The sequence below is a fragment of the Lissotriton vulgaris genome, chromosome 3_1, assembly GCF_964263255.1.
Source record: "Lissotriton vulgaris chromosome 3_1, aLisVul1.2, whole genome shotgun sequence".
NCBI lineage: Eukaryota > Metazoa > Chordata > Amphibia > Caudata > Salamandridae > Lissotriton > Lissotriton vulgaris.
This window is the reverse complement of record NC_141689.1, coordinates 1,212,951,744-1,213,095,922: the sequence shown is the minus strand read 5'-3', so window position 1 is coordinate 1,213,095,922 and position 144,179 is coordinate 1,212,951,744. Positions and strand designations below refer to the sequence as shown.

The 144,179-nt window shown below is 44.1% G+C and overlaps 1 protein-coding gene across 1 annotated transcript; it reads right to left on the bottom strand.

The window, feature by feature from the left end:
- Positions 1 to 76,261: 76,261 nt before the first annotated feature.
- Positions 76,262 to 119,239, bottom strand: LOC147727663 (nicotinamide N-methyltransferase-like). Its single transcript, XM_086961673.1, has 3 exons — positions 119,068 to 119,239; positions 110,719 to 110,926; positions 76,262 to 77,074 (listed from the first exon to the last, which is right to left on the bottom strand). The coding sequence occupies exons 1-3, from the start codon at positions 119,219 to 119,221 to the stop codon at positions 76,636 to 76,638; spliced, it is 801 nt and encodes a 266-aa protein (XP_086817799.1). The 5' UTR covers positions 119,222 to 119,239; the 3' UTR covers positions 76,262 to 76,635.
- Positions 119,240 to 144,179: the final 24,940 nt, after the last annotated feature.

The following is a 144,179-nucleotide window of genomic DNA, read 5'->3' as shown; positions in this document are numbered from 1 at the left end:
GGGCTGAAACATCCAGGAAGGTCCAGGCACACCTCACCCCCCAGAGGCTATCTACAGGGAATGCAAATCCTCTGTCCCTGTCAGAGGGCTGGGTATGCTCAGACGTGAGTCCCAGGCTCTCCACATCACTGGAGTCAAGCTATCCAGGCTGAAGAAGGCTGATAGCCAGAAACTGGTCCTTGGATGCTTGATTCCGGTCTAGGAAAGACATGGCTTGGTAGTTCGGGCTGGACTGTTCCCATGAGGCACAGGGTCAAGGCTGATTTGCATATAGCCATTGTCTGACCTAGGGTGGTGTGGAGTGCACAAAAATGATGGATTTAGGCCCAGATCTTTGTACTGGGGTGAATGTAAGACATTGTTCTGTTCTGTCCATCAACTGTGTTTTTTGCAATTTTCACACCGAGTGGGCTGGGTATGCTCAGACGTGAGTCCCAGGCTCCCCACACCACTGGAGTCAAGCTATCCAGGTTGAAGAAGGCTGATAGCCAGAAACTGGTCCTTGGATGCTTGATTCCGGTCTAGGAAAGACATGGCTTGGTAGTTCTGGCTGGACTGTTCCCATGAGGCAGAGGGTCAAGGCTAATTTGCATATAGTCATTGTCTGACCTAGGGTTGTGTGGAGTGCAAAAAATCAATTGATTTAGGCCCAGATATATGTACTGGGGTGAATGCAAGACATTGTTCTGCATTCTGTCCATCAACTGTGTTTTTTGTAATTTTCACCCCGAGTGGGCTGGGTATGCTCAGACGTGAGTCCCAGGCTCTCCACATCACTGGAGTCAAGCTATCCAGGCTGAAGAAGGCTGATAGCCAGAAACCGGTTCTTGGATGCTTGATTCCGGTCTAGGAAAGACATGGCTTGGTAGTTCGGGCTGGACTGTTCCCATGAGGCACAGGGTCAAGGCTGATTTGCATATAGCCATTGTCTGACCTAGGGTGGAGTGGAGTGCAAAAAAACGATGGATTTAGGCCCAGATCTTTGTACTGGGGTGAATGTAAGACATTGTTCTGCATTCTGTCCATCAACTGTGCTTTTTGCAATTTTCACCCCGAGTGGGCTGGGTATGCTCAGACGTGAGTCCCAGGCTCTCCAAATCACTGGAGTCAAGCTATCCAGGCTGAAGAAGGCTGATAGCCAGAAACCGGTCCTTGGGTGCTTGATTCCGGTCTAGGAAAGACATGGCTTGGTAGTTCGGGCTGGACTGTTCCCATGAGCCACAGAGTCAAGGCTGATTTGCATATAGCCATTGTCTGACCTAGGGTGGTGTGGAGTGCAATAAAATGATGGATTTAGGCCCAGATCTTTGTACTGGGGTGAATGTAAGACATTGTTCTGCATTCTGTCCATCAACTGTGTTTTTTGCAATTTTCAACCCGAGTGGGCTGGGTATGCTCAGACGTGAGTCCCAGGCTCTCCACATCACTGGAGTCAAGCTATCCAGGCTGAAGAAGGCTGATAGCCAGAAACCGGTCCTAGGATGCTTGATGCCGGTCTAGGAAAGACATGGCTTGGTAGTTTGGGCTGGACTGTTCCTATGAGGCACAGGGTCAAGGCTGATTTGCATATAGCCATTGTCTGACCTAGGGTGGTGTGGAGTGCAAAAAACAATGGATTTAGGCCCAGATCTTTGTACTGGTGTGAATGTAAGACATTGTTCTGCATTCTGTCCATCAACTGTGCTTTTTGCAATTTTCACCCCGAGTGGGCTAGGTATGCTCAGACGTGAGTCCCAGGCTCTCCACATCACTGGAGTCAAGCTATCCCGGCTGAAGAAGGCTGATAGCCAGAAACCGGTCCTTGGATGCTTGATTCCGGTCTAGGAAAGACATGGCTTGGTAGTTCGGGCTGGACTGTTCCCATGAGGCACAGGGTCAAGGCTGATTTGCATATAGCCATTGTCTGACCTAGGGTGGTGTGGAGTGCAAAAAAACGATGGATTTAGGCCCAGATCTTTGCACTGGGGTGAATGTAAGACATTGTTCTGCATTTTGTCCATCAACTGTGTTTTTTGCAATTTTCACCCCGAAAGGGCTGGGTATGCTCAGACGTGAGTCTCAGGCTCTCCACATCACTGGAGTCAAGCTATCCAGGCTGAAGAAGGCTGATAGCCAGAAACCGGTCCTTGGATTCTTGATTCCGGTCTAGGAAAGACATGGCGTGGTAGTTCGGGCTGGACTGTTCGCATGAGGCAAAGGGTCAAGGCTGATTTGCATATAGCCATTGTCTGACCTAGAGTGATATGTAGTGCAAAAAAACGATGGATTTAGGCCCAGATCTTTGTACTGGGGTGAATGTAAGACATTGTTCGGCATTCTGTCCATCAACTGTGTTTTTTGCAATTTTCACCCTGAGTGGGCTGGGTATGCTCAGACGTGATTCCCAGGCTCTCCACATCACTGGAGTCAAGCTATCCAGGCTGAAGAAGGCTGATACCCAGAAACCAGTCCTTGGATGCTTGATTCCGATCTAGGAAAGACATGGCTTGGTAGTTCGGGCTGGACTGTTCCCATGAGGCACAGGGTCAAGGCTGAATTGCATATAGCTATTGTCTGACCTAGGGATGTGTGGAGTGCAAAAAAACGATGGATTTAGGCCCAGATCTTTGTACTAGGGTGAATGTAAGACATTGTTCTGCATTCTGCCCATCAACTGTGTTTTTTGCAATTTTCACCCCGAGTGGGCTGGGTATGCTCAGACGTGAGTCCCAGGCTCTCCACATCACTGGAGTCAAGCTATCCAGGCTGAAAAAGGCTGATAGCCAGAAACCGGTCCTTGGATGTTTGATTCCGGTCTATGAAAGGCATGGCTTGGTAGTTCGAGCTAGACTGTTCCCTTGAGGCACAGGGTCAAGGCTGATTTGCATATAGCCATTGTCTGACCTAGGGTGGTGTGGAGTGCAAAAAAACGATGGATTTAGGCCCAGATCTTTGTACTGGGGTGAATGTAAGACATTGTTCTGCATTCTGTCCATCAACTGTGTTCTTTGCAATTTTCACCCCGAGTGGGCTGGGTATGCTCAGACGTGAGTCCCAGGCTCTCCACATCACTGGAGTCAAGCTATCCAGGCTGAAGAAGGCTGATTGCTAGAAACCGGTTCTTGGATGCTTCATTGCGGTCTAGGAAAGACATGGTTTGGTAGTTCGGGCAGGACTGTTCCCATGAGGCACAGGGTCAAGGCTGATTTGCATAGAGCCATTGTCTGACCTAGGGTGGTGTGGAGTGCAAATAAATGATGGATTGAGGCCCAGATCTTTGTACTGGGGTGAATGTAAGACATTGTTCTGCATTCGGTCCATCAACTGTGTTTTTTGCAACCTGTCACACTGAAACCAGACAGTCAAGCCACAAACAGACAGAGGCACACAGGATAGTTGCACAAGAAAATAGCCACTTTCTAAAAGTGGTATTTTCAAACACACAATTTAAAAACCATCTTTACTAAAAGATTTGTTATTAAATCATGAGTTCAGAGATGCCAAACTCAATTTTTCTACGTTATCCCTACGGGAAGATATCCTTGTAAAATGTTACAAAGTATTCCACAGTCTATCCTATGGGGCACGATAGGCTTTCAATTGTAAAAAACAAAATTGTCAGCATTTCACTAATAGGACATTTTAGCACACATCAGCACATGTCCTACCTTTCACATACATTGCACCCTGCCCAGGGGGGAACCTGGGGACTACCATAGGGGTGTCCTACGTGTACGAAAAGGAAAGGTTAGGGCATGTTTGCAATGGGATTCCGGGTTGGCTAAGGTTTGCACCGAAGTCAGGCTGGAACCACCATTCTAGTTAGGATAAGCGAGTTACACTCCTAAAATAAGCCCTGCTCACCGTCTTGGTAGCTTGGCACGAGCAGTCAGGCTTATCTTAGAGGCAGTGTGTAAAGTATTTGCACATAACCAACAGTAACACAGTGTAAGCACTATAAACTGACACCACAGGAGTTTAGAAAAATATCCAATATTTTTATATACTCAAACAAGACCAAATACGATAAATATCCACAGTACAGTACTCTTAAAAATAGTTGCGTAGCAAAATGTCTTTAAATTGCAAAGTTACGTTGAAAACACAGTTCGTACGAGTCGGTAGCTCGGTCCGAACCTACCGCGATGCTGAAAACAACAGAGTCTCACAGTTCCAGCTGACTGGCATCGGTACGGGCCAGCAACAGCGGGACAGACTCGTTAACAGTACCTTTCTTAGTGTGACTCACACGGCGGTGCGAGTCGGTCTCGGCATCCGTCGCAGTTGCGATGCGAAGTGGAAGCGGTGCACGATGCGGTGCCTCTCAGTGCGGTGCGAGCAGCGGCTCGGTGATGATCATCCAGATTATTATTAACGAATTTTGTACCGCGCACGGTTACCCAGAGGCATCCCAGCGCTTATAGAGAATCAGAGCAAGCTGCCTATGTAAAGCAGAACAGATTTAGAATTATTCTGGAAATAGATAAGTTTTCAAATGTTTCCTGAACCTGAGCAGGTTTGGTTCAGAGCGTAGTGAGAGTGGGAGGGAGTTCCAGGCGTGTGCAGTATGGATAGAAAAGCTCCTGCCACCTGAACGGGCTCTCCTAATTCTCTTTATCTGAAGGAGGTGTTTATTATTGGAGCGTAAGGCTCTGGTGGGCTTATAGGGCCGAATCATGTCCTTCAGAATAGCAGGTCCTTTCCCCTGAATGCTCTTGTGAGCAATACAGAGGGCTTTGAAGGTCACTCTCTCTTTGACCGGGAGCCAATGGAGTGCCTTTAGAGCGGGCCTGGCTGATTGCCTGGCCGGAACGTTCCGCAGCAGCCTGGCTGCCGCGTTCTGCACTTGTTGCAGGATTTTGAACGTTGATTCCGGTGCTCCGAGAAAGAGCGCATTACTGTAGTCCAGGCGTGAGATGATTAGACCTTGGACTAACAGCTTCCGGGAGAGTTCAGGTAAGAGGGGGAGAACCTTACGGGCCGAACGGAGCAGTCCATAACACACGCCAGCGATCTTCTTGGCGTGTGTCCTAAAGGACAGATCAGGCTCCAGCCAGACCCCCAGGCTCTTAATCTCCTTCTTTGGGTCAGGCGGAGTGCCCATACAGTTGGGCCAGCTGCTCGGCGAGAGGGCAAAGCTTGAGTGGCCCAAGATCATCAGCTCAGTTTTTGAGCCGTTCAATTTGAGCGATGACCTGGTCATCCAGTCAAACACCTCTCTTAGGCATGAATGGAGCGTTTCAGGCTGTTTCTCCAGCTGTGTCAGACCCACCACTAGCTGAGTGTCATCCGCATAGCTTATGGTCTTAAAGCCAAACGGAGACACCACACCCTCCAGGGGTGCCATATACACGTTAAATAACGTGGGGCTCAGGGATGAGCCCTGAGGCACCCCACAGTGAAGTGGAAGGGGAGGAGATTTTGCGTTGCCTTCCCAAACCTCGAAGGTACGCCCCTCCAGAAAAGAGGCCAGCCATTCCAGGGCCGCTCCTGTGACTCCTGTCTCTGCTAGGCGTTGTGTCAACACTCCATGGTTGACAGTATCGAAGGCCGCACTTAGGTCCAGGAGGATCACTGCCACTGACCCCCCTGTATCCAAAGTGCTTCTGGCCTCCTCTACAACTGCTAGCAGAGCCGTGTCGGTTCCATGACCCGCTCGGAATCCCGTCTGGGAGTCTCTCAACCGACCATTCTCCTCGAGAAAGTTGGACAGTTGGCGGTTAACCAGTTTCTCGGCAACCTTACTAATCCCTGGTAGCAAGGAGATGGGCCTGAAATTGGCTAAGTTCTGTGGATCTAAGCCAGGCTTCTTCAGAAGCGCTTTAACGACTGCGCTCTTCCAGTCTGGCGGTACCGTGCCATGAGCGAAGGAGAGATTGACCAAATCAGTCAAAGGCTCTCCTATCGATGGGGCAGCCTGCTTTAAATACCGCATTGGGACTGGGTCTCGAGGCGAGCCACTCTTCAAGCTCCCAAGGACCTTCAGTACTTCGCCTGAGGTTACGGGGCCAAAAGACGTCAATAAATTTTCCGACATGCTTAAGTCCTCAGACGGAGTCGGGGTTCCCATCACCGGAGGGAGAGAACTAATAATGGTGTCAATTTTATCTTTGAAGTAAGTGGCCAATTCCAGACATTTTTCCTGTGGTCTGTCGTGGACAAGAATGGGATCCTGTGGTTTAAGAAGCTCCTTCATCACTAGAAAGGCTTCCCTGGATGAGGACGCAGCATGACTCACTCTCTCCCCAAAAAAGGAGGCCTTTGCTGCGCGTATAGCAAGTTTATACGTCCTTAATTCCCTACGGTATTTTTCCCTGCTCTCTGTCTCTGGGTTCTTCCTCCATAGTCTCTCCGCCCGTTTACAGTTCTTTCTCAGGGTTCTAAGCTCTGGGGAGTACCATGGGGCAGACCCCACTCTCTTATCCCTAATAAGCATCTTCTTGAGTGGAAGCACATGGTCCACTGCGTTGGTCAGCCAGTTCCTCATCATAGCGTCTGCAGTCACTGGATCCTGACCTTTCTCAGGCTGGGAGCCCTCCAACCGGGCATTCCAGGCCTCTACCGGGAGCCTTGACCATGCCCTGTCTATTCTAAATTTCCTGGATGGGAGGGTATCATCTTCCTTTACCTCCCAGTTTGCCATGATCAGTGAATGGTCAGACCAGGGAAGAACGAAGGGGGCATGGCTAATAAACCCCTCATGTTCGTAAAAAGGGGGTCCAAAAGGTGCCCTTTAACATGTGTGGGCCCGGTGTTTATCAAATTCATCTCCAGGGCGGTCAGCTTGCTCATTAAATTAGTTGCCATTGGGTCAGTTGCCTCATCAAAATGGCAGTTGAGATCTCCCAACAGAATAAAGTTGGACGAAGCTGAGGCCAGGAGAGTGGTAGTTTCCATAAGCGAAGATATAAACTCCCCCACACTTCCAGGTGGACGATAAACTAGGAGGCCTGTCAGCGTGCAGGTAGGGGAGAATTTAAGGGAAAATTGGCAGCTCTCACAATCTTTCACCCCTGCCTCCCATGCTTTACAGCCCAGTGATTCCCTATAGATAATGGCCAAGCCCCCCCCCTCCCTGCGCCTCTGTCAAGATGGTAGATCAAATATCCCGGCGCTAGCGCTGTAACCACATCCGGACCCGAGGCGTCAGATAGCCAAGTCTCAGTGAGAAACAAGGCATCAACCTTGTGGTCCAGGAGTAGGGAATTAATCTCCGTAGCGTGGCAGGGAAGGGATCTGCAATTCAGCAGGGCAAGACGACGCAGGGTAGTGGGGGTAGTTACTCCTAAATCCAATTGGCAGACTCTGCACCCCCGGAAACGTTTTCCCCCTTTAGCGGTATAGCAGCATGTGGCATGCTTTGGTGTTCTATAGGATAAAAGCTCCTCCTTCGTGTATCTGACCGAAGAGGCTTGATGGGGGCTCGAGTCGGGCATAACCAATGGCCCTGGTCCCGTCTGGGCCCGGACGGGCACAGACGGGCTTGACTCTGGCGAAACTCCGGCGCAAGTCCGGCGCGCCCACTGCACGCGTCCGCTGCGCGGAGCCATAAGGGACTATTTTTATAGGGCAACTAGACCGGTCGTCCAATGTGACCCCACCTAAGATGGCCGCCAAAACGGGATCGAGCCCTGGACCTGGTCTAAACAAGCACCCAGGGATCAGGGACCAAGAGAAATGAATTCACAGCCCAAACGAGGGTAGGAGCGTTCAGTAGGATAATTCTAAAGTCGATTTTAAAATAATTCCGTTTTTGTGAAGATTCCTAAAATTATTCTAAAAATGTGGTGCAGGTGCAGGGGGGGGTCGGACACAAGGGAAAAATCAAATGCAGCTAAAATAAGCACTGAGCGCTCGACTAGCAGCCTCTCAAGAATGCTCTATCTCCGGTCTGGTAGCTAAGCCCTCCTTTTATAGGGCAACTAGACCGGTCGTCCAATGTGACCCCACCTAAGATGGCCGCCAAAACGGGATCGAGCCCTGGACCTGGTCTAAACAAGCACCCAGGGATCAGGGACCAAGAGAAATGAATTCACAGCCCAAACGAGGGTAGGAGCGTTCAGTAGGATAATTCTAAAGTCGATTTTAAAATAATTCCGTTTTTGGGAAGATTCCTAAAATTATTCTAAAAATGTGGTGCAGGTGCAGGGGGGGATCGGACACAAGGGAAAAATCAAATGCAGCTAAAATAAGCACTGAGCGCTCGACTAGCAGCCTCTCAAGAATGCTCTATGCAGATGGCGTCTGTGAGTCCAAGGCTTATGGTGCAGGGCGAGGCGGTGCTTCGAGGTGGTGCTGGCAGGTGGCTGTGCAGAGGACAGAGCCGTTCATGGCGTCCGTCATGGTTATTGTGCAAAGTGGAGCGGTGCACGGTGCAGTGCCTCTCGATGCGGTGCGAGCAACAACCCAGTGGCGATCGTCCAGGACAGTGTCGGTGAGGTTGAGGCGGGTGGTGCAGGGCAAGGCGGTGCTCAATACGGTGCTAGCAAGTTTCAATGCAGCGGTGTGGCCCAAGCTGGAAAGCTGTGCATGACGAGGCAGTCATGGGTGTCGAGCTAGTAGTGACTGTGTCGGTAAGCCCAGGCCAGCGAAGAGATGCGAGGCGTTACAGGATGCGGTGCCCCTCGGTGCGGTGCGAGCAACGACTCAGTGGCAATTGTCCGAGATGGCGAGATAGAGGCGGGCGTTTCAGGGCGAGGCGGTGCTTCGTTGCGGTGCCTTCAGGATACAAGGCCAGTGTCGGAGTCAGATGACAGAGTCGGTCGCGGTTCCCTTTCCTCTGTGGCATCTGAAACAACGGTTCCAGAGGCGGTACCAAGAGGTTGGTGAAGTCTTTGCAGTCCCTAAGACGTCTTAACAGGAGGCCAGCTCGGTTTCAGGCCCTTGGAGATACTCAGCACAAGTATAGAAAGTTCAGTCCAGTCCTTTCACTGCCCAAGGCAGAAACAGCAGCTGCAGGCCAACTCAACAAAGCAACAACACAGCAAGGGGGCAGTACTCTTCCTGGCAGCTCTTCCAGCTCTTCATCTTGTCAGGTTCCTTGATTCCAGCAAGATCTAAAGTCTTGGGGTTGTGGTCCCAATATTTATACCAGCAAATCCTTTGTCCTCTGAAGGCAGAGGGGCCTGGACCCTGTCCAAACCAACTTGGGGTGCGTTCTGCCAGGTGACATCTTCTTCCATTGTCAGTGTGGGCCAGGGTCCTCAGACGCACCACAGGAGGTGGAGCCAGCATTGTGGAAGGTGAGCTCAGCCGTATTCAGACCTAGGCGCTACTCCTCCCACCCATCTAGGTATAGATGTGCCTATTCAGCTTGGCTGAATCACCCTGACTCCCCCAGCCCTGTCACTCACAAACCAGACAGCAAATACACACGCTAGCAGAGGCAGACTGGCTAGTTAGGTCAGAAAATACCCACTTTCTAAAAGTGGTATTTTCAAACACAGAATGTTAAAACCAACTTCACTAAAAGATGTATTCTATCATTCTGAGTTCAGGCATACTTAACTCACATTTCTACCATGTTCTCTGAGTCAGTTAGGATGTAATGATCAAACTGCCCAGTCTGGCCTATGGAGAAGAGGTAGCCTTGCAATAGTAAAAAACGAAGTAGGCTGTAATTCACTACCAGGACATGCCACACACACCAGGGCATGTCCTGCCTTTTACCTACAATGGACCCTGCCCATGGGGTACCTTGGGCCTACCTTAGGGGTGACTCATATGTAGAAAAGGGAAGGTTTAGGGATTTGCAAGTGTGTGCACCTGCCAATTCGACATGGCAGCCCCAGGTTGCGCACAGGCTCTGCGGTGGCAGGCCAGAGTTACACTTTACGGGCTGGGTATGTGGGTGGTACAATCCAGTGCTGCAGCCCACCAACAGTCTTTGATCTATGGGCCCTGTCACTCGCAGTGCACTTTACTAGGGTCTGACACATAGATCAAATAAGCTAAACATGGAAATACCAATCCATGACACATTTTATACAAGAGCACTTGCACTTTACTACTGGACAGCAGAGAGAAAAGTGCGCAGAGTCATTACACCAGCACTACCATAGGGGTGTCCTACGTGTACGAAAAGGAAAGGTTAGGGCATGTTTGCAATGGGATTCCGGGTTGGCTAAGGTTTGCACCGAAGTCAGGCTGGAACCACCATTCTAGTTAGGATAAGGGAGTTACACTCCTAAAATAAGCCCTGCTCACCGTCTTGGTAGCTTGGCACGAGCAGTCAGGCTTATCTTAGAGGCAGTGTGTAAAGTATTTGCACATAACCAACAGTAACACAGTGTAAGCACTATAAACTGACACCACAGGAGTTTAGAAAAATATCCAATATTTTTATATACTCAAACAAGACCAAATACGATAAATATCCACAGTACAGTACTCTTAAAAATAGTTGCGTAGCAAAATGTCTTTAAATTGCAAAGTTACGTTGAAAACACAGTTCGTACGAGTCGGTAGCTCGGTCCGAACCTACCGCGATGCTGAAAACAACAGAGTCTCACAGTTCCAGCTGACTGGCATCGGTACGGGCCAGCAACAGCGGGACAGACTCGTTAACAGTACCTTTCTTAGTGTGACTCACACGGCGGTGCGAGTCGGTCTCGGCATCCGTCGCAGTTGCGATGCGAAGTGGAAGCGGTGCACGATGCGGTGCCTCTCAGTGCGGTGCGAGCAGCGGCTCGGTGATGATCATCCAGATGGCATCTGTGAGTCCAAGGCTTATGGTGCAGGGCAAGGCGGTGCTTCGAGGTGGTGCTGGCAGGTGGCTGTGCAGAGGACAGAGCCGGTCATGGCGTCCGTCATGGTTACTGTGCAAAGTGGAGCGGTGCACGGTGCAGTGCCTCTCGATGCGGTGCGAGCAACAACCCAGTGGCGATCGTCCAGGACAGTGTCGGTGAGGTTGAGGCGGGTGGTGCAGGGCAAGGCGGTGCTCAATACGGTGCTAGCAAGTTTCAATGCAGCGGTGTGGCCCAAGCTGGAAAGCTGTGCATGACGAGGCAGTCATGGGTGTCGAGCTAGTAGTGACTGTGTCGGTGAGCCCAGGCCAGCGAAGAGATGCGAGGCGTTACAGGATGCGGTGCCCCTCGGTGCGGTGCGAGCAACGACTCAGTGGCAATTGTCCGAGATGGCGAGATAGAGGCGGGCATTTCAGGGCGAGGCGGTGCTTCGTTGCGGTGCCTTCAGGATACAAGGCCAGTGTCGGAGTCAGATGACAGAGTCGGTCGCGGTTCCCTTTCCTCTGTGGCATCTGAAACAACGGTTCCAGAGGCGGTACCGAGAGGTTGGTGAAGTCTTTGCAGTCCCTAAGACGTCTTAACAGGAGGCCAGCTCGGTTTCAGGCCCTTGGAGATACTCAGCACAAGTATAGAAAGTTCAGTCCAGTCCTTTCACTGCCCAAGGCAGAAACAGCAGCTGCAGGCCAACTCAACAAAGCAACAACACAGCAAGGGGGCAGTACTCTTCCTGGCAGCTCTTCCAGCTCTTCATCTTGTCAGGTTCCTTGATTCCAGCAAGATCCAAAGTCTTGGGGTTGTGGTCCCAATATTTATACCAGCAAATCCTTTGTCCTCTGAAGGCAGAGGGGCCTGGACCCTGTCCAAACCAACTTGGGGTGCGTTCTGCCAGGGGACATCTTCTTCCATTGTCAGTGTGGGCCAGGGTCCTCAGACGCACCACAGGAGGTGGAGCCAGCATTGTGGAAGGTGAGCTCAGCCGTATTCAGACCTAGGCGCTACTCCTCCCACCCATCTAGGTATAGATGTGCCTATTCAGCTTGGCTGAATCACCCTGACTCCCCCAGCCCTGTCACTCACAAACCAGACAGCAAATACACACGCTAGCAGAGGCAGACTGGCTAGTTAGGTCAGACAATACCCACTTTCTAAAAGTGGTATTTTCAAACACAGAATGTTAAAACCAACTTCACTAAAAGATATATTCTATCATTCTGAGTTCAGGCATACTTAACTCACATTTCTACCATGTTCTCTGAGTCAGTTAGGATGTAATGATAAAACTGCCCAGTCTGGCCTATGGAGAAGAGGTAGCCTTGCAATAGTAAAAAACGAAGTAGGCTGTAATTCACTACCAGGACATGCCACACACACCAGGGCATGTCCTGCCTTTTACCTACAATGGACCCTGCCCATGGGGTACCTTGGGCCTACCTTAGGGGTGACTCATATGTAGAAAAGGGAAGGTTTAGGGATTTGCAAGTGTGTGCACCTGCCAATTCGACATGGCAGCCCCAGGTTGCTCACAGGCTCTGCGGTGGCAGGCCAGAGTTACACTTTACGGGCTGGGTATGTGGGTGGTACAATCCAGTGCTGCAGCCCACCAACAGTCTTTGATCTATGGGCCCTGTCACTCGCAGTGCACTTTACTAGGGTCTGACACATAGATCAAATAAGCTAAACATGGAAATACCAATCCATGACACATTTTATACAAGAGCACTTGCACTTTACTACTGGACAGCAGAGAGAAAAGTGCGCAGAGTCATTACACCAGCAAAAACAGAGTCAAAACCGGGAGGTCAGAAAGCAAAAAGTCAGGGAAAACATGTCAAAAGATGCCAAGTCTAATAGGGCACTTGCCAAGTCAACATGGCAGTTAACAAACTGTGCACAGGCACTGCAGTGTCAGGCTAAGACATCTTTTCAGGGCTACTCATGTGGGTGGCACAATCAGTGCTGCAGACCCACTAGCGATTCAGAAAAGGGGGTGGTGATGAACAGAGTGTCTGAATTGAGCAGCATTTGATTTACCAGCCCTGGTACACTTAGTGCACTTTACTAGGGACCTACTAGTAAATCAAAAATGCTAATCAGGGAGAAGCAATCACGATAACAATTTACACACGGAGCACTTGCACTTTGACACTGATCAGCATTGGCAAACTGCTCAAAGCATGTAAGCCATCAAAAATGAAATCCAGCACAGCATCAAAAATACAGGAGGTAGAGGCAAAAAGTCAGGGGAAACCACGCCAAGGATGCCAAGTCTAACACAGCCCACAGAACCCCAACCCATGCTGCACCCTAGGACACATGCCCAAAATCTGTGTTTGCTTTTGATTGGCAGGAGCATTTTCAAAGCTCCTGCTACACTGGAACAAGCACATAGGGGCATATTCACAAGGAATTGTCGGAGCGTGGCACTGCTCCAAATTTGACAGCGCCGTCTCTGACAATTCCAAACCACAGAGATGCACCATATTTACAACAATATGGCATATGCCTGTGTTTTTCCTAGCACTAAAATTAGCTGTCAGTGCAGGTACCCTTGCACCATAGTGAAGCGAGCAGGGAAACAGATAAAAATATTGCTACCGCCCAGAAGTTGAAGCATTAGTAGTTGCTCCCTGCTGGCAGGAGCAATGTCATTTCCCAGTGCATGCTGGGAGCTGGCTGGGGTCATGGGTGCCCTGTGTCTACCCCAACAGCCCACAGCAAATTTTATTGATGCAGCCCCAGAGGAAGGGGTCCCGGTGCCCAAAATGGCTCAGAGATGTGGGCTAGGGAGCCCCCTCCTCTTTATTTTAAAGAGTAGCCCTGTGAGATAGGATCCCCAGAGCCTAACACACCTCAGGGAGGGGGCTGTGTAGCCCCCTACCCTTTAATAGAAAAAAAGCCCTGGGGGAAGGGGTCCGAAGGGCCTAATAAGGCTCAGGGCCGCATGCCCCATCCCTTTTATCTTAAGTAGTGGCCTTGGGAGATGGTGTACCAGGGCTGATCAAGGCTCGGTGGGTCATGTGGCCACCCCTCCACCCTCTTTAATATAAATAAAAAGCAGTGAGAGTGGGGTCCCCAGGGCTTACAGAAGCACAGAAAGGGGAGGCATGTGGCCCCCTCTTTCTTTGTAAGTTTTGGTCCCGGGGGTGGGTTCCACGTGGCATATAAAGGCTTTGGGGTGGCAATGCAACCCCACTCCCTTTTTAAGAAAAATGTTCAGTGGTGGGGTCCTCTGCGGGGCACGGTGTCCCATTCCATCCTTGGGCATTGACTGAGGACAGTGGGCCTTGAGGAAACAGCCCTAGCATGACTGACCTCTTTCTTGAAAGATATATCATTTCAAGTCTTTTCTTCTGACATTAGGTCTGAGACTTGTACCCTGCCCTCAGGTGTACCCCAAGGCTCTGTGCTGAGCCCAATGCTGTTTAATTTTCACGTGCACCCCCTTGCGGATATGGTGGATCGTTGTTATCTGACACTGTTTTCCTATGCTGACAACACTCAAATCATTTTCGCTTTGTCGTCCCCACATGGGGCATAACCCTGAATCTCTCTACCTTGGTCTCCGACAAATCGCCTCCAGGATGGAAGGCGACTCACTCAAACTTAATGGCGATAAAACTGAGGCTATGGTTTTAAGAAGTAATCCACAGCTTTAGAGCCCTGCTCACTGGCCTGAATCTTTGGGGATACTTCCAACTTATCCTCCAAAGTTAAAAGTTTGGGATTTTGGCTAGATGCAACTATGTCCAAGCATGTACAAGTTGCTAAAATTGCATCCACCTGTCTTGCCGTAATGAAGTGGGTGAGGAAAATTATTTGGATTATTCCTCACTCTGCACAGAGAACATTGATTCAGGCCCTGATTCTCTCAAGAATGGACTACCTCAACGTTCTCTATTTGGGAGCTGGCAAGGCATGCATTTGCTGCCTACAGGTCAAGCAGAATTATGCTGCAAGACTTCTTGCCCTGCTTAAAGCTAAGGCTGGACGCGGTCCTAGATATGTACTTGGTCTCCCCCTACCAACCATTCCGGAAACTGAGATCAGTGAATCAGGAACTCTGCTGTGTGCCTAGAATCCGCCGGGCTCCTACCAAGGGATGCTCATTTGCAAACTTAGGACCTAAGCTTTGGAATGCCTTACTGCAATTCTTAAGACACTGCACCACCCTGCTGCTATTATGCTAGCATCTAAAAACCCAGTTAATCGAATTTCTGCTTGACTCCAGCAGCATCTCTGCCTATGTCTAGCACTGCGAAACCCATTGGCTTGACATGCATTCTAAAAATGAAATTTAAATATAACACTAATAGGGGGATGGAGAACCATTTAGAACGTTTAACCTCTAAAGTTAAAATGTAATATGTGATTCAGATGTCCTTGCTCAAAGTTATTCCTGTGTATGCTAGTGAGGTGGCTGTAGTGCTTGAGTTTGGACGTGTACCATTGAGAGTGTGGTTGCGATTTGGGTACTGTGCTGCATTTCCCCAAAAATTAAACTGCAATACCAGGTGCTGCCTTTTCCTACAAATTTGCATACCGAAATGAGAGCTGTCCGCCTGAGAGGCAAATACAAACTGGTGAAATATTTGATGAGCATTGCTCCATACTGAGATTACTTTGAAATTGGAGATTAAGGTATATGAGGCCCTAATCACAAAATAAAACAGAGATGGCACATTTATTTGGAGTACATTTTCAATTACCATGAAACACACATATCATTCTTAAACTTCACCTAAGTATCTGTGACAGTTACAAACCCTGGAAGTGGTTTCGTAGTGTTTGTGAATTCATACCACTCATTTGGCTTATAATTGATCCATATGTAAATAAATAAATAGTACATTTGTGCCAAAGTAAATGTAGACAGCTATGTATTTGCATTTTCGATTTTATTTTGGGTTCTCCATAGGTTAAACATTCTTCCCCATTTAAAAAACAGTTCCCCAAAAGCACCGACATTTTGGGGGGTTCCCTCCACTCTTCTACTGTGAATATATATCTATGCCTGCCTCTGACAAGAATACATTTAGAAATTAATTCTAAGTTAGAGTCTGTCTGCAACTGTTTGTGAATAATTACATAAATGTTTTGAGTATACCCTTTCATTTTAAGGTGTTACACCAAGAAGCACCCACAACCTCCTCCTTCGAGTAGAATTACTGACATGTACACACAGGAAAAACTTTACTGTGCAAATAGAAATATGCTGAATACCACAAATAACCTTTCTGTTGTTAATACAGCTATTTCGAAACCTAAGTTAGACTTAATATACAAACAGTTGTGTGTCTGACTCATTATGATAGAATCACATTTTGAATGATAGACTTTCTGTGGATGTATGTCAATACATCGCATACTAATACCACGCATGCCATTACAACGCGGGTATTACTGCGCGATGTCAATGACATCGCATACTATTACATCGCATACTTTTACCACGCAGGCCATTACAACGCAAAGGCATGCGTGGTAAAGCCATACTCGCAGTAAAGGTTTGCAAGGTAAGTGACATCCCTACCCCTACACCTACACAACACACTACTCCCACCCCTACACTACCCATAACCCAAAAACACTACAACACTACCCAAACTACTCCCACCCCTATACTACCCTAAACCCTAAAACAGTACTACACTACAACACTACAACACTGTTGAACTGTATTTTAAAATGACCCACATGACTCCATTTTGTGTTGCCATGCTCTCGGCAACCTGATAAAGAATTGCTTTCCACGTCCCTGTTGAAACTTGCCCAACCCTCCCTGCTCCTTGTAGTCGAGCCGATTCCAAGAAGCTGCCTTTGTGCCTCACCCCCCAGTTGTGCCAGAGACTCAGCCACATCCTGTCCATTGTTAGTAACTCAACCTGTCCCGACCAGCTGCACTGTGACCACACCAACTGATAGAGGAAGCACAAGGCTGTGCCCTTTGGCCACACCAACTGATAGAGGAAGCACGAGGCTGTGCACTGTGACCACACCAACTAATAGAGGAAGCACGAGGCTGTGCCCCATGACCACACCAGTTGGGCAAGAAAGCACGGGGCTGTGGACATTGTGCAATCAGAGAACAGATGTCCCCTGACCACGATTGCACCATAAGACTGATGAAGAACTTGTCAGAATGAGGAACTTATCCAATTGTGGAACTGTGTATTGTATAAATGGATGTTGCTAGCGCTATAAATATGTGTAAGCTGTGGAGTAAAACAGCAGTCTCCGTAGAATTGTCTTTCTACCATTCTGGGACCTCTGTCCTTAGCTCGAGCTAATAAATAACTTACTTCTCTCGTCGGCTGGTTGTCCTGGTCTCTTTGGTAATGTATGATTTGAGCATGAAGAACCCGTAGATTTTAAGGTGTCCCCTGCACCACTGGCTTTGACTCTCCTAGTGGGGGGGTCTCAAAAAAGCCGGTTCTACAATCTGGCGCCTCAACGTGGGACGTCTTCGGTGGTCGTCATCAAGCCTGGTGGTAGTGAGGGGACGGTGAACGAATTCCAAGGGAGGTGCGCCACTAAGTGCCATATGTATCATTGAAATTCGCATTTGCAAACGCCGAAATTCGCAAAATTTCGGCCTTTGCAAATGCGAATTTGCAAAATGATATGTATGAAGGAAAATCCAATGCAAAATAAGGAATCGCAAAATTTGCGATTCCTTATTTTTTGATTGCATTTAAGGAATAGCAAATTTTGCGATTCCTTAAATGCAATGTAAGAAGACAAAAAAATGTGCTAAAAGGCCATAAGGAATCGCAAATTACCACCAACTTCTAGTTGGTGGTAAGTTGCGAATTCCTTGAAAAATGCACATTTTTGCATTTTTCAAAGTGCCATGTGACGCACATACATGCCCTTAGGGCATGTATGTGCACCACATGTGCACCTATGCTTATTTCAGGGGTGCAACAGGGTGTCCTTTGGACACCCCTGCACCCTTGAAATTATTCTCATTTTGCGATTTGCAAATTGCGAATTGCAAATTGAGAAAAAATTCCCATTCCTTCCTATGGCCTTCTGGCCCATAGAAATGAATGGGAAAGTATTCCTTAATTGCGAATTCGCAATTCGCGAATTCGCAATTAAGGAATATGAAGAAATCGCTAAAAAAATGCATTTTTCTTGATACATACCATTTTGCGATTCTGAAATAGCGATTTCTTAAAAATCGCTATTACAGAATCGCAAATTGGTTCCTTGATAAATATGGCCCTAAATTGGCTGAAAATTGTCTTTGTGGGCCCAAGGTCTCCGATTGCGTGATTCCTCCCTCCAGTGGGCTACCTGACTGCGGCCCGACTGACGCCCCAGTTCCGGTTCCTAGTCTTTGGAGATTGAGACCTTTGTGACACTTGCCGTGTGACGGAAGATTAACGGTCAGGTGAGAGTGGGAGTGGCCCACTTCTTTGGTGAATTGTATTTTGGTTTTGGTATTTGATTCGACTTTTGCAAAAGCCGAAGCCAAGGGGTAAGCATAGTTATAGGCTGTAAATATTCGATTGTATCCTTTGACGTTTGGATCCAGGATACACATCTAGAGATGCCTGGACTTAGTAAATTCCGGAAATGGTGTTGTTGTTATTGTACACAGGACTCCGCATTGGAGGAATCTTGTCCGATTCCTTCTTTGGGGACCCCTAATCATGAAGTCTATGCTAAAGATGGTGTTGGCCCGATTATGTTTTCTTCAGTTTGGCACAAGTATACAAACGGTAATACTGAATTGCAATGGCCAATATATGGTAGTTTTGAGCCTCCTGTATTAGATAATTTAGAGGAAAAATTGTTTCAGAGAAAAGTTAGGCCTGCAATGTTTGATTGCTTTCGGGTTTGACGCAAGGAGTCCAAACAGACAGAAATCAAACTAAAAAATTACGATGCTAAAATAATGTGTATGAGTGTGATTCAGAAAGCCCCGAATCATGATAATCAGAGAATAGAAGAGGGTATAGTAATACATGATAGATTAAATAGAATGCAGATAGATGGAAGTTACGTTACAAAAAAGGTTCTGGAAAAGGCCCGGGACAAGGAGGATGACTCTCTCATGGCCTCCATGTTGAACACCCCTCCCCCTTATACTCCCGCCATGTATCCGGCCCTTGATCCCGCCCAATTGACCCCCGCTACTGCTCCAGTTGTTGCCCCTGCCCATGCCTCGGTCCATCCGATAATTCAGCCACTCGTTCCCAACGCCCGACTATTCAGGCCACCGCACCAATGCAAGCCCACCCTTCCTTACCCCTTGTTGTACTTTCCACTAGTCCAGTACCTGTCCAACCTAATGTGCCTTTAACTCCCATTGCAACCAACTCATTTTTTGTTGACAGTCATCCAACGCCATGGTCAGTGGTCCGAGATTATATCCCTTATGTAACCCTGCATAGACCACCCACTCCCAGACCACACACCTTGCGCAGACTGATAGGTAGTACACAGGAACAACTTGCTATGAGTCAACAAGCTCATGTATGGATGGAAAATAACACTATGTACACCGCTCAGGATATATGGATGACAATGGATCAGTGGACACGCATTCAACAGATTGACATTTTTTGTGAAATGAGTGACATACTGATCCAAATGTGGGAGGATTTTGTAGAATCAGGTCCACCCCCTGGTTTGTCTGACCTTCGCCATAAGGTTGAAAAAGGGGACATTCAGGGCCCAGCACTATTATGCGATCTAATCATGTTAGTAGCCTACAGAGACTCCTTATCTGGTGTTTCGTTAAATAAGGGTTTCCCAATGAGGGAGGTACAGCCTGTTTGTAGAGACCGCGTTGCTGGCGCAGATGGCAACCGTGAAATACCGGCAGGTTTTAGGCAGATGTAGGTCCATGTCCCTTGGACAAGGTCTAACGTCCTCCAACTTAAAAATCAATTGCCTGACCAGCGTAAAAATCCAGCAGGTTATTATAAGAAATTGACTCAGACACTGCAATCTTGCATAATGACTTTAGCAGATATAGATATGTTAATGGGAAAAGTAGTACCGACTGAAGTATAGTTAAAAATACGCCATAATGATCAATCAGAATTTGGCTATACATGGAAGGAATTTGAGGAAGCTGACAGAGCTCGAACTGGCGGTGAGAAACCCGATCCCATGATCTTGGCCCTTCCTTCCCAGATACTTACTGCCATGAAAAATATGTTGACACCCCACCATATTAATTGGGACAGATTAGCTGCTTGCAAACAAAAGAAAGATGAAAGTGTCTCTGAATTTTTCACACGATTTGAAAGCACATTCAACGACTATAGTGGGCAGGACATGATTACAGAAGGGGGACAGCGACTGTTTGTGGATACATTTGTGTCTAATCTGTTGCCAGAACTTGGGACTAAGCTCAAAATGTCAGAAAGTGCATGGCCCATTTCCACCCCGTCTGGTATTTTGACAATGACCCAGTACTATGAGAATAGGGAGAATGAAGAATGAGATAGAACGGATAAAAAGACTAAAGACTCAAAGACAAAGGTCTTACTCCAACAAGCATACCCGACCCAGACCCAAAACAGAGGTGCCCCTAAGTTTCAATGAATAGCTCAGAGACCTGCCCCCTTGACTCCTCGCCCGCCGCTGGGACCCAACCAGTGCGCTTATTGTCGCCAAGAGGGTCATTGGCGCAACGAGTGTCCCTTGTTGGCCCAGAACAACTCTCCCCCCGCTGACCGCTTCACAGGACAACATCCCCAGAGTGGGTGAGGCCGAGGCAGACCTAGAACACAGTTACAGGACAGGCGCTCCCTTAAGCAAGAGAATAGATTTGATACCGCTAATTATGAGGACTGCAATTACTTTACTGAGGATTAGGAGCCTGAAGAAGGGACTGGGTTTTTGTCCCACTAGGATTGCCAAGGACAAGAGAAAGGACCCGTGCCTATTCCTGTTAATCAGAAGGGACCGTATGTTCATGTTACAACACTGGGCTCTACGGAAAAATTCTTGGTCGACACTGGTGCAACCAAAAGTTCTATTGCTAGGTCCAAAGTCCCTGGGGCCCCCTTGTCTGTCGCTAATAACATTACTGTAGGGTTTTCTGGCACCCCAGTATCTAGCCCCATTTCACAACCACTGGAACTAACAATAGGGCCCTACACAGTTGATTCCCCTTTGGTTTTGACTTCCACATGTGGCGAGAATTTGTTGGGTTTAGATCTATTAAAAAGATTACATGCAACAATATACTGTTTTCCTGATGGGGTTTACATCGCTATGGGTCCCCCCACCACACACCCAGTATATTTAGCCTTCTCAGATCCAATTGCCCAGGAACTTCAGAATGTCCATCCTGATCTTTGGGCCCAAGGTGATACTGATGTCGGCCTTTTGTCCATACCCCCCTTTTCTGTTACCCTAAAGGAAAATGCTCGCCCTCCTCGACTTCCCCAATACAAAATACCCAAAGAAGGGGAAAGGGCATTACTCCAGATCATTTCTGAACTTGTTGACAAGGGTGTAGTTGAAGAGACAAGAGGAAATGTGTGAATAATCCCAATTTTGACTGTCCTAAAACGCACCGATCCTTCCAAGCCCCGTTTATCATTTTGTCATTGATTTGCGCAAGATAAACAAAATAGTAGTTCCCCAGTTTCCTGTGGTCCCAGATATCCCCACCCTACTGACTATGGTTCCCCCGTCTGCATGTTTTTTCTCTGTCATTGACTTAAAAAAACGCCTTCTTTAGTATACCAGTTGATGAACAGAGTAGGGACCTTTTTGGATTCTCATTGGCAGGATAGAGTTTCCGGTTCTGTAGAGCTCCACAAGGATATACAGAGAGCCCTTCAATTTATAGTCAGGCCCTCAAGGGCCAACTTGATTCCCTGACCCGACCCCAAGGTACAGCACTACTCCAGTACATTGATGATTTGCTTATAGCAGCAGACACTGAGGCGTTGTGTAAAGAAGCTACAATGAAATTGCTCCTACATCTGGCCCAGTTCAATCACAAAGTTTCTTTATCCAAACTCCAATATTGTTGACATGAGGTGACCTACTTAGGTCATCTCCCGCCTCACCCCTGAATGAATACAAACAATCAGTAAAATGACCCCACCAAAGACGCAGAAGGAGGTCCGTGCTTTTATTGGTATCACCTCCTACAGCTGCCAGTGGATACCCAGTTTTTCTTTACTCATTAAACCTTTATTGACCCTCACACTTATAGATGTTCCTCACCCACTCCCTTGGACAAATGAGTGCCAGCATGCATTTGAAGAACTGAAAACAGCTTTGTGTTCGGCCCCGGTGCTAGACACTCCTAGTTATCAGAAGCCCTTCATTCTTTTTGTACAAGAGCATGATGGTTGCAACTTGTCAGTGCTAACACAGCGTTTTGGTGACAGACAAGGCCCCTGTGCATATTTTTCTGAAGTCTTAGATCCTGTGGCCCGTGCACTATACAGTTGCTTGAGGGCAGCAGCTGCTGCTGCCACATCCATTCACCAATCTGCTGGTCTGGTCCTTGATACTGCACTTACAGTTATGGTCCCTTACGCAGTTGACACTTTATTAAATAGGACAAAAACCCAACACCTTACTAGTGCACGTTTGTCCGGATATGAATTGACTCTCTTAGCCAGTCATATCACCATCCGCCGCTGCACTACGCTCAATCCAGCCACATTGGTACCCTATGTTAATGATGACACTAATTCTGATCAGCACGATTGTGTCCTCGGGAAGGAGGAAGAGACTAAAGGCCGAGTGGATTTGACTGACAACCCCTAACTGACCCTGATGGAACCCTGTATGTGGATGGTTCTTGCTTCAAACTCCCTGATGGTAGCACAACTGCTGCCTACGCCATCATCACATTAAAGACAGTAGTGGAGAGTGAGAGAATACCTTACCAATCAGCCCAGGCTGCTGAGTTAGTAGCACTGATCAGAGCTTGTGAACTAAGTACAGGGATGGCCGTTAACATTTACACTGACAGCCAGTACGGGTTAGGCGTGGCCCATAATTTTGGGCGACTATGGGATGAGAGGGGATTTTTTACTTCTCACGGTACTAAGATACAGCATGGTCATCTGGTCAGCAGGCTGTTAGAAGCATTGATTCTTCCTTCAAAGATAGCTGTGATCAAATGTAGCGCCCACAAGAAAGTAGCTGATGACATAGGAAGGGGTAATGCATTTACTGACCAGACTACAAAGATGACAGCTAAAGGTGTCTCTCCTCGTATGTATGTAGCTGGCCCCTCAAACTGGGTACCAGAGAAAGGGATGCACGAGGACACTATTGAGAATGTCAAGAAAATACAGGCAGAGGCGACTAGAGAGGAAAAGGCTCTCTGGGAAGAGCAAACAGGCCTATTGAATGGCGGTTGGACTGATCTGTCTGAACAACAGTGATGGTTGTTACCCGATGCATATGTTTTGCCAGTGGTCACTATGGCTCATGGCCCAGCTCACATTAGTGCAAAAGGTATTTGCAAATTGCTAGCTCCGGTATGGCAAAGCAAACACATCCCAAAATATGCTGAGAGGTTAGTCAGGCATTGCATGATTTGATTGATGCATAACCCCAGAAAAGGCACACCGACACCTGCTGGGAATTTTGGACCCCCATCTTACCCCTTCAAAGTGCTCCAAATAGATTACATACAGATGAAAAGATGCAACAATCTCCGATATGTCCTGGTAGTTGTGTGTGCCTTTAGTAAGCCACTTTACAGGGGAAATAATGAAGAAAGTGTGTTTAGGGATGGGGATCAGACAGAAATTCCATGCCGCCAATCACCCCCAGTCAGCAGGTTTGGTTGAGCGCCACAATGGAACACTAAAATTAAAAATGGCAAAGATCCAGGCTGACACAGGATTGTCTTGGCCGGACGCCCTGCCCCTTGCCCTCCTATCAACTAGAGCCACGGCACATTCTCGTACTGGACTATCTACGTACGAAATAGTGTTTGGTCGGCCGGCAAATGTTTGGGGAGTACCCCGCCCCAAGAAGTACTCTGACATTGAATACCCATTGTTGATAGATTTTTTACATGAATTGACCACTAACCTAGGTCTCATTCATCGTCAGGTAAAAGATATCGTGCCACCCAAACCAGAGGGCCCTGGTCACACCATCCAGCCCGGTGAATGGGTCTGCATCCGGAACTTCCAGAGAACAAAGAACTTGTAGCCGAGGTGGAAGCCATCCCAGCAAGTGTTGCTGGTTACCAGGTCTGCAGTGAAGGTGGCAGGAAGAAAAAACTGGGTCCACGGAGTGCATTGCAAGAAGGTGCCTCTACCACTACCATACGACCAGTGGGTCAAGGAAGGCCTGGGAGACGACAAATGTGAAAGAGTCCCGTGCTTTGTACCCTTCAGTGAAGCCAACATTGCCTGGGCTTCATCTGAACGAGAGGACGACAACATCCTGCAATCTGCCGTTCCTCCGCATCTGAGGCTGCGGGAACTCAACAGCCAGAGCCTTCTTTGTCCTGATCGGACAATGCCCAGGTCCACCGGTACTACCTCCGACCCAGAAAAAAGGACTGAAGAGACAAGGGTCTCTGCCCTCTGCTTGACATGGCCCGACAAACCACTGCAGGGCTGTGATACACCGGCGCATTTAAAAAAAAAATTCTCTTTTGGCCGGAGCCGGTACAGCGGAACGGAACGTGCCAATAGGGCTGCCACAATCACTGACCGATGAAGCAACCACCAATCACAGGCAGCAACTAGGGAAGACCAAGTGAAGCAGACGATGAACAAAATGAACGCTGAAAGCTTGAAGAGCCAAGAAATAAAGAAACAAGAGTACATGAAAACAATACGTGGCCGGTACTCGATCTGTCTAATCGTACTAATGACTATTTCACTGGGACTGGCCTGCCTCGGATGGGTAATACACGCTACCGTTGCAGCATCTGAGCCTCCTACCACTACAGAATCGCCTCATCAACATATGTCCTTACCCACCCATGAGAGAAACAGAAGGACATGTTTCTTTAACAACACTTTCATTCAAATGCTACACCAGCACCAGCTTGTGGTGAACACGACAAACTATTGGGTATGTGGGTTGCTGCCCCATACTGCAAGCACTGGGATGTCCCTGATTCCTGCTCCTTTTCCTCGAGCTGGCTCGGCCTACGGCTGGTACACTGTGTTCTTTAATGCATTCTATTCAGGTGACACATCCACATGATCCCTGGGAAAGACCAGGAGCAGACACGCATTCTGCCACATCATGGCTGCGGAGTGGCCAAGCATGAATAAAGATTCAACAGAAAAGAATGAATATGAGGACAACCATGGGTCTTTCTATCCACATCTACAATGGTGGGGGAAAAAAAAGACTGACACCTATCAGAGATCTCCCTGTCTACTCACATCCCGGGAAATACTGCATGAAGAGCAGTGGAACAGTATGGGTGGGAGAAAGTGACTGTGCTTACACATTCCAGCTCAATGGTTCGACTCTCCCAGCTCTGGTGTCCTCACTGAACACGTACTTTGTGTGTGGGAACAAGGCCTACACCTGGCTGCCCAAGTCTTGGGCAGGCACCTGTTGAATTGCTTGGTTGCTCCCCCCACCTACACAGCCGATGCAAAACACCACATCCAGAAAAGAGGTGTGGTTGATACTGAAGACACAGCTGGCTGGTGACTTTGCTAAAGGGTTCCTCCCCTTTTGGGGCCCTATGGCCAATAGTTGCAATCTCTGACATCTCACCAGGGTGGTAGAAGCCACCATCAACGCAACTGCAGGTGCCCTCAGTAACATCACAGCTGAACTTCAAGCGGACCGCCTCATGACTTTACAGAACAGAATGGCGCTTGACATAGTACTGGCGGACCGTGGAGGAGTCTGCACATTGATAAAAACAAGTTGCTGCATTTACATCCCTGACAATGCACCGACAGTTTATCAAGCAATCCAGAAGCTCCACAAGATTGCTTCCGACATTCATCAGGATGAGGGATCATGGTTCCTAACAGGCTGGTTTTGGAGCATTGTATCTCGGTGGGGATGGAAGATAATGATTTTTATTGCAATCCTTGCAGCCGCATTGTTCTCTTGCTGCCTCTGTGTTCAATGCGTGCCCGCGCTGTGTGGGCTCTGTGCCACCTCTTTGACACACAAACAAGTAAATTCACACCATCACAACAATGCCAGGATGATGATCGAGGAAAAGGTCCAGGAGATGATGTACATTGACCTGGATGACGACTGATTGTTGCCTCTGCATGGCAAAAGGAGGGACTGTTGAACTGTATTTTAAAATGACCCACATGACTCCATTTTGTGTTGCCATGCTCTCCGCAACCTGATGAAGAATTGCTTTCCACCTCCCTGTTGAAACTTGCCCAACCCTCCCTGCTCCTTGTGGTCGAGCCGATTCAGAGAAGCTGCCTGTGTGCCTCACCCCCCAGTTGTGCCAGAGACTCAGCCACATCCTGTCCATTGTTGGTAACTCAACCTGTCACGACCAGCTGCACTGTGACCACACCAACTGATAGAGGAAGCACGAGGCTATGCCCTGTGACCACACCAACTGATAGAGGAAGCACGAGACTGTGCACTGTGACCACACCAACTAATAGAGGAAGCACGAGGCTGTGCCCCATGACCACACCAGTTGGGCAAGAAAGCACGGGGCTGTGGACATTGTGCAATCAGAGAACAGATGTCCCCTGACCACGATTGCACCATAAGACTGATGAAGACCTTGTCAGAATGAGGAACTTATCCAATTGTGGAACTGTGTATTGTATAAATGGGCGTTGCTATTGCTATAAATATGTGTAAGCTGTGGAGTAAAACAGCAGTCTCCGTAGAATTGTCTTTGTACCATTCTGGGACCTCTGTCCTTAGCTCGAGCTAATAAATAACTTACTTCCCTCCATGGCTGGTTGTCCTGGTCTCTTTGGTAATGTATGATTTGAGCAGGAAGAACCCGTCGATTTTAAGGTGTCCCCTGCACCACTGGCTTTGACTCTCCTAGTGGGGGGTGGTCTCCAAAAAGCCGGTTCTACAACACTACAACACTACCCACACTACTCCCACCTCTACACTACCCTAAACCCTAAAACACTACTACACTACAACACTACCCACACTACTCCCACCCCTAGACTACCCTATACCCTAAAGCGCTACTACACTACAACACTACCCACACTACTCCCACCCATATGCTACACTGAACCCTAACACACTACTGCCCTATAACACTACCCACACTGCTCCCACCCCTACACTACCCTAAACTCTAAAACACTACAACACTACATTAAACACTAAAACACTACACTACACAAACACTACTATACTACACTGAAACCTAAAACATTACACTACCCTAAACCCTAAAACAGCACACTACACAACCACCACCACACTACCCTAAAACCTAAAACAGTACACAAACACTACTAGACTGCCCTAAAACACTAAACAAACACTACTACACTAACCTAAACCCTAAAACACTTCACTACACAAACACTACCCTAAACCCTAAAACACTACACTACCCTAAACCTTAAAACACTACACTACACTACACAAACACTACTACACTACCCTAAAACCTAACTCACTACACAAACACTACTACTTTAAAACCTAAATCACTACACTACATTAACACTACTACACTACCCTAAACCCTAATACACTACACTAAAAAAACACTACAACACTACACTACCAAAAAAACACACTAAAACATTATAAAAACACACACAACACAAACATTACAACACTACTTTTACACTACCCTAAACCCAAAAAAGTAACCCCACCCCAAGTGCAAACCCCCTTACCTCTCTCCTCTCCAGCGTTACCATCGGAGCCAGCTTCCTCCTTCCTGCTTGCTTCACGTTGTTGTGAGGAAACAGCCTAAGTTTCTTCACAACGACTTGGATAGCCGCCGCCGCTATTACACATTACATCACATGTGTTGTAAAAATGCATGCAAAGTGATGGTTGCGTGGTTTTAGCACACGTAACATCGCATCCGTTGTAACATTGCATGCGATGTAATAGCAACGCGTGGCAAAAACCTGCATTGTAATGGCTGTTTCCTTTTGGTTATTGTGGAAAAAGTCCCTCTGGTGTTTTCTTAACTTAGGTTCACTTTGGGTGGTAGTTTAGAAGATGCACATATAGTGTTAGTATTGGGCAGTGTTAAGAGATAGCTCTTCATTTAGGGTTGCAGACTTTTGTGTTAAAGAACGAAGGAGTAGCAAAGAAGAGGAACTAATGAATAATACTTCTTTTATAATATGTGCAGCTTACTTTATTTAGATATTCATGGGTGTTATATACAACAAGTCAATGGATATATGCATTTGCTTGCAAACCTATCCTACTGCTGGAGAACAATAGCTCTGTGTAGTTTTCACCACTCCATTCGGAAGACAGTTAATAGTAATTATGCCAATTGAAATGAAATGAAATGAAAACGGGATTTCTAGAGCGCATGGCTGCCCGGGGGCGTCCCAGCGCTGGGATTGTACTAGCAACTGAGGGGGGAAAGCAAAAACGGGAAGGGAATAGGCAGATTATTGTGGGAAAAGGTGGGTATTGAGTAGCTTACGGAATTTGTTGTGATTCGTTTCTGCGCGAAGATGGATAGGTAGGGCGTTCCACAATATTGCAGCTGCAACTGAGAAACGACGTCCTCCAGTACGGGCTTTCTTAATTTTGTGTACTGTGGCCAAGTTGCCATGGGAGGAACGAAGAGATCTATTGGGTTTGTATGGGAAGAGCCTGGTTTTATGCAACGGGGGACCCTGACCTTGTAGAGCTTTGTGCGTTATACATAGGGCCTTGAATTTGACCCTTTCACGGATTGGGAGCCAGTGAAGACTCTTCAATGCAGGTTTAGCTGATGTTCTGCGGGAGGTGCCTGTCAGGAGCCTAGCAGCAGCATTTTGAGTTCTCTGCAGGATGTTCATGGTTGTTTCAGGGGCTGCCAGGAAGAGGGCATTGCCATAATCCAGCCTAGATGATATCAGCCCTTGTATTAGGAGCTTTTGAGAGGGGGCAGGGAGCAGAGGGAGAATTTTCCTGGCTGAACGAAGTAGGCCTACGCAGGTACCTGCAGTTTTTTTTGCCTGGGTTTTAAGTGAAAGGTCCTGTTCAAGCCAGAAACCCAGACTTTTGAGCTCCGGCTTAGGTTGGGGAAGGGTCCCTAGGCAAGATAGCCGCATTGCGCTGGGGAGGGGTGATGTTTGTGGTCCCAGTAGCATGAGCTCGGTTTTAGAGCCGTTCAGTTTCAGTCTTGAATCACACATCCACTGATAGATCCCTTCAAGGCAGTCATGAAGGTTTTTGATTTGAGCACTCTCTAGCGAAAAAGAGACCACCATTTGGGTGTCATCAGCGTATGTGATGGTTTTTATCCCAAATGGGGAGACCACTTCCTCCAGGGGGGCCATGTAGGTGTTAAATAGTGTAGGGCTCAACGAAGAGCCCTGAGGGACCCCACACTGGAGGGGGAAAAAGTCAGATCGCTCATTACCTTCACAGACCTGAAACGTTCTGTTTTTAAGGAAGGAAGTGAGCCAGCGAAGTGCAGTGTTTCTTATTCCTAGGTTGGACAGTCGCTGTATCAGGATCTCGTGGTCAACCGTATCAAATGCAGCGCTTAGATCCAGGAGGATCAGTAACACCGATCCCCCTGAATCCAAGATGCATCTGGCTTCCTCCAACACTTGAAGAAGGGCGGTCTCGGTCCCCTGCCCAGGACGGAACCCAGTTTGAGAGGGGCGAAGAAGGCTGTTGGCTTCTAGGAAAGCCGATAGTTGTTGATTAACAACCTTCTCCGTGATCTTACTTATCCCTGGTAATAGGGATATTGGGCGGAGGTTGGAGAGATCAAGTGGGTCGAGACCTGGTTTTTTCTGTATGGCTTTCACGACTGCGTGTTTCCAGCTATGAGGGACCACTCCTTGGCTGAGGGAGGCGTTGATGAGATCGGTGGCCTGGTGTGAGATAGTGGGTCCCACTTGTTTGAGAATATGAATGGGGGCAGGATCATTTGGAGAGCCACTTTTCATCCCTGAGAGAGTTTTAAGAAATTCTTCCTTGGTCATCTGATGGAAACTGTCAAGGAAAGGTCCATTTATTGGACGGGTCAAGGTTTCAGCGGGGATTTTGTCAGATTTGGGGGGGAGGGTTTGTAGAATGGTAGTTATTTTGTTCTGAAAAAAAGATGCTATTTGATTGCATCTAGCAACAGAGGGTAACTGGGTTGGGGGGGATTTGGGATTTTTAATAAGTTTTTAAAAATTTTGTAGGTCTCGCGGGACGAATTAGAGGCAGATTTGATTTTTTCCTCATAGAAGGAGGCCTGAGCTGACTTTCAGGCCAGTTTATGGATGTTCATTGATTTTTTATATTCTTCTTTGATAAGTGGGTCCCAGTTTTTCCTCCATTTGCGTTCTTGGACTTTACAATTTTTCTGAAGAATCTTGAGTTCTTGGGAATACCAGGGGGATTTAAAAGAGGTGCATTTTTTCTTTAGATTTTTCTTGGGGGCGACTTGGTCTAAGGTAGAGGTAAGCCAGTTGTTAAATTTTTTATCTGCTTTGTCTGGGTCGGGATCAGCATAAGGGGCAGAGTGAGTTAGTTTTTGCATCCAATTTTCAAAAGATATTTTGGACCAAATTCTATCCTGTTGTCTGGGGGGGAGGGTCTGGGGGGTGTCAGGAGTGATCTGCCAAATAAAAGGGATCAGGAAGTGATCTGACCATGGGAGAGGGAGTGGGTAAGAGACTTCTAGATTAAGGAGATTGGTAAAGAGTGGGTCTAAAAGATGTCCTTTGGAGTGAGTTGCTTCGGAGTTTTTAAGTTGGAGGTCAAATGCTTTTAATTCCGAAATTATATCTCCGGCAACTTTATCTTTGTTGTCCTCAAAGTGGAGATTTAAGTCTCCTAGAAGGAGAAAGCTGGAGGTCGATGTGCCCGTGGAAATGGTAGCTTCTAGCAGTGAATTGACGAAATTTCCTAAGCTGGCGGGAGGACGATAGATGAGAAATCCCGTAAGGGTTTTCTTGGGATTTATTTGAAGAGAAAAGTGTATATTTTCACAGTCCTCGATTCCTCCATTTTGTATTCTGCAGGTAAGGGTGTTTTTATAAACAATGGCTAACCCTCCTCCTTTATCCTTAGTTCTATTTTGGTATAGTATGAGGTAGCCTGTGGGTAGCATATTGACGATATCGGCTTCGGAATGGGGCGTAAGCCACGTTTCCGTAAGGAAAAGGACATCTAATGTCATATCCTGGATCAACTGGTTGATTTCTACGGAGTGTTTAGATGCAGATCTACAATTCAGTAACGCTAGGTTGACCGATTTAGTTGTAAGGTGTTTCCCTCTAGTATTGTCAGAAGGTGGCGGTATGGGGGTGAGGGTAGATGTGGTCGAGCGGTATTGAAGGAGATGATCCCTCGAGTATTGTAGTCTCTTTCCTCCAGATTTGGGCATAGTGAGTGGCCCTGTGCCCGGCCTGGCCCGGACGGGCCCAGACGGGCTTGCCTCCGGCGCGCCATCTGCCCGCCCGCTGCGCCCGCCCGCTGCGCGGACGAGAAGAGGGCTTCATTTTATGGTGATTGGGCCGAAATCGCCCAGCCACTAGACCGCTGTCCAGGCCCCTATCTAAGATGGCGGCCGTGGATTGAGTGCCTCGGGGATAAGTAAATATAGGCAGACCGGGAGCCCTAAAACTGCTTCAGGTCGTGCAATTAGTCTGCACGAGGAAGCGGCTCACTCCGGTAGGTTTAGCATGAATTATGAGCAATTATGAACGATAATCAAAGTTTTTACAAAGTCACAATAAAAACGATTCAGTGCAATTTTAAAACACCGCAAGTGCTGGTAAAACGTTTTAGTACAAAAACGAGCTTTGTAGGCTGATTCATTTAGCAGGAGCAGCCAATTATTCTGCTACTCGAACTCTAGCCTCCCGGCTTCCGCCTCAGGAGGGTACAATCACTGGCTGGTGAAACTGTCAGGAGAATTAAAATGTTATTGTGAGCAAATTTGGGAGTAGATGCACATATTCATGGAATGTGTAGAGTTTTGAAAATTATTTTTAATTGAAGAGGGTTTATCTGGTGTAGGGCTTTAACCACACCCATCCCCCTGCAGTTGTATGCAAATGGAATGACCTTCAACATTCTCCTTTCAGGCCTTTGCCAAATATTGGATTTACTGATGTCAGTTCCAAAGTAATTGATAGATACATAAAAAGAACATTTAAAACAATCAGAATGCTTGATGAAAATTCACAAATGGTTTCTACTACACACATATGAAATTGCTTTTCTTACATAATACAGTACGATGTGAAGTTAACACTTAGCAGTAACTACACACTTGAGTGCATGCATAATGTCAATGCAAATTTGCTACACTATGCAAGAGAAATGACAAGGAATACTTTCCTTCTGTTAACAATCTTCTCAAAAGGCTTGTTAGAAACATAACTCATGTAAATATTATTCTGGAAGTGAAAGTGTTAACATTAGCTTTATTTTCACCACTAGCAGCACTAAGAATAGATGGCACAGCAACAGTTTTTTTTCAGCAGTCCTCTCTCTTGTTTCATCTCATCCAACATTTCAAAACCCAAAGGTAGATTGAGCTATACAATGGAACTCAGCGGGACAGGAAAAGAGGTCATGTTGAGCTTAGGAGCACAAGCGGAGAAACAGGCTCAAGGGGAATAACATGGGAGAATATTATTATTATTATTATTAAAGGCTTTTGTAGCGAGCTCAATTACTGAAATAGTATCCTGGCGCGGGATGTAAGATACAAGCAGATTGTCAGGGGGAGAGAAAGATAAAGAAATCAGAGTCAGGTGCCTAGAGTTTGAACAAATGGGTTTTAAGTCTTTTCTTAAAAATCTCGATTGACTGAACCGATCTAAGTGTGAGAGGAAGGGCGTTCCAGGCCCTTGCCGCCCTAACTGAGATCGATTGGCCTCCTATTCTGGCATATTTGAATCTTGGGACAGCCATTAGGCATTGATTCTCTGACCGAAGGGAACGGGATGGGATGTATAAGGCAAATCTTTTCCTCAAATAACTGGGGCCTGTCTGATGAATTGCTCTGAACGCAAATACTAACGTTTTAAACAGAATCTTGTGCGCCACGGGTAGCCAGTGGAGACTCAGCAAGTGAGACCGGACGCTGGATCTCCTGGGAAGTTGCAACAAAAGGCGCGCAGCAGAATTCTGGATCACCTGGAGCCTCTGAATCAGGTAGGCAGGAAGGCCACTATAGAGGGCATTCGCATAATCGAATCTTGACAAAATCAAGGCTCGCGAAACAGTTTCCTTTGCTTCTCTCAGAAGGAGAGGAAAAAACCTACGTAAAGCCCTGAGAGTACCAAAGCAAATGCCCGTTAGTTTTTTTATGTGCTCTTCAAATTTTAGGTTACTCCCAAACCAGACCCCAAGATTTTTTGCAGGGCGGCCCATGTTTTTAGGAGAGGGCAAGTCTGGAGGCCATAGGAGGTCCCTAAAATTATCAGGAAATGATCCGTAAAAGAGGACCTCAGATTTTTCTTCATTACATTTTAGCTTGGCAAAGGCTAACCAGCGAAAAATGGAAGATAGACAATGGTGGACTGACGATGTGTCAAGATTGTCCATAGGCCAAGTAAACAGGAGCTGAGTATAGTCAGCGTAGGCCAATGTCTTGGCCCCTAGTTGTTCAGCAAGGTAGATCAAAGGGGTAAGGTAAACATTAAAAAGAAGGGGACTTAACGTGGACCCCTGCGGGACGCCAGTCGTAAGCCTCTTTGGGGTAGATGAAAAGGGAGGCATCCAGACCTCCTGCGATCTATCCTGCAGAAAGGACGATAACCAGTCCAGTGCTGGCCCCGCGATGCCCACAGCAGACAGTTGGGTAAGGAGCTGGGCGTGCGGCACCGTATCGAAGGCGGCAGAGAGGTCAAGTAGTATCAGGACCGCTCTGCCACCTCCGTCCAGGCACTCGCGAATAGCCTCAGACACCTCAACCACCGCCGTCTCTGTGCTGTAGGCAGCGCGGAACACCGACTGAGACGGGTGGAGTAGCTGGGAGGACTCGATGACATGATCCAGCTGTTTAAAGACCACCTTCTCACATACTTTGGCCAAAGCTGGAAGTAGTGAAATGGGTCTGTAGCTGAATGGGACCAAGGGGTGAGCACCAGACCTTTTCAAAAGGGGCAACAGTCATAGCAGCCACCCCGCCCAGGACTCTAGCCGGACAAGGGTCTGCGGGGGAGCCTGACTTCAATGTCTCAAGTATCTCCCGGATGTCAAATTCGGCCGGGGGGAAAAGGCCGTGAACTGAGGAGTAGATCTAACCCCTGAAAACAGAGGGAGTGACAGGGGGGGAATTAAAACTGTTGCACACAACCTGGAGGTCTAACTGTATCCTATCAATTTTTTCCACAAAATATGAGGAAAGCTCCTTGCACCACTCAGAGGAGGAAGGCAGCATCGGTTGCTCCGTACATGGCGAAAGGAAGCTTTGTACAATAGTGAAAATGTATTTGCTATTATTTTGAGCCTTGGCGATTCTCCCAGCAAAATATTGGCTCTTGGCTGAGCGAATCGCCGCATAGTAGTTTTTTTGCGACGCTCGTAAAGCTTTCTTGGCCTCTGGGAGATATGCGGTTCGCCATGCTCGTTCTAATTTCTTACAACGCCCCTTCATTTCCCGGAGGGTATGGGTAAACCATGTTTGGGAGGGGGAAGACCGCATCCTACGGATAGCACCATCCTTAGTAGAAGCACTCACACCCTCTTGCAGCCAGCTATTAAAAGTGTTCACAGCCTCCTCAATATCAAGCAGGGGCAAAGGGTCGACTATGATCAAGGGAGTCCGCAAACATAGCCAAGTTGACCAGGTGTGAGTGTACAAGCAAAGGCGTGCCACCAGGGCCCGACCTTTTTTCCAACGCCCAACTAAATTTAATGAGGCCATGGTCCGACCAAGTGACCAACTCAGGGCTGTCCATTCGTAGATCAAAATTTGAGCACACTAGGTCTAGAATGTGCCCCCCTACATGAGTAGGAGCATCTACCCATTGCTTCAGCTGTACCATTGTTAAGGCCTCTCCAAGCCTGGTGGCCTCAGCGGAGTCCTGGGTGTCAACATGAACGTTAAAGTCCCCAAGCAGGAGAAATCTTGAGAACCTAAGGGCACGTGGCACAATAATCTCCTCAAGGGCCACAATAAAATTTCCCAGACTGCCCGGAGGACGATACACCAGCGTCCCCCCCAAAGTAAAGTGAGGGCTGAGCACCACTAAAAAATGGAACAGCTCAGCATCCATCGTCACATCCAGATGTTCGCATATGATGGTCCACTTGTCTCGGAAGATAGCTGCTACGACACTCCCTCGCCCAGGCGGACAATCAGCCCTCAATATTTTATAGCCCCTTGGGATAGCTAATTCAACAGCCGGGGCACACGTGTCAATCATCCAGGTTTCAGTAACAAACAAAAGGTCAAAGTCACTATCAATCAGGATATCAAAGACCTCTGCAGTATGTTTCGACAGAGATCTGAATATAACAATAACCTTCATTCATTGGTGCATATGGAGTGTTCAGTTGCCTATTTCAGCTTTTTTTTTAGCTCTCCTTCTATTCATATGCTGCTCTTTATATGTATTTTTGTTGGTACTGAATTATTTTGTGTGTGTTTTTTTTTCTGGCTTGATTGTGGAAGTTTCTATAGGAAAATAATACGTGAATCGAGCAACTTTGCCAACAATCACCGTACACTTATGATGAAGCTCTATGACAACCTTTACAATTCTTTACAACAACAGAGCTTTGTTGTAGCCTGAGAATGAAAGGGGTAATGAACAAATTTAAATTCCATAGACAGTGTGACCAATGCGACCACACATTGTGAGTGCATACTGTGAAGTTAAAAAAGGATTTATTATAAGCTCAAAGCCAAAGTAATATAGATCAAATACAAAAACATACTGTAGATATACAGAATCATTAAAGGAAGACCAAATGGATAAGCAATTTTGTCCTTAGCAACAAAGAAAAAATCAAGATTTCCATACTTGCAATGCAGATAATTAAGAATAGAATCAGATGAGCAGACGGATGGATTTGATCCTTCTCCCCAAACAAAGGAATGAGTTCAGAATTTGGCTATCCCTACATTAAACTGAGAGTAAAGGATGCTCTATTAATCCAAAAACAAAAAAATGTATCAGCATCAGAACTTCTGTAGAAGTTCTGGATACAAAGTATCATGTATGGCATAAAGCCAAACAATCAGAAGACAAGGGAGATTTGTATCTCTTGAAGTTTAAAGGCATGTGATCTGACTACAACATAAGTTCACTTTCAAGAAGTACATAGAAAGATCGAAAAACACATGACTTCACATTATTCCACCTCATTATTTCCATTCTCACGAAGAGTTCCAGTGCCTGGTACAACACTCCCATCTTCCATTCTTTGCTTCTGAAGCGTCCCTTATGTCCTCCCTTGGACAGATATTGCCAACTGGTAGCACTCCCTTGTTCTTCTCATTATATCTAATTGACTTTGGCAGTTCTTCCTAGCCTCACTATCTCAAAACACACTGTTCTTTCACTAGCTAAGAATACTTTGGTCTGCACCTGCAAAAGAAAAATATATTGAAAACATCTTTCATGTTCAATGTTACATCCTCTAACTGTAAGCTTAAGGCCCACAGTCACGCTAACTTAGTATGTTACTCGCAAAAGCATATAATCATAGAACACACATATAATCCTGTAAATACATTTATAGATATAAGATTACTCATACATATGTATCTTCTCACATGAATATACTTTTAATCATTAGAATAAGAACTGACCGGGTTATAAGTACACCAACTCTCTCATGATTCATTCTTTTCTAACCTTTGGAGAATGCACTGCATTAAATGCATTTTAACTCAACTCCAGTATGATCTTAGCCTACAGATTAATTGTATTTGACGGTCTAGCTATTCCTAAAAAAAAAAGGTTATTGCGCACACAGGGGTGGATTCACAGAACTAACTTAAGAAAAAATCCTAAACTTACTACTTTTGGTATTCACAGAAGTTAGGATGTTGTCTTAAGTTTGTCTTAAGACAAACTTAAGACAGACTTAAGACAGACTTAACACAAACTTAGACAAAATCCTAACTTAGGGGGTCATTAGGATGGCGGTCGGACCAGCGTCCGTCCGCCACCCCCGAGGAAGAGGGACCGTCCGCATGGGCAGCGGCGGTCCCTCCATGCAAATTAGGATGTGACCGCCACCTTGGCGGTCACATCCTGTTCCTTTAACCTTGCGGCGGGTGCTGCTTGAAGCAGCACCCGCCGCAAGGTTAAAAATGCATGTTTAACATTTACATGCACAAAGCGGCAGGCACCGCACAGTGCCTGCCGCTTTGTGCATGTAAATGCTGGGGGGTACCATAGGTACCCCCCATGTGCACCCCCCACCCCGACACCCTGGGGGCCTGCAACGGGCCCCCAAACACCAAAGACCACATGCTTTTCCACGGCAGAAAACCCGCAGTGGAAAAGCATGTTTCCGCATGAATCCTAATATGGCTGGCGGTGTCTGATAGACACCGCCCCCATATTAGAGCTTTTCCGCAGCAGGACCGTGGCGGAAAAGCGGCGGACGGTCTTCATGTCCGCAGATGACCCCCCTGCCATCCTAATCTGGCGGGGGGTCTTTGCAATCACCGCAGCGGTGAATCCGCATCCTCCAGGCCGGCGGTGGCTTCCGCCGGCCCGGAGGATGCGGATTCACCGCTATCCTAATCAGCCCCTTAATTCTGTATTAAGTCTGTCTTAAGTTTTTCTTAAGACAAAATCCTAACTTCTGTGAATACCAAAAGTAGTAATTTTAGGATGTTGTCTTCAATTAGTTCTGGGAATCAGGCCCACACTCATTAGAACACTCTGTTACTGCACTTTCTAAACTAGTGCACCATGTATTTTTTTGTCTGATTACATTTTACGAATATACAAGGCCAAAAAGTACACAATGATATGTGGCCTTATCCATATGACAGGATGCAGCAAAATGATGCTACTCATACCCCCCTTCTGATGGTGATCAAGCAATCACAGATAACAATTTGATCCTTATCAGTTGTCAAACTATCAGATTCGACCAATCAAAACCTTGTGGTTTGGATCAAATTTCCATCTAGATTCTTCTAAACCGTTTATGTCATAGTAATACCCACTCTGGTCTTCCTCCAACTCTGTCTTTTTTCTCTTTGTTCCTTGTCTCCCTTGTTTAACCCACACATACTGAAATCCCTGCTTCCAATTCTTTTAAATCCTTCGTCAATCCAGATATATTCTTCATATATCTCTCTAAATCCTTACTTTCATCTGGAATGTAAGTGGAGCATTGCTGAACTTTGAGCATCTGACAGAGACTGCCTTATTTTGCAAGCAGAAGGTCTAAAGCAAGCCGATTCTGCAAAACCATAGGCCTTATGGCTTCCATCTTTGTATTTACAAGCAGTAAAGAATTTGAAGTACTGGTGGCTAACTTATCCACATTAGTAGACAATTTTCTACATTTTATATCATTCAAAACTACCCCTACAGACAGTATCATGGCACCAAAAATATCTCCAACTCCCGGGCATTAGTACTTCTTTTAAACCTTGATTTCTTTTCCCAAATAGGATCTTCAAAAATTCGACATGATAAATCGTCAGAACATTATGCCTAGATAACAAGTGCCATGCCATTCTTGTAGCAGTTTAAAATATGCATTCTGTCCACAAATGAAATAAACTCCAAATACTGAGAATGCCTAGTTCTAGCTTCAAACTCATGCTCACAATCACTCTCTTTTAGAAACAAGGGATGAATATAACTATGATCAACATGTATACATAACTATCCCTTATGCTGCCAACCTAACACCAAAGCTCGCTGTTTTTTTTTTCTCTTGGGGTTTTTATTCTTCATCACTCCACTTATGATCCTTCAAACTTTTCTCTTCTTCAGTTTGTGACTTCAATTTCCTCCATCTTTCTTCAATTAAATTCAAAAATGTCTCACTCACTTCTGACATACGAGTCAAATTATATCTATAACCATATGCAGTATCTAATGTTTTTGGTGATATATAATATTTTCCAACAAACTCAGCACCCTGGAAAAAGGATTTTTATTGAGATGTTTGATAAGAGGAGCTTGTGAAAGAACAACATCATCATTTGAAAAATATTAGTCAACACTAACCTGTGCACAGATAAAACTGAACAAAAGACCCTAGGAAATACCATATGTCAAGGGAATACGGTGATAGGTTATACCGTCTGAAGCTGAAGCAGGTGATTGGGTACAAGCATAGCAATCTCTAGCACTTATGATGTCTACGTATTTAAAAAGCAACCTAAAATAAACATTTGAAGTATAATCCCCTCTAGACGCATCCGGGTGTAGCTCCTCAACTCCCCACAATCGCTGATCTCTAGCTCTAGGATATGATGTAGTAGGGGCCATAATAGATCTAACTTTTAATTTCTTATATGTGACTGAATATAACCCAGTAAGTACAAGTATTAGCACGACAACTACAGCTAATAATATGCCTGTTATGATATGTCTACGTCTAGCAGTATTAATATTAATATTGGTATTGGCTTCCATTTCTACGTTGGAATCTAACTCTAGGATGGAATATAACAGCTGCAGAGTCTACCTTTACAAACAGGAAAGCCAAGGTACAAACAATATCCAGATATATACAAGGTCTTTGTGGGACTTCCTTAGCCCTACTCCATGTTCTTCTAAGGGACAACCTTACGCTCCTTCAGCTATGCCTCGGGCCTCTGTACTCTTCTTTCTTCCCTACAAATTATACAATGTCTTTGATAATATACAGTTCAATTTAATTCACTATCAGTCCCAGAATAAACCATTTCAGGTTCTTAACTAACACAGGAAACTCACTTATATACAAAAAGGGAATTTCAATTACATCCAAAATAAGATGTCTCAATGCACTCAGTTTTGTCAATGTAATGGAAGTTCAAAGATGAGGTCACTATGGAGATTAAGCTCCAGTACTATTAATTGAATTTTCACAGTAATCCCAGAATCACCAGAACTAGTTCTCCCTGCCATTTGTGAGGAAGTATGTCCATTCAGGAAATACGTATTTGCGATTCGTTACCTTTGCCGTCTTGGATCTTCCTAGCAAAGACTCTTCTGGGGAGGTGTAGGATTCTGACTCATTCACCCATGAATCGTTAATCGAGTTCCCTGTTGTCGCCTAGCCACGCCTTGCCTTGCCACAGCCGTAGCCAGACCGAAGAATCGAGCGCAGAGCGCAGTCTGAGTGTGTGAACACCGGATCGTCGACGACTCTGAGGACGCTGAAAGTGGGTAGCTCACACCCGTTTACAACTGTGAGACCCCCTCGAGACTCCCTCCAGCCCCCCAGCCACGCGGAACGCGCTGATCACGCAACGCGGAGCGTGGAGATGTGCAGGGCTGCAGGTCCGCAGAACACCGCAGAACGCCGGTCACAAGCCGGTAAAGTGAAGACATCGGAATTCGGCTTTCAGCTCCTGCGAAATATCCAGAGACACCCCTCAGCCGTGCAGAATGCGCAGAACTCAGAGCGCGTGTTTTGCCGTCCCTTAGAGACATTATCCAGCCGCCCGTCAACCCCCCACCCCGTGGAAGCAAAACAGAGGGGGTACCCGCACGAAAATCGGCGCTGCCAGGAAACAGCAGAGGCACGCCGACAGCAGGACAGCAGTAGGGGGCGGGGCTCGGCAGAATCTGTACTTCTCCGTAGAAGTGGCCAACGGACCGAAAATAAGATAACACCTAAGGCACCTGAATGAGCAAGGAGCCAAGAATCGAAGGAGAGATCCTAGTATCCCGGCCACAGAACTTGCGCAGTACAAGGAGAGCAAGTATAGGGAAAAGCCGGTGAGTCACCGGAAGAGAGGACAACAACTGCGGCAAGGCAGGCTGGTGGATACAAGGCACAACAGAGGTAAGTGAAAGAATTTACGTACTTTTAAAAATAAAAAGTTAATTTTTAACAAAAATTGAGAAACTAACAACAGTAGCACTACAGATTAGGTAACAAAAACCTAAGAAATGGCACCAAAAAGAGGGCAAAAATTGCGCTAAGAAGATAGCCCAGAGAAGAGTAAACTATTGGAGGGCTCAATATCACTGGAAGAGAGCCAGGAAAGCCAGGCCTCCATTATGGACAACAGCAAGGGGCGACGCATGAAAAGAAAAGTCAAAAGGGCAACTAAAAACGCCCAGCAGGCTAAAAGGGGTTGTATTCCAACAATTTCCAAACAGAAAGATAACATGGCAGCGTCCAAATCTATAAAGGACTTTGTAGGGAAACACTACAAATCTATAGAGCCAGTAATAAACCTGGAACACGAGGGAGACGTGGAGGAATATGGCGTGGAGGGCGGTGAAAAGACAGGAGCAGTAGTTGTGAACCAGATAAGTAAAGATATGGGAGAACATCCCAAAGAAGAACCTCCCGACATAGAGGAACGAAGGGAGGACCCCATTTCGATAAACCTGACGCTCTTGAGCAAAAATCTCCACATATCAGCGCCTCGTCTCTCATCATCCCCAAAAATGTTCTCGCTACAATCATCGGGAAATGAAGGGCTAAGGGGAAACGAAAGTCAGAGCCAGAGCTACGTCTGGGGAGGCGCGCCAGACCAACCCCTGCAGCACCAAAACGCCCAAAAATCTCAATCGCAGCAAGACGCTACAAGAACTGGTCACCACGTAAACCCAGAAAGAAACAATACACAGGACTCGGAGCTCTCTGTAACGCCCACATCATCTTTGGTGGACCTAATACTGATGTTACAGAAGATATTACAAGGAATCCTAGAAGTAACACTTTCAAACAATGGAGTGATGAAAGCTCAGAAATTGTACTTAAAAAAGATTGAAGATGAACTAGTGGAGATAAAGAGCCAAATGCCAAATATGTTAAGGCCAATAGTTACAGCACCGCCCAATGATGAAAGCGTAGAGAATGAACCGGTAGAGGCAGTCGTGGTAAACCTTGCAGGGACACCTCAACCCACAGAACAAAGTATAACAAACGAATCCGCTGAGGCATTAGATAACGTTTACATCTCCAGACGCCCTATGCTGATAAAAAGGCGTGGGGTGTATGCTGTGGCTCCCACCAGGAATAGGGTTGGAAAGAAGCCAGCACCAAACCCAACAGCAAAGAGAAAAGGGAAGAAAATAGAGGGGTAGGCACAGTCAGGCCTAAATGCATCAGCCCCGATCTACGTACCGAATAGACCCTTGCAATCGGAGTCTAAAACAACAAAGACCCCGATAGAACCAAGGAAAAATTGGAGAAGTAAGGAGGTAAAGAAGAAACCCATAACATCTCATAATATGAAGCAGAAAGTAAGGATAGCCTCAGAACAACCCAAAAGTGACCATAGAGTTGATAGCCCACAGGTACAGGTACTATCCGGTGCGGGAAGTAAAAGGTGGCAGATAGGGAGAACAAAGGCCAGACAGCAAAAATATGAAATTGGATTTGTAGAGAATAGGAATGGTAAGGAAATAACTAAAGTATCACTTCACTCAGACCTGGTAAAAATGGCAATCCTGAAAGCCACTAGTGAGATAAACCAACTGGGAATAAGGATAATTCCAGAGAGGGAAGTAAAAGCCCCCACAGATAATATTTTCCTAAAATATCATGCAGGTCTAGGGAGGAGACAAGTGAAATTATATAGAGATAATGAAGGAAACCGTAGTTGCTTGAATATAGTAATAGATAATACAGGAAATTAAGCCTCATGGGATAACTGGTCTCTATGTAGTAGCCCTGTGGGAGACCCTAACTTGAGTTATACAGAGGAAGAGGTAGAAGAGGGTGGCTTGACTGAGGTAGAATAGGACGGGGGGTGCCGCAAAGTCTAGGTCTCATAACTTGGAATGTGAATGGGCTAGGCAATGAGCTAAAGCGAGAATATATAAAGGAAATAGTAAATAATGTGGACATTGCCTGCCTACAAGAGACCTGGACATGCGACGAAACCCCAATCATTGAGGGATGTCTACAAATAAGTCGCCCGGCCACGAAAAAAGCTTTGGCTGCCCTTCGGGGGGATTGATGACACTGGTTTCAACAAAAGTACTGAGAGAAGTAACGCCGTTGAAAATGAAATGTAAATGGGTTCAATCATGTAGAATAGAACTATTGACAGTAGAAACGAAATACAAAATGTTGACTGTGATGAATGTATACATGCAGTGGGATAACGGAGCAGAGTATGAAAATGAGATGAGGCTCTTTAAGGAGGATGTCGATATTATACTAGAAAAATATGCATCGGATTAACTGATAATAATGGGGGATTTTAACCACAAATTAAATCCAAAGAAGGCTGACCTCTGGAATAGAGAACTGTTAGAGGTGTATGGAATAAATCCTGCTAGCTTTCCAGTAGGGGAGATTTCGAAACAGGAATCTGAATTAGTACACGTCCTAGGAGGTAGGGGTCTCCAATGTCTGAATGGTAGAATGAAGACAGATTGCCCAGCAGGGAAGACCTTTAAAATAGGCCTACAGAACTGCCCAATCGACTACATGTTTTTACAAGCCTGGAATTTCCCCCAAGTATGGGAATTCAAGATAGAACAAAAAGAGGTTAGCGATCATAACCTACTACACCTAACAATATTTGGGGGAAGAAAAACGCCTAGAGATAAGTGATTCCCCAGGAGGTCGAGTACCCTAAACGGGTGACGACACGACTTACGGAGGAATATCAGGAAAAACTGAAGGCTATGCAAATTAAAGTTGAGCCTGAAAATTTAGAGAATAAAAATTTGGAATGGTTCATAGAAAATTTAGAAGAAGTGGTCCAGTGTCTAAGAATAGAATTAAAAAGGGACAAATACAATAGTGGTTTTCTGTTGAGTGCCAATCTAAAAAAAGGGAGATAAGGGCAGCACAAAGGAGGCAAAAAAAAGAACTTCACCCATGAGAGACAGGTACACATAAACAAGTTGAAAAGAGAATTCAAAAAAATGGTAAATGACGCAAAAAGGTCATACAAAGAGAAATGTTGGTCAAACCTGTTAGAAGCAATTGAAGAAAAAAACCTAAGACAATTTTGGAAATTGGTAAAGGCAGCAATTGGCCCAACAGATGGTGAACTAAAATGTGTAGTTAGTGAGGCAGCATGGGAGGAGTATATAAGGGAATTGTACGGGGTAAGAGCTCCTAGAGATCACGTAGAGACCAAAAAATGGAAAGAAATATCAGAAGATCTTAAATCTAAGTTTAATGAAAAGCAAGTAGAGCATACAATAAGAGAACTGAAGCTAACTCGTGCGGCAGGACCCGACAACCTTCCTGCAATAATACTGAAGTCAGAAGTAAAGTGGTGGGCAAGATTTTTTGCACAGATGTTCCATATAATACTGACAGAAGGCAAAATGCCACCCACTTGGAAGGGCGCAATAATCAGGCCGATCCATAAGAAAGGGAGCATGGAGGCACCACAAAATTACCAACTGATTAACCTCCTTGACATAGGAGAGAAAGTTTTTTCAAAAATTGTACTGAACCAACTTAACGCATGGGTAAAGGAGTTCCAAATTGTACCCATAGAACAGGGAGGATTTAGGGAGGGGCACTCCCCGATAGATCATGGATATGCACTATGGGAAAAGAAGTCGACGGAACAAAATAGCAAGCTATGCTGTTGTTTCGTTGACTTCCGAGCAGCCTTTGATTCAGTAGATCGGGTCTGTCTATGGGAAACTCTAATGAAGGTAAACATTCCCAAAGACCTACTGACCATAATAAAGGAATTACACAGAGGAAACTGGGCACAAGTTATCAGGGATACCGAGGGATCACTGACGCAAAAAATACCCATTGCCAATGCCTTAAGACAGGGTTGTGTTCTGGCCCACAGCTATTCTCCATATTCCTGTCAGACCTCCCGGCCTATTTAGAGGTTGAGGGTAGTGCAAGTCCCAGAATGGATGGAAACAAGGTGCCCTGCTTACTCTATGCAGACGATCTGGTAATAATAGACGAGACCGAGAGAGGCCTCCAAAGAAAGCTTAACGCTTTCAATGCATATTGTGCTAGTAAATTTCTAACAGTCAACCTAGATAAAACAAAAATCCTATGCTTTGGGAAAAAGACAAGCAGGTTTAATTGGTACCTAGGTGAGCTTAAACTGAGACGGTTAATGAGTATCGATACCTAGGTATATGGTTTGATAAGACACTAAACTGGTGAACTCATCTGGAAACACAAAAAGCAAAAGCACACACTTCAATATGTGGACTAAAAATGTTTAATAGGGATTATGGAGAGATGTCACATCGACCAATGCTAAGAGCTTTTGAGGCAATGACCCCCCCCCCAAATCCTGTACGGAGCAGAAATCCTTTATTTGAGCGGTAAGGGAGCCTGGGACTTGGTGGAGGGGAAATGCCTAAAAAGCCCTCTATCTCTCCCACAGTCATCTATGGTCCAAGCTATAAGAACAGAAATAGGCACAAAGTCTTGGGAGATACAAACACAAATGGCAATAATTAGACTTTGGAAACGATTTGAAGATCCAGATGGGCAAAAAGTAGCACAATGGTACAGGAAAGAAATCCAAAATAGTAACCTAAAATGGGCAAAAGCATGTAGGGAAAGATTGATGCAAACTTGCAAAAGGCTAAAGGTAGAGGTGATCCATGAAACGCATCAATTACTTTGTACTAAGAGTGAGCTGAAATTAAATGGGAAAGAAGTATCCAGAATGATTGATTTGGGATACTTAGCGAAGAAGAAATCAGTAGCACACATGATGAAATCTTGGTCAAACGAAAATTGGTTTCCTTATCTAGACATCCTACCCAAACGTGGCTATAGGCAGGAGATATTAAGGTTGCGGATTGGGATCAATCCATGGTTAACAAATAAAGACCTGAAAGCAAAAATGCTAGATCAGAAAGGGTGCTGCAATTTGGGATCCAAAGGAGACCTGGTACATATCCTACTTGATTGTTTGACATTATTGGAACAGCAGAAACTGTGGCTGCGTCCTGTGTTCTTAAAACACGATATAAGAACAAGGGCGCAGGCGGCCAACCTATTAACTGAAATTCCCACTATTGACATTGCAATTGCCCTTGGAAAATATATAAAGGTGGCACTGAGTGTACTAAGAAACCAGGAATAATCTGTAGTACTGTATGAATTTTAAACCAATGAAATTATATTCGAACTAAAGGAAAGGAATGTGTTTTAAATGCAATAATAAGTTTTTTTTTAAATGCAATTTTATTGGCGTTGGTAAACGTATAAGGGGCGTGAAAGAGTGTTAACTGATATTGGATTATTTTTTACAATGTTTTATTGTCTTTTATGTGAATATTTTAAACTTGTGATACTGCCTCTTGCACTTGTTTAAAGACTATCGTCATAATAAACATATCTTTGACTTGACTCTTCATCTCCTTCGCTCAGATATGAATCTTCTTTTTTCTTCTTGGATACTTAGAAGACCACTTTCTCTTGGCAGAATTATTCTCCCCTCACTTGCCACTTTAGCCAACATTCTTCAACTGCCCCTCTGGGTCCCTAACACTTGGCCCTTCACCAGGGTCAGAATCAGGTTCTGCGACAATGGCTGGACTTATTTCTTCTTCTCCAGTTTCATTATACAGTACTCTGAGATCCTCCTTAGGCTGATCAAGTGCAATTTCAGTTGCTGATTGATCTCCTACAACTTGAGTAACCTGCTCAATGTTGTGCTGTGACCACCTCCGGCACCTCTGAGAGACGCTCTGTTATTTTTCAAGGGGACATAGAACCCTCCAAGTATGGGCAGCACAAATCCAGTCAGGGAGACCTCCACATTTCACAGCAGTTGTAGTCACTAGAATGACTTGATAGAGTCCATGCTACAGAGGCTCCAAGCACGACTTCCATAAGTGCTTCTTCACCAAGACCCAGTCCTCAGGGCCAAAGTCATGGTACTGCCCCTGATGTGGCAGTACTTTTAGCAGCTTCAACCTGGTCAGCCACAGAATGCATCAAGTCAGCGAGTTCCTTACAGTAGTCCAGTATCATGTCATTTGTGATATTAACCAATGAATTGGCAGGTACAGCTAGCAATCTCATTGACCCTCCCATGGGATTCTCATGGAGAGAAAATCATGTTCTAAGATCAGGAGTTCTGCTGAAATTCAGCAACACAAGCGCCAAAGCATCTGGCCATTTCAATGTTGTGGAAGCACACACTTTGGCAAACCTCAATTTCAATATTCTATTGACATTGACTTGTTCCACCAAGCCTGAAGCCTCAGCAGCACTTAACATCTTTGACACTTCGCTATTGAAGTGTGGCCCTCGGTCAGATTCCATCTGAAATCTAAACCTCGGAATAAGCTCCCTCAACAACTGCTTGGCTACTGTGAGAGAATCACAACTGTGTGTAGGACATGCCTCCACCCACAGCGAAAATATATACACAACAACTAACACATATTTCAACCTATTGTACACAGGCATTTTTATGAAATCCAACAGCATCCAATTGCAAGAACCATACGCCCGCCCTATATGACTCAAAGTCACTGCAGTTCTTTTCCCTACATTGTTCTTTTCACACACAACAGATCTGTGGCACAATGCATCAGCCATCAACCTGAACTTTGGCCTAAACCACATCAGCCTGAACTTTGGGCTACACCATGTCTGCCGAAACAATATCACCAGAGAATCTCTCCCTACATGTTTGGGCAGTGGTAATGTCTTGCCATTGGATGTAACAAACTGTTTAGCAACACAGGTCTGCCATCCATTGAAACCCAAATTTCATCTTCATCCCTCTTAACACAACCTAAATTAACCCAACTCTGTTGCTCTGTCTCTGTCACTTCCTATTGCAGAAGTTTAACTTCTTCCCAAGTGTCAGCATCTGTAAGCAAAAGGATGCAATTGGTCTCATCTGTTCCCTCATTGACATACTCCCCATTGAATGTAGAAGCATTGTAGGCACAATATTTAGCAAATTCATCGCCATACATTTTGCTGAGAGTCACATAATTATCTCCCTTGCAATATGCAGAACATTTTTTGACCGCAACCTGCAGAGGTAACTGCAAGGCTTCCAATAATTTCCTCACTTGTTGACCATTTCATTAAAGGGATCTTGATGAGGTCATAAATCACTTCTGGGACCATAACTGTTTGCAATCATGAACAACACCAAAGCCATATTGGCTATATATAAATATAGTCACTCTCAACTAATCTGAGATGCAACATGCTCTTGTAAGAGCAATCAGTTTGGCCACTTGTGCAGAGACTACTCCTTGTAACCAAGTGGCTTGCACCACTTCTGAAACAGTATAGACTGCATAAGCAGCTCTCAAATTTCCTTCATAGCCTCATGAGTACGAGCCATCCACAAACATTATGTAATCCGATTCAGGCAGTGGCTCATTCTGAATATCAGGTCTAGGCTTGATGCATGGCTCAGTGACATCAGGACAGTCATGCTCCACTTCATCTTCTTCATTTTCAAAGTCTGAGAGAGGAAACAGAGTAGCAGGGTTTAAGACGGGGCATTTTTTCAACGTAACATTATCTGCTGCCAGTATGATCTGCGCAAAATAAACAATTGATGGATGGAATGCTGGACAATGCAAACATTCCCCCCAGTCACAAGGATCTGGGTGAAATCCATTGTTCATTTGCTCACCACACCACCCCAGTTCAGACCCAGCCATATGCAAATTATTCTTGACCCTGTTCCTTGTGGGAACAGTCCAATCCGATCTGCCCAGCCAGGTCTTCCCCGGACCGGAAACAAGCATCCTGGGACCGGTTTCAGGGCATCACCCTTCATCTGCCAGGCTAACTTGAATCCAGTTGTGTGGTGAGCACGGGATCCACATTTGGGCATACCCTTCCCACTTAGGGTGACATACGCAAAAGAAACAATTGATGGACGGAATGCTGGACAATGCAAACATTCACCCCCAGTCACAAGGATCTTGGTTAAATCCATCATTCGTTTGCTCACCACAACACCCCAGTTTGGACCCAGTCATATGCAAATCAGTCTTGACCCTGTTCCTTCTGGGAACAGTCCAGCCCGAACTGCCAAGCCAGGTCCTCCCTGGACCCGAAACAAGCATCCTGGGACCGATTACAGGGCATCACCCTTCATCAGCCAGGATAGCTTGAATCCAGTGATATGGTGCACGAGACCCACGTCTGGGTATACCCTTCCTACTTGGGGCAACATACGCAAAAGAAACAATTGATAGACAGAATGCTAGACAATGCAAACATTCACCCCCAGTCACAAGCATCTGGGTTAAACCCATCATTCTTTTGCTCACCACACCACACTAGTTTGGACCCAGCCATATATCTAGTCATACCACCCCAGATGGTACAGTCTAAATATCGATTCCTAAATATCGACCTACAGTAATATCGAGTTGGAAATATCAAAGGTGAAGCATATCGAGGTCAAGAATATTGTTGGACAGAATATCGACCCTAAGTAATAATGATTTTTTTATATCGATGTAAGTAATATCGAAGTTAGTAATATCGATATCAAATATATCGATGTTACTAATTTCAATGTTACTAATATCGATATTTGTTTGTTATGTATTTTATTATGTATTTTATATGTATGTGTTATATGTTTTTTGTTAAGTATTTAATTTGTTTTAAATTATATGTGTACTAATTTTTATATATTTTAATTTATTTTATGTTTTAGTACTGAAGCAGGTTGTGGGTTTATAGGGGAATAGGGTGGGAAGGAATTTAATTATAGTAAATTAATTATTCATTTTTAGTAATTGTAAATTAATGTTAATTAATTTTTGCGTTTACGTTCTGTAGCTGGTTGTGGGTTTATAGAGGAATTGGATGGGAAGAAATTTAATTGTAATTGTAATTAACTAATGATTTTCTTTTTATTGGTATTGATAAATATTTTATTTTTAATTAATTATTAATTGGTAATTAATTATTTTAATTGGTAATATTTTTTTTTATTGGTAATTATTGTTGGTAATTGGTAATTACATTTTTTAATTTGCAATTATTTTTTTAATTGGTAATTACTTTTTTTAACTGTTAATTTATATTTTTAATTGTTAATAACTTGTTATTAATTGGAAATTATATTTTAATAATTGGTAATTATTTTTGCAATAAAACATTTTTTTGATTTGAAAATAAATTCATTGTTTACCATTTTTTAATTGTTAATCCATTTTTAATTATTAATATGTTTTGAAAAATATTTCTGTGTTCAATATTTATTATTTGGTAATTCGTATTTATGAATGAATAATTATAGGTATTTATTGTTAACTTATTGTTAATTAATTATTCAATTGTAATTATGTTTTTAGTAATTATTCATGGGTATTTGCAAATGATGTAGAATTATTTAAAAATTCAATTATTAATTATTTTATTTACAACAATTATTTATAAGTATGTTATATTTAACTTCCACGCTATCCAACGCTTTCCCTACTGTTGCACTCTCTGGAGTTGGAATAGTAATTTTTACCCCTATGCTATCCAACGCTTTCCCTACTGTTAAACTCTCTGTAGTTGGAATAGTAATTTGTACCCCTACGCTATCCAACACTTTCCCTACTGTTGCACTCTCTGGAGTGGGAATAGTTATTTCTACCCCTACGCTATCCAACGTTTTCCCTACTGTTGGACTCTCTGGAGTTAGAATAGTAATTTTTACCCCTACTCTATCCAACGCTTTCCCTACTGTTGCACTCTCTGGAGTTGGAATATTAATTATTACCCCTACGCTATCCAACGCTTTCCCTACTGTTGCACTTTTTGGAGTTGGAATAGTAATTTTTACCCCTATGCTATCCAACGCTTTCCCTACTGTTGCACTCTCCGGAGTGGGAATAGTAATTTTTACCCCTACGCTATCCAACGCTTTCCCTACTGTTGCACTCTCTGGAGTGCAAATAGTCATTTTTATCCCTACGCTATCCAACGCTTTCCCTACTGTTGCACTCTCTGGAGTTGGAATATTAATTTTTACCCCTGCGCTATCCAATGATTTCTCTACTCTTGCGCTCTATGGAGTGGGAATGGTAATTTTAAGTTCTATGCTATCCAAAATTTTTATTACTGTATTTTTGATACTTATGGATTTTGGATGGTATATTTATTTATTTAGCTATCTAATATTTTTTGTATAATTTTAGATAATGTAGTATATAATTAATTTTAAAAATATTAAAAGTATATTTAATTTTTTTAATTTATTCAACATAATTATTTACTTGTTATTTATGTTTTGTTTTATGTTTGTAAATGTATTTGTAATGTATAATATTTTGTATTAATTTATAAATTAGTAAAATAATTATTAAAACGTATTGTTAACTACGTATATATTATATATTTTCTATATATGTTTAATGTATTATTATTATATATGTATTATTTATTAATTTTAAACTTTATTAGATATTTTTAACTATGTTTTTTTTAGTTATTAGTGTTATTTACTTTATTTTACATTTATATTTTTACAGAAAAAAATGATATTTTTAACATCTATATATTTTTTCTGATATTTTTGTACTTGCCATGTTGTAGATAGGATGTCCATATTCTTGCCTTCGATATTTCCGCATCGATATTTCTGTAGGTCGATATTTTCTAGGTCAATATTTTGTCAGTGATTCCCTCAGATGGCTGTGTCCTCATCCTGGTTAACAAAATCTGTGGCCACTGGATCTAATGTGGCTGAAAAATAGCCCACTGGCCTTTGAGTTCCCCCATGTTTCTGCATCAACACTGAAAGAGCACAACCTTTACATTCACTGCAAAAGAACAAAACAGGTTTGTAATAATCAGGCATTCCTAACGTCGCAGCGCAACAGAGGCTTTCTCTCAATTCCAGAAATGCAACCAAGCAGTTTTGTCCCAGGGCTCCGGATTTGACACATCTTTGTGGTTAAGCCTCAGTAGGGGATAGCTCACTAGGGAAAAGTTAAGCATCCACTGGTGACAGTAGCCCACCATTCCCAAGAACATTCTTACTTCCCTTTGAGTCATCTGTAGATTCATTTGCATGATTGACAAAATTCTCTCTTGCAACACCTTTCTTGCATCTTTCTCAATGTGATGACCAAGATATACAACCCCTTTCAAACAGTACTGCAACTTGTTTGGGGACACCTTGGGGTCGATTCCGATTCGGGAAAAAAAACATCTGTACGATTTGTATCCGGAGCCCTCTCCGTACGATTCGTGCCCGTCCATCCGAGTTGCGTAGTACGATCCGTATTCAGTGAACCGTACGACTCTTACACATGCCGTACGACTCGTACACATGCCGTACGACCCGACGAGTGCGATCCGGACGGGGGTATGAGGACCCGATTCGTACGGTCCACGCCAGGTAAGGGCGAGTCGTATGAAAAAGCACACAAACACATACACACCGTACGGTGCGTACACCCCATGATCGCAGGGGTACGCACCGTACCCCTGCGATCATGGGATGTACGAGCCATACCCCATGTACCATGGGTGTACGAGCCGTACCCCATGTTCGATGGGTGTACGAGCCGTACCCCATGTACGATGGGTACACCCATCGTACATGGGGTATGGCTTGCACACCCATCATACATGGAGTACGGCTCGTACACCCATCGTACATGGGGTATCCTCATACACCCTTCGTACATGGGGTACGGCTCGTACACCCATCGTACATGGGGTACGGCTCGTACACCCCATGATCGCAGGGGTACGGTGTGTACCCCTGCGATCATGGGGTGTACGCACCGTACCCGGGGGGGCCGTTCCATACCTGTTTCGGGGTGAACTCTGCTTTTACAGCTGTTTTCAGCTCCCGTAGAAAAAGGGTTATACGATGCGTACCCGACACGTATCGTACTTGCTGGGTCGTAAAAACCAGCCACGAACCATACAGATGTCGCGTACAGCGGGTTCCGAGAGAGAATCGTACGGAGATTAGAGTCATACGGTTCTGTACGACTCGTACGGAGTACGGCTCCTTGTACGAATCGTACTTCGTTGTACATACGGGGGACGTTGCAGGGTACGATTCGTATGGGAAAAACTCTCCGAACGGCTATTCGGAGCGGTTTTTCCCGAATTGGAATCGGCCCCCTTATGTCCGTTCTTAGCTAAGTCCTTTAACATAGTAATAGCGTGAACTTTGCAAGACTCTTGAGTATTTGACACATTCAGCAAATCATCAATGCTATGCCCCAGCACTGAATTTTGAGGCATAACCATAGACTCCAGATTCTGTTAAAGAATCTGATTAAAAACAAACGTAGTCTCTGTATACCCTTGTTAAACTCGGTTCCATGCCAAAAGATGCCTGCCGAACCAAAATGCAAAAAAGAAACTGGATTTCTTCATGCAATGCTATAGAGAAGAACGCCTGACACATATCAGTGATAGCAAACCACTCAGCCTTGTATGAAATTTGCAATAATATTACAGCAGGATTCAGTACCACAGGACAACAAGGAATCATAATATTATTTATTTTTCAAAGGTCCTGCACTATGCAGTAATTAGAGCTAGGTTTCTGCAGGCTTTAATGGGTGAGTTACATGGACTTCCCATTATTTCTTTCAATATACCTTGCTGGATCATTGTCTCAATTACCAGAGTGATTCAAACAATTGTTTCAGGAATCAAATTGTATTGTGGAGGTCTTGGGTAGTCTACATTTGTTTTAATCTGAATTTCAAAAGGTTCAACTCCTTTAATAGAGCCTTATAGCCCGCCGTTGTGGGCTATACCGGCTATTAAAAACCCGCTCCGTGTTAAAGGCATGAGCCGAAGGCGAGGGACTTTAACATGGGACCGGGACTTTAATAGCCTGAATAGCCCTGCTACAAAGGACTATAAGGCTATTAGAACATTCTGCCACTAGAGGGCAGAATGTTCTAACAAATAAAACAAAGGCCTCTTGAAGCTCAAGGGGATTTAAATCCCCTCGAGCTCCGAGAGGCCTTTGTAAAGCATTGGAATTTTGCTCTGCGGGCCTTTACTAGCCCATAGAAGCATGGAGCACTCCATTGTCTACAATGGAGCTCCCAACATTCCAATGTTCTAATAAGCCACATGTCCTTTCCAGTGAAATCCCAAACCACGGGTCTCACTAAGTCTCTGAGGTCCAAAGGTAGATTTTCTCTTGGTTATCACTGGATACATTTCAACAGTCAAATTTTGAGCTACCTAATGAAAGGCAATGTCTTCACCTTGCGTCTGTAATTCTATCCCTTTCAGGGTGCAATAAATTATGATGTAATTTGCACAACAAATCACATCCTAACAAGTTCACAACACTGGAATCACAAAGTACAAATTGGTGATTATCCTCAAAACTCCATATCCTTACAGGTACTTCTTCAGAAATTGGACGGGTAGGTTTGGAACTTCTGCTGTTCTTACAGTAGGAAGAGTAGCATCAGTGTCGACCAAAAACCGGACATCATCCTCATTTACCTCATCATCTGCATATGGGCCACTCTGGTCTACTTCCAAGACTGCAGAAAGTACACAATCCTTCACCTTCAGGCACCATCAGTCAAATTTATCGATGCCTCTGATTCTGTTAATTTCAAACAAGGGAAATTGCTCATATGAATTTACATTCTGTCCTATATTCTGATTCATATTTGGGAACTTACATGTAGAAGATCTACGACAAATTGTAGCCTGCTGTGGCATTGGAGGTTTGGGAATATGCTTCACTGGAACTTATGATCCAGTAAAACGATGTGATCTCGGACTGGGTACATTCTGCTGTTGCATAGAATTATTCTGAAGTATACCAGTCCCTGTAACCTGATAAAAACAACCTTCCAATGCTCCAACCTATTACAAAAGTGACACAGATTTGACTTCTTCAATGTAGCCACATCTATCCTAGTGCTCAAATCTATAGGAGCACCTCCTCCTCTACCTTCTGCCTGAAATCCACCTCCACCCTGCATTGCTGGAGTTAACTGTGGGTATACTCCTTGCATAAGAGGGGTATTTTCATCATATAGTAGTTTTTGTATTCACCACTGTGTAGCCTTCATCTGAGCTAATATCAGTTTCTCCTTCAACCTTTTCTGCCTCATCTCAATTTCATAATTACAGTATGAAGAGAAGTAAGATCCACATGACAGGTAAGTGGAACCACGACTTTATTAGACATCCAGTCACAGCAACTCCCCGGCAGCAACTGCCAGGGAAAGAATCAACCAAGTGTTCCACGCAGGGAACATTCTATGTAGAATGCGAGGAGAGGGAGAAGTCCCAACACACCTCCCTTTCTTCACAGAGAAAACAAAAGAAAAGAAAAGGTAAGAAGGAAAAAGAGTGCAAAAATGAAAAGAATAGAAGCTGAAGGAAGAAGGGAACAAGGTAAATAAAATGCATCAATTATAAAGAAAAGCTAGCATTGTATGATAACATCACAACATACATTGCACCCACCACGTGGTATAGGAATTACTTCATCACATAGTCTTGAAATTTGGCAGGAACAGATCTGACCCTGGAGGAAGTTTCTCTCCGCGGAAGGTTTCCATCAGAGTGCACCACACCACCCACCTTGGGATCGGAAGGAGAAATACTGACCCCCAACCACTTCCCAACACTCTCAACCATGGGCCCAGGAACTATAGAAACCATACTCTTACTCCAAACCCTTCCATCCTCCAACACCACCACATAATCCCTCACAGCAGCCACCTTCCTGGGAGAATAAAACCGTGACTCCCCTTTATGGAGAAATCCAGGTTTCTTTATCCTCACCCAATCGCCAACCTTCACCTTGCAAGAAGACAACACATCTGATCTGGTACCATAACTGCTCTGAACCGAAGCCCTGACATCAGCTACTCTAGCTAAAACAGTAGCATCCACAACCTTCCTGGACATCCACTCTTTGTTCAACTTGGTACCAGCGACCCTGCCACGCAACAAAGTAAAAGGAGCAACACCAGTTGAAACATGCGGAGTAGTTCTTACAGCCCATAACATGTCGGCAACCGCTTAACGCCACTGCAAACCATTCACCAAAGCCAGTTGAAGATGCTCTTTGACAACACGGTTGAAACGCTCAACCAAACCGTTGCTGCGAGGATGATAGAGCGACGTGCAAACGTGTTTAATACCAACTTCCTTGAAAAACGAAGACATCTCAGCAGAAACCAACTGCGTACCATTATCTGAAACTATCTCTTCAGGAAAACCCTCCCTAGAGAAAACATCACGTAAAAATGAAATCACCACAGAAGAACTGATGGAATCAACAAATCTTACCTCAGGCCACTTGGTCATATAGTCAATCAACACCAAGAAAAATTTGGGAGTCGAACCAACCAGACCATAAGGTCCAGCGATGTCCAAAGCCAATTTGGACCAAGGAACACTCTTCACAACGATAGGTTCAACAGGCAGAGGACGGGTGACTTGTGACTTATCACTGACAATACATTCACAACATTCACAAACAAAATGTTCAACATCCTTGTCCACGGATGGCCACCAAAAATCTTGCCTCACCCTGCGCTTCATGGATCGAATGCCTGGATGACCTTCATGAGCCAAACCAAGAATCTTTCCACGAATACAAACCGGAACAACCAATAGCCCACCCCTCCTCAAAATTCCATCAACTAGAGACAACTCATCCTTGACCCGCAAATAAGGAATAATAGCGGCAGGACAAGCTTTTTCACACGGCCAAGGTTTAGAGAGAAGATCAATAACAAACTGCATGTCATCATCAGAGGCAATCCCCCACAGAATCACATAAAGAACCAACAACACAAACTACTTCCAAATCATCACACACAACACTGTTGTCGTCACCATTGGAAAGAGGTAGTCTGGATAAGTAATCAGCAACCAAATTCTTCGCCCCAGCCACATATTCAAGCTGATATTGGAATTCCTGCAATCTGAATTGCCACTTAGAGATCCTTGGAGTCGCACTGCCACCACCCTCGGTCGTGAATAGATCAATCTAGGGCTTATGGTCAGTCCTCAAGATGAATCTATTCCCCCACAAAAAAATTTTGAAATGCAAAACTCCCCACCACATCGCTAGGGCCTCCTTTTCAATGGTAGAATAAGTCCCCTCAGCACCCCTCAAGGTTCTGAAGGCAAAGGCAATGGTTTCTTCGCGACCATCACCCCATTTCTTCATGAGGACAGCCCCCAAACCCACATTGCTAGCATCGGTGGAAAGAATGCACAAGTCATTGATGTTGAACAACTTCAGAGGGCGAGCTTCAATAATCTCTTGCTTGATGACATTGAAGTTGCTATCACAATCATTATCCCAGACAAACTTGACATTTTTCTTGAGCAGGCCACGCATAGCAGCGGTTTTGGTAGAGAAATTCTTAACAAACTTGGAGTAATACTCCACCAAACCAAGATATGAACGTAATTGATCCTTGTTCGTAGGAACAGGAGCATTTTGAATGGCATCAATGATCTTGACTTTTGGTTCAACCCCATTTTGGGAAATGTGGTGACCAAGATAGTCTACTCCGTCTTGAAGAAATTTGCATTTATCCTCCCTCAAAGTGAACCCACTAGACCTTAGTATGCTGAGAACAAGTTTGACATGCTCATCATGTTCAAGTTTGGTTTTGCCATGAACCAGAATGTCATCCTGGAAAAAGACAACACCAGAAATATTCTTGAACAGGTTGTTCATTAACCTCTGGAAAACAGCAGAGGCTGAAGCTAAGCCAAACGGCATGCGGATGTAACGATAAGCACCCTCCGGAGTTATAAAAGAGGTAAGGTGCTTGGAATTAGGACACAGCTCAATCTGATGATATGCAGATGATATATCGAGGGAGGTGAAAAATTTTGCACCTTTGAGGGTGGCTAACATCTCGTTGATGTTAGGGAGTGGTTGCCGGTCAATCCAAATATTGGCATTGAGATCACGCAGGTCAACACACATCCTCAAGCACTTGTCAGATTTCCTCGCTAAAACTATGGGAGCAAGCCACTCTGAACCTTCAATCGGCTCAATCACACCAGCAGCGCATAACCGCTCTAATTCTTTCTTTAATTCTGCACGTAAGCTCAAAGGCACCTTGCGTACCTTATGGGCAACAGGAATGGCACCCTCTTTTAAAATTATCCTGTGTTGGAAACCCTTGAGTTTGCCTAATTCCCCACTAAAAACTTCAGGAAACATGAGAGCCCACTTGGTGTTAGACACATGAGATATAGCAAGAGTCTTTGGTGATGCCAACATTGTAGAGTAAAATTCACACAATTCATTGCGAGATATTACCATGTTTGGATGGTTGGGATCTAAAACAATGTTCAAATCTCCTTGTTCATCCCACCCCAACAAATTGGTACCATCCTTAACTATGAACACAACACAAGTAATGTGATCCCCGTGAAACTCAAGTTTAACAGAACATTTCCCCAAAACCTCAACCCTCTTGCTATTATAAGCAAAAATCTTGATACTAGAAGGTTCTAAAAGTACATTAGAAAGTTTACTAAAGTCAGTGAAATTCAACAAAGTAAAAGGAGAGATCTTCCTCGGAGTTGGGGAGGCTGGGAACTGGAACCGATCGTCGCCACTGAAGAGAAGTAAGATCCACACGACAGGTAAGTGGAACCACGACTTTATTGGACGTCCAGTCACAGCAACTCCTCGGCAGCAACTGCCAGGGAAAGAATCAACCAAGTGTTCCACGCAGGGAAAATTCTAGGTAAAATGCGAGGAGAGGGAGAAGTCCCAACACAGTATTTAGCATACCACATAATTTCATCAACAGACTTATTTTACCAGAATATCAAATGTTGCTGTATCATCATACTAGTCTCACGTCTCAAACCTGGACACAAAATATCCCATATCTTTTTGCTACAATGTATCTATCCCACTATACCGTGCTATAGCCTGCAACAATCTCTCATAATAAGCATGATTTGTATCTTTCGGTTCCTTGTTTGTAAAGTCAATCTTAACTCAGTCAATATCTTAAGATGGCCCTTAGACTTCAACCATGTAATACCTGTTCATACTTTCTCATCACCATAACCAAAGAACCATGAGTTGCACCATCCCTTGGTGGCTCTTCATTCTGGACACTCGGCAGCTATCTTACATGCTGTCTTCAAATCGCTCTGGACAACAATATCAAACATAGGGGCCCATTAGGATGACGATCCCATCGCAGAAAGGGACCGCCCGCCATAAGGGCGGGGGCCCCGTTTGGCCCATTAGGATGCGCCCACCACTGTGGTGGGCGCATCCTCTATTTTTAACATTGAGACGGGCGGTGCTAAAAGCACAGCCCGCCGCAATGCTAAAAGCATATGCTGTGCCTTCCACTTTGTCCTGTGAAAGGCAGGGGGGTACCATAGGTATCCCCCATGTGCACCCCCACATCCCCTTCACCATGGGGGCCTGCAACGGGCCCCAAAAGTGAAGACTGCATGCCACAGAATCATTCAAGGATGGCGGGGGCAATCTGCCCGCCATCCTAATGTGCCCCATAGTGTTCAAATCCATCCATAAAACCTTTGATATTTTCCCAAATCACTCAATCTGTTTATGCCACTCCACAGGCTGCTCTCTTAATTTTGGAAATTCTTTTGTAAATGCCACTAGATCACTCCAACTCCAAGGTACATAGACATATCCTCTACTAGGTACCTCTCTTAAAGGGAGGCTTGCAGCTCAGTTTTCTCCCAATCCTGGAGGAGGCGTATCAACAATGGATAAGGGTGGACAGGCTGTCTTGATCCTGCTGGACCTGTCGGCGGCTTTCGACACGGTCGATCATGCAACTCTGATCGGCCGTGTCGAGGCCATCGGCATCAAACATAGAGCTAGGGACCTCATTACATCATTCTTGGCTGATCGTAGACAAGCCGTCAAGCTGGGCATTTTTACTTCACCTACTTTCAGCCTTCCCTGTGGAGTCCCTCAGGGTTCCTCGCTAAGTCCGACCCTTTTCAATATCTATGTTTCGGACTTAGCGAGGGTAATAAAAGAGCATAACATCAATTTGACAACTTACGCTGACGACACTCAGTTGGTGTTATCTATACACAAAGATGGACCCACGGTCGCAGCAAATTTCAAGAATGGTATGAGGGCCATTAGCAGTTGGATGGCTTCCAACTGCTTAAAACTCAACTCAGCTAAGACGGAAGTTATGCTGTTTGGAAATATTCAACCTTTGTGGTCCCCTTCATGGTGGCCTGAGGAATTGGGAATTCCACCTCAACCTGTTAGTAAAGTCAGAAACCTGGGAGTGATATTTGACAACAAGCTCCTTTTCCATCATCATGTGAATTCGGTAGTTTCATCTTCCTTTAACATCTTAAGGAAAATAAAGAAACTTTTACCGTATCTTCCCATAGCTTTGGGAAAAACACTTATATCCACACTGGTGTTTTCTCGCACTGACTACTGCAATGCCCTCTTCCTCAATGCTCAAAAAAAGGTTATTTCCAAACTGCAACTAATACAAAATGCCTCCGCCAGAATTCTATTAGGCATTCCCAAATATAGCTCTGTTTCTGGACATCTGGACCAACTGCACTGGCTTCCAGTCAGAAGTCGCACGAAGTTCAAGACCCTTTGTATTGTCTATAAGGCAATAAATAACACGGGCCCTAAATTTCTGAGAAGTTCCTTTAAACCTTTGGCAACCCCTAGAACGTTGCGTTCTAACACGGCCCACATGCTTCAAATTCCTAGAACAAGGAAAGTGACCTGGGGAGACAGATGTTTCACCATAGCAGCGGCGAAATTGTGGAACTCCCTTCCCCTTAACATAAAGATTAGTCCATCTTTGATTGTCTTCAGAAAGCAGCTAAAGACCTGGCTGTTTTCTCAATGACACTCTTCGTAGATCACTTTTATTCACTGTTTCATTGTTTAACCTCTGGTTAGTTAGCTTTTAGCTGTTAGCGCCGAGACACCCACGGGTAATTGTCGCGCTTTAAAAATTGCAAAAAATAAATAAATAAAATAAATAAATAAATAAATAAACAACAACTCTTTTAGGAGTCACCCCTTTAGGCCATTTAGTCTCCCATTTTTTTACTTCACTCCAAACTCAAATATTGTGAATCAACTCTTGAATATGCATTTTCATTCCTGGTATACTCATATGCTCCATGTCCTGATCACTGAAGGCAAACCGATGGCTCTTCTGCAAAGCCTTTGTTCGTTCCAAATAAAGTTCATATTTTTGGAACAAATCAAATAATTTATCATGTGCTTGTCTTGCTCTTCCAGGGTCATATGTAGGTGGCCCAATACCGGTCAGAAACTGTGAAATTTGTTAAATTTCACCGTTTCCAACCGGTATTTAGGCATTTGAGATGTAGGGAGGAATCCGTATTAAGGAACCGGTAAATACTGATTCCTTATGGCCTTGCATTTAAGGAATCTGTAATACCGATTCCTTAAATGCAATGTAGGTAGCACTTACAGGTATACAGGCAAAATATCGAGTTTTTAATATCGAGTTACAATAATATCAAGTTTAAAATATAGAATGGACACAATATCGAATGGACAGAATATAGACTACAAAAATATCGAATAGAATAGCATAAATATTGAATCAAAAAATATAGAATGGACAAAATATCGAATGGACAGAATATAGACAGCAAAAATATAGAATGACAGAATATAGACAACAAAAATATAGAATGACAGAATATAGAAAACAAAAATATAGAATGACAGAATATAGACAACAAAAATATAGAATGACAGAATATAGACAACAAAAATATCGAATTTGAGGTAAGTAAGTTAATATTAATTTTTTAAGTATTTTTTATTTTAGTATATGTGTGAAAAGTGTATATTTGTTTTATAAATTATTATAAATAATTAATTTTATGGTATTTAATTTTTGCATAATATAATTCTGTAGCGGGTTGTGGGTTTATAAGGGAATAGGGTGGGAAGTAATTTAATTATAATTAATTAAATATGTTTATTAATTTATTGGTATTTATTTAGAATTAATAGTTAATTGATATTTAATTGGTAATTAATTAAAATATAATTGGTAATATTTTAATTAATTGATTAGTTGATAATTATGTTAATTTTATTAATGTATTTTCTGTAGCGGGTTGTGGGTTTATAGGGGAATAGGGTGGGTAGTAATTTAATTATAATTATTTAAATATGTTAATTTATTTATTGGTATTTATTTAGAATTAATAGTTAATTGATAATTAATTGGTAATTACTTAAAATATAATTGTTAATTATTTTAATTAATTGATTAATTGATAATTATGTTAATTTTATTAATGTATTTTCTGTAGTGGGTTTATTTTATTTTATTTTATGTAGTTTGTAGAGCGCACAGCTACCCCCGAAGGGGTGTCCCGGCGCTAGAACCTGAACCTCCAAGGAGAGGAGAGGAGCAAGAGGGAAAACAGCGGAGTAGATCAGAGTCCAGAGAAGAGCCAAGTTTTGAGTCTGGCCCGGAAGATGGATTCGGAGGGACAGAATCTAAGATCGACTGGCAGAGCGTTCCACAGTTTTGCCGCAATGACACTGAACCCTCTGCCACCCATTCTGGAGAGTCTGAAACGGGGGGAGATCAGAAGGCGGAGGTCATTGGATCTCAAAGATCTGATGGAACGGGATATTGAGACACGTTTTTTCAGGTAGTTTGGTCCGCGGTCGTTGATGGCTCGGTAGGTCAGGGTGAGGATCTTGAACTGGATACGGCTGGCCACTGGTAGCCAGTGCAGTTCCTTACGATATGCGGATACTGATTGACGGTAGGGAATATTGCCAATCAGTCTGGCCGCCGCATTCTGAACAATCTGAAGCCGGTCAATCAGGTATTGGGGGGCACCAGCATAAAGGCTATTAGCATAGTCCAGGTGGGACGTGATGAGGGCATGGGTAACTGTACGGCGGGAATCCAGAGGGAGAAAGGGGAGTATCTTTTTGATCATGCGCAACTTCAGGAAGCAGGCAGAGGTCACTTTATTAACCTGAGTTTTGCATGAAAGGGAGTCGTCAAACTGGAAACCCAGGTTGCGGGCCGAGTGGACGGGAGAGGGAGCGGGATCAAGTGCCATGGGCCACCACCAGGAGGAGGGGATGGAATTTTTCTGGTTAAAAAACAGCACCTCTGTCTTGTCTGCATTGAGTCTTAGATGGTTTTCAGACATCCAACCACTGATGTTGTCGAGGCACAGGCGGAAGTTGGAGAACGCGGAGTCAGAGTGGTCTCTGAAGGAAAACACTAGCTGGGTATCATCAGCATAGGAGACCACCCTGACTCCGTAGGACTCCACCATGCCGGCCAGTGGGGCAAGATAGATGTTAAAAAACAGAGGGCTGAGGGCAGAACCCTGTGGCACACCGCAAGACAGGGGTTTTTCCTCCGATTTAAAAGGCCGCAACAATACCCTCTGACTTCTTCCTGAAAGGAAGGACTCGATCCAGCTAAAGGCAGTGCCGCCAATGCCAATCTGTTTTAGTCGATCAAGGAGGATGGGGTGGGAGACCGTATCAAATGCAGCGGACAGGTCGAGGAGGACTAGCATGGCCTCCTCGCCCCTGTCCACGCATTCCCGAATTGTCTCCGATACTTCCAGCAAAGCCGTCTCTGTGCTGTATCCCGCCCGAAATCCAGATTGAGAGTCGTGCAGTAGGGAGTTGCTTTCCAGATACTCCGTGAGTTGCAACTGCACGGCTGTTTCCAAGACCTTTGCGGGTTTGGGGAGAAGGGAGATGGGGCGGTAGTTGGAGAAAACAGTGGGATCAGCATCTGCCTTTTTTAGGATAGGGATCACCAAGGCCTCCTTCCAAGTGGTAGGAAAAAAGCCATGGTGCAGGGAGGCGTTCCAGATGGAGAGGAAGGAGCAGGCTAACGAGGGGGCCAGCTCTCCCATGAGTTTGGCAGGGACGGGGTCAGAGGGTGCACCAGATTTGCAGTGGATGAGTAGCCTGATAGCATCCTCCTGGGTGAGTTTATTGAAGGCAAGGAAGGACGGAGAAGCAGGGGGACTTGTGGAAGGATGCCGGGACACTGGCCCTTTAGGGAAGGAGATACATAGCTTGTTGATTTTTTCAAGGAAGAAATCTGAAAGTCCCTCGCACAGGGTCTGACTAGCTGAATTCTGAGTGGCCCTGGCCGGAGGATTGATGAAGTCTTTGACGATAGGGTGGGAAGTAATTTACAATTAATTATTTAAATGTTTTAATGTATGTATTGGTATTTATTTTGAATTATTTGATATTTAAATTTTTAATTGGTAATTAATTAAACTGTAATTGGTATTTCGTTTTAATTAATCAATTGATTATTATGTAAATTGTATAAATGTATTTTCTGTAGCGGGTTGTGGGTTTATAGGGGAATAGGGTGGAAATGAAATTTAATTGTAATTGTAGTTAAGTAATGATTTTCTTTTTATTGGTATTGATAATTATTTTATTTTTAATTAATTATTAATTGGTAATTAATTATTTTAATTGGTAATCATTTTTTGTAATTGGTAATTAATGTTTGTAATTGGTAATACATTTTTTTAATTTGCAAATTTTTTTTAATTGGTAATTACTTTTTATAACTGTTAATTTATATTTTTAATTGTTAATAACTTGTTATTCATTGGAAATTATATTTTATTAATTGGTAATTATTTTTTCAATAAAATATTTTTTTGATTTGAAAATAAATTCATTGTGTACCATTTTTTAATTGTTAATCAATTTTTAATTATTAATATGTTTTTTGTTTTGAAAAATATTTCTGTGTTCAATATTTATTAATTGGTCATTAATATTTATGAATTAATAATTATAGGTATTCATTGTTAACTTATTGTTAATTAATTATTCAATTGTAATTATGTTTTTAGTAATTATTCATGGGTATTTACAAATGATGTAGAGTTATATAAAAATTCAATTATTAAATATTTTATTTACAACAAATATTTATAAGTATGTTATATTTAACTTCCACGCTATCCAACGCTTTACCTACTGTTGCACTCTCTTGAGTTGGAATAGTAATTTTTACCCCTACTCTATCCAACGCTTTCCCTACTGTTGCACTCTCAGTAGTTGGAATAGTAATTTGTACCCCTACGCTATCCAACGCTTTCCCTGCTGTTGCACTCTCTGGAGTGGGAATAGTAATTTTTACCCCTATGCTAGCCAACACTTTCCCTACTGTTGCACTCTCTAGAGTGGGAATAGTAATTTCTACCCCTACGCTATCCAACGTTTTCCCTACTGTTGCACTCTCTGGAGTTAGAATAGTAATTTTTACCCCTACTCTATCCAACGCTTTCCCTACTGTTGCAGTCTCTGAAGTTGAAATATTAATTATTACCCCTACGCTATCCAACGCTTTTTTGGTATTTATTTGGAATTAATTGATATATACATTTTTAATTGGTAATTAATTAATTGTTAATTGGTTAATAATTTGTATTAATAGGCAATTATTTGTAATAATAATTTTTTTGGTATTTTTAATTGATTAATTATTATATTATATACAATTGTTAATTATTGTTAATTAATTTGTATTTGCTATTAATATTTAATTTATTTTTATTCATATATGAAGTATTTACTTTCTCTACTGTTGCACTCTCTGGAGTGTGAATAGTAATTTTTACCCCAACGCTGTCCAACGCTTTCCCTACTGTTGCACTCTTTGGAGTGGAAATAATAATTTTAAATCTCCCGCTATCCAAGGCTTTCCCTACTGTTGCACTCATTGGAGTGGGAATAGTAATTTCTACCCCTATGCTATCCAACGCTTTCCCTACTGTTGCACTCTTTGGAGTGGGAATAGTAATTTTTACCCCTACGCTATCCAACGCATTCCATAAAGTTGCACTTACTGGAGTGGGAATAGTAATTTTTACTCCTACGCTATCCAACACTTTCCCTACTGTTGCACTCTCTGGAGTGGGAATAGTAATGTTAACCCTCCCGCTATCCAACGCTTTCCCTACTGTTGCACTTTCTGGAGTGGGAATAGTAATTTTTACCCCTACGGTATCCAAAACATTCCCTACTGTTGCACTCTTTGGAGTGGAAATAGTAATTTTTACTCCTACGCTATCCAACACCTTCCCTACTGTTGCACTCACTCGAGTGGGAATAGTAATTTTTTACCCCTACGCTATCCAACGCTCTCCCTACTATTGCACTCTCTGGAGTGGGAATAGTAATTTTAACACTCCCGCTATCCAACGCTTTGCCTACTGTTGCACACTTTGGAGTGGGAATAGTCATTTTTACCCCTACGCTATCCAACGCTTTCCCTACTGTTGCACTCATTGGAGTGGGAATAGTCATTTTTACCCCTACGCTATCCAACACTTTCCCTACTGTTGCAATCTCTGGAGTGGGAATAGTAATTTTTACCCCTACGCTATCCAACACTTTCTATACTGTTGCGCTCCCTGGAGTGGGAATAGTAATTTTTACCCCTAGGCTATCCAATATTTTCCCTACTGTTGCACTCTCTGGAGTGGGAATAATAATTTTAAGACTCCCGCTATCCAACGCTTTCCCTATTGTTGCACTTTCTGTAGTGGGAATAGTAATTTTTACCGCTACGCTATCCAATGCTTTCCCTACTGTTGAACTCTTTGGAGTGGGAATAGTAATTTTTACCCCTACGCTATCCAACGCGTTCCCTACTGTTGCACTCTCTGGAGTGGGAATAGTAATTTTTACCCCTTCGCTATCCAACGCTTTCCCTACTGTTGCACTCTCTGGAGTGGGAATAGTAATTTGTACCCCTACACTATCCAACATTTTCTATACTGTTGCAATCTCTGGAGTGGGAATAGTAATTTTTACTCCTACGCTATCCAACACTTTCCCTACTGTTGCACTCTCTGGAGTGGGAATAGTAATTTAAACCCTCCCGCTATCCAACGCTTTGCCTACTGTTGCAGTCTTTGGAGTGGGAATAGTCATTTTTACCCCTACGCTATCCAACACCTTCCCTACTGTTGCACTCTTTGGAGTGGAAATAGTAATTTTTACCCCTACGCAATCCACCACCTTCCCTACTGTTGCACTCACTGGAGTGGGAATAGTAATTTTTTACCCCTACGCTATCCAACGCTTTCCCTACTGTTGCACTCTCTGGAGTGGGAATAGTAATTTTATCACTCCCGCTATCCAACGCTTTGCCTACTGTTGCACTCTTTGGAGTGGGAATAGTAATTTTTACCACTACGCTATCCAACCCTTTCCCTACTGTTGCACTCATTGGAGTGGGAATAGTCATTTTTACCCCTACGCTATCCAACAATTTCCCTACTGTTGCAATCTCTGGAGTGTGAATAGTCATTTTTACCCCTACGCTATCCAACGCTTTCTATACTGTTGCGCTCTCTGGAGTGGGAATAGTCATTTTTACCCCTACGCTATCCAACACTTTCCCTACTGTTGCAATCTCTGGAGTGTGAATAGTCATTTTTACCCCTACGCTATCCAACGCTTTCTATACTGTTGCGCTCTCTGGAGTGGGAATAGTAATTTTTACTCCTACGCTATCCAACACTTTCCCTACTGTTGCACTCTCTGGAGTGGGAATAGTAATTTAAACCCTCCCGCTATCCAACGCTTTGCCTACTGTTGCAGTCTTTGGAGTGGGAATAGTCATTTTTACCCCTACGCTATCCAACACCTTCCCTACTGTTGCACTCTTTGGAGTGGAAATAGTAATTTTTACCCCTACGCAATCCAACACCTTCCCTACTGTTGCACTCACTGGAGTGGGAATAGTAATTTTTTACCCCTACGCTATCCAACGCTTTCCCTACTGTTGCACTCTCTGGAGTGGGAATAGTAATTTTATCACTCCCGCTATCCAACGCTTTGCCTACTGTTGCACTCTTTGGAGTGGGAATAGTAATTTTTACCACTACGCTATCCAACCCTTTCCCTACTGTTGCACTCATTGGAGTGGGAATAGTCATTTTTACCCCTACGCTATCCAACACTTTCCCTACTGTTGCAATCTCTGGAGTGTGAATAGTCATTTTTACCCCTACGCTATCCAACGCTTTCTATACTGTTGCACTCTCTGGAGTGGGAATAATAAATTTAACACGCCCGCTATCCAACGCTTTCCCTATTGTTGCACTTTCTGTAGTGGGAATAGTAATTTTTACCGCTACGCTATCCAATGCTTTCCCTACTGTTGCACTCTTTCGAGTGGGAATAGTAATTTTTACCCCTACGCTATCCAACGCTTTCCCTGCTGTTGCACTCTGTGGAGTGGGAATAGTAATTTTTACCTTCCCGCTATCCAACGCTTTCCCTACTGTTGCAGTTTCTGGAGTGGGAATAGTAATTTTTACCGCTACGCTATCCAATGCTTTCCCTACTGTTGCACTCTTTGGAGTGGGAATAGTAATTTTTCCCCCTACGCTATCCAACACTTTCCCTACTGTTGCACTCTGTCGAGTTGGAATAGTAATTTTTACCCCTCCGCTATCCAATGCTTTCCCTACTGTTGCACTCTCTGGAGTGGGAATAGTAATTTTAACCCCTATGCTATCCAACGCTTTCTCTACTATTGCATTTAATGGTGTGGTTATAGTAAATTTTACACTTTCCGCTATCCTACGGTAAATCTATTAATATTATGTTTATATATATATATATATATATATATATATATATATATATATATGTATTTTATTAATGTATTTTCTGCAGTGGGTTGTGGGTTTATAGGGGAATAGGGTGGGAAGTAATTTACATTTAATTAGTTAAATGTTTTAATATATTTATTGATATTTATTTTGAATTATTTGATATTTAAATTTTTAATTGGTAATTAATTACATGTAATTGGTAATTCATTTTAATTAATTGATTGATTATTATGTAAATTGTATTAATGTATTATCTGTAGAGGGTTGGGGGTTAATAGGGGAATAGAGTGGGAAGAAATGTATTTGTAATTGTAATTAAGTAATGATTTTCTTTTTATTGTTATTGATAATTATTTTATTTTTAATTAATTATTAATTGGTAATTAATTATTTTAATTGGTAATATTTATTTTAATTGGTAATTAATGTTTGTAATTTGTAATACATTTTTTTAATTTGCAATTATTTTTTTCATTGGTAATTACTTTTTTTAACTGTTAATTTATATTTTTAATTGTTAATAACTTTTTTTTAATTGGAAATTATATTTTATTAATTGGTAATTATTTTTTCAATAAAACATTTTTTTGATTTGAAAATAAATTTATTGTTTACCATTTTCTAATTGTTAATCAATTTTTAATTATTAATATGTTTTTTGTTTTGAAAAATATTTCTGTGTTCAATATTTATTATTTGGTAATTAATATTTATGAATTAATAATTATAGGTATTTATTGTTAACTTATTGTTAATTAATTATTCAATTGTAATTATGTTTTTAGTAATTATTCATGGGTATTTGCAAATGATGTAGAGTTATTTAAAAATTCAATTATGAAATATTTTATTTACAACAATTATTTATAAGTATGTTATATTTAACTTCCACGCTATCCAACGCTTTACCTACTGTTGCACTCTCTTGAGTTGGAATAGTAATTTTTACTCCTACGCTATCCAACGCTTTCCCTACTGTTGCACTCTCAGTAGTTGGAATAGTAATTTGTGCCCCTACGCTATCCAACGCTTTCCCTGCTGTTGCACTCTCTGGAGTGGGAATAGTAATTTTTACCCCTATGCTATCCAACACTTTCTCTACTGTTGCACTCTCTGGAGTGGGAATAGTAATTTCTACCCCTACGCTATCCAACGTTTTCCCTACTGTTGCACTCTCTGGAGTTAGAATAGTACGTTTTTACCCCTACTCTATCCAACGCTTTCCCTACTGTTGCACTCTCTGGAGTTGGAATATTAATTATTACCCCAACGCTATCCAACGCTTTTTTGGTATTTATTTGGAATTAATTGATATATACATTTTTAATTGGTAATTAGTTAATTGTTAATTGGTCAATATTTTGTATTAATAGGTAATTATTTGTAATAATTTTTTGAGGTATTTTTAACTGATTAATTATTATATTATATAAAATTGTTAATTAATTTGTATTTGCTATTAATATTTAATTTATTTTTATTCATATATGAAGTATTTACTTTCTCTACTGTTGCACTCTCTGGAGTGTGAATAGTAATTTTCACCCCTACGCTGTCCAACGCTTTCCCTACTGTTGCACTCTTTGGAGTGGAAATAGTTATTTTAAATCTCCCACTATCCAATGCTTTCCCTACTGTTGCACTCATTGGAGGGGGAATAGTAATTTCTACCCCTATGCTATCCAACGCTATTCCTACTGTTGCACTCTTTGGAGTGGGAATAGTAATTTTTACCCCTACGCTATCCAACGCTTTCCCTAATGTTGCACTCACTGGAGTGGGAATAGTAATTTTTACTCCTACGCTATCCAACACTTCCCTACTGTTGCACTCTCTGGAGTGGAAATAGTAATGTTAACCCTCCCGCTATCCAACGCTTTCCCTACTGTTTCACTCTCTGGAGTGGGAATAGTAATTTTTAACCCTATGCTATCCAAAACTTTCCCTACTGTTGCACTCTTTGGAGTGAAAATAGTAATTTTTACTCCTACGCTATCCAACACCTTCCCTACTGTTGCACTCACTGGAGTGGGAATAGTAATTTTTTACCCCTACACTATCCAACACTTTCCCTACTATTGCACTCTCTGGAGTGGGAATAGTAATTTTAACACTCACGCTATCCAACGCTTTGCCTACTGTTGTACTCTTTGGAGTGGGAATAGTCATTTTTACCCCTACGCTATCCAACTCTTTCCCTACTGTTGCACTCATTGGAGTGGGAATAGTCATTTTTACCCCTACGCTATCCAACACTTTCCCTACTGTCGCAATCTCTGGAGTGGGAATAGTAATTTTTACTCCTAGGCTATCCAATGTTTTCCCTACTGTTGCACTCTCTGGAGTGGGAATAATAATTTTAACACTCCCCCTATCCAACACTTCCCCTATTGTTGCACTTTCTGTAGTGGGAATAGTAATTTTTACCGCTACGCTATCCATTGCTTTCCCTACTGTTGCACTCTTTGGAGTGGGAATAGTTATTTTTACCCCTACGCTATCCATCGCTTTCCCTACTGTTGCACTCTGTGGAGTGGGAATAGTAATTTTTACCCCTTCGCTATCCAACGATTTCCCTACTGTTGCACTCTCTGGAGTGGGAATAGTAATTTGTACCCCTACGCTATCCAACACTTTCTATACTGTTGCAATCTCTTGAGTGGGAATAGTAATTTTTACTCCTACGCTATCCAACGCTTTCCCTACTGTTGCACTCTCTGGAGTGGGAATAGTAATTTTAACCCTCCTGCTATCCAACGCTTTGCCTACTGTTGCAGTCTCTGGAGTGGGAATATTAATTTTTACCCCTACGCTATCCAACGCTTTCCCTACTGTTGCACTCACTGGAGTGGGAATAGTAATTTGTAACCCTACGCTATCCAACACTTTCCCTACTATTGCACTCTCTGGAGTGGGAATAGTAATTTTTACCCCTACGCTATCCAACGCTTTCTATACTGTTGCACTCTCTAGAGTGGGAATAGTAATTTTTACCCTTACACTATCCAACGTTTTCCCTACTATTGCACTCTCTGGAGTGAGAATAGTAATTTTAACACTCCCGCTATCCAACGCTTTCCCTACTGTTGCATTTTCTGGAGTGGGAATAGTAGTTTTTACCGCTACGCTATCCAATGCTTTCCCTACTGTGCACTCTTCGGAGTTGGAATAGTAATTTTTACCCCTCCGCTATCCAATGCTTTCCCTACTGTTGCACTCTCTGGAGTGGGAATAGTAATTTTAACCCCTATGCTATCCAACGCTTTCTCTACTGTTGCATTTAATGGAGTGGTTATAGTAAATTTTACACTTTCCGCTATCCTACGGTAAATATATTGTAAATATTTTATTAATCTTATGTTTATATATATATGTATTAACAAAATAATTATATTAATTAATTATTAATTTTAAGGTTATTTAAGTAGTTTTAGTATGTTTAAGTTAATTATATTTATTATTTAATTAATTTTTTAATTAATTTAAAGCATTTTAAAAAAATCGATATTTTGACTAACTATATTTTTTACATCGATATTTTTGATTCGATATTTTTGTACTTACCTGTTTGGAGATAGGAGGTCGATATTTTGGTATTCTATATTTTTACCTCGATATTTTTGTAACTCGATATTTTTTACATCGATATTGTTTCAGTGATCCGCACTTAAAACAGTACACCTCAGCCTTAAGGAATCGCTATTTACTACCAACTCCTAGTTGGTGGTAAATAGCAATTTCCTTTCAAAAAACACTTTTTTGCTTTTTCAAGTGTGCCATGTGGCACACATCCATACCCTTAGGGCATTTATGCGCGCCACATGTACACACATGCACATTTCAGGGGTGCCAGAGTGTGTCCTTTCGACACCCTGGCACCCTTGAAATACATCCCGTGATTACCGAATCGGTAATACCGATTTGGTAATACCGAATTTCTTCGCATTCATTCCTATTTACCTACAAGCCCATGGGAATGAATTGGTAGGTGATTCCTTATTACCGAATAGGTATTACCGATTCGGTAATAAGGAATATTACCTAAACAGAATTTTTTACCCAATTATTCCCTATATTACCTATGATTTCTTAATACCGATTCGTTAAAATTCGGTATTTAGGAATCGGTATTTCCCTATTACCTACATCGGGCCCCTAGTCACATACTTACTCATGAATAAAAGTTCATCCTCTTGGTATGTTTCTATTCGATCCAATGCAAAACACCCACTAATCGTCTCATCCAATTCCAATTTAAACTTCCCACCATGAACTAGATTCACCTTCAAAGTAGACTGTAGGATTCCCTGACTCATTTGTGTACTCACATTCGATGTGGCATTAGGAGCCTTCAAAAAATCTTCCAATTCCGGACCTCTAAACCAGAGCATTCATCTGGGGATTTAGATACTACTAACTGGGCAAATTCTTCAACTCTCTGTATCTCAGGTGCAACTTCTGGAGTTTGTGGTTGAATAGAGGTACCTGAATTCTGTGTCTCGTCTCCTACTGAAGCAGACTCATACATAGAAACCACGGGTCCAATCGTAACAGAAACCGTAAGTGAATGAGGTATAGCACAATCCATAGAAGCCTCCAAACCCCATGTCTCTGAGTGTCACTTTCACTATCTTCAGCCTTCTCCCCGTTTCCTTAGTATTATTGTCCTTCTTTCCAGTTCCTACTCCACCTTCTAATAGTGAATATAATTTAAATCCTTCTATCATGTCCATCCTCAAACACTTCTGCTCTGCATCTCACCCTGCATCTCCATAAGTGCATACTGCCTTTCAAACTCGACCTGGATATTTTTCCCTCTCTCTCTGTTCCCAAGTGATAAACACTTCAAATTGTGTGGGTCTTGGTTGTGGTCTCATTTCATATAATATAATCCTCAAATTTTTAATCATCCTCAATTTAAATGTACCATAACGTGGAAATGCTAATGCATCTTCTTTTTCTGTGATCTTGTGCCATTGTTCAAGCCAAACACAAGTATGTAACACTACATTTGTTGCCATATAATGACCTATGGTATCTTCTGGTGGGGCCTCTTCCCCCAAGAGATATTTCCACATCTCCTTTAAAATATCTTGTACAACTTTAAAACATTTTGGGCATATGTACATGCCCCTATCGCCACCACAACGTCCCTTTTATGAAAGTTGTGGTGGCGATTAAAGCTGTACCTTATGTACATGGCGGCGTTAAGCCAACTTAACAGGGCTTAACATTGCCTTGTACATGAGGCACCCTTTCACGCTATGGTTAGCATGAAAGGGGCATGCAGTGGGTGTTGTGGCGGGTGTTCCACTGCAACATCCATTGTATTTGATGCTGCCCCAAATGTAAAAGAGTGGAATACGTAGGTGGCATCGCCAAAATTAAGCACCGGAAAATCCTGGGCTTAAATTGGCAAAATGAAGAGAAATGCATTATTTATCCTCGTTTTTGCTTTTTCCATGTGTGCTGCCTTGTGGAGCAGACATGGAAAAAGCAAAATGCCATGGTTTGTTAATGGACAGGAAGGTGTCCCTTCCTGTACATGAACAAACCTTTAAAAAAAAGGCCATTTTGTAACTTTCATGTGTGCTGCATGAAGCAGCACACATGAAAGTTACAAAATGGCATTGTAGGATTGTTTATGTGCAGGAAGGGACACCTTCCTAGACATCACCAATCCTCACCTACACACAGACACCCTTGCACTCTGGTGCAGGAGTGCCTGTGTTGGGGCTATGTTGTTAAACTTAGCGCCATTGCAGGGGGAAACACAAGGCTGTACCACATTCTTGTAAACATGGTGCAGCTTTGCGTTTCCGAAGTGGCGGAGCATGTCGTTAGGCCAAAGAGGCTAACGACATGTGCCTCCACTTCATTTTACATATCCCCCTTCATTTTTAAACAAGCATGCAATTATTTCTTGATCCAAATGTAATGTTTTGCTTGCAAATTTCACTTCGAATCATCAAACAATAGCAGTGCTGCACCTCGCAACATGAATAACCAATGACAGTGTGGCTTCAAAACAACCGACCTATCCCAGCATGGAACACTAAGACGACATTCTTGCTCCTCACAGCAGCTCACCCTCCTTCACAAATTCATGTAAGCATTCTCTCATTAACCTAAACAACAACAAATAATAATTGTTTGCTTCTCTAAAAGAAATCAACAAAACGCATTCACATAAAAGTGACCGGAAGAATACATCCCAGTCTTTGCCTACACACATATGACTGAAACTTCAATCAGTGGGATGTCACCCGGATCAATGCAGCTTTTCTCTGATGCATACTTTTTCCATACTGAACATACCTCACTTTCATGCCAAGCAATATGTCCATATCTCAATTGGACTTGTCGATGACATCTCACGACAAACCCCACAAACTTCAGCAGACAAATACAATACTGTGTCTCTTACACTTTTATATCATCCCAGAGTCTTAGGCACATTGAACCCAACAACAACACTATGCTCACAGCACCTACCAACCATTAAGTACAATCTCTGCAAGACAACACACAATTACCGCAAGCTAAGCATACAGCATTTACACACAACACTATGGATACTCACTCCTCCACTATTATACTAGCTCTTGAGCCTCCAGGACATCACCAATTCATCAGATTACCACACAGACATTTAAGTCCACTTGAACCTAAACTACCTTATAGCGGGACAATTCTTGACCCCTACACCTCAGGTACAAACCATCATGGTTTGCAACTATCTGATGAAGCTCTGTGCCAACCTTTACAATTCTTTTAATCAACGATCTTTGTTGTAGCCTGTGAATGAAAGGGGTTATCGACAAATTTAAATTCTGTAGACAGTGTGACCAATGTGACCGCACATTGAGAGCCAGAGTCTCCATTTTGAAGTTGAAAAAAGGATTTAAAATAGGCTCAAAGCCAAAGTAATATAAATCAAATGCAAAAACATACTGTAGCTATACAGAATTATTTAAGGAGAACCAAACTGACGCACAATATTGGTCCTTAGCAACAAAGAACAAATCAGGGATTCCATATTGCAATGCAGAAAATTAAGAATAAAATCTGATGAGTACATGAATGGTTTTGATCCTTCTCCGCATACATGGGAAAGAGTTCAGAATTTGATTATTCCTGCACTAAGCGAGGAGTTAAGGAAGCTCTATTAATGCAAAAGCAAAGAAAGGTGTCAACATCAGAACTTCTGTAGAAGGTCTGGAAACAAAGGATCATATATAGCATAAAGCCACACAATCAGTCGTGAGGAGAGATTTGTATCTCTCAGAGTCTAAAGGCATCTGATCTTACTACAAAATAAGTTCACTAATAAGAATTACACAGCAAGGTTAAAAAACACATGACCTCACATTATTCAACCTCATTATTTCCATTCTCATGAAGAGTTCCAGCGCCTGGTACAACACTACCATCTTCCAATCTTCACTTCTGAAGCATCCTTGAATTCCTCCCTTGGAAAGATATCGCCAACTGGTAGCACTCCCTTGTTCTTCTCATTAAATATAATTGACCTTGGCAGTTCATCCTTAACTCACTATGTCTAAAAACACTGTTCTCTCAGTAACTAATAATGCCTTGGTCTTCACATGCAAAAGAAAAATATATCTGAAAGAACTTTCATGTACAATGTAAAATGATCTAACTGTGAGCTTCAATCCCACAGACAAGCTAATTTAGCATGTTACTTGCAAAAGCATATAATTTCAAAAAAACACAAATAATCCAGTAAATACATTAATACATATAATATTACTCCAGAACAATCTTAGCATGTAGATCAATTGTTGACGGTACAGCTGTTCCTAAAAGAAAACAGTTAATGCACACAGACTCATTAGAACACTCCATTATCGCACTTTCTATACTAGTGCCCACGTATTTTTGAGTATGATTACATTTTACGAATACACAAAGTCAAAAGTACACACATATATGTGGCCTTATAAATATAAAAGGATGGAGAAAAACTACTCACTTTACTAACAATTTAACACCAACAAGACAATGGATAAAAGAAAAAAGAAGACTCGGATTGTTGCAAATGTGGCTGCTGTTTATGTAACAGGGATCCAAGTCCTCTGTCCTTCTCTGTCGTCCCCTTGAATTAGATATCTCTGTCTTTTCGGGCAAGTAAACATAGAACTGCATTATAGTTGCAGCGTTCAGGTTCAAATTCATAATTATCTAATGACAAAAACTCATGTTCCTCGATTAAAAAGCCGGAATCGGTTACAACTTCTCTAATCAATTGAGCATTCAAATTCAGTACTGGGATCCATGTGCCACCGCAAAAGTATTTTGTTAATCCTAAGCAATCTGTTAATATTAGATACCCGCCTATTTTCAAAAGTGAGTTGATATTTTTTACAATCTGGCGGAAGCTCTCCACATCTTTGCTTGCACAAGCCAGACTCTCAAAACTGACTACACAGTCAGCCTGTGGCACCACAACTGGATCGAATGGGTTGCATTTAGTGATGTCGCATTTCAATAGTTGTTTGACTACACTTCTTAGTTTCTTTCGTTTCTCATCAAGCTTGCCACTGCAAAGGAAATGAAAAAAGACTTGTCAAAAAACAAAAAAAGAAAAAACATGTTAGTTCTTTCCCATGATTTTGGTAATATTCATTTTCATTGAAAAACACAGCTTGAATTGAGGATTAGCTAAGACTACCGTTTAACAGGAAAAGTAACTATGTGACTGTGAAGTGAAAGCATTGGTCAAGACTTAAACATGGCATTCAAGTGAAATCACAAAGGACATTTTTGGTAAAATCACTGATAGTATCACATATGTGAAAAGAATTGCTTCACTGGCCTACAAAATGACCTGTCTAGTTTCCAGGACTAATAGACATTCATTTCCCCTGCCCAGTGTCATTACTGTGGATCTCGTAGACCGAAAGAGACTGTGTGTGTCTATGTGGCATGAATATTATATGAGAAAGAAAGAAAGAAAGAAAGAAAGAAAGAAAGAAAGAAAGAAAGAAAGAAAGAAAGAAAGAAAGAAAGAAAGAAAGAAATACTTAGGGGATATTGAAAATTGGAAATGCAGAAACCCTACAAGCCTGCCTGGTGTATTTCAGTCATACACACATCCTGACACTGTCAAGTCAAAAAGTTTATTGTATGATTAATTAAAATCTTTACAATCATCCCAAAAAGTAAAAAAAAATAGAAATGTCTTTACAGTCACAATTAATACCAACAACGTTAAAAGTTACCCAATGGTTTTATAACTTGGGTCCATGAGATTGGCTAGCATATAAAAAGTTATAAATGTAATAATTAAAATGTATATCCAGTCCAGCTTCTGTGATCCTGCCGACTTAGTAAACTCTTAATCTGTTTTACATTCAGTTCATATGTTGCACGGTTGGCCCATAGGGACCAAGTCTGGAGAATCATTCTTCTCTGTTTTCCTCCTGATCGGCTTGCCATAAGCGTTTTCTTACCTCTGCCAGGAATTTTACTCCCCGGCAGGCCAGAATTATGGAGGAGCCACCCAGCCAGCTTATTACAGCCTGTCTGCATGTGCGAATGTTCTGTTCATTAAAAATGGGTTTTAAATACCATCTCCTCAGGACCATTACTGCAGGACATACGCATAATAGATGGGTTAAGGATTCCTTTTTATATCCACATAGTCGACACTGCGCTGTTTGTTTTTTGTGTTTCCAGGATGGCTTTAGATCTTTTGAGACATGCTGACCCATTCGATAGTCTGTGTAGCTTTTTTTTTAAATGCCCGCTAACGTGTGATACTAAGTATGCTTGCGGTTTAAGTGATTTGTAGGAGGTAATGACGGTCCACCCATTCCGACGTTTAGAGATTGTGTTTTTTATCCTCCAAAAAAGATTTCCTTTTTGGTGCATCATTAACCGCTCTACTAATACTTGCTTTGTCTGTCCTGTTTTCCCATACTGTTTCTAAGTCAAGGTCGCCCAAACAAGTTTTCAAATAACTTCCCCAGGAATTCGATGTTTCTTGGTCCACCTGATACATGATTTCTTCCCAGCATAAACTGTCCATTGTGTCTGGGTCTGCGGAACAAAGTTTTTGGCATAGCTTAACGAAGCCACTCATGCTCCGAAATTTCTGATGTTGGAGGCCAAATTCTAACCGCACTTGCAATGGGGAGGCAGATTTAGGCAGGTTGAAGACGGCCTTGTAGATCTTCGTCTGGAGGTCATTTAGTAGGTCCGCCTCCTTGCCACACCAAGTGACTAAACCATAAGACAAGGTGGGCCAGATTTGAGCAGCCATCACCTTTAAAAGTTGGTTGTAATTCGGGCAATCCAATTTTGTTTTTAGTAATCGATATGCAAAAATTAGCGATTGTGCCTTAGCTTTTATTGCCAATTCATGCTCCTTGTGTGTTAAGCCTTGCCCACATACTGACACCGATTTCTGAGGGTCGTATTTGAAGAGTCAGAGAGGTGCACTCAATTAGGTACATGTACTACACACAGTTCACTAGTTTTGGGTATGACTGTGAGATGTGTTAAGTGTGTCACAGATGTGTAAATAGTGCATTGTCATGAGCAATCACGAGGGTATGCTGTAGGACATGCATTGTGTGCACCAGGCCCATGCAAACAACATGTCATACTGTCAAAGCAGAGGAACCTGTTTGATAGGTTAATATACACATTGCTTAGTTAAAGATTAGGCACTCTGGACAGATTTCTTAAAATTTCACATAAAACAGAACAGACAACAATGATTTGTTTTGCTGCAATGCACAAGGGGAAGAAATCAGCCCAGAGACAAATGTATTCAAAAAGGCTGCTGCTTCTGTCATCCCCTGCACTGTCACTCTTTTATGCTGCGTTGGCACAAGCCACCACCCTTGCACCAAGGTTCAGGATTTATACTGGAAGCTTAGGCTTCCAGGACAAACTCCTTTGCCTATATAAATTCTAAAACATTCCATACATTGCATTATGCTATATAGCGCAGCACATATGCAGTGTGTGGAATGTTTGGAAAAATTAAAGTATTTCTCTCTGTTCAAGGAGAAATTCGAACTTTCGCGCAAAGCGGGGCTGGCTTTCTTGGTAGATTGTGCTTTGTGTCACACTCTATGGATGCGTCAGCGAATTCACCCAAGTTACACCATGTAATACCCACGTAACGCAAATTGGAGCAAAGCAACTCAAACTAGTACTTGCACAATGAAAAAGGCCACTTTTCCAGTGCAAATATCTTTCGCGCTGGAAAGTGAACTCCTTTTCAAAAATGTTTGCTCCTTTCAGTCACTTGAGCCAGCACAAGGTCTTTATAATTCCATTCCTGTGTGTATTGTACACACGCACATAACATGGCCTGTACTCCAAAGCTTTAGCCCATGTTTAGTGTAACTAAGTGGACAGACTGCAGGATAAGAGGCCATGAACTGTGCTTTTCAGTTATATGGACAAACACTTGTTTGACAGATGAAGAATGACAATTATTTTTGGTGAATCTTGGAAATACGAAATATGGCATCTGGAATTCATGCACTGTGTAGTGGAGGAGAGAAGACTCTGGTGGCATCGCAGCAAAAGCTCCCCATTGCATTCTGGTAAATTCACACCATGCAGTAGGATGTAGAAGACCAGGGATACACCTAGTTCAGGGGTTCAAATGAATGGACCTGCCATAGGTGCAAGGATTCATCCAACTCTTAGGAGCCAGTCAAGAGGTACGATAAAAGAATCAATGGTAGAGGCCGGAACCCTGACTTAACTGATGTAGGGGGCCTCTGGGGGCAGGTAAGGGTGTGCAACTAATCAACCAGGTGAAGATCGTACTAAATGGATATGCCATATCGGCCATTGCATAGGCTATATGAACCTTCTAAGGGCATGAACTTTAGATGTCCCAATAAAATACTATAAAATATAATAAATTAGAAAGATTTGTAAACTGACTAAAACAGATGCACTGGGCTCTAGGGGGTATCATAGAATCACAGCTCCAATACAAAAAAGAATTTGTCATGAGGCAGGAATGCTCAAGATGAAGGCTAATCATAAACTGGCTGCTGGCTATAAAACTGCACATATGGACTTTGCAAAGGTTTGGCCTTTGCGGAAGCGGTAATAAAATATATGAGAAAGGAGGTCTGTACATTAACTAAAACAATTGTAAGACTTTGTGTGAGTGTAAGGCCCTCATGGTTCGAGTACCATAATGACCTTACACCCACACAAAGGCTCAATTTACATAGGATCAATAATGAAATTAAATGTGCCGAACTATTATAGTGTTTGAGTAAAATGTAAAACATATTTGCAATAGCACAGTGCAGTCTCCATATAATATATTGACCATGTTGGGGTAATTACTGACACAGACATGAAAGTATAATTTAAACCCAATCAAATGACATTTTTGTCTAAGGTGTTCAAGTTGCAGTTCAAAGTGTTGAACTGTTGTGAAAGCCTGGGCTTAAGGGACTGGAGCTGTCTTTTCATGTTGCCACCTCATTGATCGGTTTAAATTTTAGCGAAGATGGTCTATCTGAGATCTATTGCAGTGTGACCCATCTCTTTAAAATGACTGACCAGGGAGGCAGTCATCATACTGCAGTTTATGTGGAACTTATTTTGTCCTATACATTTCCTAACACGGTCCCTCTGTAGACACTCATTTTGCTGCTACTTTGCACTGCTTTTCCGTCACTTTTCTTTTTGCTTTGATTTTTAACATTGTCACTTTTAATTGTGCATTGTGCTTGAATTTGGGGGTGTTTTTAACAAACTGAATTCTGCTGCAGGAGTAGGAGGGGGAATCGAACCCTGATCTCTTAAATCTCCTCTACCGACGCCGCCATCTTTGGGACAGACACGGTCTAGTTGTTCTTACAGTGGAGTGGTGTGGCTCACTGGTTAGATGCGGCAGACCCGAGAGCAGAGGACGGCCTGGGACAAGGGTTCAATTCCCGACGCGGCAGGGTCGTGGACCAGGGTCAGCGGACTCGATAATTCTCATCTCGGTGCCTACTCTAACCAGGGATCACACTCGGCAACTCTGGGCATTAGCTTGCCTCATCTCCACAACGGCACCCCACATACGCTGGGGATGCCTGTTTTGGGAGTCGATTCTAGCGCATTACAAACCCACAATTAATTAATTAATTACAATGCTGGCTACAAAACGAAATGCTGAGCGAGTGCACCACTGGTGCGCCTAAGGCAAGCCCATCAGCGTCCCGGAGGCGGCCAGTGCCAGAGTTTCTATTGGTTTATATCCAGAGCAGCCTACACAACAGAGAGAACCTATTCAACATTGGTAGGTGTATGAGATGCAGGCCCCACTTGCCCATTTCATTGAGTGAGGTCGTCAAGTGCAAGGATTGTAATTGGAAGGTCTCCCATGCCCTAGGGAATTGTAGTGGGACACCTAGTCCAGCGACTAACAAAGCCCAACTGGGAGGGGGGGGTATGCACCTACTAGCCTCATTGCTTAATACACTCTTAGTTAAAAAACATCAGAAACAATGTCATGAACTACTAGTGGACTCTAGCCCTGACATGATGTTTTTAACAGAAACATGGTTGACTGAGGCCTCTAACTGCACTATTGCAGGCTACATTCCCTCAGGTTACCAGATTCTTAGGAAAGATCGCCGCAAAGGGAGGGGCGCGGGTGTTGCCTTAATTTATAAAAGCACCCTCAGCTGTGCACCTTTAGTCTTTACAGAGAATTAGGGGGCTGAGTCTATGGGCTTCCTCTTAACTATCTCGGCCCATCAGTCCATAGCTGGGGTTGTTATTTACCTCCCGCCAGGGCCTGCTGGGAAGTTTCTGGAGGCGCTAAGCCACATTATTTCTCCCTTAGCTGCTAAATATAGTGACTGCCTGATCCTTGGTGACTTCAATTTACATATGGCTAATCTTTTGGAACCTGAGGCCCTCAAGCTGCGTGAATCCCTTGACATACTAAATTTGATCGCTTTTGTCCTCCTCCCTACTCGCGATAAAGGCCATACTTTGGACCAGATTTTCCTTTCTAAATTGATAGAAGTGAAGGCCCCTCTCCCCCTTATCTGGTCTGATCACTGCTTGATACATTTCAGAGTCCCCAGTGAACTGAATAGGTCTTGATCGCAGGAAAAGGTCCATGCCAGCAGTTTTAGGCCGTTTAAGCTGATCATTCCTGAGGCAATGCAAAGTGCTTTGCAATCCCACCCTATTCCTACTTGTCGGATCCTTGAAAGAGATGTGCATTCTTTGGAGCAATGGCTGTTACTTAGAACCTCTGAACTTGCCCCCACCCACTCTGAGGGTGGCTAAGGTGAATCGCGCTTCTATCCCTTGGTATACGGAAGCTTTAAGGAAAATTAAAAGTGCATGTAAACGTTTAGAAAGAATATGGCGAGCAAACTACATGGTCTATGACAAATCTATTTTTAAAGCGGCCCTTAGAGACCACAACCGGAAAGATTGAGAGGGTAAGAAACTCTTCTACTCCGCAAAAATCGACAAAGCTGGCAATAAAAGTAGAAAACTTTATAACATTGTCAAAAAGTTTTCATCGCCTGCAGCTATTAGATGCACATATGCACCAACTAGTGAATGGACTAATATTTTTTCCACGATAAAATTAGGAAAATACAGGACGCTTTTGAAATGCAGCTGATGGTTCCAACAGCAGATCTAGATTCCTCTAGTGTTGCCGTAAGCTCAGAATTCTCCCTTATGTAGTTCCCCATCATCTCTAGGGATCAATTTTTAACTCTCATGAAATCCTTGAAATCAGGCTCTCCTGCCGACCCCTGTACCGCCAAGGTGTTGTGAGCAATTGCAGAGGTGATTCATCCTACTGTGAATCAGATCCTAAACAACGCCTTGCAGGAGGTGTATGCCTCCTTGCTGGAAACACGCCAGAATTCTTCTATTTTTAAAAAAACCTACGGCTGACCCTGAGTTAGCTGGTAAATATCGACCTATATCCCTGCTTCCTTTCTTCTCCAAGGTCTTGGAAAAATATGTTAATTCCATTATTACTGACTACATTGAGACCAATCATCTTTTGCACCCAAGCCAGTCAGGTTTCAGGGCAAACTTTAGTACTGAATCGGCCCTTTTAGAAGTGACTGAAACTATAAAAGCCACGCTAGATAGGTGAGGCAACGCAGTCTTGATACTGCTGGATCTCTCTGCGGCTTGCCTTTGACACTGTGCCCGATTATAGACTGGTGCAAAGATTGATGGAGGGCGGTGTTGGCGCCACAGCCTTGAGCTGGATCAGGTCATTTCTCAGTAACCATCTCCAAACTGTATGGTCCCCCCCTTTTTCTGCTTTTATTCCTCCCACAAATTATGGGGTCAATTTTGAGCCCAACTCTGTTCAATCTTTATATGTAGTAAATGTAAATGTAGTAGTATTTGTATAGCGCACCGAATCGACCCCCGAAGGGGTATCTCAGGCGCTTGTACGCATACCTCTGTGGAACCCTTCCTGGCTTTTCCCTGTGAAGTGCCCACTCCTGGGTACCCCCAAGGTGAAGCCAGGCATCCTAGCGTTGTTGGGGCCATTGTGGAGATTAAGCAAGCTATTGCCCAGAGTTGCAGAGTGGGAACCATGATTAGAATAGGCACCTAGGCGAGAATTATCAGGTCCGCGGAAATTGAGCCCAAGACCCGCCGAGGCGGGAATTGAACCCTAGTCCCGGGCTAGACCTCTGCATCAGGGTCTGCTGCTCTAACCATTGAGCCACATTTCTCAACTATATGGCCCCTATTACCCTTCTTGCTGAACAACATGGGGCTAATATCGTATCGTATGCAGACAACTGTCAGCTGTTGTTCACCGGTGAGAAGAGTGCTGAGTTTGATGGTCAGACAATTAATGCATGTCTCTCAGACATTTTCTTGTGGATGAAAGATAATCAAATGAAATGCAACCCTGATAAGTCTGAGATTATTGTTTTCGGCCCTCGCCCATGTGAAGCATGGCACAACTGGTGGCCGCAGGATTTGTCCCCCCCCCAGTTTGTCCGTGACCATGGTTTAGAACCTCAGAGTCAGACTAGATGCAACGCTCTCTATGAAGTCCCAGATCCAATCTGTAGCCGGACATTGTGCAAGCGTTGGTAACATCGAGACTGGACTATGCCAACTCTTTGTACTTGGGACTTCCCAGTTACTTAATTGCTTGTTTGCAGGTGATTCAAAATACAGCTGCTAGGGCCATTTTCCTGGCAGGCCCTAGGACTCATATGTCCCCTCTTTTGTCATCCCTGCATTGACTTCCTGTTCAGAAAAGAATCCATTTTAAAGCTTTGATTTTGTTTTTTAAGCCTTTTAATCAGATTGGAGCCCCTTATCTTAGTCAAAGATTTCCCCATTACATTCCCCAATGTACACTGAGGTCCTCTACTCAACTCCTGATTCCTGTGCCTAATGTTTCTCTTGCTCGGGTCGGAGGTCGATCCTTCCAGGTGGTCGCCTCTCGCCTATGGAACATCCTTCCCTTGGCCCTTAGACGGATGTATGTCAATACATCGCATAATAATTCCACATGTGCCATTACAATGCGGGTATTACTATGAGTATGCCTTTACCACGCATGCCATTACAACGCAAAGGCATGCGTGGTAAAGCTATACTCGTGGTAAAAGTATACAAGGTAAGTGACAACTCTACCCCTACACCTACACAACACACTACTCCCACCCTTACACAACCCCTAACCCAAAAACACTACTACACTACCCACACCAATCCCACCCCTACACTACTCCTAACCCAAAAACACTACTGCACTACCACACTACTCCCACCACTACACTACCCCTAACCCAAAAACACTACTACACTACCCACACTACTCCCACCCCTACACTACCCTAAACCACTACTACAGTATCCACACTACTCCCACCAATACACTTAACTAAAACCTAAAACACTACTACGCTACCCACACTACTCCCACCCCTACACTACCCTAAATCCTAAAACACTACTACACTACTCACACTTCTCCCACCCCTACACTACCCTAAACCCTAAAACACTACTACACTACCCACACTACCCCCACCCCTATACTACCCTAAACCCTAAAACACTACTACACTGCCCACACTACTCCCAGCCCTACACTACCCTAAACCCTAAAACACTACCTGCACTACTCCCACCCCTACACTACCCTAAACCCTAAATCACTACTACACTACCCACACTACTCCCACCCCTACACTACCCCAAACCCTCAAACAGTACTACACTACAACACTAGCCACACTACTCCCACCCCTACACTACCCTAAACCCTAAAACAATACAATACTACCCTAAAACCTAAATCACTACACTACATAAACACTACTACACTACCCTTAAACCTAAATCACTACACTACTTAAACACTACTACCCTAAATCACTACACTACGTAAACAGTACTACACTACCCTAAACCCTAATACACTACATAAACAATACTACACTACCCTAAACTCTGAACATTACACTACACAAAAACTACTACACTACCCTAAAACCTAAATCACTACACAAACCCTACTACATTACACTAAAACCTAAATCACTACACTACATAAACACGACTACACTACCCTAAACCCTAATGCACTACACTAAACAAACACTACAACACTATACTACCCTAAAACCTCAATAAATACACTACATAAAGTCTACTACACTACACTAAACCCTAATACACTACACTAAACATACACTACAACACTACAATACCTTAAAACCGTAATCACTACACTACATAAACATAACTACACTACCCTAAAACTAACCCTGGGTGTAGTAGGCGTAGTGGGGCTACGCGAAGCTACATGAAGTGGGCGAGAAACTAGGCCTACCTACGCACTTCGCGTAGCTCCACTACGCCCCACCCGCCTCCCTCCCGCCCTCCCTAAATACTTAAATTACCTTTTAAAAATGAATTAAAAACCACTTACCTTGTCCGCTGCGTCCCCCGGGGCTCCCTCTTGTAATCGCGCCGCCGTCTTGGCAACTAATGCTCCACCCGCCTCCCTCCCGCCCGGACGGCGGCGCGATTACAAGAGGGAGCCCCGGGGACGCAGCAGACAAGGTAAGTGGTTATTAATTCATTTTTAAAAGGTCATTTAAGTATTTAGGGAGGGCGGGAGGGAGGCGGGTGGCGGGCAACTTTGCTACGCCCACGGAGTGGGCGTAGTGTTGCCTGCTATGCCTACTTCGACCCTAAAACCTAAATCACTACACTACATAAACACTACTACACTACCCTCCCTAATACACTACACTAAACAAACACAACACTACAACACACACTAAAACATTTTTAAAAAACACACACAACACAAATATTACCACGCTACTTTCACACTACCCTAAACCCTACAAAAGTAACCCCCACCCCATGCGCAAACCCACTTACCTCTCTCCTCTCCAGTGTCGCCGTTGGATCCTGCTTCCTCCTTCCTGCTTGCTACACGTAGTTGTGAGGAAACAGCCTAAGTTTCCTCACAACGACGTGGATAGCCATTACATCGCATGGGTTGTAAAAGCGCATGCGATGTAATGGTATGCGTGGTTTTACCACGTGTTGTAACATCGCATGCGTGGTAACCCATACGATGTAAAAGCAACGCGTGGTAAAACCCGCGTTGTAGTGGCTGTTCGCCCCCTCAGACAGGTTCATGACCTGTTCACCTTTAGGAAAAAGCTCAGGACATGGCTTTTCCAACTTTAATCTGTTTTGCTGGTTCCGCCTTAGGTGCTCTTTTCTGTGGTTGTTATGTGTTTTTTTTTTGCTCAGCACCGGGACATTCCTGGGAGCAGCCGTGTGCTTCATAAATACCATATTAACATAACATAATTTGTCTGGTTGTCAATCTATACAAGTGTTGGTAGGAAGCTGGCATACATTATGCTTTCACTGCTGCAGCTAGAAAATAGTTTTAGTGTTTACTCACATTAATAGTGATTTCAGTTGTATTAGAAGTAGGCAGACAAACAGATCAATCACCATACATGTAGTGTCCTACTGCCTCTGCAAGATTCCTAAGTGCTCTTAGAGTTGGTTTTTCTGTGCTACATCTGCTCTGAACTGTGATTCTCTTTGGTTTCCTTAAAGGAGAACACGAATTAATCTATTACTAATGGATCAATTAAGTTCCAATGCTTCTTTTTTGTGCTGCGATCCAGTTTCCAACTGGACTATTCATAATGACACATGCCAATGGTAACATATGTAACCGTTCTTTAGCCGTTTAAAGAGTTTCTCTGGGAGCAGAACCATGCACTTTTGAAGGCCTTTCTAACTAGTGTTTTAGGGTAAATTGTATGTGTTGTCAAAATAATCAGGATGTCCAGCACATTCCCCCATATACATGGTTCTCATTCACTGTATGTGGATGAAAGCTTTGAAAATGTAAAAGGGTTTTGTGGTCTGTAGACTTGGTATTTAGGCTCATAACCATTTTATCATCCTCAATGAGAATTTGTAAGTCCAGAAAATGCATTTGTTGTTTCCTTCTCTACATGGTGAAACATACATCATGAGATCTACTGTTGAAGCATTCTGCAAAACATCTGTAGTCTTTGCCTTTAAGTGTTAAGGAGAAAGTGTTGAAAATATGGATACATTCTGGAAAGATGGTGTGACTGAGGCTCCCCTTCAAGTATACACACATGCATTAATAATTCCAGATTGATGCATCCTATTAGACATCTCATATACTTAAAGTACCCTGCATCCTGTTAACAGCATTTTTCGTGACATAAAAAGAATTGGTGATGCAGTTCATCAACATAGTTCAGATGTGCATGCATATATTACTGTCAAATATTGTTACCTTGTAGAATCACAACTGACTATAAACAATACAAATACAAATTAGCACAGAACATCAACATAATAAAATTAATATATGAATGTACCCTTGTTGGCTATGCACAGGCTGTAGAATGTAGTATTGGGTTTATTCGCACTGTCTTCACTGACACTTGGAGTACACCATGCCTAGACCTTTGTTTTTTCCTCAATCACATTTTCTATCACTACCAAGAAGGCTGTGTCAAGAGATGTATGAGTGTGAAACTGTATTTGTGCTAGTGTGAGGCTAGCCAACATGATTCCACATGAGGCAGTCGAAGACCCCCACTTTAAGTGGCCACGTATGGATTAGTCACTTTAACGACAGACTTCCTGCCATGCAATAAGTATGATTTCCAAAGTTGTGATAGTGTTTTTGTAGAGTAGCCAGGATATGAAGCAGGAGCATTGCAAATACACAATTCAGGTAGGGCATAATATTTATCTTTATTGTTTGTACTTTTCCCCAAGGAGACAAATTAGTTTACGAACCAGTGAGTGATATCCATCTGTATTCTGTCAAGCAGGGGACCAAGGTTGTCTTGCCTTATGTTCTGAAGCCCCCTGTTTATGTGGGTTCCTAAGTATTACAGGTTGTGAGAGCGACAGCTGAATGGGGAGTCTACATGAGAGTCTTGAGTTATACCTTGAGTGAGAGGAAGCGTCACATTGTTATCTCAATTTACAAAATAACCAGAGAAGTAGAGTAGTCTGTTGATCAAGCTGTCAAAGCCAGGATTAATCTGAGCGGGTTTGAGAGCATGACTAATATATCATTGGCATAGTAGAGAGCCTTTTACTCTCCTCCTGTAGTTTGTGCTCCCCTAATGTGAAGTTCTCCACCACTGCTGCTAGTGGTTCCAATGCCAGTATGAAAAGGAGGGGACACAGGAAGCAGCCTGTCTGGTTCCTCGACTAATAGTAATAGTCTGAGACAAAAAAACATGGCATACTACTGGTATTTAAATATAGCCATTTGAGTTTGGTGAGGAAACCCTCATTCTCCAACACTCAAAACATGCTGTGCCATTCCATTATGTAGTATTCAATGGGGTAGCCATCAAGCATTGCACTTTGCCAGCAGGTAGGGCATTTATGGCTTTGGCTATTTCATTGGCTGTAATCTCCATCTTAAGAGTTTGGGCTTGGTCTGGAAGGAGAGAATGCAGATAAACATGTGAGATAAGCCAGTCCTCCTTCTCTCAAGAGTCAGTATGCTCTTTATAATGACTGATAGAACTTTTGAACTTTTTCTAGTATGTCGCTCGAGTGCATCACAAGTACACCATGGTTACTAAGCATGACTGGGATGGTGCGTTGTGCCACTCTTTCCCTCAGTTGTTGGGTAAGAATTGTCCGGCCCCCCCCCTCTCATAGTGATGTTTGCAGGTGTGAAATAATGTTTTTTCCACCACTGATGTCAGTATGGTGTTATGGTCCTATTTTGCTTTCGGAAAGAACTGAAGTGTCTGAGGTGTGGTGTGGTGTGTTGCTTGTGTGAGATTATGAGGTTTTGCTTTTGTCCTTCACGGAGGATTTGCTTTTGGTCAGTGTTTTTCTTCTGCTGGGCAGAGTCTCTAGGCAGGCTTCCCCTGACACTGATCTTCCCAATTGTCCACAATATTTGTGTAGAAGAGACAGTGACTTCATTGGTTGTCAGGTATGAGGCTAAGTGGGACTGGAGATTCTTCTTATCATAGTTTGTAATAAAATACATTAAGTCTCCAAGTCCCAGTGGGTGGATCAACACACGTTGTGATAATGTTGTGATCATATATACTGCAACGTACAATGTCACTGTGCATAACTTTGGGTAGAAGAGTAAGAGATACCAAGTAAAAGTCAATACAGGTACGAGTGCTATGGGCACATGAAGTAAACATGTAATATCTCTCCATAGGATGCTATGGTCACCATATGTCTTTAAAGGAAAAATCCTGTATCAGGTCTCATAAAAGGTGCCAGTCCTTGGGGTGGTGTATTGTCTAGTGTTGAGATTTGTCCAAATAGGGACTGAGCACTAGGTTCCAATCACTCACACTAAGAACTTATTATGGGGAAAAGAAAACAGCAATCGGGTTATCTGCTTAAAGAACGTGATTTTGTTAACAGTTGGGGCATGTACAGATCCTATAGTCAGGGTTTGATGATGTACCTGGAGTTTTTTGAAAATGAAATGAACGTCAGGGTCCAACCAGGACTGTGTTAATCGGATGGGGAGATCCTTGAGGATAACTATTGCTACTTCGCTTTTTCTACTAAATCCTGCTTTTTTGTCAAGGATAGTACCGGAGGGAGGTTTACAGGAGAAATATATTGTCCCCACCCAGTCTCTTTGTAATTTTAAGGTTTCTACAGATTCAAGGTGGGTTTATTGCAAGATGAATTTGTCTGGAGAGAGTGATTTAAGCTATGTGAGTGTTTGCTTCCTTTTATTGTGCGTAATCTAATCGTATTGAGGGATACCACCACTAGGCCATTGGTAGGAGGCATGCTTTATGACGGACAACATCAGTATTTAATACAGGTAAGATGTTAGCTAAGAAGGGATTCCCTGTAGTACTATTGATAGGCAGTAATGTCCAAACTGCAGTGACTTCCATGTCCTCCTGTTATGATAGGCATTAAAACGTAAAACTGGGGTAGGTGGTTGTCGTACTCAGCCAGGGTCCTCAGATAAGAAGGCCAAATGAGAAGGAAGGGTGGTACTTCAAGTATATCTTAAGTTGGGTAAGCACCTGGAGGTCCTGGGGAATGAATGGAACAGGGCCCCCTGTCAGATCAATGTCCAATAAAATGTGCACCATCCAGTGTAGGGGCAGAAGTAGGGCCAGGGGTGGGAGAAGGACAGGGAAAATGGTGAAACATGTGAACTAATTACCTTAATCACGTGAATTACTCCTATGTAATTTAAATTTTACCCAGGCCTTTACAGGATTTAAGTTTAAAAAAACTCTCATTCTTTTCTTTCCTCTCAGATCTTTATCTATCTTCAATCGCAATCAACCCACTCTTAGCTATAGTTGCTGATCCCTGTTGTGCATGTAACACTGAACTCTGATCCATATTTCCAATATTTTTTAGTCTGCTGAAGTGAGCTACCCCTTCTATTTGCCTATTGAATTGCCAAGCTATGCTCATTCCTTGAACCTACTCTTACATTCACTTCTGCTCATTTCGTTAATTATTTATTTTTTATTTTTGGAGTTTTATATAGCGCTGACTTGAATTGAGGGTATCGGAGCGCCTTACAACAGTGTGATTTCTGAAATTGCAATAGTAGATGAGTCTTAGTCATAGGGAATCTGGATTCAGCAAGTGCTGTGGATACATGAGGTAGTGGATGGGTCCTGAGGTAGATTCATTGCATGCATTCTTGAGGTAGTGCAGAAGTTTAGCAGCAGTCTCGCCTTTCGGGCTTATTTGTCTGGTGGTGGACTTTCGTGGGTCAGTACGATGCAGGGAAGAAATCCACCGGATCACGGTTGGTGTGGAGGTGGTACCTATTCGTTTGGGAGGGATCGGTTGAGGAGGAGGGCTTTCAGGAGATTTTTTAATTTTGTGAAGGACAGGGTTGTCCTGATAACTGCTGGGATGGAGTTCCAGATTTCGGGAGCGTTTCCGGCGAATGATCTGGCCACGGTTTTTTGTTTGCGTGCTTTCATGGGGATGAGAAGGAGGGAGTTGGAACTCCTAAGGTTCCTTGTTTGGCCAGCCCTCTTTAGTTTGCCAGCTAGTCCGATATTCTGTGTGTAGGGCTTTGTGCGCGAGGCAAGCAGTTTTGAAGTTGCCCCACTGTTCCACAGGGAGCCATTTTAGTTATTTTAGGGCTGGTGAGATGTGATCATATTTCCTGATTCTGGTGACCATTCTGGCTGCCGCGTTGAGGGTTGTTTTGAGGGGAGTTAGGTGGGCTTTACCAATGTCGGTTAGGGTTGCGTTGCCATAGTCTAATCTTGATAGTACCAGTACTTGTGTAGCTTGTTTGAGGTCTTTGGTAGGGATGAATGGTTTAATTTTGTGGAGAAGTTTGAGGAAGGCAGTCTTTGCAGAGTTTTTGATGTGGTGGGTCATTTCCAGTTTTGGGTCAAGGAAGATTCCCAGAGATTTTAATGAGTTAGCCATGGTAAAAGTGCTGCTTAGAGCATCCATATCCTTGAGCCAGTCTGTAATTTGTTAGTTTTCTTCCTTGTTGGAGATTAGGAGGAACTCTGTTTTGACTTAATTGAGTTTGGGGTGGTTTTGGGACAGCCATTGTTGAATTTCTTTAAGGGTGTTATTTAGTCTGGAGATGTCGTCTCGGGAGGTGGTTTCTAGATAGATCGGTATGTCATCAGCGTATAGGTGGAAAGGGATCTTCACATTTTTTAGTATAGTGGTGATGGGTTGTATGTACATGTTGAACAGTGTCGGAGAGAGCACTGAACCTTGGGGTACACCCCTGCTGATAGGGCGATGGTCGGATGCAAAGTCTTTGATTTTTATCCTTTCCCTTTCACACCGCGCTGTCTGCGGATTCAGCGCCTCATCAAAGTCTTCAATCCTTCCTGTGAACCCAGCACTTCAGGACCTCGCCGGACCCGCTACGCGGGTCCCGCATCGCCCCCTGACACAGGCGATAGCTTACCAGACCATCAGGGGCACTTTGCTGGTAACCGGCAGGGCTGCGAGCATCAGCAGGGACTCCAAGGACCAGGAGTCCCTGCGCGCCCTTGGGACCAGCTGGGCTGCTCTCCCTGCCGGACCCGCACGCCCGCTCCTGAACGAAAACCGGCTGCACCTGGGACTGAGCGCTTTCCCTTTCACACCGCGCTGTCTGCGGATTCAGCGCCTCATCAAAGTCTTCAATCCTTCCTGTGAACCCAGCACTTCAGGACCTCGCCGGACCCGCTACGCGGGTCCCGCATCGCCCCCTGACACAGGCGATAGCTTACCAGACCATCAGGGGCACTTTGCTGGTAACCGGCAGGGCTGCGAGCATCAGCAGGGACTTCAAGGACCAGGAGTCCCTGCGCGCCCTTGGGACCAGCTGGGCTGCTCTCCCTGCCGGACCCGCCCGCCCGCTCCTGAACGAAAACCAGCTGCACCTGGGACTGAGCGCTTTCCCTTTCAGACCGTGCTGTCTGCGGATTCAGCGGCTCATCAAAGTCTTCAATCCTTCCTGTGAACCCAGCACTTCAGGACCTCGCCGGACCCGCTACGCGGGTCCCGCATCGCCCCCTGACACAGGCGATAGCTTACCGGACCATCAGGGGCACTTTGCTGGTAACCGGCAGGGCTGCGAGCATCAGCAGGGACTCCAAGGACCAGGAGTCCCTGCGCGCCCTTGGGACCAGCTGGGCTGCTCTCCCTGCCGGGCCCGCCGCGCCCGCTAGACTTCCCTTCAACGAGCTACTTAAAGAAGGCGCAGACCCCGCTGCGCGGGAGCGCGCCGGAGGGCGCCGGGAGAAGCCCGGGACAAGGGCGGGACCGTCTGTGGCCGTCCGGGGCCGATAGAGGCCGGGTCAGGCCTACTCTCTTTGTCTTAGTTATCACCAAACTGGACCTTTGAGATATTGCTGTTCTTATCGTGTTAAGCTTATTTTTAACATAGATTTGCCTTCTTTACTGTAGTGTCTGCCATTTGCTTTACCCATAAAAGGTCACTGTCACCCCTGCCCCCTGTTCGTCTTGTCCATCGAGATGTCTACCCTCGAGGTAACCCCTGCTCCAGGAACGTTAGGGTCTCCCATTTTAGGCCCGCTGGATAAATTCTTCGCTAAAATTAAGAACGAAGTCGACAGGGAGCTCACACTCGCAGAGAAACGAGTAGGGCGACGTCTCTCTATCGAGAAGTTAAAGCAAAGACCTCTCCAGCCCCAGGACGCAGTTATAGGACCTCTAATAGATTTAACTACACCTAAAGAACACGTTAACACCCCTTCTTTTACAGAAGACATCCCCCTCATTTTTCAGACGAAGTCCCCTGACCAGAAGGATACTATAATTATTTCCGACTCTATTCCTTCCCAGTCATCAGTCACCCAGACTATAGATTTAAGTACTCCTCTAATTGAACCAGCCCTTCTTTACGATAAAAATATACCTTCTCCTGTATTTACCCCAATTGGGTCTGATCAATACCCTTTTAGTATTCCTGATGGAAAGCCTTTAAGATCATCTCCTAAGGTTTCCATCAAGCGTCCTAAGGATTCCTCTGGCTCCCCACCGAGGAAGAGAAGAAGGAAGAATGTTTCTAAAAAGAGAACTGTTCCTTCCATAAATTCTACACACACCCCGCACACTACTCCCCAAAAGAAAGGGATAGCAGATACCACGAAAGACATGACTTCCAAATCTATTTCTGTTCCTAGTTATGCAGGTTTATTAAATGATATTGACTGTCTCATAAAGGCCTTGATCCTCCCCCTCACTGAAAGGATCAGAAGATTAGGGGAGAGTGTCGATAACATCCTTCAAGACCAGAAGGGCACATCTTGCCTTAAACCAAATGCTTTTAGTGACACAACCCAGTCTACTAAAGAACCTAAACACCCCAAGCCTGTGATTGGTACCCCTAAAGCAAATTCAACATCTATAGCTGGGATCCCCAAACCTGTGCAGAATAGTAAATCCAACGACAAAACTAACAACAAAACTGCCTCATCTAACAACACCACAAGTAAAGATATGCCTCACCTTAACACAGGGTCTCAAAATAGTCACCCTAATAATAATACAAACCCTCCAGTTAATATATCTCATAATTCTAAAAAAAGACCAAGGAATATTGCTGACTTACCGCCAGAGTGCATAAACTATGTTATTGTACTTACAGGTGTCCCGCCCCCGCCAGATGGTAACCCAGAACATCAGGCTAATTTAAAAAATAAGGTTATCTACTGGCTGAGGAAAAACAGACCACTCCCTCCACACCTAAATGGTGATATCGTTTCGGCCAGGCGATGCAACTGGGTAGGCACCAGACCTAAGGACATCGAAGACGATGTGATCATAGTCAACTTTAAAGACCACAGACTGGTCACATACATCAGCGATTGGTATCCTGGGACGGGCGAGGGGGGGATCACAACCCATAACCTAAGTTACTTCTACCCTGAAGCTAGGTTGAGGCCACCACCACCTAACAAATTTCCAGCATGGAACAGAACTTACCATCCTAGGAATAAATGGCACTCAAAAGGCCCCCACGGACCCACAACACCCTTGTTCCCAGCTCAAAGACGTCATATGGGATTTAACCCTCCTTTTCCTCAACCAATGCCCACTCATTTTCTACCTAAGCATCCCCATAGACCAGATCCCATACTGATGTCAAGGGGCCAGAATTCTTATGACACTACTAGTGATCTTTGTTTTCCACCTCGTCAGCTACCTTTCCTACCACAAAATTATCAAACCCTATTTCTTATTGGGACAATCCACAATCCTACAACCCTAAGGACTCCTGGAATATACCGCTGACCAATTTATTCCATCCTCTCTCCGGATTGGATGAGAATGAATGACATCATGAGACTAATAATACAGAAAAGATGCCTGAGGGACACCAGCACCGTCAGTGTATCTCTACCCACCATCTTCCAGTAAGTCCATCAAAGATGCATCAAGTCAACATGTGGGAGGGGATTAATTCCCTAGGCGATCTCTCGATGCCTAGTTCCGTCTCTCATCAGCCTCAATCAATTTCCCATAATTGCCCTATTTCTAACCCTATGACTCCCCTCGCCACCTCAAATACACCATCTCTGCGAATGCAAAAATCTGTAGCGAGTATAGGTAGCTTACATGTGGTTACCAGTAGTGTACCCCATTCCAATTCTCTCCTATCTTGGAATGTGGCGGGGTTAGCCAGCAAAGTCACCAACAAAGCCTGGTTAGACGCCATACACAAGCACGATATCCTGTGCTTTCAAGAAACATGGTGTTCAGAAGAACTACACTTGCTTGGGTATCAAACCTTTAATTCCTCGGCTAAGCCGTCAGTACAGGGTCATAATAAGGGTGGGCTTTGTGTTTATGTTTCAACAACGGCAGAGGTCAAGATTTACAAATTTTTCTCCAGCGCTTATTTTCAAATCTTATCTTTTAAATGGGGTCTGAATGAGAAAATTGTACTGGTGAACTTTTACAACAACATGTCCAATAGTGAAATGGAGTCTACCATGTCTAATGTGTTGTGTCAGTTGACTCGCACTGCTGACCTCTTTAAGGGGGCAAAAATAATATGGGTCGAGGATTTTAATTGCACTATTTGTTTACATTCTGATTCACACCTGTGTAGTCTGGCAGACTTTGGGGCGAATGACCCTACCCATTTCTCTCACACAAAGATGGGGTCGTTGTTAAATGGTATTGTTTTTAATTTTGATTTCTCTTTTGCAAATCAGATTTGTCCATTGCCCGTGCCTTTCGAGCCAACCTTTTTTGGCAGAGGTTGTAACTCGACTATTGACTTTATATTGATAACTCATGCCAACCCAGGGTTTATAACCTCGTGGGAAGTTGGAAAAGATGCACTTAGCGACCACTATCCCTTGTTAATTGGCGTAAATGTAAAAGGGTGTTATGATAATAAGGGTATCCCTTCCACGTACCCATACAAGATCGATTTATCTAAAACCAATGGCTACGTGGTAAAATGGGATAAGATTGTACCCAGTGTGTTCCTAAAAAAGCTGATCTCTGATTGTGCCGCCGATGTTAATGTTTGTTTGGAGGAACACGAGGAGCCCATTACTGTTATGTCAGCCTTTGCTAACATTCAACACTACATTAAAAATATGCTGTCCCGTGTAACTAAAAATAACCAAACACGTAGCGAAGGGTGGTTCAATGGGAAGTGCACGAAAGCACTAAAAGCCCTAAAAGAAGCTCTGGCACTGAAACCAAGATATCCTCATACAATACGTGAGGCCAGGAAATTATACAAACTCGCAATAAAAGAAAGGAGACTGGCTTTAAAAAAGCAAGCTTGGGAAACACTAAGAGAAGCCTCCACACAGAAAAATACCTCTAAGTTTTGGAGGCTGGTTAAAACCCTATACCAACCGAATGATAGTGGTAACAAAATAGACCTCGCCATAACTGGTGAAAGATGGCTAACCCACTTCAGGCAATTGTATAAGCATACAAAGATAGCTGACACTATCCTACCTTTAGGGTCGAGCCCTATTGTAGATAAAAGTATAGTCAATAGTAGAGATCCACACCCCCTAACTTGCCCATTCCCGATAGATCTAACTTTTACATTAGGAGAAGTCCAGGACGCAATTAGGGAAAGTGCACCAGGTAAAGCAGCGGGGCCCGATTGCACCCCGATAGACGTTTATAAAGCTGAACCGGATTTCTGGGCTCCCCTGCTTACAAATGTTCTGAACAAGGGAAACCGAAAGGGGTTTATTGAAACCTGGTCGGACGCTATAGTGGTCCCTATTTTTAAAAAGGGCAGCCGTGACGACCCGATCTGCTACAGGCCAATATCCTTATTGGACGGTCTAATGAAAGTAGCAGGTAGGATCATTTTAAAAAGACTTCAAGAATGGGAGGAAGACCATAACGTCGTGTCACACCTGCAATACGGGTTCAGGAAAGGCATAGGGACATCCGAACAGTGTTTAAACCTGTCCCTCTTAACTTCCAAATATACCCAGGCTAGAGGCGGAGCACTTTTTATAACTTTTGTTGATTTAAGCTCCGCTTTTGATTGCGTGGACCACATGTTATTATGGTCCACGCTGGGCGATATGGGCATTGATGCCCGTATAATCACCTTTATTAAAGAGCTGTACAACAATTGTGGGGCAAGAGTGAGATATGGCAAACAGGGGGAATGTACTGGAAAATTTGCACTTTCAAGAGGGGTTAGACAAGGCTGCATCTTGGCCCCAAGGTTATTTACCTATTATATAAATTCAGTGGGTCAATACCTTTCCCTTTTCCCGAATGATTACCCCACTGTGAAAGGTTCACCAGTACCAATCCTCTTGTACGTCGACGATGCGGCCATAATGTCCCAGACTCAAGTCGGCCTACAGAGGGCTGTTACTAAATTTGCGGGTTACATGCAGGAAAGAGGCCTTAAAGTGAATATCTCCAAAACATACACTATGCCATGCACCAGAAAGCTTAAGAGGGCTCCTTGTAACATATTTCTGGACAAACAAAAAATAGCTACCATTGATAAGTTTTGCTACCTTGGAGTTCTGTTCGACAGGCGGTGCCGCTGGAGGCCGGCGATTGCAGCAAGAAAACTGGCTTTCATTCGCACGATAGGCGCTCTGCGCGCTTTCTCTAACAGAATCGGTGGCAAACCAATCAAAGTGCTGACCCAGATTTATCGGGCCAAATGCGTTTCCACAGCTATCTATGGTGCGGGATTATGGGGCATCGAGAAGGACCAATCCCTGCAGGGCTGTGAAAATCAATTCATCTGCCACCTATTGGGAGTACCTAAAACCACATCCTCATTTATGACGCACATCGAGACAGGAGTTAAACATCTTAGCGACATCATTAAAATGTCTTCTATTCTTTTGTGGCACAAGGTGTGGACAACACATGAAGCCAGTTTCAACAGGGACCTTCTAGAAGATTGCTTAGCCCTAGATGGGGTCGCGAATTTTAGATGGTTATCATATGTAAGATCATTACTTACTGAAACAGGTCATCCAGAATATTATGAGAACCCGAGATCCATGGAGGGTGTTTCAAGATCAGCTCTCAAAAAAATAATAACCATCCACCTGGAAACTGCGAGATGGAATTCCGAAAAACATAAATATACCATCTTAAACTTCCAGGAAATTACCCCCAATGAAGGCTTGCAAACTTACCTGAATGTCGATCCTAGTCCGTATCACCGAATGCTTTTGTCCCGCCTACGTCTTGGGATTTTTTATCGTATGGTAACTTTACCTGACATGAACAACTGGTCAACCACTAAGCTGATCTGTCCATGCGATAGCATCGCAGTGCAATCTAATATGCATATAATATTCTTTTGCACATTTTATTCTAACCCCAGAAAATAATATTTGAAATCTTTACTAAAACGATGGGGCTTAAGAAATTGCAGGCCAGCTTTTTCAAAACTGTTAAGATTAGAAGATGAGCACGTGATCTTCGCTGTTTCATGTTTTTTAAGAACCGTTATAAAGTATCGTAAATCCATGTGGTAAAACATTCCTCTTTTTGGTTCCACGATGTTCACGGTTGTTGTTTGAAGATATTGCACTTTAAATTTATAACACTAGAAATTTTTTATCCGGTTGTCTTTTACACCTGCTTTTAATTGAATGTCCATAAGTAAGCATCTTTGTATTAACTAAGACTATGAATTTTCAATTGATGTATTTGTTGTGCTTTTATGATTTTATATGAAAATCGAATAAAGCTTTACTTACATTACATTACATTATCCTTTGCAATTTGTTTTGTAGGAAGGCAGTGAACCAATGGAGGACCGTTTCATCTGCGCCAACCCTTTCTTGCGGGGCCGTGATGAGGAGCTGGTGATCAACCGTGTCGAAGGCAGCCGACAGGTCTAGGAGAATCAGTAGGCAGCTGTGATCGGAATTTGGATTTAACATTATGGATGTGTTTTTTGTATTTTCTTCTAGCTGCTTTGAGTTGTTCAAGTAGGTCTGTGGAGGGGTTCTTTCTCCAGAGTCTTTCTGTGGCTCTAAGTTGTCTCCTTTCATCCTTTCACGTCCGTATTGATCTGGATGGTATGTTTCTGTTTTTTTTTTTGTTTTTTTTAGTTTCAGGGAGGCCATCTGATCTAGAGTGGCTGCCATGGATGTGTTGTAGTGGTCCGTGAGTTTTGTCGTGGTCAGACGGTCCGTGGGGATGCTGAGTTTTGCATTGACTTTTTCCTTCAAGTCAGTCATGTTGACCGGGTGAGGTTTCTGGTCCATTTGGGCTGTACGCAGATGGGTGGTTGTAGGGTAACTGGTTGGGTGAGGTGAAAGAGGATTAAATGGTGGTCAGATCAGTTTATGGGTAGGGTGTGAGTTATCGTCACTAAGTCTTGTTTGGAGATACTGGCATCAAGGATTAATCCTTTGTAGTGGGTCTCTTCTGTGCAGTGTTGCCAGAGGTTTTTGAGAAGTAGGTCATTCAGGTTGTGTACTGGTGGATTGTTAACGTCATTCCAGTGAAGTTTGAGGTCGCCTAGAATTAGGTTGTTCGTATCTTGAAGTGAGCAGTGGGTAATCAGGTCGGACAGGTGTTCAGTAAAAGCAGTTGAGTTGCCTGGGGCATGGTAGATAAGGTGACAGGTGACAGTGATTTTTTTTTTTTGAGACCAACGGTCCCAGTTTTTATTTAATTTCACAAGTAACAAGCCAATAGATCATACAATGTCTTATAAACGACAATCATTACCCAGTCAGTAACATTTTCGACATTTCAGTCGTATATAGGTGAAAATAAACAGTAGCCAGGGAAGATGCATTAGTCCGCAATTCTCAGTTCCAGGAGAAATCTTAGGTTGCAGTGCCTGCAGCGTATGTCACTGCAGAAGGGCCAAAGTGGTCATGATAGTCAACAGCGGTTATTCTAGGCTGTGTTCCTTGGTCGGCACGGATGATGATAAAGACAGGAATCACATCCCACGTTACCACAAGGGACACAGGGCTATAGTCGTGTGATCATGGCAGTATTTAATAAACAGTGAAGAGAGGGTAAATGGGGCGGGGGAGATCAACATCATCGTGAGCACAGCAGAAACAAGCCAACTGCCAAGCAAGAGAAATAATAGGGAAATAACGGAAATAGGAGGAAAAACACATCAACAACAATCGGACTAGTGTTAGCGTGTACTGCAGTGTATCAGTGACACTAATGGTGCATGTGACGCTGTATATGGACAGTGTGGGGGCGGGAATGGTCGTGGATTGAGGATTGCTGCGGCCATGTGGCGGTAGGAAGGAATAATAGCAAGCAGACTTTGTTGGGCGTTACCCCAGCGGCCAGGGGGGGGGGGAGCGGCACGTCGGGGCGGGGGATGACGGGTCTATCACCGCTCCGTAACGAAGCGGTCATGTGATACCAGCCTGGGTACAAGCCTGATGGTATGCAGTCAGGGTAGTGTCCCACTCTTGGGCAATTGGGTACAGTCGGAGTCCCGCCGTCTCTTCTCTGTGTAATGTCACGCTCTCTGCGCTAGCCCAGTTGGCAAATGAGTGACGCCAGTCCACAGGTCACGGGGGGGCATTATTCTTCCAGCGTTTCGTGATGAGCCGCTTGGCCGTAATGAGCCCCAGGTCCCAGAAACGTGCCTGTAGTTTGTTCTGCTTGGTCCTCTTGTAGAGTCCCAGTAGGCATACCTCCCACGTCTTGGGAAGGGGGTCGCCCGTGGCTGCCGCTAATGTGTCAGTGACCGCCGACCAGTACATGGTAAGGTGAGAGCAACTCCAGAGTGCGTGTAGCAGATCCGAGTTCAGGAGTCCGCACCTGGGACATGCTGAAGAGGCGAGGCCAAAGTAGCGATTTAGCTTGTCCGGGGACAAATACGCGCGGTGTATTATGTAATATTGGATGATCTTAAATCTCGCATTACGAGGAATGTTCCTTGTGCCAGCCAGTACTGCGGCCCATTGTTTATCTGACCATTCTCTACCCCGGTCGGCCGTCCATTTCTCTCTCAGTCGTTGGGAGGAGAACTGAGTATGATATTGCAGCGCCTGTGCCAGCCAGTGCACCAGATGGGAACCATCGCCCATCACATGTAGGTACTGTATGAGCATATATGTGGTCGGCTCCTGAGTCAGATCTCCCCATGTCTCCGTCAGCACTCGGAAAAGCCTGGCGTGTGTCAGAAACTGTCCCGCCGGCAGATCCGTGTCGGCGGTCAGAGTCTCGAAGGACAGTAGCTCCCCGTCACTATACAGGTCACCTAGACTGTCCAGGTCCGCCGCAGTCCAACTGCGTAGCACGGATGAGGAAATCACGCCACTCCCCCAGGGGGTCCCCAGCAGCGGCAGGTTAGGGGCATATGGCACCGTGCTTTTAGTAAGTCTGAGGCTTCGCACAAAGCACTGTCTTGCGACATCTAAATGGATCTGGTCGGGAGGCCGGCCCCGCGTCAGGGGGTGGAAGAGCGTTAGCACCTGAGTTGGGGTCAGGGTAGTGTCTTCCATGGCCGTGTCCATCAGGTTCCTGCCACTAAGCCAATAGGCAACCCACTGTAGCCGGGCCGCTAGGTAATATAGTTCCTGATTGGGAACCGCCAGGCCTCCAGATTCCGTAGCCGCATAGAGGGTCCTCAATGCCACCCGGGGGCGACCTTTATTCCAGATCAGGCGTCTGGTGAGGGCTTCCAATCCCTTGAATATGCGCGTCAGTACATACACCGGAAGGTTAGCATAAAAGTAGAGGAGCCTGGGGAGCATTATCATCTTTGTCAGCGCCACTCGAGCCGGCACATTCAGTGGGAGGGAGTTCCAGAACGTGACCTGGGCCGACAGCGAGGAGATGGCTCTCACTAGGTTGCCCTCTAGGAGATCAACGGGGTCTCGATATATAAGGATCCCCAAGTACCGGAATACCGTCGGGTGCCATCGAAGCTCCTCGCCCATCATTCGCACTTCACATTGTGGCATAGTGTCACTGAACGCATAGACCCCTGATTTTGACCAGTTGACGCGGAGCCCTGACATATCCCCGAACACCCGAAAAATGTCTGTGAGTGCCGCAGGTATGCGGGTGAGGTCCCTGACATATAACAGCAAGTCATCGGCATACAGAGACACAGAGTGTGTTCCATCTGCCAATAGGATGCCCCAGGCGGCTCCGGAGGTCCGGAGCAGTTCTGCCAACGGCTCCATCACGAGCGCGAATATCAGGGGAGAGAGGGGACATCCCTGTCTGGTGCCTCTCCCGATCCTCATTCTGTCAGAAAATAGCCGCCCAGTCCGGACTCGCACCTCGGGCGCTTGGTAGAGGAGCTCCACCATCTGAATATAGGCGTCGCCCAGCTCATACTTTTCGAGCACCTGGAGCAGAAAGGGCCACTCCACCGAATCAAACGCCTTTTCTAGATCAAGTATTATACACCCTGAGCATGGCCAGTTGGAGATCGCATAGCGTTGGACTCTAAAGAAGCGACGTATGTTGTAAGACGTGCTGCGGGTGGGCACAAAGCCGTTCTGGTCAGAGTGCACCAGTGCGGGAACTAGGGGCGCAAGCCTCTGAGCTAACGTCGCCGCCAAGATCTTGTAGTCTGTATTAAGGAGCGCTAACGGCCTGTACGATCCTAGCTCACACGCTTCCCTGCCTGGTTTCAGCAGGGAGATCACATTGTCCTCGTTCAGAGACGCCGGAAGTTCAGCATCTTCAAATGCCGCCTTGTACACTCTTAACAGTTCCGGTATTAGTATCAAGGAATAGGCCTTGTAAAATTCGGCCGGGAGCCTGTCCGGGCCCGGCACCTTGCCATTAGAGAGGGAAAAAATCACCTCTCGTAGCTCCTCACTAGTAAGCTCCGCTCCCAGCTCCGCCTGTTTGTCGCGAGTGGCCGCTGGTAGCTGCATTGTCGCTAGGTAATCTGCGATCTCCACCTCGGTGGCTCTCAGTCGTGAGCTGTACAAGGACCTGTAATGTGTTGTGAACGCCTCATGTATCAGTTTTTGGGTGAAGACTTCAGCGCCCTGAGTCGTACGGATCGACAGCACCGACGCAGATTGAGTATCTTGACGTATCAGCCATGACAGGAGTCTGCCTGGCTTGTCACCTGTGTTGTGGGTGCGTGCAGAGTGTGCCGCAAAATTAAGGTTCTTCAGCCTCTCCATCAAAAGGGCGTGATCTGTCCTGGCTGTAATCAATCGGGAGTCATCGCCCTCTACCGCTTCCCGCTCTTTGTCTAGCAAAGCCGCTTCCGCTTTCATCAGATCCCGCTCCACCTGTCCGCGCAGGCCTGCCTGCACACCGAGACAGCTCCCTCGGGTCACTGTCTTAAAGGCGTCCCACTCAATTTTCGAGGACGAGGCAGAGTCGCCATTGTCCTCGAAGTATTGTATTATCCTCCTGGACATCTCCTCCCGGAATGGAGTATCAAGTAAGAGATCCGGCTGCAGTCGCCATGTGGGCACAGGCGGGCGTGGGCGCTTCCACCCGTAATCCAAAGTGTGTGGGCTGTGATCTGAGTGTGTCCGCCCCAGGTAGTCGGTGTCTGTTACGTAAGGAATCAAGTCACGGGACATCATATACCTGTCTAATCTGACGTGCAATGAGTGGGCCCCAGAGAAGTAGGAGTATACCCGGGCGTTAAGGTTCCTGACTCGCCAAGCATCCTGCAGGTTCCACTGCGCCGCCCAATCAAGAAGGGCCCTGGAGGTTGCTTAAGCTGGGGCGACAGCCGCCGGAGGAGACGAGCGATCGAGGGAGACATCTAGTACGCTGTTATAATCGCCACCTAACAATAGTGGCACATCAGACCAAGGTGCAATCACCGTCGACAGTCTCGCCAGGAACCTCCCCTGTTCGACATTTGGCGCGTAGATGGAGGCTATAGCTATCTGTTGCCCGTCTAGTCTGCCCTGTATGAAGACATAACGCCCCTCTGCGTCAATGTTGCTATGGGTCAGTGCAAATGGAACCCCCGGCCGCACCCAGATCAGGGTCCCTCGTGCAAACGGTGGGAAGCTCGTGGCATATACCTGCCCTCTCCATCTACGGCGAAGTGTGGCGACCTCCGCGGCTGTCAGGTGGGTCTCCTGCAACAATGCGACCTGTACTTGATGTCTTCTAAGATAGGAGTACACCTGATATCTACGTGAGGGTGTGTACATGCCCCTGACATTCCAGGTACAAAATTTAACCGTAGTCATCACAGTTCCCACATCTCCCAATTACCCGCACACCCCCCATCCCCCAACCCGCCCCGGCCACACAAGCACAACAGCAGAAACCAATGACCAGGATTCCAGCCCGCCATCCCACACCGACACAGGGGCATAAACTGTGACATGTCAGTGCCGACACTAGTCTCAAAAAGAATATTAACAGAACCATAATGCCAAAAGGGCAACAACAAAATGTGTCGTCGCCCATACGCTCTAATGAGCACAATTAATCTGTGAGTTCAATGGGGGGGTGACAGAGTACGCAACACAAGCAATGTATGATAGTTCACCAGGCTAAGAGAGCTGTGGTGTCTCCCCTCCACGGGCTGTGAGCCTAAGGCCATCAGAAGTCAATGTCAGTGTTCACATCCAGGGCCAAAGTGCCCACCGTCCCAGAACCGGGATACTCTGCTCCGGAGGCCCCCCCCTTCACCCCCCGGGGGACACTCACCTCTAGGGGTCCGGCCACCCCTTCAACACAATGTCTCTGACGTACCGCAGATAGCGCAACTCCGACCCCCCTCCTGGCAATGGGAGCAGCTCAGGGTTCACCAGGGTAGGGGGGACGGAGGCAGGGCACGGGCCCTGAGGACAGTGCCGATTGTGTCGTCCGAGGTCTTCAGAAGCCCCGGTGGGTTCTCCAGGTGGGTCTTCCAATGTAGTGCACTGCCTCCTACGTGTCGCCAACCGCTGTGGTCCGCCCAAGAACAGAGTGAGGGAGCTCACTACGCTATCAGGTCCGCCGTTTGGGGTGTGACATCCGGTAGGCCCTCTGTAACCTGTTCATCTGGCAGTCCGTACAAGTATTCGTCATCCTCGCTCCCGCGTGATCTGGGGCTGGCGTTGGAGATCAGGATAGGCGACTGTGATCCACTGAGCTCGGCTGCCATCCGGAGGGCTTCTTGCTGTTCGCTTTGTATTTGTTCTGGCGTGGGGCCCATCTCTGTATCCGCGGTGGACGACCCGGCTGGCGAGGGACGCCGGTGCCTCCGCCTGCGGGCGCCGCGGTTTCCGCGCGGCTCTGGCAGTGCGGTCCCACGACCCGTATCGACTCCAGAATCTAGCCAGGCCGCAGCTGCCTCAGGAGTGTCAAAGAAATGTGTCTTATCTTGTGCTACCACCCGGAGGCGTGCCGGGAATAGTAACGAGTACTTGAGAGCCAAACGCCTGAGTTTCTGCTTCACTGCCATGAACGAGTGGCGCTGCCGCTGGACTTGTACCGTGTAGTCGGGGAAGAACATTACCTTTGCATTGTCCACTTTAATGTCTGATTGTTTCCTGGTTTCGCGCAGGATGGTGTCCCGGTCGCGGTAGTTCAGCACTCGCATAAGCATTGGTCTGGGGTTGGAGCCCTCCGGGGGCGGACGGGACGGCACCCGGTGCGCCCTCTCCACCACAAAGTGTGGTGACAGTGTGCCCTCCGGTAACAGTTCTCGGAGCCAGTCCTCCATATGTTCCGCCGCTTCCCTCCGCTCCCAGCGCTCCGGCAGGCCCACTATGCGTACATTGTTCCTCCGGGCTCGTCCTTCCGCATCCTCCGCCCTGTCCTCAAGGAACTCCACTCAATTGAGGAGGTCACGTATGTGCTTATCCGTCTGTACCAACTTGGGCGAGGCCTCCGCCATAGTCTGTTCCAGGACTGAGGTGCGTTCGGAAAGTTTCTTGTGGTCCGCCCTGAGGTGCGTCAAGTCCACTGCCACCTTGTCTATCTTGGTCTCCAGTGATGTACGGGTCAACTGCATGGATTCTTCCAATCGCTCCATGGCCGCCAGCATGGTGTCCAGTTTGGAGGCAGTCTGGTCAGCCTCGAAGTTCTTCACCATCTTCCCCTTGTTTAGTGCCCCTCCGGTTCCGGACCTCGCTCTAGTCCCTCCTGACATGGGACTGGTCAGTACTGCAAGGCAGCCGGGACGGCAGGCCTCCACAACCAGCACCGCAGGGTCTTGGGCGTGTTAGTCACGAGGTCCGGCACTCCGCGTCGCCCACTCCGGACGTTGTATAACTGGTGAGGAGATCGCTATTCCGCCAGGGCACCCGGGATCCCGCTCAGCGACACCGCCCAGGGAGGGTGCAAAGGTTGCATCACAGCCGGTGTAGGAGCGCCTGTACGCCACTGGAAGTCGCTTCAAATGGCGCACGGTGACTCTCCTCCTGGTAGGACCGCGTGTAGACTGGTCTATCCAGGCCACGTGGCCTCCCTGGCCGCCCTCGTTCCTCCGGGTTTGGGAGGATCAATCTGTCCGGGTGGCACCGGACAACTTCAATTGTGGTGCAGGGCGACGTGTCCCTCGGCGTGGGGTGAATCACGGGGCGCTACGTGCGGGTTTGCACGGGATCCGCACCCGCGTAGTCAAGTTCAGCATCCCCGGCGTGCACTGCGCCACCGTAAGTACGGCGGAATCGCCTTCCAGCAGGGCTGCTCGGGTGTGGCTGCGGCCGTTGCGAAGTGTAGGCCAGGTCCCCAGGTATGAGCCAGGTCCGACGCTGGCTGGAAATCACCCCAGGGTAGAGAGGGGACAGGGATCCAGTGCGCTCGAGTGCGTCGCCTCCACTGTCTATTGCAAGGGCTCTCGGGCAGCAGGGTCAATGGAGGCCCCAATCGGTGCGGTGCGGCTCTTTCCTGAGCACCGTGTGGCCCAGCGGGGTGTCTCTGGTACTGCCGGCTAAGCGGGCCGATGCTCCAAGCCTGAGTGGCCGAGGCTGCCGCCTCCGCCACCAAATGCAGGGGCTCCCGGGCAGTGGGGTCGCTTGAGGCACCAGACGCTGCGGTGCGGTCCTGTCCTGACCCCGTGTAGCCCAGGGGTGGGTGTGCGCGGTGCGGCCTACCTCGAAGGGCCGGATCCCCGGGCTCGAGTAGACGGAGCTGCCGGCCGGAAGTGGGCCCCGGCCGGGTAACTGCTGGGGCCTCTGCCGGTCGGAGGGTCAGTATCGCCGATCTTCTCCAAAGTCTCTCAGGCGGCGGATCAGGCTCCCGGGCACACTCGGTGCGAGTTTGGGCCAGCTACAGTGAGAAATGCCGGAAAAAGGGCCCGTGGTAGGGGAGCTTCACTCGGAGCTCAGCCCAGGCACGTACGTCTATATCACGTGCTAAGCCACGCCCCGTGACAGGTTAGTGATTCTTTGTTGCTTGTACCAATGGTGGCAGATTCCTTGTAGCTTGTACCAATGGTGACAGTTAGGCATTCAAAGCTGTTTTAGTTGGTGGAGTCTGCCTCCGCCATGGAGATATTGTCTCTGTGGATGATTGCTATTCCTCCTCCTTTCTGGCCTTTTCTGTCTTTGCGGGTGATTAAGAAGCCTGGGGGATGAGATTGTCCAGGAGAGGTAGGGAGGAGTCCTTGAGCCAGGTTTCGGTGATGAATGCTATGTTAACGCCAGGGGTGAAAATGGATTCTGCTAGTTCGGTGGAATATTTGATGGCTGATCTGCAGTTAATAAGCAAGCATTTTGTGTGAGTCGTCTCTGTTATAGAAGTCTTATTAAGGGGGGCCCTAGGGAAGATCGTGCGGGTGGTCGGCAGTCTAGGTGACTTTGGTGAGTCTTGTCTTCTTCCTAGCCCGGTGATCACCTGTATGTTGGATTGTAGGGTGATGGTCCTGAGCTTTTCATTCAGGTAGGCGAGGACTGCCACCTCACCCTCGGACAGAGGCTCACTAATTCTTTTGGGTCTCTGAGAAGTCCTGTGCAGGGGGATTGTGAGCCCTATCTGAGGGGCGACTCTGTGAGCACTCTGTTGTGCGCTGGTGGTGTAGGAGTGGGTACGTTGATGTTTGTGGGCCGCGAGGTTGGCTATTATTTCTATTAAACCCCGGGTTATGGTTGTTATCTGGGTTTCCAGGAGGGAGAGCCTCTGCTCCGTCTCATATTCGTTGGGCTTTTGGGATTGGTTTTGAGGGGATGTGTTGGCCCTGAGGGGGGTGATTCTCGAGGTGTTGGAGAGCATATTGGTGTCTGTGTTGCCTGAGAAGGGTCTTGGTTGAGGGAGCCTCAGAGAGTTTGGCTGCCTTGGTTTGGTTATGTTGACGCGTTGGGTTCGGGCGGGGCCTTGATTGCAGTTTGGCTAGTGTTTTTTTGGTGCATTGGTGCTTTGATTCCTGTGTGCTTAGTGTACTGGTTGTTCGGGTTGTTTTGAGTGGGCTGGGGTGAGTGGACGGACGGTGGTTGTTGGTGGACGGAGCCGGCAGGTGACTGATGGGGATGAGAGGTGTGCAGTGAGGGAGACTGGTTTACTTCAGGGTGGTCAGGCGGTATGGAGGACCTGTACTCTCTGGGGTGACATTGTGTAGCGGGGGTACGTGGGGTTTTTCAGGAGTGTCAGCCCGTTGTGTGCTTGGAGGTAAGTGGGGTTGTTCGGGAATGTTGGACTGTTGTGTGTCTGGAGGTGGGGAGAGCTTGCGGTAGGAGGAGGGGGGTCCTATTTTTCTTGGTGGCTATGGGGATGTTGTCACACAGAGGTGTGCATTTAAGGTTTATGAGGAGTCCCGCCGAGGTGGGAGTCGTGGGAGCCGGGTGAGGTACGTGGAGGGGCTGTGTTCTTCCAGAGGGAGGTGTGCGGGGTGTCACATAGCGAGAGGAACAAGTGGTGTCTAGAGGGTACCAGGGCAGTAGGTGGGTTAAGAGGGTGGGTATTTTTATTCTGGCGAGGGTGAGGGGTCAGGTGAAGAGGGGGTGCACAAGATGGTGCATTCCGGAGAGCAGGGAAGAGGGCATCAAAGGACTCTAGATTGTCATTGTTGGCTTGTATTAGGACTGTGCCATTGTAGTATATGGTAACCATGATGTTGCTTGAACACCTTGCGTGGTCTGGGAGTGAAATTGACAATTTGCATCTATGTGAGGTGTTGGAGATTCTGGAGATGTTTAGCTGCGATCGAAAGATGGATTTCCAAGCTTCTTGTCTATCAGTGTGGAAGATAAAGTACATTTTTATCTTTCCTTTGGTGGATCAGTGAAAGATATCTGTGAAAAGGGATTCTGGATGTTGCCTGATCCGTTTCTGTTTGAAATTCTTCTTTGCTTTGGATGAGAGGCCAGGGGGGAAATTACTCGAGAAGGAGTTTAAGCCGTGAAGAATTACATGGTTCGAAGAGGACGGGTCGGTGTGGGTCGCCGTGGCAGGCGGCATTTTGTGAGAGGGGACAACTCTGTGTTCTGGAGAGTGGGAGGGGTGCTCCCAGCAGGCGTTCAGCGAGTAGTGGGTGAGAGGTGTCGAGATTCGAGTTTCTCTGTTAGTGGGACGGGCAAATGCTTCCGAGGAGCGGTGAATTTGGGTGTGGGCGGAGTGAGTTGTGATGTCGCCGCTAACTGGAGTTTCCTTCATGGGCACTATTCTGTTCAACAGCCATAGAAAGTGCTTTCAAACTCTGTTCTACCATTTGAAAGGCACTTATTATGGTTGTACTGTAAAGTGAGTACACACAGGCGCTTGAGTGATAGATACAAGTACTAAATAAATACATAAGTCATTAAAACATAAATCAGTATTATTTAGCTCTTACCTTTTGCCTTCTAGTTCACAGACAAACTTGATGAATGGAGTCCAGTCTTTAGTTCCTGGTTCATTGTTCAGGGTTCTCTCAAGGTAGCGCAGATTGGCTGCACAGTAGTCTGATACAATGATCTCTGTGAAGGCCTCGCAAGCAGATAAATGCTGATAGATGATTGGTCCGCAGCCTATATCTAGTAGAAGATTTCCTTTCACACGTCCTTGGAGAAAGAGTAATATGATAGATCAACATAATTTGCTTCAAGTTACTCAGTAGTATAAGGCTTTATTCGATAAAAACATATCTTAAAAGCATCACATTTATAAAATACATTTACACATTTAAAAGAAAAATTTGATAGGCCATTTTCACCAAAATGAAAATCAGGGGCAAATTGAAATCACGGTTTACAAGTTAAGATCACAATTAATCCATATTCTTTCAAATTTCAAATGAAACATTTTGTTTAAGCCTTTTCGTTCTAATGGACCATGCCCATGATAAAAACTTTGAAAGACCACAAACATAAAGTGACCGTGTGTCAGACATCAAGATACGCAGTGCCTCAATATGGTGTCTAGTGCCCATCAGCCGACAGATTCGTTTGAGCCAGCATTTTCTTGGCGACGCATAAGCGGGACAGGCAAACAGGAAGTGGGCAACAGATTCTGTTCTTGTTATGCAGATAGGGCAAAATGGTGTTGTCTGGGACGGGGCTTTCCAGCGAGCAGTTAAGACGCGTACAGGAAGAGCCCCGACCCTAAATCTAAAATACAAAACAGTATCAGCAGATTTCCAAACAATATCAAGATAGGGTTCTCGAAATGCCACATCCTTAAACCTTAGGAACTCTTCAGTTAGTCTGCCAAGGGTTGGGTCAGTGGCAGTTCTGCTTGCGACCCATCTCCAGTAGAGGGACTTTAGGGTTGCCTTCGGGGGAGAAGATCTGCTTGCCCAGGCTTCATTAAGGCCCAATTCACCAAGTAGGAATTTCACATCTTTTAGCCAATTTATTTTGTGCCATCCCCCAATCGACATTACCTCTGCTAACCCTTCTGCATACTTTGCCAATTCCGGCACTCGCCAGCCACAGCCGGGCCCAAAGCAGCAACGGCCGGACTTTTGCCAGATCATTAATAGAATGACAACCTAGATAAAGTAGCAAGGGTATCATTGGGGTACTCTGCGGGAGTGACATAAGTTCCCTTAGGAACTTATTTTCAGACTTTGCTAAATGGTCTATATTAGAAGTACCCAACAATTCTGCCCCATAAAGGGCAGAGCTGACTCCCTTTGATTTGTATATATCGATGACAGGGGCAATGGGTCTAGTTGAGGAATAGCGCTGTTCATTAAGGAGCGCTCCCGTTACCCTCTTATGGCTTAATAACATTTTACATAGATGTGGGGTCCACTGCATGGTATCCGAAATACGTATGCCGAGGTAATGAAATACAGTGACCCTTTCCAAAGATACAAGGTTTAATACTGGGGGTCGCCCACGTTTTTTCGGGGGGGTTCAACACCAAATACTTTGTTTTGCCTGTGTTAATTACAAGCCCTTGTTGGGTGCAGAAGGCCTGAAAATAGTCTAGGAGGCTCTGGAGGCCCACTGGGGTCTTAGATATTAAAAGAGTGTCATCAGCGAATAAGAGGAAAGGAATACGCTCGCCTGCCAGGCATAGCACATCAGATGTTTTTTCCTGCAAGTGCTCAACCACACCATTCACATATAGTGAGAAAAGTGAGGGAGAAAGAACACATCCCTGGCGGACACCTCTCTCCACTGGGATTCTATTAGTTTTCTGACCCTCAGTGCCCCACCTCACTTGGGCATAGTTTCCTTTGTGAAGCCTCACTAGGATTGACAAAATATTAGAAGTAATCCCCATATCGGACAACACCCCTCAAAGGCATTCCTGAGGCACAAGGTCAAAGATCAATAAATGCAAGGTAAAGACTGCCTTTGCCTATAACAACCACTTTCCAATAGATTAACAGTAATCTAAATGCCTGCTCTATTGTCCCGATGGCAGCCCTGAATCCCGCTTGAAAATCTGAGAGGATCTCATTTTCTTTAGCCCATTGGAGGATTCTCTCAAGTACCACCTTTCCAACAACTTTCTGGGCGGAATCTATTAAGCTTATTGGCCGTTAATTGGAAGGGTCGTCCCTACGCCCCTTTTTAGAAATAGGGACGACCTCAGCCCCCTTCCACGATTCAGGAATGGCGGCACCTTTATCGATGGTGATGAGTAAAGTGTGGATAAGCTTCACCCATTTTGTCAGGTCCCCGGGGATGCAATCCGGGCCAGCCGCCTTTTGAGGCACAATGCGACTAATCGCGTATTCTACTTCCTTGATTGTAAACGGATATGTAGTGGTATCTCCTGAGGATGTATGAAGTTTGCATGGAGCGAAATCATTAGCAGCTCCTAGCTGGCACGTATACAGTTTTGAGAAGTGATCGAACCATGCTTGGCCAGTAATGTTACACATGATGAGATCGCTATCAGGACTATTCCTAGCTCTTATGGTGTTCCAGAAGCGACCCGCTTCCCTCCCATCACTGGCCACCTTTTCAGTGATATCCTGAAATACTGCCGTTGCCCTTGAGGGGTCACAGTGATCTAAAGAAATCGTATCCAGTTCGCCTTGTGAGGCTACCAGCAATGGCCCTATAGTCTGAACTTTCTCTGCGTCCAGGGCAACTTTGCTCCACTTAAGGCGCCTTCCGCAATTTGATGGGAAAACTTCTGCAGTAGACTTTACTTTGCTTAGTACAGCTGGGCCATTTTCGCTTGGCCACAGGGGGTTCAAGCTCAGAGAAAGCAAGTTGTGATCACTGTCTACAGTTGGTAATATTGCCATATCCTGCACAAATTGCCAAAGCCTAAGGTCAAGGAGGATGTATAAGCCCCGAAAGAATCTGAGATAGTTCTACCGTTTGCTGCTCTTAAACCAAACTCCATAGTCAGAACATTCAGCTGGATGGCCCGTTGCGCCCATCTTTTTATTGGCTGAATTGCTAGAGTTGGTATACCCCTGCTAGCATCGTCCTCAGCAAGATCTAAGATGTCATTGGCTGCAAGGGGCTCGAATGCAATTAAAGTCCCCTGCGACCAGGACATGCATGCCATCCTGGCAATCTCTAAGTTCGCTTTCAAGCATTGTTACTGTAGGAGATAAGGAGCCACCTTTAGTGCCCCTGGCATATATATTGAATATATCGAGAGACCTCCCCCTGTGGGGGCCTCTCAGTGAGATCCTTAAGATGTCTGGTGAATTGCATTGCTTTTGTATAATGCTACATTCCAGGGAAATGCTCACCCAAATTTGGAGCCCACCTGAAGGGCGACCCTTCCCAGATGTTGAGGGTACGGCGAGTACAAAATATGTAGTGTAGCCAACTCTATGGTTTGGTTCTAGACTCCAAGTCTCCTGGAAGATACAGATCATATACGACTCCACCAGGGTGTTCCAATCTGGAAGATCTAGCTTCCTTGAAATGCCTGCTATGTTCCAGCTAATGATCCTTATCGTTGTATCAGTCATTGCTCGCTCCTGGGAACAATGTGGTGGCACACTAAACAGATTGGATTGCGCTACTACAGTCTCCGTTGCCAGACACAGGGGAATGGAAACATGCGACAAAGGGACGTTGCTCAGATTAATAGGTTGATCTGCTGGGGTCTCACAAGTAGCTATGGAACAAACCTGGATATCCTGATCGTTAATCAGAGCGATCCCAGACTTAGGCTTGTTGGCTGATGCCTCCCCCACGATGCTCCAGCAGTTGTTCACTGGGTTTGGGAATACTACCCCTAGACGTTCCCCCAATTTGGTTGGATCAGGAAGAGCAAGATTGGAGGGGGTGAGGGAAATCCCGTGAAGTTTAGTTGGGGTCTGCTACCTATTGGGCCTTTTGCTATCATCGAGGACAGGCACAGGATTGGCAAGTAAATAATCGCTACATCAATACCCATCATCAAAACCACGGCAATCTAAACATCTACCAAAGACATAATTTGTGTGAGTATGGAAGTCACCTGTGAACCCTCCCCCCATTAGGTTTCCATTGCTCTGCCTTTGTTGCTATTGTGCAGACTGTAAATGGAAATATCCCAGTCATATGGACCTTACAACTCACACATCCCTGAAATTGAGAAGTATGCAATCACCTGGAATATCCGTAGCCCTGCTGCCCACCCAGCTAACTCTTCTTACAAAAAGGACCTGACCATCAAGTTGCCTTGGAAGAGGTCTATTGTTGTTTAGCCAGTACGTAGTTTTATTTTTAAGTTCACTATATGATTCCGATTTACCCGGCGCAAGCCGTGGAACTCCCGTCAGAACAACTACATAGGGCATACAAGCAGGAGGCAAGCTGATATGAATAGAACTGGTATCAGCAATACCTGCCAGATCAGGCTTATGGGGTGGGTTAGATTGATCCTTACCCTGCCTTGCTACGTTACTACCGGTATGCTCGCCTTTCTGGCTCTGAATATGTACTCTGTGACAAGCTCCCTTATCCCCTTTGGTCAGTGGTTGGTTTATAGATTTGCTGCCATTATGGGTTATAGTGGCTGTCGCCGGGGAATTAGTTCCGCTCTGGGGCCCAGAAGTCACTTTTTGATTTGAAGATACGTGTTCACCCGTTTGTAAGGGGACTACTGATGGAATTTGCTTCTGATCAGCTATTTCATGGCTATTTTTAGAGTGTAGTTTAATTAAAGCCTTTAAAGAGAAGAAATTATCTAGGGTCCCTTGTTCAAAGCGATCCAATCTTTCTGCCAAGACATTTACCCTCTCAAGTACAGGCAATACCAGGGACTTCACAATATGCTCAATATGGGCAATAAGTAGAATTTCTTTTACAGAACTTGAGGGGCGCATTGGGTCTGGGTAGGTAATAGGTGACGGGGCAGGATTACCACTAGTTGGTCCACTGATTGCTGGAATGTTAGGGGGATTCTCAAAAAGAGTCTCCATTCTTTCCCAAAAGCATGCATAAGCTGGTGAGCCTCTATCATTGGTTGGAGCAGATACAGTGTCAGATGCATTAATATTAGCATTCTTCCCCTTTGTTGCATTGTGCTTAGAAAGCACTCTCTTCTGTTTGTTGCCACTTGCATCCCCCTTAGCATTTTTTACAGTTAGGCCTTCCCTATTAATTTGTTTTGTCTTATACCTAGCCTTCTGCCCTCTGATTGTGACTCGCGGGCTGTCACTATTTACCCTCAGCCATGAATCAGAAACCGAGTTTGAACTTAGTGGCATGTCACAGCACCCATTATCTGTAGCATCCGCTACCTGGAGAGGTGGACCGGGAATGACCTCATTTAGGAAGGTAGAGGGGGTCAGTGATAGCCTTGTGGATAAGGGAAGAAACTCAGGGGATGCATTGCCCATCATAGGAGCAATATCCTGAGTGGTTGGAGTATGATGGGCCCCTGGAAGAACAACAAAAGATGGCGCCAATATCAAGTCCTGGGAATTAATGGTGAACATCGATATATTGGTAGAGGGCAAGGGGGGAAGAGAACCAGCTGGGAGTGAGAGGCGGGGTTCTGTGCTTTCTATGGCATCTGCCACCACCCGATCGTTTTCTGCAGCATGTGGTCAATTGCTGTCAAGCTGGCTAGCGGAGGATTTGAGACCGATTTTGGTTTTGGGGCAGGTGCAGGTATTACAGGGTTATTCCTCCCCATTTTTGCCACTAGGGGTACAAGGGTAAGTATTGTGGACACACATGCTGTGCTATCAATGGATGCCAACAGATGCAACACTATATATTACGCATTAAAAAGTACAAGGAGTAAACACTCTATATCCTATGCACAACGATCACTATATTGTTAAAAAACACTTTTTTTTGCGCTAATTATTACTATTAATAAAACCCATTAATAATATCAGGCTACGAAAACATAAGTTCGCTAACCCAAGAGGGGTGGCCCGGCCCAGCCTCACTCAGCCACTAACGGACACAAACGGTCCTGCGCTTGTCCCAGGCTTCTCCCGGGCTTCGCCCGCGCGCGTCCCGCGACACGTGAGGACTCTCGGAGTCTAAAGCGCCACCAGGCGCGTTGTGGGCGTGGTCAGGGTCGGCTTCCTGATGTCGAGGACCCCGGGAGATGTAGTTTTCCCCTGCTCTGCGGCCGCGCTCGGATCCCAGATACTGCGGCGGCGGCGAGGGAAAGATACTGGCACTAGCATGCTTCTACCAGGCTTCCAAATAGGTGCTCTCTGTCAAGCCACCAGACAGGTAAAGAAAAAGTTTCCCCGTTCCACCGGAGGAATCTCGGAGTTTAAAGCGCCACCAGGCGCATTGTGGGCGTGGTCAGAGTCGGCTTCCTGATGCCGAGGACCCTGGGAGATGTAGTTTTCCCCTGCTCTGCGGCCGCGCCCGGATCCCAGATGCTGTGGCGGCGAGGGAAAGGTACTGGCACTAGCAGGCTTCTACCAGGCTTCCAAATAGGTGCTCTCTGTCAAGCCACCAGACAGGTAAAGAAAAAGTCTCTTGCTTCAAGTTACTCATGTGAGACATATGAATATGCCATCTACACAAATTTAGATTTTTATTTTACAAATGTGCCGGTTTCTACAATTTGCAAAAGAAAACTAAAAAAAGTAATTCAGTAGGGTCCAGCTTGAGTACTATGTACACTGACCATGGGAACCATGTCTGGGCATACCCATCACACTTAGGGCATAGCATGAAGCAAAACAAAAACATGATGTTGGAATGCTTGAATTAATCTCAGTCACTGGTAATTACTCTGGCCAGGAATCTGGTCCATACATTTTTCCCACCCTGACACGTCAAACAGGTGTAAGTCATATGCAAATCATCCTTTGCCAATCTGCAATTGAAGCAGTCAAGCATGAACTACCAGCACAGGTCTCAGGATGACATATGTGGATGGTGGCATAGTCCACCTTTAGCCACTGATTTAACACTGGGGAATCCCTGTGATGCAGCAACAAAACCAGCAGCTCAAGTGAAATGTGAGGCCACCAGAAGGCACCTGCAGACCCTGACCTCTGTTCTGTGTCTTACCCCTGGACCCTAGATGGAGCTGCAGTTCAAGGGTACGGTTTACATTTCTGCCTACTGAATGATGTTGTGTGACACGCAATGGGATGAATGATCTTGAATGCTTCTTCTTGGAATACTAGAGCCCCCCCACCTTTATCCTCAAAATATCTGAAGCAGAACTTAGGGATGAGAAAAGTGTGTTCCTTGATGGCTTGCTTACATGTGTGTGCTGTATTAAGTTTGTGTGGTTGAATATCAGAATGGGGTCAGGCTTTAGGGGGTGAGGGCATACCCGGCATTACCTGCAAGAAAAACATGTCATATTTGTTTAAATCTGCCATAGTTGCAAACAATTGATATAGGCTTGCATGATGGGATGAATTTTTGAGTGAATACATTCGTGAATCCATACCCCTGAGATACATGTTGTCCCAGAGTGAGCTACTTAAACCTAATCAATTAGCCGTGTGCCACTAAAGCCCCCAGCCACAAATTGCCAAGCAAGAGCAGACAGAATGCACATTAATGCACATTCACACACTGAATGTGAATATTTAGAGAAATGAAAAATATCTCTTCTTTAGCTCGTTTTAAGGAAGCGATATAGATATTAGCGTTGGAACACGCAGTAAAACACATTGAAAAGGCCCTTGATGCATAATAGCGCAAAGGAGCGTACGTACATTTATATTTGTCTTACTTAAGGGACAACTTGCTAGTGCAAACGTTTTTGGTGCTGGGAAGGTATCCGAAAGTAAACAAATAGCTAAAGTAAGTATATGCTTTATCAAGACTTTGCGCCACTTTCTGTAGCTTTTTGTGACATAGGAGCAATGCAAAGTGTTGATAAATCTGTCTAACTTCCACATTATCTTAAACTGATGCTAGGGCACTGGACATTTTGAAGCTCCATTGGAGACAATGGTATGGAGGAGCATACATAATAAAAAGTATAGCCTCTGGAAGGGGGCTATAGTATTTCTTTGAAGATTTGGAAATATTTCAAACAAAACCCATCATGGGGCCATATCATGAAGTTCCACACTGGCTCAGAGTTGCATGCAAATTTTATTGCATTTAAGGTGTATGAAGTTCATACATATAATTCAGATCTTTAGACGGTCCAAGTCGGCAACAGAGACAGGCAAACTCTGCTCACTTTTTTGACTTGTGCTGTCTGTAATATTTGGGGAGCAGCTCTCCATGATACGGCCACTGCATTGGTATTTCCATTAATGCTGGCAACAAATGACCGCATAAATGTATCAAGTATGTGAACATGGGTTTACATTTCAAAGTTGGTAAAAGCATCTTACCTGAAGAGAATATACCGTGCAGCTTTATTAACAGCTTTTTCAAATAGTCGTCTTTCAAAGGTGCCTTAGGATCAAAAAGATAGTAGGCTTTCAAATAGTCTTCGGGGTCAAACTCATCGTGAAGGTTTTTCGTGCTTCTGTCCGTAGACTCCATTCTACTACTTTTCGTTGTGTGCTGAGCTCTGAGACTTGAGCCTCACTACATTTATAATATATACGCCTCATGTAGCAGACTAACTGGTCAAGCAGGTTTACAAGCAAGTCCAGCAACAGCTAATTAACATTCGAAACCCAACAAACCAATCTTGAAACAAGTAACACATTTATGGATCTGTCTAATGAGAAACATGGTAAACAATCCACCCTGGAACTTAGGGGTATGCTAAAGTATAATTAGGGGTGTTTGAAGTTATAGCCACACCAATGTAACTGCTGGAGTTTTTAATCTATCTTTATAAACAAAAATGTAACTGTTCGTTTGTTCAGAATCTCAAATCTCTGAAAGTTCTTCACCAATTGCTTTGAAATTTTGACACAACGTTGCATTCGAAAATGTGCATGGTTTTATATACACAACGGTGGATTTGAATATGCGTGCGTCGAATACGCGCGTTTTTAATCAAAAGCACAAACAGACACATAAAAATGTCAATGTGCGTTTGATAAAAATCTTAAATCTATGAAAGTTCTTCAACGATTGATTTGAAATTTTGACACAACGTTGAATTCAAATAAGCATGTGTTTTTATATTCACAACGTTGGATTCGAGCACGCGCGTGTCAAATACGTGCGTGTTTTTAATCTAAAGGCCGAACAGACCCTATTGATTGGGTTGCTGCGCAACAACTACAATGGACGCATAGAGACAATAGTCTACCTATATGAGGATGGACAGTTGGTGTCAGGATGGCAGACCGAGAAGTGGGTGAAGGGAGGGGGAGGAGTTGGTTCACTTTGCAACATTAAGAAAGGACGCATAGAGACAATAGTCTACATATATTAGGATGTACAGTTGGTGTCAGGATGGCAGACCGGGAAGTGGGTGGAGGGAAGGAGGAGGAGTTGGTTCACTTTGCAATATCAGCGCGTGTTTATATATGAACAACGTTGGATTGGAATACGCACGTGTCTAAAACGCGCATGTTTTAAATTGAAAGGCCGAACAGACCCTATTGATTTGGTTGCTGCGCAGCAAATACAAGGGACGCATAGAGACAATAGTCTACATATATTAGGATGGATAGTTGGTGTCAGGATGGCAGACCGGGAAGTGGGTGGAGAGAGGGGGGAGGAATTGGTTCACTTTGTAACATTAAGAAAGGAAGCATAGAGACAATAGTCTACATAGATTAGGATGGATAGTTGGTGTCATGATGGCAGACCGGGAAGTGGGTGGATGATGGGGGAGGAGTCTGTTCACTTTGCAACATTAGCGCGTGTTTATATATACACAACGTTGGATTTGAATACGGTCATGTACAATTCGCGCGTGTTTTTAATCGAAAGGCCGAACAGACCCTATCGATTTGCTTGCTGCGCAACAACTTCAAGGGAAGCAAACAGACAATAGTCACAAAAACATATTGTATACCCACAAGCATTGCGAAATTAAACATCTTAGAAACGTGTGCTTACTCTTTTCTTTTTCTTCCATTTAACCAGACTGAGCCACAGCAACGGGTTGCCGGGTACAGCTAGTTTAAAATAAATAAACAAAACACATCAAATCTGCAAGACCCTGGCACTGGCTTCCAATCTCAAATCTGCTGAGTCACAAAGAACCCAGGGCAGAATCCCATAGGCTGGGTGAAAATCCCTGATTGGGCCTAGGGTCAGTGCTACGACGGGTAACATGAGAGGGCCCAAGGATCTGGAGTAGAGGCATCATACTATAATAGGATTTTACACACATGGGGGGACTCCCCTGTTTCATTGCAGTGAAAATCTCTGAGTGGGGTACAGATCGGACTCTGTGGGAGGTGATCGCGCCTGGCCTGGCCGGGCCTCAGCTCCACTCCAATTGCTGTACAGAAGGCATGGTCAGACCAGATTGCCGTCCTCTGGGCCCAGTCATCTGGTGCTGCACTGAATAGGAGTGAATGATGTGACCAGATAGCTGAGCTGCCCTAATGTCCACAAGGGGCTCATTAGCAGCTTGAAGCCCAGTCCGGACTTCAGGAGATTGATTGTCACCCACTGTCATGCTAAATGCATGCATTGCAGCCCAAGCCCAGTGTGCCACACGTTTGCCCTTTCTCCACCCAATGTATTTCTGTAGCAGCTCAAAATTATTGTTTTGTGTGATGTCCGCATCTCAACTAGGCTGCTCCTTGATTTGGACTTGCTGCTCCATTCCATCATCACAGAGCAGACAGAGCCACCTTTGCGCGCAGGATCACTCTGTCCACACAGCTCTAGCAGGTAACATTGCCTCCACATTCATACAGGCTGCGAAGGGATGTGAAACATGGTCTTGAACACGCACACAACTTATTGTACAGCAGGGTCTGCTACCTGGTTGATTCTGCCAGTAGCATTAACTTGTTTCAAAGATTAAACAATGCTGGACCAAGAACAGTGAAAATGAGAACGACTCATTACATCAGTTATGGTTCATTTGATTGCTCCATCTGTTACGATGATAACTATGACAACTCTAGAGCTAATACCTGCTTACAAACGCTAACCACCAGGGATGTGTGCATTTATCAGAAAAAAAACAATCATGGCTAGTCCAACCATTTTGGTGACTCTAGATAATCTTGGCCGGTTGCTTCTTCCTTTTGATTCAGATTTTTACCCTATCAACTTTCAATGGTAGTTTCTGTGTTTACCATGGTGGGGAAACATCACTTACAACGCAACTTTTACAACGAGATACTATTACAACGCAACTTTTACATCGCAAAAACTTTTACAACGCATGTATTTACAACAAATGTTTTTACAACGCAGGTACCTTTACAACGCATACCATTACAACGTAAGTATTGGTAAGTATATAATTATATTTTAAATGTTATATGTTTGGGGTAAAGGGGTATTTTTAGGGTTCAGGGTCAGTTTTGGGTTTTTGGGTAAAGGGGTATTTTTGGGGTTCAGGGTCAGTTTTTAGTTTTTGGGTAAAGGGGGATTTTTGGGGTTCAGGGTCAGTTTTTAGTTTTTGGGTAAAGGGGTATTTTTGGGGTTCAGGGTCAGTTTTTAGTTTTTGGGTAAAGGGGTATTTTTGGGGTTCAGGGTCAGTTTTTAGTTTTTGGGTAAAGGAGTATTTTTAGGGTTCAGGGTCAGTTTTTAGTTTTTGGGTAAAGGGGTATTTTTGGGGTTCAGGGTCAGTTTTTAGTTTTTGGGTAAAGGGGTATTTTTAGGGTTCAGGGTCAGTTTTTAGTTTTTGGGTAAAGGGGTATTTTTGGGGTTCAGGGTCAGTTTTTAGTTTTTGGGTAAAGGGGTATTTTTGGGGTTCAGGGTCAGTTTTTAGTTTTTGGGTAAAGGGGTATTTTTAGGGTTCAGGGTCAGTTTTTAGTTTTTGGGTAAAGGGGTATTTTTGGGGTTCAGGGTCAGTTTTTAGTTTTTGGGTAAAGGGGTATTTTTAGGGTTCAGGGTCAGTTTTTAGTTTTTGGGCAAAGGGTTTTTTTGGGGTTCAGGGTCAGTTTTTAGTTTTTGGGTAAAGGGGTATTTTTGGGGTTCAGGGTCAGTTTTTAGTTTTTGGGTAAAGGGGTATTTTTGGGGTTCAGGGTCAGTTTTTAGTTTTTGGGTAAAGGGGCATTTTTAGGGTTCAGGGTCAGTTTTTAGTTTTTGGGTAAAGGGGTATTTTTGGGTTTCAGGGTCAGTTTTTAGTTTTTGGGTAAAGGGGTATTTTTGGGGTTCAGGGTCAGTTTTTAGTTTTTTGGTAAAGGAGTATTTTTGGGGTTCAGGGTCAGTTTTTAGTTTTTGGGTAAAGGGGTATTTTTGGGGTTCAGGGTCAGTTTTGGGTTTTGGGGGTACAGGGTAAAAATAAATTAAAATTAAATTTAAATTAAATTACATTAAATTATATTTTTTTTAATTAATTTACGATTATAACATTAATATATATTTAACAATACTTACGTTGTAATGGTATGCGTTGTAAAGGTACCTGCGTTGTAAAAACATTTGTTGTAAATACATGCGTTGTAAAAGTTTTTGCGTTGTAAAAAATGCGATGTAAAAGCATGCGTTGTAATAACATGTGTTGTATCGACATAGATCCCCATGGTGACCACAGGTAATGGCAAAACATGGTTTGAGTCCAGAAAGGAGTCAATGATATGAATGACCCATCCATGGAAGACAACAGGTCCAACAATTATCCACTCTTGACTCAGGGAGGTAATGATAAAAAATATTAATACAAGACTATTTTGAGGCCCTGTAATTTGAGTGAGTACACTTTAAATCCTTCAACTAGGATATCTTGGAAGGCAAGTCTGGTGCCAGTAGCCAGTGTAATTCTATCTAAATAGCATATATGTAGGTTGCTGTAGTTTAAAAGCGTGTTGTTGGTTCTTGGGAGCAAGTTCGCAGGTCACTGTGAGGCAAGCTACCACCTGGCCATGTCGCTATAATGCTAGATTAGAGTACGGCCACCTGAATACTTCAGATAGGAAAAATGGAATAGGGCTTTGGTTCTATATGGTTGCTTTTTTAAATCTGGGCCATGATTAAGAGCAATGGCCATGGGCATTCTTATTGTGCCAATAGGGATTAAATTATTGGACCACCACAAGATGAACCAAAGTGAAAGCATTTACCAAGAACGTTTTCCTTAATCAAGAAGGAAAATCAGAGGTTTGGAAATTTTCAGGTAATGTCTGAGTTCAGACCCTAAATAATGCTGACTAGCGATCCAGCAGTATTATTCCTATGACCTGCAAAGCAGCTTCTGGGATACCAAAGACTTTGGGAGAGTATGGTTGCATAGCTGAAATTTGAAGAAATTGATGGAAAGGCACTTCCACTAGTGAAGCTTTAAGTTAAATTTTGCTGAGCACAGGAAATCTCACCAGGCCCGGACAGGGAAAGGACTGATAGAGTGATAGCTCTTTCCTAAATCTATTCGCAGTAGTTGTGAGAGGCTGGCCTGGTATATGATGTACACGTGTGTAAGTGGACACCCTGCACCAGTCCAGATAACCCTTATGGTGATTTAGGAGGTCTTAGGCAACCTTAGAAAGCTCTCCAAGTGGTAGCTGTGGAGAGCAGCCTTCATGCTTAGTCCAGAAGGAGTGTAAAGAAGCTTGTTTTACCAGAATGCAATTTTATAGGTTTTGATTGAGTGTAAAAGAACCACACAATGTATTTATAAAAATAATTGCTTATTTTAAACACTCACTAAAATAATCTGATATCTCCTACCCAGAGATATACTCAATGCACACAATACATTGGATAGAAATCAAGGAAATAGCTCAAAGTACACAGTGGACTCCAGGGAGGTACCAAACCATATACTAAGAAAGTGGTATAAGAACCATGACTCGTGTGAAGACAATGTCCAGAGGGCCTAGAAGTGCTGGGAACCCAAGGAACCACTCAAGGTGATGGACTAGCAACCCCACAGAGATCGTGTGCAGTGTGGGAACACAACTAAGGTCTCCATACAAATGAACGTGTAAGTCGGGGTTGCAATTTTAAGGTTAAAGGACCCTTTCTGGTGGACCCCGAAGAAATGCTGTGGAAGACAGAAAGTTGGAGAGCCACCCCACCCTTAGATACCCAAGTACCCATGTTAACCACACCAGGGAAGCCAGGTGCATAGGTGTGAAGTGGTGTCGGAAACCGCTGTCGAACCCAATGGAGGAATTCAGGAAAATGCCGATGCTGGAGAAGGAGAAAGTATCCAGTGGAATCTGAAGGTGGATTAAAGTTGAGGAGCACGTGCAAGCAGAGGGGACAGAGGCTATGTCACTTAGGAGTGACCCGGAGACCAGGAAGACAAATGCCCACCGATATCGGGAGTTGTAGGAGAGTTGACGGTGACCTTGACTCTGCAGCTGTGAGGACCAGGCAATGCTGAGGAAGACTAGGAGTCGTGCCCAAGCTGTCCCACAGCGGCGGCATGAGTTGATGGGTCGGTGTCTGTTGGGAGCACCAACAAGCCTTGGCAACTGCAAACAATGTGGAATTAGAAGAAGCTGCAATGTCAGTACCAGCAAGATCCAGGGTACTGGAGTCAGAGCAGGCCCTCAGCAATCAAGGGAGCCCAAAAGAAACAAATATGACCCTCAACAGGAACCACAGGCCGGAAGCACTGGAGTTGCAAGAGAACCTCAAGCAGCTCACCAAAAGATGCAGGCCACTGTGTAAAGGATACAATGTGAACAAAGATTGAGTTCACTGGAGATGCTTGAGGTTGGGGCTACTTGGGACCCGAAGATCTTGGAGCAAGGATACCAACAAGCCCTTGCAACAGCAAGTCGATGTGATACACAGGGGTTGGGTTCCTGCAGCTCCTAAGAGGGATACTGGCCTCAAACTTGGTGCAAGGGCAGGGAAAGCCTCAAGAGCTGAGAAGATCCATCACCTGTGTTGCTGAGCATTTGTCTAGTCTGTGGGAGCTCAGGATCAACAGACCAGTCAGCTTGGTTGCGATGCCTGCAGATGCAGGGAAGTGACTTGCATTACTCCAAGGGAGATTCCTTTAGGTGTTTTGGGTGCCCACAGGCCTTGGAAGGTTCCTTTATGGTGCACAGACGATGCAGTAGACTGGTAAGAGAGACAAAGTCAAGCCCAAACAAAGCCCAGAGTGTCCAGCTGGTAGAAGTTGGAATAGTTTCTGAATTGAATCGTGCCCCAAAATGAATCTAGCGACCTACACCCAGGTAAGCCCTTAAGTACTCTAAGGAAAGGGTTGAAATGATTCAGATGACCCTCCCAGGGAATTGTTGGACAGGGGGGTGGATACCCCCATGTCCTTTGTCCAGTTTCACACCAGAGCAGGAGCCAACAGCTTCCAGAGCTTGCTTGAACTGGACTATGCAAGGAGGGCACCAAATGGGCCCCTCATGGCGACTGACTGGTGCTGGCAAGTGTACCCTCCCGGCCCAATACACTAAATACTGTCTGGGTGGTGGTTACCCCTCCCTTTGACAGGATACCTATTGTTCTGCCCTCCTCTGCTCGTGCTTGACTCATAAGCAGGAGGGCGGAATTGTGTCTCTGGTCGGCAGCAGCAATGTTGTGCAGCTGGAGCAGTGGGAGCCTAATGAAGGCCCGTTCTAGTGCTTGGAATCATACCTCTCACACCGTTTACGGTGTGGGGGTATGATTCCAAAATGGTTGATACCAAACATGATAGGATTAGTTTAAGCCAATTTCGAGATGGTCATCGCATAATTACAGGGTGCCCCTTCATATAGTATATGGCTGTCTCACTTACAAACCAGGACTATGGACTCAATAGTCTGTAGGGGTTTCCTGCTCATGCAGAGGCACCCTGACACTTAGAACCAAGCACCTTGCCTTCAGAATTGCAAAGGCCTGCTAGAGGGGTGACTTACGGGCTTTAAGTTCAGTGCCCCTAGATATAGGAAACCTATATCTTTCATAAGTGGCGCTAGCACCAGCTCACACAGGCTGCAATGGCAGGCATGTAGTTGGATTTTGATTGTTCTCCCATGGGTGGCATAATGCATGCTTCAGCCCATGGGGGACCACTGGGGTACCTATGCCCTGGGTACCTTAGTAGCAAATACTAGGGTCTGATAAGGGTACCTCAGTTTCCAATCCGGGATGTACCTAAGTACTGACCAAAACAATTTAAGGGAGAAAGCAGAGAGACTGGGGTCCTGATTAGCAGGATCCCAGTCTCACTAGTCAGAAAAAGAATAGCACAAGGTAAAAAGTGGGGGTAGCCATAAAAGCAGTTTCTACTTTCCTACAGTGGTGCATAACTCCTCTTAGATGGTGGAGTGTTTTGTCTAGTCAAGTCCCATAATGAACAAGACTTCTCTATGCAAACTATTTACATGACTGCTAGTGGTTTCCGATCAATGTCTTAAAAGGACAAATCATGTTCATCCACACAAGATTGAGCAATATCAGGTGTGTGAGGCACATAAATGTCCGGGGTTGATTGTTGCGAACAACTGAAGTGATCAGTGTGTGTCTACCCTTCACCAACAGATGCTGGTATCCCTCTGAATCCCAATGGTGATAGTAATTGGGGATTGTAATTTTTCCCTTGAATGAGGAATTGACAGCTAGTGTGGTTCATAGGCTCGCTTTAATGAAGCCCCTCACCTTTCTACACACCACCCATCACTACTACTGATGGGATTGTTTAATGAGATCCTCAAATTGGCCTCCCCAGGAGCAAGCACTTTCCTGGTGGAGCACAGAGAGGATGATCAAATTTGATTACCTATGGAAGTAAAAGCTGTTTCAAGGTTTCCGTATGTAAACTAATGGTGGGCGTAGTAGGCGTAGTGGGGCTACGCAAAACTACGTGAAGTGGGCTTGATGCTATGCCCGCTCACGAGCTCCGCGTAGGCCCACTACGCGCCTCCCGCCTCCCTCCTGCCCTCCTTTACATACATACATTTAAGTTGTAAGTGCAGTAAAAGTAAATAAAAGCACTTACCTGGTCCGCGCCGTCCCGGGGCTCCCTCTTCTATTTTGCGCCAACTTCTCCCTTCAAAATGCGCATTCGCGAGAAATGCGCATGCGTGGGTGGCAGTGCATACGCATTTCGATGGGAGAAGTCGGCGCAAAATAGAAGAGGGAGCCCCGGGACACCGGGGACCAGGTAAGTGCTTTTATTTACTTTTACTGCACTTATTACTTACATTTATGTATGTAAAGGAGGGCGGGAGGGAGGCGGGTGGCGGGCAATTTCGCTCCGTCCATGGAGTGTGCGTAGTGTAGCCTACTATGCCTACTTTGCAAAATGCAAGATAGGGAACACTACGTACACTCCATGGGCGAAGCGTAGTCTTGAGCCCACCATTAATGTAAACCTGGGGAAGCATCAGTAATGCAAAGCAGCCTAAGTGTCAATTGTGCTAGCAAGAATCTCTGCTGACTCGCAGGTGGAATCTCAGGCATGGGGCCTCATACCTCCTCTCATGTGCAGGCCACTTGGGGTGAGGGCAGGTTGCGGGCAGGCTTTTCTGCCCACTACTGATGACTCAACTGATAAATGTGAGGGCAGAGGACAGGGGGTCTCTGGCCAGTGGATCTAGGTGGGGCCTGATGTGGCAGAAAGCCCTCTGATATTGAACATAGGATTACCCAACATTATCTTAGGGGATCAAATCGCAGTGGCTTTCTGGGCTGGGCCCAAGAGAGAACCCTGATGCCTCAGCCTTCCCATGCATGATCCTAGCCCTTTCAGGCTCTGCGAGTCAGAGGAGTGGCCCACCCTGATGGCAGACCAGCCTGGAATGCGACGGAGCTTGGTCTATGAGTAAAACCCTGGCTCCTCTCAGTGGAGGGGAGCTAGCCCTGGCCATTTAGGCTTCCATGCGCCCACCTGAGTGGTGTTTGTATAAGTTGTTCCAATGGCGAGGCATAATCTGCTTTTTCTTTATCAGTGCTTCCTGGCCAGGCATGTGGGGCCTAACCTGGAAGCATGGCTTATGGCCACCTTCTAGGCAAGGGACTCTCAAAGCTCAGAGGCCGGGTCCAGGCTCCTGACAGCCTGAGTGGGCATGTGACAACTGATGTGCAGATGGTGCCACCATCCATCATTGCCAGGTACTTGTTTGAAAGCCCTGTGTGGACGGGCTGGGGCTAAAGACTAACACAGACCTTGTGAACCACTATTTGAACTTCCTGCTATTGCTATTATCTGTTCTACCTGCCTGCCTGTCAGGGTACTGAGGCCAGAGTTGGAGCTGCCTCCTCAAGCTGTGGGATGCTTGTCCTCCTGGCCCTGCACCAATGAGTGCAGGGTTTGGGCCACCCTGCCTTTCAAGTCAGCAAGACAACTAGCGGGTGCCAGTAGGGATTCCAGGAAGCAATTTGTTGGCATGAAGCAGGCCTCATAGGTCAGAGGCTTCTGATAGCTGTCTTTAATGTCCATTTTGGTCAGTGACTCCCAAGTACCTGAAGATTCTGGTCAGTGGATTACATGGGCTATCTGGTCAGTGGTTGTACTAGGCAATCTGGTTGGTGGCTGAACAGGCCATCTGGCTGGTGGCCTTGCATGACCCAGACTGTTTGGTCAGCGGCATGCCCAGGCCACAAGGTCATTAGCTGAGAGACCAGATGCATGGAGGGTCAGATGGCACAGCTTCTTGTAACATTTTCCTCCTCCTGGGTTCCATAAGCACATACTTTGTGAGGACTTAACAGTCAATGAAAATAGCTTCTTTGATAGGCCGAAGGTGTCTAATGCGGGGGTGCTTAATCCACCTTGTCTAACCAAGGTTGAAATCCAAGAAGATGGATATTATTCTTTAGAGTCCAGAGCCAAATGACTGTGTTGGCAGCAGCAAGCTAGGGAGAGCATGAGATCTTCCCTATCCTGGGCAAGTTGACTGCGGACCAGAAGGCATGTGGACTGACCAGCTCCAAGTATTGCCAGCAAGAAGTTCACGCTCAAGTATGAAGGTATCCAGTCACTAAGGCATTGGTGAGAGCAGAGTTTCCTTCCAAGGCCAGGGAGGCATTATTCTAAGCTCCAAGAATTAAACAGTCAGATGTGGGTGAAGCTATGACTTTTGCCTGGTCCCCACATGTCAGGGGGGCACCACAAACTGGCCAAAGCCAACCAAGGCTAAACAGTTCTAGTAACCCCCAGTTAGAGGCAGGTGCAGCCATAACCTTTGCCTGGGAGGTCCAGTCCCCTCAGGCCAAAGCTCCATCCAGCTGGTATGGCCACCTTCCCTTCCCAAGTCAGGGCGTTATCAGACCGGGGAGGAGTCTGTGCCTCCCCCAGGCTGAACTGTTCCACTACTCCCCAATGAGAGGTGGTTGAAGCCATGGCTTTTGCCTGGAAGTCTTGGTCCATGCAGGCCAGAGCTCTATCCAGTGGGCATAGCCACCTAGCCTGTCCTGGACACAAGGTGGCACCACCCATTCCCAAATGTTTACCAAGTTTCAATACATCAACAGATTACATTTCTGGCTAAACGTACTACAAAATGCAGAGTGTGAGATCTGCAGGGAACTATCCATTGCTGAACTGCCAACAGCTACACAAGGAGCTCCTTGCAGGTAGCTATCTGAATAGCAAGCACATTTTCTTGTTTGGGAGCAGTTTAAATAACATCATTATTAACATGGCTACTGCTCTTGTGAGCCAGCATCTTGTGAATCCAGATTGCCTCCATAGGACCAAGTATGGAGGTTAGTGCTGTCTGTATTCTGCAGTTTTTATATTTTCCTGAATACCTCTTCATTAGGGATGATGATAATGTGCATAAACCTCCCAGTTCTTAATGCCCCCTTTGGCATTTGACAATGCTCAGGTATTGCTATATCCCTACTGTGATTTATATTACTGTAATACAAGTCTCTGCCCAGAGAGCACCCTCCTAGAAAGTACTATATAAAGAAGAACAACCCCAAACCAAATATACTAATGTAGACAGAGCGTACACAGATTGAAATTTTCTACCCTTTGAAGCAAAGCAGCACAGCAACCAAAGTTGCTGCACAGCACCCTGTCAGTGGGAGAGAGAAAAAACAGTGCTGTACCAGCTAATATTTTGTTACATTTCTTTTCCCTTGCAATGGTCATGCACCTTTTTTGCACCATTTTCCCATAGCGCAAGGGTTTGTGCATTATGACAAAGTTTAACACTTTCCCCACTTTGCAAGTGTGCTGCAAAGTTGGGAAAATTTCGAGACTTTTATGTTTGCTCCATTGTTATGCCTGCCTCAAGGGGGTGCAATTATGTGGAACATATTGCTTCATACAGATGTTACTAGATAGGAATTTGCATCCAATTCTATGAGTGGCTGCGTGCAAAAACATATGTCCCATCAATGGCATACCCGCTTCAAAGTAGAGCATAGCACTGATTTGTATTATTTTAGGCAAACTCCCAAGGCAAATCTATATTTCAGTTGGAAGGCAAATCCCAACACAGCACTTTGTGCGGTTTTTTGTCATTTTTGGGACCTAATCCCAGTCCAAAGTGTCAGTTAATTTACCTCCTAATGTTGGTGCAGGGACAGAATATTGATTCAAAAATATCGACTTCCACAATATCGAGTTGCAAATATCGTGGGTCAGAAATATCTACATGCAGATTCTCGTGGTCAAGAAAATCGATGTTAGGTAAGTAATACTGATGTTAAAAATATTGAAGTGTTTAAAATCGTTTGCAAAAAAAAATAGTTGTTAAAAATATCATTTGTTTATGAAAGTTATTTATATTAATATTTATTTTTTCTCTATGTGTTGTATTTTTTTTGTAGATAAACTATTTGTATTTTTAATATGTGTTATGATTTTTAGTAGTTATTATTTTTTTGTATTTGAATTTTGAGTTTTTAGTTTCGTAGCAGGTTGTGGGCTAATAGGGGAATAGGGTGGGAAGTAATTCTATTTTATTAAATGTATTGATTATTTTTTATTTATTGATAATTGTTTAATCGAGATGTTATAGTGTTAAATGTGTTAAGTAATTTTTTTAATAATGTATTAATAATTGGTTGTCAATTAAATTTAATTACATTAATTGGTGATTAATTATGGTAATTTTGTAATCAATTTTAGGTGTGTGTTGTGGTGTTTATATGTGTTAGGGTTGAGAAGTTATTTATTTTTAATTGCTGAATTAATAATTGGCTGTTAATACATTTTAATTAATTAATTGGTATTTAATTATGGTAATTGTGTAATTAATTGTAGGCATGTGGTGTTTATAGGTGTTAAGGGTGTGAAATAATGTATTTTAATTGATGAATTAATAATTGGATGTTAATTAAATTTTATGAATAAAATGGTAATTAATTATGGTAATTGTGAAATTGTTTAGTTGTTTATAGGAATAAAGGGTGGGAAGAAATTTGTATCTAATTAATTAATATATAGAGCCCGATTCCGATGTTGTTCGGAAGGCCTTCAAATCGGATTTGGCTTTCCCGGATCCGATTCATAGTCCTTGTTTACGACAGAATCGCACACTCTTCGGAGTAACCAAGTAAGATGCAAAGAATGCGTACGCGCAGACCGAATCATAGTGGGACCCAAACCTGTCCGTAGGACTCACTCGTAGCTGAATCGTGCCACTCTATGGAGCCCAATTATGACAGAGCGAGTACGATACACGATTTGGACAGCCGGTTCGCCTAATTTTCAGCGAGACGTATTGGATGTCAGAGGTGTACTTCAACTGTGGCAGGCCCGACTTCACCCAGGACCCCCCGATTATGTCATGGGGGTATGTCCATGGTTCCCCCTGATCCAGGCATGCACAGTGTGGCGGGCACCATCGGGTGTCTGACACAGTTTTACGCTTTTCCCCACCCACCCCTTTACTGCTATGTGAGCATGTGTACACGTCTGTACACAGGCTCCCATAGAGTTCAATGGGAGTACTAGCGAACCAAGTCTGTAAGCACACAGCAGCATCGTACTCACTTGTGTGGACTCCAAGAAAGCTCTCCGGATCTGAGTCGTACAGAGGGCTTTCCTAGCGAGATCACAATCTGGCCCATAGTTGTTAATTAATGTATTTTGGGTAATTAATTAATTTTTTGTCTGTTGTTTTTACTTTTAAAGGGGTGAAGGTTGGGTATTTAATACATTTTAGTTACTTTATTATTAGTTGTTATTAGTAATATTTTTTAATTTATAAATATGTTTTAATTGTGTTTCAATATTTTAGAGTTTAATTTAGGTGTCTGTTGTGGATATCAAAGTGTTAAAGTGTGTGTTTATTAGTTTTGTTTTATTAATAATACATTTTGTATTGAATATTAATTATGCGAATTTTGGAAAACAACTTGAATGAGAAATGTTGACATGTTTTGTTATTGGTGTGGTGTTAGAGGGTAGGAAATACCATAAATACATTTATATAATAATTAATGTATTTGTTTGTAAAGATTTTCAAGCTTAAAATAATTTTATATTATACATTTATTTATTATTTCATATAATATATTATTTGTAGGTTTTTATATGTAATTATTATTACAATATTTTTAATTTCTATATATTTAATATATTTGATCTTTCATTTCTGAATATTGTTTATTTTTTATTATGGTGTTTTTATAATTTGTAATGTTTTTTATTTTTGTTTCAACTGTTTGAGTTTGAATAGTATTTCTTGTCTCTTCGCTATCCAACACTTTTGCTAGTGTTGCTCTCACTGGAGTGGGAATAGTAATTTTTACCTCTTCGCTATCTGACACTTTCCCTACTGTTGCACTCACTGGAGTGGGAATAGTAATTTTTACCTCTCCGCTATCCAATACTTTCCCTACTGTTGCATTCTTTTGAGTGGAAATAGCATTTTTTACACTCCCCTATACAACACTTTTCCTACTGATGCTCTCACTGGAGTGGGAAGAGTAATTTTTACCCCACCGCTATTCAACATTCTCCCTACTGTTACACTCACTGGAGTGGTAATAGCAATTTTTCCCCCTCTGCTATCCACAACTTTCTCTATTCTGTTGCTCTCACTGGAGTGGGAATAGTAATTTTTTGGAGTCTGCTATCCAACTCTTTACCTACTGTTGCACTGGTTGGAGTGGGAATAGTAATTGTTACCCCTCCGCTATTCAACACTTTCCCTACTGTTGCATTCTTTGGAGTGGAAATAGTAATTTTTTACACTCCACTATCCAACACTTTCCCTACTGATGCTCTCACTGGAGTGGTAATAGTAATTCTTACCCTTCCGCTATCCAACACTTTCCCTACTTTGCACTCACTGGAGTTGGAATAGTAAATGTAATTAAAGACCAAACGAGGTAGTGGTGGATACAAGGTTGCACTTCAAAACAACTCAGAGGATGGGCAAGTATAATCAATGTGTCTGTATACCAGAAAGCACAATTGGTGCCTCTCAGGGTGAGATGCCCCACTACCCAAGGTATCAGTAACACAAGAAATAAAGGTAACTGTACAACATAATCAAAAGAAGAGAAACCCAGGCACTCCTAATATTTCACATTAAGTCTAATATAATACACTATCCATCTTGCCCAGAAAACACAAAAATGAAGAGAAATCCCTCCTATTTAGGAAACAACAAGATCCATTCAATAGATCATTCATTAAATGATTTATTTTATGGCAACACAGAAAGGAAAAGGACTGGCATATTAACATTTGTTAGTACATTCATACAACAATATATATAGGATGCATATTGGTCCAGTCCTTTTTGTGAAGAACATCGATCACAGCCAACGCCCGTTTCATCACCACTGTGACATTCTCAAGGCTTAAAAGTTGTTCAAATGAATGCTGGAAATGTCAGCAGCTCGGCAGTCACGATTAGAAGGATCTTCTTGGAATAGCATTCAGAAGTTGTATCCTGAAGGCTTGTTCCTTTCTTTCCTATTCAGTTTCGAAACAAGAGACTTTTCCTCCAGAAAGATTCTAAATATGTATAGACGTTAACATGAATGATTCCTCATCGCAGCAGAATATATGGTCCAAGGTACACAGTAATTCTGCGGCTGCCTGCGGACACATCCTGATTTCAAACAGAGGCTTGATGAGGGGGTTATGAAGCACGGCGTTTTGGTGGCGAAGATTAACATTGTGAATCACAGCCGGCATGCCATATTGAGAATTGTGATGATTACATCATTTAACCTCTTGTAAACATCAATATGAAGTGGGGATTAAGGCATAACAACACCGCACTAATATGGCAGTCCGAAGAGGAAAATTTAATCGGAGTCCTTCTTCGTCCACCTTCACTGCAGCACCAATCAGGAGAGACTATCCCTTTAAAAAACACACCGTGCACATGAGAGCCTTCTTACACCTTTCAACACTGATGAAAGCTACGGCTGAAGCGCGTCTACTATTGAGTAAAGGTGTTTAAATGAACCCCCAAGAGTGCCTATGCCTGCTTTATGTGTGCATGGGTATATTTATATATATATATGTATATATTCACTGAAAAAACCATAGGTTATAGACCATATACAGTTAGGAATTTGCATTTACAAAACCTTGAAAATTCACTGAAAAAACCATTGGTTATAGACCATATATAGTTAGGGATTAGCATTTACAAAACCTTAATTTACTCGCACAAAACCATAGAAATTCGCATATATAGTTAGTTGCAATAACTATATATCGCGCACCCGCAATCCACTGCTGATGATGTCACATATTACATCATTCATGACATGGTCAGTGACATCACTGATGACATCACTGTTGACATCATCCAGTGACTGTATGTTTCTGTAAAGTTAAAATATGTCTTACATATTGAAGAATGAGTGGATGTATAAGTGTTTGGATGAAGGATTTAGTAGGTGCATGACTGATTGTATGAGGGAATGATTAAACGTGTCTCACTGAGTGAATGGGTTAGTGACTAAACTGTCTTAATTTGGCAATCATTATGTCTGTTGTTCTGTAAACTGCTGCATGTGTTGATCAGTAGCTATAAGAGTAACTATATGGGTTATTGATTGGTTGCCCAAGTATTTGTATGGGAGACTGAGTGTGTGTGTGGGTGGCTGGGAGGTGTATGACTCTGTGCAGAGATGTGTGAGCAGTTGATTCACTAGATGTATGGGTTCAAAAGTGCATGTGGAAACAGCTGTATGGGCGGTTGACTGTGTGCATGAGTGTATTGGTGAGTGAATGGATATCTCAGTGCTACATGTCAAAGTAAGTACATATGTTAAACACAGTACATGTGAGAGTTGACATATATAAATAACTGTGCATAAGAGCCAGTGAATGTGTGAGTGGCTGTATGGATCATTGTGAACTTGTATCAGGGATTGTATAAGAGAGTAAATATGTGTTAGTATATGTTTAAATAAGTAAGGTGTGTATAACTGTATAGTTGAGGAAATGGAGGTGTGTTTGATTCTTTGCGTGACTGACTAGGTGTGTGAGTAACTGCATGGATGAGTGACAGTCTGTGAGTGTCTGTTTACACTGATTGTATCTAAGGTTATATTAGAGTCTGAAGAGGTTCATCGTATTTTCACATGAATGATATCATCAGTGATGTGATCAGTAATGTCAAATGAGATGTTATCAGTGATGTCATCAGTGATGTCATTTGAGATGTCATCAGTGATGTCATCAGTGATGTCATTTGAGGTGTCATCAGTGATGTCATCAGTGATGTCATTTGAGATGTCATCAGTGATGTCATCAGTGATGTCACTGACCATGTCATGAATGATGTAATATGTGACATCATCAGCAGTGGATTGCGGGTGCGCGATATATAGTTAGTGCAACTAACTATATATGCGAATTTCAATGGTTTTGTGTGAGTAAAATAAGGTTTAGTAAATGCTAATTCCTAATTATATATGGTCCATAACCTATGGTTTTTTCAGTGAATTTTCAAGGTTTTGTAAATGCTAATTCCTAACTATATATGGTCTAGAACCTATGGTTTTTTAGTGAATTTCAATGTTTTTTTAATAGCAAATATCACAAGCTGTAAAATGCATTCTTATTCTAATTAAAAAATATATTTTTTATATTTTTGTATTATATATTTTTTTATTTAAATATTTATTTAATTAATTTTTTTTGTTTCGCTGCCGGTCCGCGAACCAGGCAGCTTCCCGTTAGCTTCAATTTGTTCCGAGACCCGTTCCGTTAGCGCAAGTACCGCGTTAGAAAGCAACATCGTGACGCGTCCCGTAAGCGCAACGTATCGCGTTACCGTGTAATGCGTCTTATGACGCGCCGCGTTAGCGCACCCGGAAGCGCTCTGGAACGCGAATCGAGGCGCAAAGCGCAGCGCCCCTGAAGTGATCCGGGGCGCGGCGCGGAGCACGTAACGTAAGCATAACAGGTCATGTGACTTGTTTATAAAACTTTTCAGTGGTTCATTTTACTTTTAGTTTCCTAATGATGGAAGGCTTGGTCATATGACCTAAAATTAACACTTTTCATTGGTTTAGAACATTTTTTTTCCCAAATGATGAAAGTCCCACCTTTTTTCCTCACTCTGACTTTCATTTTTATGAGAGAAAGACCTACATTGACAACCTTACAAATGGCTTCAATGATTGCTGCAGCTGGTGGACCACCACCACCACCACCACCTCCAAGGAAGAGAGGACCATCTCCTCAGGTCATCCTCCAACAAGAGGAGGAAGACGAGGAAGAATAGGAACAGGAGCAAGGGACAAGGAGGTTTTTAAAAGAACAGCCAAGGAGGTCCCATATAAAAGAAAATTTTATTTGGCAATTTTTGTCATTTGCCCCACATCAAAAAAAGGTAAATACCCGGTATGTTACCTGCCTGATTTGTAAAGATGAACTGTCCAGAGGAACAGAAAAAAATACAGTTATGGTAATTATACCATGCATCGCCATATGGAGAGGTGGCACCCGATAAATTACAGTGCTGCCCAAATACGTGATCTGGTGGATAACCCCTGACCTGTGACCAGTACATCCACCAATGAAGAGGCAGTGACGGGATCATAGGCAAGGGAGACGGTCCCAAATCTACAGATGAACTTTGGCCAAATGAAATTAACCTGTTTAACTTGCGGCAAATTAATTTCCTGTGGAGAGAGGAGTGTAACTCTAATCAATAGAGCTTTTGAACATCATCAATGTACAAAACGTCCCAGAAAATAAATTTTCTTTTTTTTTTGTTGCTCCTGTTGAGCCCTTTCTAATGAATCATTTTTGTTTCGCCCCCCCCAAAAAAACAAAAAAAATATAAAACAACAAAAATAATAAAAAAAAGTTCTTTTCAGAACTACCTCCCCTTTATAAAAAATTGCTAGAATGTTTAGCACTCTAGCAACCTCTATTTCTTTTGATTCGCTTCCCGGTTCGCGCGCCGGTACGCGAACCGGCAGCGAACTAACATTTTTTTTTTTTTTAAAAAAAGAAGAGTAAGTAAACAGAGAGTAATGTTAAAAGAAAGACAAATAGAGGGAGTAACACGCAGTTACTGTTGAAAGAGGGACTGAGAAAAGGAGTGGAAAGAGTAGTATAAGTAAGTAATAGAAAAAGAAATGAGGGAAGTAGCAAAGGCAGGAAACTGAGGGTTAAAGAAATGAAGCAGTGGAACTAATAAAAGTTAAATTTGATAGAGATGTAACGTAAAGAGTACTAAACACTTACCTTAAAATTGTCGTTAACTTAGTCAATTGTAATTTTTATACTTTTAATCTGTGTAAGAAAGAACAAAAAATTTTAAATTAATAGAAGGTAGTAAAAAAAGAGTGAGCATGAGACAAGATGAATACATATTATAAATCACAATTCAAAGTACAAAATTAATTATACATATTTAATGGTTTATTTTTGCTGTTCTCAGAATATATCAAATTTCACTGAAAACTGTGAGTTGAAGGTATTTATCATATAACAGCGGGGAAAAAAAACCACAATCAAAATGATTGTGTTTAAAAAACCCTTAAAATATAATCAATCAGAAATAAGAACTCCTCAAAAGTAACTTACTTTCTATGACGTCAAAGGATGTCCTATGAACAGCTTATACTCTGTTGTGCTGTTACTATTTTCTGCCCGCCACTTTCTGAAAGATAAACTCCATTGTTTTAAAAAAATGAGACATACAAAGCAATTTAAAACAGCACACTAAATTACAGCAACACCTAGAATCATTATAGTCCAGTTACCTACCCTAAATTCTCACTTCAGAAAACAAGTCAAAAGGCAACATTGCTTCATACTCAATTGGTAATTTTTGCTGAAAGTCTAGACTTTTTTATATTTTAAATAAGCTGTGTAATATTTTGATGTTGTCAAAGGAACATCATAATATATAATAGCTGCAGTTACAAATTTTCTTCCTGAAATCGATGACTGTGTAGCCAAAACATTTTTAATTAGACTTGACAACTTATTTTCATCCAGTTTATGTAGTTGAAATTGTAAAATGACATTTCACCCATAAGTTTCCATAAATAATATGGACAGCATTGCAGACTTATATTTCCTCTACTCCTTGTTTTGATCTGCTGCTTGAATTAGCTTATAAACACAAACAGTTTTCACTCTGTACTACACTTATCCACAAGGCCATATAGAGTAGGAGCCATTAGAACCTATTGAAATTCCTCAGAACAAATCCCAAGATTCCTTCCCTAAAATTTTGGTTGTAAGAACACCAGGTAAAAATTTTGAAGGTGGAAAGGCAATCTTTTTTTGAAAGTTAAAACAGAATCATTGCAGAATGACCAGCCGTTTCCAGATTTTAAATAAGCTGTGTAATGTCCTGAAGTTGTTGAAGGACCATCATGATATATAATTTCTGTAGTTACAAAAGTCCTTCCTGATATTGACAACTGCGAAGCCACAAAATTATTAATTAAAGTTGTCAATTTAGTTCCATCAGGCCTACATCATTGGAACATTAAAATGACATACTGGCCATAACTTTGTATAATTAACGTGGACAGCATTGCAGACTTACATTGGCTACACTCCATGTTTTGATCGGCTGCTTTTACTAGCTTATTGAAGGATACTGATTTACTGTCAGGCAAAGTTAAATATATAAATCTTTCTGAGTCTACACTAGTAGTACTTGATAGCCTAGAGTTCTCGCAATCATTCTGCCATTGATAGGAAAGGCCAAACAGATAATCTACATCTACACCTTCATCTTGCAATACATCAAGCATATACATTAAAAACTCCTGACAAGATTTCACTTTTAGCCCGAACGGCTGAATGGATTTCCACCAAACTTGGCAAAATTGTAGGGACTGGTAGCCCGATGTGCCTTTGGTATGTCTCATGATGTGTGCTTAAAAAAGGTGGGAAAGTAATTTACAGAAAAACCACTGGAGACACTTTCACCAAATATACATTAGCTCATACTACATACCAATCCCTACCATTTTCACAAATTTGGTTGGAATTCCATTTAGCCATTTAGCACGTAGACCTCTCTAAATTCCCTGAGGTAAATTACTTCACAAAACACATCTGAAGTGTTGGAATTGACAACCAATTAAAATGTTACTTTCATTTTCTACTTTTTTAACCTAACATTTGATTGATTATTACCTGAATATATATAAAGAAAGAGAGAAAAACACAGCCATTTTGACTACTACTTCCTGAAGTACATTGCAAGAACATTTTCACTGACAACTTAAACTTGTTTTTAAAAGGTAAGATGTTATTTTAAAAATTTGACCGGAGAACTATGTTATACAATTTAAATTAACCCCTACCATGCTGGTGACGAACCTCAGCCGTCACGCTCTGCGGCGCTCGTGTGCTGATGACGGCTGGGGTTCGTCACGGCCCCGCCCTGTTCTTTTGTTTACCGCACAGCGGCGGAAACGGCCCAGCATGGAAGGGGTTAATTAGGAAAACATTTTCAGATAGTTATATACTATCCCTCTGTAAGAGTTAGACATTGAGAAAGGCTTGTTTATTATAATTATGGATTGATTTACGTTTCTGTGTTATAATTATGAATTTACTTAGGCTTTTTCGCAAGCACTTTATAATAGTACTACTTCACCCCTGAAACCATACAGAGCCCATAGATAACTTCTCTGTTATAAACTCACAAGTACCTGTCTGAACTTAAACCCAACTTTGCCCTATCTCTACTGATATATTTATTTTTTATGCAAATTTCAGCACAAAAATGGAAGGAGAACAGAACGTTTCCTTTGAAATTGCCCTAGAGATAAAAAATGAGGAAATAATTGAAAGCATTGACTTGGAATTCATGGACGAATCACGAGACCAAGAACTTCTACAATGTGTAGAATCTGTGGATTTGTTACTTCATTATGAGGACGATAAAATGTGGGAAGTTATGTTCACTCAACAAGAGGACATTTCGGACAGTCAAATGTTAAACAGTCTATTAAATTTTCTAAAAGAATCAGAAGAATACATTTTTATTTAATAATCAAAAATTGTTCGAGTCTTTAATCATTTTTATATGTAATTCATAAACTAGTACCAAATTGATTATAATGTAAAGTCAGACTTATAGTATACTGTGCAACTTTTTTATGTTACTGCATTGGTACCACGAACAAAAAAAGAGTTGGAGGGTCTGTTGACTAAGGTCGCTGAGTCTAATAGGTCCTATTCAAGTAACCCTTTTGGATTGCACTAAATCAGACCACGTGGTCACATGACACGGGTATATGGTAGATATCCTATCAGCCCACCCATTTGGCGGAGCCTCGTCATGTAGGACGTCTGACCAGGGTGGTGAGTCTAGGCCCAGATGAATCGGCCAGACAACACACACTTCTGGTTTATATTTTTACAGTGTCCATGCCACAGAGTGGTGCTGAGAAATTGCAGTGCAAAACAGGGAGTGAAAAAGAGTGAAGCTAAAATGACGGTCGAGGCAAAGAAAAATGATTTTGTTGAAGATATTCACCAGGACGTCAGGTTAAAAAGAAGTGTAAAACAGTGTTGAAAAAATCACTGTGATGCTTTGCTGTACTGTGGATTAGGCCAACATGTTTCTGCCTAAGGTGAAACTACACCGGCATTCTTCAGGGCCAGATACAAAGAGATGTTGCTACTGCAAAGATACACTCAAACTTATTGTGCAAAGTGAAAACATAAAACGGACAAACCAAATTAATTAAAGAGTTGTCCAGATTACTGGAGCGGTCTTGTAGACCATCCTACCATATCCTCCTGACCAGTAGTTGTTGGAGGAAGAAATCCTGTGAATAAAAAACAACAAATACTATATGTTCTTAAATCATAATAGACTAATTACATTATAAGGACCATTGTATAGACTCAGCTGGGCTAGTCCCTATTAGAACAGCCACAAAAATATATAATAGAGGTTTCATTACGAGTAAACCATCAGTCATTGCTGAACATTATTTTCAAACACATTGTAGAAGACTTACCCAGCAATGTGTGGGAGTCGAGCCTCACCTCACCCGGCAACGGCTCGGAGATTGAGGCCCCGCTCTATGCACAGACATAAAAAGAATTTTTAGGATTTAGTCCTGAGTTGACTCAGAGGTCTGTAGTCAATGTCAGGTTGTACAATCTGTGCAATAAAAACTGGTTGTATGACTGCCCTCACTGGTCGCTATCCCATGGAGATCAATGAGAAGGTATAACTCATAGACATAGAAAATGTCTAATCACAAGCTCGTTAGGTCAACCTGAAGAAAGTACCCCTATTAATTAGGTGATAACTGTGTAACTGTCAGGTAATAGGCCACTCCCTACCCTCACTAGGTCAAGAAAAAGTAAATTATTGTTCAGGAGTGACTACTCTTAGGCACATGAGTTTCTGAGCCAAAACTGCCTTTAGGTAGACATCATTTACCAGCAGACCGTTTAAACTCAACTCGGTCCACCCCTCTTTACAACTAGATCAGGGGGTTGGGTACAAGCTCAGTTGTGCCTAGGTTACCTTTCAGATGAGCACAGGGCTCAGGTTCCCCTACTTAGACTCATTATTTTTGAGTAGTCACTCCTGAACAATAATTTACTTTTTCTTGACCTAGACCTTATGTTCTGTGCATAGAGCGGGGCCTCAATCTCCGAGCCGTTGCCGGGTGAGGTGAGGCTCGACTCCCACACATTGCTGGGTAAGTCTTCTACAATGTGTTTGAAAATAATGTTCAGCAATGACTGATGGTTTACTCTTAATGAAACCTCTATTATATATTTTTGTGGCTGTTCTAATAGGGACTAGCCCAGCTGAGTCTATACAATGGTCCTTATAATGTAATTAGTCTATTATGATTTAAGAACATATAGTATTTGTTGTTTTTTATTCACAGGATTTCTTCCTCCAACAACTACTGGTCAGGAGGATATGGTAGGATGGTCTACAAGACCGCTCCAGTAATCTGGACAACTCTTTAATTAATTTGGTTTGTCCGTTTTATGTTTTCACTTTGCACAATAAGTTTGAGTGTATCTTTGCAGTAGCAACATCTCTTTGTATCTGGCCCTGAAGAATGCCGGTGTAGTTTCACCATAGGCAGAAACATGTTGGCCTAATCCACAGTACAGCAAAGCATCACAGTGATTTTTTCAACACTGTTTTACACTTCTTTTTAACCTGACGTCCTGGTGAATATCTTCAATAAAATCATTTTTCTTTGCCTCAACCGTCATTTTAGCTTCACTCTTTTTCACTCCCTGTTTTGCACTGCAATTTCTCAGCACCACTCTGTGGCATGGACACTGTAAAAATATAAACCAGAAGTGTGTGTTGTCTGGCCGATTCATCTGGGCCTAGACTCACCACCCTGGTCAGACGTCCTACATGACGAGGCTCCGCCAAATGGGTGGGCTGATAGGATATCTACCATATACCCGTGTCATGTGACCACGTGGTCTGATTTAGTGCAATCCAAAAGGGTTACTTGAATAGGACCTATTAGACTCAGCAACCTTAGTCAACAGACCCTCCAACTCTTTTTTTGTTCGTTGTAGTCTGATTAGGGGTATTGAGTTTGGATGGTCTATAAATATAGTCCCCTTGACCCTCCTCAACTTTTTGTTTTCCACTGCATTGGTACCTACATTTTGCTACTTAAATAAATACAATCAATAAACATACAATATTTAAAAAGTCTATCATTCTTGTTTCCTTATAGTACGCTCCCCGGACCGCTTTCCGGTGCGCGTACTGGGCGCACCCCACGCAAAAAAACGTTTTTTTTTTTTTTAAAGCCTCCACATCAAACCTAGGGGGTCAGGGAGGATCTACTATGCCCCCTTATGGTCATTTCCCCCTTCGTTTTGGCCTCCTCTTGTCTCTCGACCCTACTGAGAGATAAGATGGCGGCCGCTCCGGACTGTTTAGAATGTTGACAGACACCGGAGAGCCAATCAGCTTCGCTCCGCAAAGTTCCGTTACGCGAAAAGTACGCGAACCGGAGCGCTACCCGGGACGCTGTCACAGATATATCTGTTTTTTAAAACGTTAATTTCTCAAAATCCACTGGAGCACATATATTGAGACCTAGCAAAGGCACATCGGGCTAACAGTCC

What these genes read in the sequence shown, in the direction of transcription:
- LOC147727663 (XM_086961673.1), bottom strand. Translation starts at nt 119,221, where the DNA reads ATGGAGTCTACGGACAGAAGCACGAAAAACCTTCACGATGAGTTTGAC. An exon ending in GCACGGTATATTCTCTTCAG is followed by an intron (nt 110,927 to 119,067) that starts GTAAGATGCTTT and finishes TCTTTCTCCAAG; the next exon opens with GACGTGTGAAAGGAAATCTT. An exon ending in TGTGAACTAGAAGGCAAAAG is followed by an intron (nt 77,075 to 110,718) that starts GTAAGAGCTAAA and finishes TTTCCTTTGCAG; the next exon opens with TGGCAAGCTTGATGAGAAAC.